Source organism: Petromyzon marinus, chromosome 13, assembly GCF_048934315.1.
Source record: "Petromyzon marinus isolate PM22_M1 ecotype Great Lakes invasive population chromosome 13, UKy_Petmar_22M1.pri1.0, whole genome shotgun sequence".
In the NCBI taxonomy this organism is placed as follows: Eukaryota; Metazoa; Chordata; class Hyperoartia; order Petromyzontiformes; family Petromyzontidae; genus Petromyzon; species Petromyzon marinus.
Genome location: NC_133679.1, coordinates 15,913,441 through 16,055,021, shown reverse-complemented (window position 1 = coordinate 16,055,021; position 141,581 = coordinate 15,913,441). Strand labels below are relative to the sequence as shown.

The window sequence follows — 141,581 nt, the reverse complement described above, 5'->3', positions numbered from 1 at the left end:
AACTCTCGCTATTGCTATTTATTGTCCTCTGGGTTCGGCTCTCAATCTATTTCCCACTAACACTTGCCGGGCTTCCACTCTTCGCATCTCTCTCTACCCACTGCTGTCTCCACTTCTCGCCAACTCCCCGCCGTCCAAATCACCTAGCGTTTTTATCCCCTTTCCAATCAGCCTTAATTGCCACGTGCCTAGCTGGCATTTTCCCGCCAGCTCCGCACCTGTCCAACGGCCCAGACTCCGTGACGCCGCCACTTAACGCTAACAGCCTCTCGACCAATCACAGCCCTCGTCCCTTGATTCCCTTAATTACTTTGGCTTGTTTACGCCACCCGTGACTTCATCACCTGATCGAACTTACATGACCCACACTGTTTGTATGTACTGTATATGGCCAATTTACCCATGTGTATTGTCTACTCCACTACATGTATAACGACTTATTGTTAGTAGCTCAGCTGATTGGAGAGTATATAGAGTTTATTGATAACATTGATGTAGTTTATATATTTTTTATTAGTTTACTATATGGTATTCATTATATAGTGTAGTGTATACCCACTTACTTTATGTTAATAGCTCAACTTATTGAAGAATATATTGAGTACATTTATTATATTTATGTAGTTTATACTTAGTTTTTTCACATCGGTTTATTGTATGATAGTTGGGTAGTTGCAGTCCTTTAGCGTCCACATACTAAATGCCTCTGTTGATATGACTTTAACATAGCTATTTCTGTGACCAGGCACATGCTAATCCCTCACATTAACATCATGCTAATCTCCCAGTTACATGCTAATTTCTGACTTTAACACCCTGCTGATCCAACACTTTAACACAGCTATTTCAATGCTAAATTCTCCTGTTTGATATGTAAACTCCTTTGTCAAGGCGCTTTACTTCTCCCACCTACCTTAAAAGATGCTGCGAATCTTAGCAGCGTTCATTGAAGCGCTGTCATCCCGACAGTTCTGTTCCTTCACCTGAAGAAGGCTACTTGTGTTGTGGCTGAAACGTCGTGAGGATTTTATTTTATTATGTTTTATTTTTATTTTATTTCCATTCTACGTGACTTTACCGAAAGAACCAAGAAGATGAATCCCTGCAGTCACGAAAGCTTTAAATCGAAAAATAGAATATAACAACAAAATTCAGGAACTACTCAACGATGGCAGCTATACAAAAATAAGAAGAGACCCCACCAACAGCCTCGTTACTAAAACCAACAAAATCATTTCTGATTCAACAGCATTAATTGATCAAACCAAACAGTTCTCGTTGAAACCTTCTGTGGCCAGGCCACCAAGATTATATGGCCTTCCAAAGATACATGAAGAAGAAACACCCATTCGTCCCATCGTCTCTATCAACTCCTCCACCTACAAACTGGCTCGTTTTCTGTCTGAAATCCTGCAGCCTTTTACTGGAAGAACCACCTCTGCGGTACTAAACTCTACTCACCTGGTTTCGACAATCAAGGGTATTTCCCTGTCCCCAGACGACCTGCTTGTCAGTTTTGATGTGGTTTCCCTATTCACCAAAGGTCCTGTACCTGACACCATCGCAATCATTGAAGACTTGGTTCATCAAGGACTGCATACTGATGTACCCCCCCTGGTGAGACACTGCTTAACCAACACATACTTCACCTGGAATGGAACATTCTACAAACAAACTGAGGGCACCCCAATGGGCTCCCCCCTATCGCCGGTTGTAGCCAACGTTTTCATGGAAAAATTTGAGACTGACGCCATCCAGACTGCCACTCTACGCCATAACCTTGTGGAAGAGGTACGTGGATGACACTTTTGTCATCTGGCCACATGGCCGGCCTGCCCTAGACCAATTCCTCGACCACATCAATTCCATACACCCAGCCATCAGATTTACCATGGAAGTCGAAAAAGATGGCAAGCTACCCTTTTTGGATGTCCGAATAAAAAGGAGACCTGATGGTTCAATGAGCCACTCTGTCTACAGAAAAGCTACCCATATGGATGCTTACTTAAAACTGGATTCCCACCACCATCCGTCCCAGAAGAATTCCCTCATCAAGACTATACCATAGAGCCCAATGCATTTCCGACCAGGAACACATTGCTAGTGAACTCAAGCACGTACACCAAGCTCTCAAGGCTAATGGTTACTCCGACTACACAATCCGCAAAGCCATCACTCCAACCATGAAGAAAGATCCTCTTGAGGAGCCATTAAAAACCATCACCTTACCCTACATTGCGGGGGTCACAAAAAAGATCTCCAAAATCCTGAATAAACACAAGATCGAGGTCCAATTCAACACAGTACATAAAATCCGTGATCTGGTTCCATCTGTAAAAGATGTGGTTCCAGACATACAGTACCCGGGCGTCTACACACTAAGTTGACTGTGGTAGCAGCTACATTGGAGAAACCAAACGACATATCTCGGACCGCATCCGTGAACATAAAGCAGACTTGAAACACGGTAGGACGAACACCTCAGCCGTGGCAGATCACTGTTATAATTCAGTGGGCTCACATGACATTGACTTCTCCAAGACGGAGGTTCTCTGCAAGCCATCCGGCTACCATGAGAGATTCGTTCATGAGGCTATCCACATATACAAACACAGAGACAATTTCAACCGAGAAGATGGATCCTGGCTTATTAACCATTGGAAAGACGTTTTAAACCATTTCGGTTCTTGATTGATTGTATTTTACGGTGACTTTCAGACCGCAGTCTATTCGCTGGCACTGCCTCTTAATACCTTTCACACGATGGTCAATAGTATAGTTTATAGCATTTTGTATAATAGTAAATGTATAACAGTGTAATGTTTAACATAATTCATAAGGCAATATATAGTACCGTAATTGTATAGTGAATATACAGCAGTGTGGTATACAGTAGGGTTAGTAGAATAATACATAGTGTAATACTACAAGTCTAATATTTTATAGTCTAAAGTATAGGGTAGTGTATAGTAACGCATTGTATAATTCAAGGGTGGGGTTTGTCTATGGATACGATATTATACAATGTAGTTTAGATTGGAAGGTATAATATTCTAATGTCTAGTTAACGCAACACAGGACAGAGCAGCGCACCTTGGCTGTTTCCTCCTCTTCCCCCCCCCTCCTCCGTTCCAAACATAGATGGACTCGTCCGTCTGAACAAAGCTCGTCGCTCTCGGTGGTGCTTATCCCTCACACCAACATCATGCTAATCCCCCAGTTGCATGCTAATTTACTGTTGATATGTCAACTCCTCTCCCCACTCCTCCGTTCGAAACATAGATGGACTCGTCCGTCTGAACATAGCTCGTCGCTCTCGGTGGTGCTTATCCCTCACACCAACATCATGCTAATCCCCCAGTTACATGCTTATTTATATGTAACCTCCTCTCCCCCCTCCTCCGTTCCGAACATAGATGGACTCGTCCGTCTGAACAAAGCTCGTCGCTCTCTGTGGTGCTTATCCCTCACACCAACATCATGGTAATCCCCCAGTCACATGCTAATTTATATGTAAACTCCTTTGTCAAGGCGCTCTGTTCCTCCCACACTGCTTAAAAGACGCTGCCAAGCTTGGCAGGGTTCACTCAAGCACTGTCTTCCGGACAGTCCTGTTTCTTCACCTGAGGAAGGCTACTTGTGTTGTGGCCGAACGTCGTGAGAATTTTATTTTATGTTTTATTTTTATTATTTTATTTCCATTCTACGTGACTTTACCGAAAGAACCAAGAAGATGGTGAACTTCCCTCTGTGAGATATGGGTCCTCGTCCTAGGCAATACCGTTATCTCGTTACACTGTCAACCAGCACCACCAGTATCAACCACCACCATCACCACCACCACACTGTCAACCAGCATCACACTGTCAACCGGCACCACACTGTCAACCATCACCACACCGTGTAAACCACCACCACATTGTGTCAACCACCATCACCACCACCACACTGTCAACCGGCACCACACCGTGTCAACCACCACCACATTGTGTCAACCGGCACCACACTGTCAACCATCACCACACCGTGTAAACCACCACCATCACCAGTGTCAACCACCATCACCAGTCTCAACCACCACCACACTGTCAACCACCACCACACTGTCAACCATCACCACACCGTGTCAACCACGACCACATTGTGTCAACCACCATCACAATGTCTCAACCACCACCACACTGTATCAACCACCACCACAACCACACTGTCAACAACCACCACCACAATCAACCACCACCACACCGTGTCAACCACCACCGCACAGTGAACCACCACAACTATCAACCACTACCTAACGTCGCCTAGTACTGTATAATGCAACCATATAAAGGCCACGTGCAAGCACGCGTTGTTGTTGTTGCCGAATGATCTGCTGCTGTTGTTGTTTGTGTACCACTGCCAACGCAGCAGCGGCAGCATCGCCAAATTATTTGATTCAGAATTTAATTTTGGGCTCGGCCACGTGATGATCCGACCAAATATGTTGTCGTAAAGACCCTCCACCACCCAATATAAGCCAAACAAATCCATAGCCACGCGTTATACAAGCGTTTAACGACGTGTCAGCCGTGGTTGGCGAGCTCACTCGCCCGTGAGACGAGCGATCCTCTGGGCCATGCTGAGTAATTCGCATCTGATCATTCAATTTGGTGAAGGGTCTTGACGACACGAATTCGGTCCGGTCATCACGTGGCCCACCCCGAAATTTCAGCGGTCGCCTCGCTACTGGGCCGGGAGAGGTGGCGCGCTCGGGGGGAGTCGCGCCTCGGACCCCCCGATGGCAGTGCAGCCTCGCGCCGCCACTCCCGGCCGAGGGCAACAGCGGGGCCACAGCGGGGCCCACAGCAGGGCCAGAGCGGGGCGAGAGCAGGGCCCCAGCGGGCCCCCAGTAGGGCCAGAGCGAGGCCACAGCGGGCCCACAGCAGGGCCCCAGCGGGGCCAGAGCGGGGCCACAGCGGGGCCAGAGCGGGGCCACAGCGGGGCCAGAGCGGGGCCACAGCGGGGCCAGAGCGGGGCCACAGCGGGGCCACAGCAGGGCCCCAGCGGGGCCCCAGTGGAGCCAGAGTGGGACCAGAAGGGGGGGGGGGTAGCGAGGAGGCTTTGGGGGGGGGGGGGGGGCTGTTGTAACTGTCTGCCGAACTCTGTTTTGGAAGGAAACGCTTGACGAGGAATTTCGCTTGAGTGGCCTTGGTGGAAGGAGGAAGACGACGGGAGACGAGAAAGCATTGAAAACTCCAGCCCCCGTCTCCTCACCAGTCCCCAGTGTATCCCTCGGTTCCTGCCCGCGTCTCCCCTCACCCCACCGGGTCCCGTCTCCCTCCCACCCAGTCGAGCAGCACCGATCAGGGGACGGTGTGGCCGCTACCACGCTCGGCACCCTTCGTATTGTGCTGTAGTTTACACACCGCACCAGGCAACAATGTAACGCTGAGTGGACCTACGGGAGATCCAGGACTGGTTCGGATATTCGTAACTGATTTTGGAACCCCCCCCCCCCCCCGTAAGCGGAAGTTGAATTCGGGTGGCAGAGGTCGCGGCGTAATGCGCTAACCACTGTGCCACTGCTCCGCAGAATCACACACAGACACGCACGCTGCCGAGCACACGCACGCTGCCGAGCACACACACGCTGCCGAGCACACACATGCAAAACGGTGGCGATGACGACACCAAGGCGCTTGTGCCAGGCTAGGTGCACCTTGAGGCTCGCTGGCAGGTCACGGGACAGACTCAGGTGCCCCGGGTTGACTGCGTTTTATCCGCCCAGAGCTCCACTCGTTGTTGTCAGCATCGCTCCTCCACCATCCATTGTTGAAGGGCGACTGCCTCCAACCGTCCAGTACCCTCAAAGTGCACCTAGCCTGGCACTGCCCAGCAGCGTCCTTCACGAGCCTCCTCCACAGAGCCAGACAAAGATTCCTCCAGGGACCCCGCCTCAGTGATACCCTCTCTAAGAACCCCTTCGGGACCCCACATAGGGGTCAGGAAAAATCATGATTCAATTCAGGGTCTTTATTGATCCTGATACAGATGAGAGCAGGTGAGTGTATACAGGTGAGTGAGTATAGGTGAATACAGGCGAGTACACGTGAGTGCGGGTCAGCGAGTAGTGATGAGTGCGGGTATAGGTGAATACAAGTGTGTGAGGACATACAGAGGAGTACATGTGTGTGAATAAATACAGGTGGGTTAGTACCTTATATACAGGTGAGATCACACGTGTAAATACATACAGGTGAGTACACGTGTGTGAGTACAAATATTTGAGTACATGTTAGTACAAGTGTGTGACTACATACAGGGGAGTTGAAGTGTGTGACTACAGTGAGGGAAAAAAGTATTTGATCCCCTGCTGATTTTGTACGTTTGCCCACTGACGAAGAAATGATCAGTCTATAATTTTAATGGTAGGTTTATTTGAACAGTGAGAGACAGAATAACAACAAAAAAATCCGGAAAAACGCATGTCAAAAATGTTATAAATTGATTTGCATTTTAATGAGGGAAATAAGTATTTGACCCCTCTGAAAAGCATGACTTAGTACTTGGTGGCAAAACCCTAGTTGGCAATCGCAGAGGTCAGACGTTTCTTGTAGTTGGCCACCAGGTTTGCACACATCTCAGGAGGGATTTTGTCCCACTCTTCTTTGTAGATCTTCTCCAAGTCATTAAGGTTTCGAGGCTGACGTTTAGCAACTCGAACCTTCAGCTCCCTCCACAGATTTTCTATGGGATTAAGGTCTGGAGACTGGCTAGGCCACTCCAGGACCTTAATGTGCTTCTTCTTGAGCCACTCCTTTGTTGATTTGGCCGTGTTTTGAGTCATTGTCATACTGGAATACCCATCCACAACCCATTTTCAATGCCCTGGCTGAGGGAAGGAGGTTCTCACCCAAGATTTGATGGTACATGGCTCCGTCCATCGTCCCTTTGGTGCGGTGACGTTGTCCTGTCCCCTTAGCAGAAAAACACCCCCAAAGCATGTTTCCACCTCCATGTTTGACGGTGGGGATGGTGTTCTTGGGGTCATAAGAAGCATTCCTCCTCCAAACACGGCGAGTTGAGTTGATGCCAGAGCTCCATTTTGGTCTCATCTGACCACAACACTTTCACCCAGTTGTCCTCTGAATCATTCAGATGTTCATTGGCAAACTTCAGACGGGCATGTATATGTGCTTTCTTGAGCAGGGGGACCTTGCGGGCGCTGCAGGATTTCAGTCCTTCAAGGCATAGTGTTACCAATTGTTTTCTTGGTGACTATGGTCCCAGCTGCCTTGAGATTATTGACAAGATCCTCCCGTGTAGTTCTGGGCTGATTCCTCACCGTTCTCATGATCATTGCAACTGCACGAGGTGAGATCTTGCATGGAGCCCCAGGCCGAGGGAGATTGACAGTTCTTTTGTGTTTCTTCCATTTGCAAATAATCACACCAACTGTTGTCACCTTCTTACCAAGCTGCTTGGCAATGGTCTTGTAGCCCCATTCCAGCCTTGTGTAGGTCTACAATCTTGTCCCTGACATCCTTGGAGAGCTCTTTGGTCTTGGCCATGGTGGAGAGTTTGGAATCTGATTGATTGCTTCTGTGGACAGGTGTCTTTTATACAGGTAACAAGCTGAGATTAGGAGCACTCCCTTTAAGAGTGTGCTCCTAATCTCAGCTCGTTACCTGTAAAAAAGACACCTGGGAGCCAGAAATCTTTCTGATTGAGAGGGGGTCAAATACTTATTTCCCTCATTAAAATGCAAATCAAGTTATAACATTTTTGACATGCGTTTTTCCGGATTTTTGTTGTTGTTATTCTGTCTCTCACTGTTCAAATAAACCTACCATTAAAATGATAGACTGATCATTTCTTAGTCAGTGGGCAAATGTACAAAATCAGCAGGGGATCAAATACTTTTTTCCCTCACTGTACATACATGTTAGTCCAAGTGTGTGAGTACATGCAGGTGAGTGCAGGTGAGTGCAGGTGAGCGAATACATTTTTCACTCAATATTTTCTGGCTCTCGGTGAAATCAGCGGGAGGTTGCCCACGACTCGCAGCAGCCACAGCCGTAGCCAGACAGTATACTGGACGTGGTGTGCCGGGCACATACACACATATATTTATATATTCCGGCTCACCAAAATTAAACCACCTGCCTTCACGCAAGCAAGCAGTACAAGTGAGGTGGGAATACAGGTGGACATAGCGATGGCGACGATGATTGCGATGATGGCAATGATGATTGTGAATATTTTCGTTGGAGGCCGTCGCCCTCCCTCGGCTAGGGTCACCACCTCCCCCACAGCACGGGAGAGGTCAGCACAGCTGCAAGAACTCACCTCCACGCAACCACACTCACAGCTACGCAACCGCACTCACAGCCAGGCAACCGCACTCACAGGCACGCAACCCTTCAACCACTCACCCAGGTTCACGCCAGGTCAGGTGGCCACCCTAGCACCAAATCGGCCCCCATTGCCACCATCAGACCTGAGCGTCTAGTGCGACGATGACACTGCTCCTGATAATTATGATGACGATGATTATTACTGGGGGTACTCCACCCCTCCTCCTCTACCTCCTCCTTTTTCTTCCTCCTCCACCCCCCTCCTCCTCCTACCTCCCCCACCTCCTCCTCCGCGCTCCCCCGTCACCCGAAGTCCTTGGTGATGGCCTGCATGAAGCTGGGCGCAGACACGAGGATTGCGGCCGTGGAGGAGATGGTGACAATGGAGAATGCGATGAGGCACAGGCGGTCGATCACCGCCGCCGCGAAGCGCCACTCCCCCCCGAGCCGGGCGCCCGCGTCCGCCGCCCGCATTCGCTCCGCCAGGTAGTGCACCTCCGCCAGTAGCCCAGCCAGCTCGCAGCTCTGCAAGGGGGACTCCTGCCGGGCTGCTCCTCCTCCTTCTCCTCCTGCTGCCCCTGCTATGTTGGGGCAGCCAGGGCAGCAGCTGTCCTCCTGGAAGAGGTGCTGCTGCTGCTGTGCGACGGGATTGCATGCCTGGGCCCCCTGGTGCAGCTGGGACCCCTGGTGGAGGTAGGCCCCCTGGTGGAGATAGGCCCCCTGCTGAAGGTGGAAGTATTCATGCATCGGCTCCTCCACGCTCCGGCCATGGAACTGCGCGGAGACTCCCTGTGGTGGGGCACATGCACGCGTGGTGTTGAGCAGCTGTGCGTGGTTGTGCGATTGGGTGGTTGTCAGTGTGGTTGGGTGGTTGTGAGTGTGGTTGAGTGTTTGTGATTGTGGTTGAGTGGTTGTGAGTGTGGTTGAATGGTTGTGAGTAGTTGAGTGGCTGTGATTGTGCATAACTGTAGTTATGGGTGTTATCATGAGTGTACTTGCTTAAGTGTTGTCAGGATTGTGATTACCGGTGTAGCCACGAGTGTTGTTATGGCTGTGGTTGTGCGGTTGAGTGGCGGTGGTTACCTGGCCCCTGTCGGCCCCGGTCCCCGGGTGCTCGCTCAGGCACGGTGGTTTCCACGGCGCCGGGCTGCCATGGGGACCGCCTGACCTCGCATCTCTCACCGGCTGTTTCATCCGCAACAACCAGGCACACCAGTGCACCAGCAATACCCGCACCTGGAAACAACAACAACATTATCACCACCACCACCATCATCATCACCATCATCACGATCACCCATTATCAAATCTGCTAATGGCCCAAACACCTGGAACTTGAATTTTGATTTAAAGCTTTCGTGACTGCAGTAATTCATATTCTTAGCTCTTTCGGTAAAGTCACGTTGAAGGGAAACAATAAAATAATAATATATATATAAAACAATACAATTCTCACGACATTTTGACCATAAGACAAACGGTCGTCATCAGGTGTGTCGGTTTGCATTAATTTATTTATTTTTAAACGGTGTATTTATTTATTTAAAAAAACGTCAGCGCCACGTGCAGCGATTTGGCAGTTTATTTAGGACTAGTCCATCTATGTTCTGAAAAGAGGAGGGGGGAGACGAAAAATTAATGTATGCTGTCTGAAAGCCACTGTAAGCGTGAACAATCAATTAAGACCTGAAATGGTTAATCAAATCTTTCCAATGATTGCTAAGCCAGAATCCAGGAGCCGTACACGGACGTGACATACATCTTCTCGGTTGAAATTGTCTCTGTGCTTGTATATGTGGATAGCCTCATGAACGTTAGATGGATTCTGGCTTAGAAATCATTGGAAAGATTTGATTAACCATTTCAGGTCATAATTGATTGTTCACGCTTACAGTGGCTTTCAGACAGCATACATTAATTTTTCGTCTCCCCCCTCCTCTTTTCAGAACATATATGGACTAGTCCTTCTAAATAAACCGCCAAATCGCTGCGCGTGGCGCTGACGTTTTTTTTTATAAATAAATACACTGTTTAAAAATAAATAAATTAATGTAAACCGACACACCTGATGACGACCGTTTATGTTATGGTCGAAACGTCGTGAGAATTGTATTGTTTTATATATATTATTATTTTATTGTTTCCCTTCAACGTGACTTTACCGAAAGAGCTAAGAATATGAATTACCTGGAACTTGAGTTCTTTAAAATGTCCCTGGCTAATATTCTCCTAACCCAACCACAGCGTTGGGCCCAGCCCTCCATCCTGTGAGATAATCTCCCAGGCACTTGAATTTGACTCACCCACTCACCCACTCACTCACCGACACAAAGATCCCCCATGTAGCCTTTAACAGACTGTTGGGGCAAGGGCTGTTGGCGAGTAGCACCTATTGGATTACCGGCACGGGACTTGAGGGGGTGGGTGACCAGCACCACCACATTTGTCTCCCTCGTGACGATGTTTAGACACCGCAACAGGTACTCATTTGTGGCTGAGTTGAACTAGGGGTGGCCCAGGACCGATTCAGATAAATAGCACTGGTGTTGGCTGTGAGCAAGAATCGGACTCAGGTCGTTGGGTTCATAGGGCAGTGCGCTAACCTCTATACTACCGCTCCACCCACACACCCACTCACTCAACTACCCACCACTCACTCACCACTCACCTACTCAAACACTTGCTTACCTACTGGGCTCACAAGTTCACACACAGAAGCACGCGCAAACCCAAAGACCCCCTGAACAAGTAGTGGTGCTGGTAGTGATGGTGGCATTAGTGGTGGCGGAGGTGGTGTTGGCGCCGCCCTCACCCAGGTGGGCATATTGGTGCCATCAGGGTCGTGGTGGTGGCACTGCAGCACCAGCACGGTCACCACCACCGAGAAGCCCACGATCATCAGCGTGCTGGCAAAGTATTGTCCTGCACAGGGGGGGGGGGGGGGCGGGCGGGGGGTGGGGGCGGGGACACGGAGCGGTTGCACCACGGTTGGCATGATTTGGTATCATGTGTGCGGCGCAGCAACGTGCAGCAGTAGGCTGGGGTGTGCTCTCGTGTGGTATGTGATGTGCTCGTTGTGTGGCTTGATGTGGGGCGGCGGTGTGAGGGGTGACATATTGATGCGGTGTGGTGCGATCACGTGATGTCTGGGGAGATGTGCTGCAGGTTGGTGTGCTGCGGTGTTGTGTCGGGGTTGTGCGGAGCGTGTGAGCACCGATGAGTGGCACAGAGTCCGATGTGGCCGGCATGATCTCGGCCACGAGCAGCATAAACACGGTGAGGGACAGCAGCACCGTGATGCCTGCACGCGCACACAAACACGCAAAGACCACCCAGGTAGCCCACAAGGGCTGTTTGGGCAAGTGCTGCCAGCGAGTGGAACCTATGAAGGCCGCTTGTGTTGTGGCCGAAACGTCGTGAGAATATTATTGTGTTATTTTATTTTATAAATGTATTATTTTATTCTCATTCTACGTGACTTTACCGAAAGAACCAAAGAAGATGAATCATTGCAGTCACGAAAGCTTTAAATCGAAATTTAACTATGAAGGCCTGTACGGAGCACGCGGGCGTGGGTAGGCAATGCCACACCCCGGCCGCCTTTTTCTCCCCGGTGTCGAGTTCTGCGAACTCAGCTGAAGCGTCACTGAAAAAGTGCCCGGAGGTGCGAGGGACTGCATGGCGCCGCGTTTCAGCAAAAACCAAGTGCACACATCGCAGCTCAACTGATTAATTATTCACACAGATGCCGGGCAGAGTTAGCGAGAAGGACAGGAGCTCATTCTCTAGATGCCACTCACCCGACGGGACACTCACCCGGACAGCCACACACCTGGCCGACCACTCGCCCGGCCGGCCACTCACTTAGCTATCCACTTATCTAGCCATCAATCAATCGAAGTTTAATTACGATATTTCCCTTCGCAATAACATCATCAATATAACCACGAGCTCATCCGCCCACCCTGTGACTCAGTTGTGCGTGAGTTCACCAAGGGAGATCTTCTCTCCAGACTCTGCGGGCAGCAGGAAGACAAGCAGTGCAAGTGCGGAGATCAGCATGCAGGGCAGCAGCAGGTTGAGCGCGTAGTAGAGGGTGCGGCGCCGCAGCAGCAGCGTGTACGTCACGTCCGTGTACGGCTCCTGGCAGCACTCGTAGAAGAGCTCGTTCCGCTTGCCCACCACGCCTGTGCAACGCACACCACACCGCGTGCAGGGCATTGCACCCCGAACCACGTACAGCATGGCGCCAAGCGAGAAACAAAACACCGCGCCACGCACGATGCCGCACGGCACATGGCCTTGTACCGCACGGAGCCCCAGCGCTCACCGATGAGGTCCCACTCCCCGTTGGGCAGGTACCCTGAGGTGTCGGCATGCAGCAGGTGCAGGTCGATGAGCCAGCCATCGTGCGTCCACGAGCCGAACTTGAGGTCGCAGCTCTGCACGTCGAAGGGGAACCAGCGCACGTCGATCTTGCAGGAGCTCTTCAGGATGCCTGCGCGCGAGCGCCACCCACACACGGCCAACGTCAGTGGCGAGCGAATCCGGCCAGGCCCTGGAGGTACGTGTGTGTGTGTACCTGGGGGTGTGTGTGTACCTGGGGGTGTGTGTGTACCTGGTCCGGCAAAACAACCCCCTACCTCCTCGCGGTGCCGGACCGGCAGCTCTGTCGTGGACAGTGCTGTGGGGGGAGGGCCAATTCCGATTGGCCTCTCCCCTCATGCCGTCTGTGACCACCACAGTGGCTAAACAGGGGCTCTGGATGGGAGCGAGGGGCTGGTAACCCCTCCTCCACCTTCAATTAATTACCACTAAACCACGACTTAAATATGTAACTAATACGCTTGTGCCGGAGGACCTGGGGGGACAGGCGTCTATGACGTCTCCTGGCCAAACCCCAATTAGCGGAGCCAACAGATTGAATCTTTACCCTCGGGGCTCCTCCAGAAACAACGAAAAGCCACTTCGTGTGGCCACATGGAATGTTCGAATGCTCACTGCGGAGGAGAGGCTGCCACTCCTCTGTCGGGAGCTGGACCGGTACCGCCTGGATCTCTGTGGCATTCAGGAGGTCCGGTGGACCGGTTCTGGCTCCTGCCACCATGAGAGGTGGACAGTCCTCTACTCGGGGCAGGAGACTGCCAAACAACAGGGTGTGGCTCTTCTTTTGAACACAAGAATGAAGGGGGCGTGTGAGCGTGGCAGTGAGGTGTGGGAAGCTGTTAACCCCAGGCTACTTTGGGCTCGCCTTCCCATAAACTGGAGGCGAGGAGTGGTGGTCGTGGTTACTTATCCCCCCACCGAAGACGAACATCCGTAGAGGGATGCAGGAAAAGCCGATGAGTTAGATGCCTTCTATGACCTCTTGTCACAGGTGCTGGCTAAAGTGGCCCCTCGGGATAGAGTCAACTTGTTGGGTGACTTCAATGCCCGAGTTGGTCATGATGCTGGCACCTGGTCTGGAGTGATTTTTGTACAGCCCATGGGCGTGTAATTACCAACACACCGTTCCGGCATCGGCGCATCCACACAACATCATGGATGCATACCGGGTCCAAGCAAGAACATCTGCTGGACTAAATAGTGACGGACCAGCGGATGCGGGCCCATGTCCTTGACACCAGGACCTACTGTGGAGCTGATCTGCCCTCTGACCATCGACTAGTCATCTGTAAGATGCGCCTGCCATTCTTCTACTCCGGTGGTGGGTGTACACCCAGGACCCCATTCCAAACTAAAGTGGTCTGGTCTCAGTTAGCTGATGAAAGTTGCAAGCTAGAATTTCATCATCGCTTGCGGCTGGGGTTGGCATCGTCCCCCACTCCTCCTGATGTCGAGGGTAAATGGGCGAGGTTTAGGACTCTGACTCATGCAGCTGCAATGGCTGCTTTGGGTACGCGGTCCAGACCTCCCCAGAGACCCTGGCTGACAGAGGAGGTGTTCAGGATGGTTGAGAAAAAGCGACAGGCCCACTCTAATCGGCTACAGAATCCCACGTCAGAGAATGAGGAGGCTTACCACAGCCTTCGCTCGGAGGTTTGGAGAGCCGTGAGGCGCTGCAAGGATGGGTGGTGGTCGCGGGTTGCTGAGGAGATGGAGTCTGCCTCAGCAGCCCGCGATTCCAAATCCCTATTTAACTCCATCAAAAAAGTAACCTGCAGCGCCACACCTATTACCATCATTAGGGGAAAAAACGGTGATCCAATCTCTGACCCCCAGGAACAGGTTGGCAGATTTGCTGAGCAGTTTCGTGAGGTCCTGGGGGAGGGGAAATCCCTCAGCCAGAAAAACATCGTGGCACAAAGTGGGGATGACTCTGCTGAGGCTGCGGTGCCTCAAATATTGGAAGAAGCACCTCCTGTGAGTGGCTGGCTGAGGTGCCATCTGTTGAGGAAGTACTGAAGGCGATCCGGAGTCTGAGACCAGGAAAGGCACCGGGCAGAGATGATCTCCCAAGCGAAATGCTGAGGGAGGGTGGCGTTTGTGCACAGACTGCCCTATATGACAACATCAGTCTGGACCACTGGACGGGTTCCGGAGGATTGGAAGGATGCCCTGGTGGTCTGACCCTTTAAGAAGAGGGACCGCACAGACTGTAACAACTACAGGGGCATCTCACTCCTCAGTATGCCGGGAAAGGTCCTGGCAAGGATTATTCAACATCGCCTTGCCAGGCACCCTGAGAAGAGGCATGCGGAGCCCCAATGCGATTTCAGGAAAGGCTGGTCCTGCACAGATGCCATATTTTCTGTCTGTCTGCTACAGCAGAGATGTAGGGAATTCCAACAAGACCTACATCTCTGCTTTAGTGATCTGGTCAAGGCCTGTGATACCATCAGTAGGCCTGGGCTCTGGGTTGTTCTTCGTGCTTTCGGAGTCCCTGACCCTCTGCTCACGATCATTAAGGACCTTCATGATGGTGAGCAGGCCCGGGTAAATCTATGTGGATGGGAGTCAGAGCCATTCCCTGTACACCTTGGGGTGCGACAGGGATGTCCTCTGGCTCCCACATTATTTAACATCTATTTTGACCACGTAGTTCGTGAAGCCTTCAATAGCTGTACCGGGGGAATTTCCATTTGGTACAGATATAATGGGAGGCTGATTGATGCCCGGGTGCGGTTAAGGGATGGCCCCCTATTGCTCAAACACGTTATTTATGCCGATGATTTGGTAATAGCTGCTTATTCAGAGGAGGAGTTGGAGATGCTGCTTCTGAGACTGGAGCATGCCACTAAGAGGTGGGGCCTTACCATCAGCCCCACCAAAACTAAGCACCTGCCTGGGTATTTTGTACCATCGGACACTCCACCCTAACAACTCCCAATCGGTGATGGGGCATTTGTGGAGAGAGTGTAGAGTTTCCCATACCTGGGCAGTGTGCTTATGACCGGCTCCAGTTTAACAGCAGAGGTCTCACTCCAAATCAGTCGAGCGGAAATATCTTTTCATCGATTGCGTAACGCTGTGTGGAAGCTACCTGGTCTGTCGCTCCGCACTAAGCTTCAGGTCTTCTCGGCCACAGTCATTCCCTCCCTTCTTTACGCTTGGGAAACGTGGACCCCCCTAATGGAACATCTTCGCCGGTTAGAAACATTTAGGCTAGCCTGCCTACGATCCATTCTGGGTTTAACCAGGCTAGATTGTGTGAGGAGCTCAAAAATCCTTGAAAGATCTGGACAAGGTCCCATCGGTGAGCTCCTCCGGCAGTCAAGGCTGCGTTGGCTGGGTCATGTAGCCCGCATGCCGATCCACCGCATGCCTAAATAGCTTTTGTTCGGCTGGATCGAGGGGGCTAAACAGGCGTGGCACGGGCTAGAGAAGAGATGGATTGATGTGGTACAGGAGGACATGGAGCTGAGTGGACTTGCCGATGACTGGTACCAGCGGTGTCAAGATCGGCCTCTGTGGAGGAGGCTCATGAAGGACGCTACTGGGCAGTTGGAGGCAGTCGCCCTCCAACAACAACGGAGGGCGGAGGAGCGACGCTCACAACAACGAGCGGAGCACCGGGTGGCTGAAGCACAGCAGATTGGCACAGTAGGGGGCACAGGTGGTGCATCAGCCAGTCATCTCAGTCATCTCAGTCAGTTGACCCGTGGCACTTGGGTCTGCTCCGTGACCTCCTGCCAGCGGGCGTTCGACACTTCACGTGGCCTCAAGGTGCACATGGCCTGGCACAAGCGTAGTGGTGATGTCACCGCCACTTAGTGGTGAATGGCGGTTGTTGTTGTGTGTACCTCGGAGTGTGTGTGTACCTGGGGGTGTGTGTGTACCTCGGGGTGTGTGTGTACCTGGGGGTGTGTGTGTACCTGGGGGTGTGTGTGTACCTGGGGGTGTGTGTGTACCTGGGGGTGTGTGTGTACCTGGGGGTGTGTGTGTACTTCGGGGTGTGTGTGTACCTCGGGGTGTGTGTGTACCTGGGGGTATGTATTGGCATCCGCCCGTGTGGTTGACCAGGACACTCGTGTGAAATGTGGCATCGAACCTCTCATCTGCACTACAACCACACAAAACCACACAATTACACACATGACAACGCAGTTGATATTGCTTTGATTGCTATTTGCTTAATTGCTGTTACTTTCTTCTGGGTTCTTTCGGTAAAGTCACGTAGAATGGAGATAAAATAATAAAAATAATAACAGAATAAAATTATTACGACGTTTCGGCCACAACACAAGTAGCCTTCCTCAGGTGAAGAAACAGGACTGTTCGGAAGACAGCGCTTGAGTGAACCCTGCCAAGCATGGCAGCGTCTTTTATGCTGTGTGGGAGAAACATAATGCCTTGACAAAGGAGTTTACATATAAATTAGCATGTAACTGGGGAATTAGCATGATGTTGGTGTCGGAATAGAGGAGGGGGGAGAGGAGTTTACATATAAATTATCATGTAACTGGGGGATTAGCATGATGTTGGTGTGAGGGATTAGCACCACGGAGAGCGACAAGCTTTGTTCAGATGGACGAGTCCATCTATGTTCGGAACGGAGAAGGGGGGAGAGGAGTTTACATATTAACAATAATTTAGCATGTAACTGGGGGATTAGCATGATGTTAGTATGAGGGATTAACACCACAGAGAGCGACGAGCTTTGTTCAGATGGACAAGTCCATCTATAGATTTGATGCTTTCGTGACTGCAGGAATTAATCTTTGTTTTTTTCGGTAAAGTCACGTAGAAATAAGAAAAATTAAAAATAAAATTACATAATATACGACGTTTCTATTGCAACACAAGCAATCATCATCAGGTAGAGGAAACACATAATCACAGATATATATACAGACCTTAAGTAGAGGGAATTAACACAGATATATACCAGGGGATACAGAGAGACGGAACATCACACTAAATCAAACAGGGTTTAGCAAAATTTGGAACTATGTAAAGCAGCGTATTCAACCAAACCATGCGTTGTGTTTTAATCGACCGTCTGTGTTGCTTTACATAGTTCCAAATTTTGCTAAACCCTGTTTGATTTAGTGTGATGTTCCGTCTCTCAAAGATTGAGTCCATCTATGTTTGGAACGGAGGAGGGGGGGAAGAGGAGGAAACAGCCACGGTGTGCTGCTCTGTCCTGTGTTGTAACTATGCTATAAACTGGACTACTATACATTACAATATTATACCTTCCAATCTAAACTACATTGTATAATATCGTATCCATAGACAAACCCCACCTTTGAATTATACAATGCGTTACTATACACTACCCTATACTTTAGACTATTAAATATTAGACTTGTAGTATTACACTATGTATTATTCTACTAACCCTACTGTATACCACACTGCTGTATATTCACTATACAATTACGGTACTATATATTGCCTTATGAATTATGTTAAACATTACACTGTTATACTATTTATTATTATAGAACATGCTATAAACTATACTATTGACCGTCATCTGAAAGGTACTAAGAGGCAGTGCCAGCGAATGGACTGCGGTCTGAAAGTCACCGTAAAATACAATCAATCAAGAACCGAAATGGTTTATAACGTCTTTCCAATGGTAACTAAGCCGGAATCCATCTTCTCGGTTGAAATTGTCTCTGTGTTTGTATATGTGGATAGCCTCATGAACGAATCTCTCATGGTAGCCGGATGGCTTGCAGAGAACCTCCGTCTTGGAGAAGTCAATGTCATGTGAGCCCACTGAATTATAACAGTGATCTGCCACGGCTGAGGTGTCCTACCGTGTTTCAAGTCTCCTTTATGTTCACGGATGCGGTCCAAGATATGTCGTTTGGTTTCTCCAATGTAGCTGCTACCACAGAGGCAACTTAGTTTGTAGACGCCCGGGTACTGTATGTCACCACATCTTTTACAGACGGAACCAGATAACGGATTTTATGTACTGTGTTGAATCGGACCTGGATCCACATGGCCGGCCTGCTCTAGACCAATTCCTCGACCACATCAATTCCATACACCCAGCCATCAGATTTACCATGGAAGTCGAAAAAGATGGCAAGCTACCCTTTTTGGGTGTCCTCATTAAAAGGAGACCTGATGGTTCAATAAGCCACTCTGTCTACAGGAAAGCTACTCATACGGATGCTTACTTAAAACCGGATTCTCACCACCATCTATCCCAGAAGAATTCCCTCATCAAGACTCTATACCATAGAGCTCAATGTATTTCCGACCAGGAACACATTGCTAGTGAACTCAAGCACGTACACCAAGCTGTCAAGGCTAATGGTTACTCCGACTACACAATCCGCAAAGCCATCACTCCAACCATGAAGAGGGATCCTCTTGAGGAGCCATTCAAAACCATCACCTTACCCTACATTGCGGGGGGTCACAAAAAAGATCTCCAAAATCCTTAACACAAAATCCAGGTCCGATTCAACACAGCACATAAAATCCATGATTTGGTTCCGTCTGTAAAAGATGTGGTTCCAGACATACAGTACCCGGGTGTCTACAAACTAAGTTGCCTCCGTGGTAGCAGCTACATTAGAGAAACCAAACGACATATCTCGGACCGCATCCGTGAACATGAAGCAGACTTGAAACACAGTAGGATGAACACCTCAGCCGTGGCAGATCACTGTTATAATTCAGTGGGCTCACATGACATTGACTTCTCCAATACGGACGTTCTTTGCAAGCCATCCGGCTACCATGAGAGATTCGTTCATGAGGCTATCCACATATACAAACTCTGAGACAATTTCAACCGAAAAGATGGATTCTGGCTTAGTAACCATTGGAAAGACGTTATAAACCATTTCGGTACTTGATGGATTGTATTTTACGGTGACCTTCAGACCGCAGTCCATTCGCTGGCACTGTCTCTTAGTACCTTTCACACGATGGTCAATAGTATAGTTTATAGCATTTTGTATAATAATAAATAGTATAACAGTGTAATGTTTAACATAATTCATAAGGCAATATATAGTACCGTAATTGTATAGTGAATATACAGCAGTGTGGCATACAGTAGGGTTAGTAGAATAATACATAGTGTAATACTACAAGTCTAATATTTTATAGTCTAAAGCAGGGGTCGGGAACCTTTTTGGCTGAGAGAGCCATGAAAGCCACATATTTTAAAATAAATTTCCGTGAGAGCCATATAATATTTTTTAACACTGAATACAACTAAATGCGTGCATTTTTAAAAGACCACCAATTTTAGAATATGTCTCTGAATTTATCCTTTTTAATAACGTTGTTATACCAACAACCACTAATAAATAAAATACTTCTTACCATTAATGCGACTTCTGGTGCTGCATGGTTTTGCTGATGGCTTTGTAGTCTGGTTGATACGTGGTGAGGTTAAGCTTCATGCAGGCGTTGAGGCTTTCATCCGTTAAACGGGATCGTAGGTTGGTCTTGATGTTTTTTCGATGTGAGAACGACTGCTCACGTGAATACGTAGAACCAAACATGGTCAATACAGCAATACTCACACGCTGCAGTGTGTGGTATGTGACAGGAAGCGCGTTCCATGTTTTGGCAATCAGCTGGTCTGCGGGTTTAATTTTTTTCATTTCTGTCCACTCGTGTTTGCTCGCCAGCTCTGCTTGCTGTCGTTCAAGTCTTTCCAAATCTTCATTCAGTGACTTGAACTTATTCACCCACATGTCTGAAGCCTTCAGGCCAGCAACTTCCAGCTCAAAATCTCTGATGGAGACACCAGGGATGTAACTCAGGTCGGCTTTGTCCACTGCACACTCGTGTGGATGAGTGATGAACTTGAAAAGACGAGTGTGCTCACGAAATTCTCCAAAGCGTGCTTTGAATGACTGCTGGAGATCAGATGTGAAGCCAGCTAGCTGCTGGAGATCAAAATGTTGAACGGGGTCACTTGCTGTGCATGCATCTTTAAATTCTCTCAGTTTTTCAAAGTACAGTAAACGACCTGTTTCAATATCCACGATGAAGAGTTCCAGTTTGTTTTCAAATGCAAACACTGCTTGTTGAAGGGATAAAACTGCATTTCCAATGCCTTGCATTTTCACAATGAGTTGGTTCAGATGTCTAGTCATGTCCACAAGATAGTACAACTTCAGGAGCCACTCAGTGTTAGCTAGCTCAGGATGCTCGACATCTTTCATTAAAAAAAAGTCCGGATTTCGCTCAGGCAAGCTGCAAAACGGCTGAGCACCTTCGCTCTTGACAACCAACGCACTTTGCTGTGCAAAAGCAGACCGGGATAATGATTCCCAACTTCATCCAGCAGTATCTTAAACTGGCGATCATTTAAAGCTAGGGGCAACAATAAAGTTGACCACCCGAATGACCAGTGACATCACCTCACCAAGCTGCTTACCACACATTTGAGCACAAAGCGCCTCCTGATGTAGAATGCAGTGAAGACTTAGGATTGGTCTTTTTCATGTTGACGAAGAAGCGCTACAAATTCTCTGTTTTTCCCCACCATACACGGAGCACCATCAGTACACACCGAAATAAGCTTATCCATCGGTAGATTTTTTTCTTTAGCGAACTCAATGAAAGACTTGAATAAATCCTTCCCTCTTGTTGACCCTTTCATTGGCAAAACAGCAAGACTTTCCTCACGCAGTGTGTCACCGGCAGCATACCTTGCAATCACACTGAACTGGGATAAATGACCTACGTCTGTTGACTCATCCAAAGCAAGGGAAAAGTATGGCGCTGCATTTATGTCCTTCACTTGTTTCCTCCACTTGATTTGCCATCATTATGGTACGATCGTGATCAGTTTTTGCTGACAGAGGCATGTCTTTTATTCGTTTGATTATCTTGTATTTATCCGAAAAGTCGTCAAAAAGTTCGTTGGCCACATCAAGCATGAATGTTTTGGCATACTCGCCATCTGTGAATGGCTTTCCGTTCCTCACAATTGCTAAAGAACCAGCAAAGCTAGCCGAATTCCCATCACCTTGTCTGGTCCATACACGGAGTTGCTGCTGACTAGCTTGCACTCTGGACAGTAGCTCTTGGCATGCCTTCTTTCTGCTGTCCCCCGCTGGATATTTCGATGCAAATGTAGCATGGCGTGTGTCAAAGTGCCGCTTTATATTTAACCGTTTCATTGATGCAATTTTATCATTGCATATTAGACACACCGCAGAACCTGCTCTCTCCACAAAGGTGAATTCTTCTGTCCATTTGTGCTGAAATGTGCGGTACTCCTCATCTTTTTCGCCATCTTCTTCATCAAAAGGGTTTGCTCTGCATAAATTAGCTAGCTGACTATTTGATTAAAAGGACGGAAGTTTACTTCTTGACCTCACAACGACCCGTAGGCTACCGCATTATCCAATAAAAATAGAGTTTTGGTGTCGGACAGCTGGGATTGGCTCCAGCCACCTGCAACCCTGAGCAGGAGCGGTAGAAAAATGGATGGATGGATTAAAATGCATGAGAATGAAACGTTATTTTTAACACTGTGATTTCTGTAATGTTTTACTTTAATGTCAGCAGAATTATTCATTACTTATCATGTTAAGAAATGTCAGCTAAGATTTATTTGCGAGCCAGATGCAGTCATCAAAAGAGCCACATCTGGCTCGCGAGCCATAGGTTGCCGACCCCTGGTGTAAAGTATAGGGTAGTGTATAGTAACGCATTGTATAATTCAAAGGTGGGGTTTGTCTATGGACATGATATTATACAATGTAGTTTAGATTGGAAGGTATAATATTGTAATGTATAGTAGTCTAGTTTATAGCATAGTTATAACGCAACACAGGACAGAGCAGCGCACCTTGGCTGTTTCCTCCTCTTCCCCCCCCTCCTCCGTTCCGAACATAGATGGACTCGTCCGTCTGAACAAAGCTTGTCGCTCTCCATGGTGCTAATCCCTCTTACTAACATCATGCTAATCCCCCAGTTGCATGCTAATTTACTGTTGATATGTAAACTCCTCTCCCCCCTCCTCCGTTCCGAACATAGATGGACTCGTCCGTCTGAACAAAAGCTCGTCGCTCTCCGTGGTGCTAATCCCTCACACCAACATCATGCTAATCCCCCAGTTACATGCTAATTTATATGTAAACTCCTCTCCCCCCTCCTCTGTTCCGACACCAACATCATGCTAATCCTTCTTTGGTTCTTTCGGTAAAGTCACGTAGAATGAGAATACAATTATAAATTGATAAAATATTATTTTATTCTCATTCTACGTGACTTTACCGAAAGAACCAAAGAAGATGAATTCTTGCAGTCACAAAAGCTTTAAATCGAAATCATGCTAATCCCCCAGTTACATGACAATTTATATGTAAACTCCTCTCCCCCCTCCTCTATTCCGACACCAACATCATGCTAATTCCCCAGTTACATGCTAATTTATATGTAAACTCCTTTGTTAAGGCACTCTGTTCCTCCTACACAGCTTAAAAGACGCTGCCATGCTTGGCAGGGTTCACTCAAGCGCTGTCTTCCGGACAGTCCTGTTTCTTCACCTGAGGAAGGCTACTTGTGTTGTGGCCGAAATGTCTTGAGAATTTTATTCTGTTATTATTATTTTTATTATTTTATCTCCATTCTATGTGACTTTACCGAAAGAACCCAGAAGATTAATCCCTGCAGTCACGAAAGCTTCAAATCGAAATTTGCTGTTACTTTATTGTATTCGCTTTGCTTTGGAGAATCACTCGTGCGATGACACTCCAGTCCTGGTCTCTTGAGGTCTCACCTGGCCACACAACATCAACCTGAACCCCTCTCACCCCCCCCCCCCCCCCCCCACCTGTTGTAGAGCAGGATGTCCGGGGTCCACACCTGCTCGGGTTTGAAGCGGAGTTTGGTGACGCCCGGAGTGCGCGAGGCGTTCCACTGCAGATAGTAATCCACCCAGTTCTACAACCACCACCACCACAACCACCACCACCACAATCTACAATAACCACACTCCACCCAGTTCTACAACCACCACCACAACCACCACAATCTACAATAACCACACTCCACACAATTCTACAACCACCACAACCACCACCACAATCTACAATACCCACACTCCACCCAGTTCTACAACCACCACCACCACAACCACCACAATCTACAATAACCACACTCCACCCAGTTCTACAACCACCACCACAACCACCACCACCACCACAACCACCACCACCACCACAATCTACAATAACCACACTCCACCCAATTCTACAACCACCACAACAATCTACAATAACCACACTCCACCCAGTTCTACAACCACCACCACCACCACAACCTACAATAACCACACTCCACCCAGTTCTACAACCACCACCACCACCACAACCACTACAATCTACACTAACCACACTCCACCCAGTTCTACAACCACCACCACAATCTACAATAACCACACTCCACCCAGTTCTACAACCACCACAACCACCACCACAATCCACATTCTACAGCAATCAGCAAAATAAACAATAATCAACAACCACGGGTACGAAAAACAACAACCAGGACAAAGAAAATGCACCAAGTTCAAATCAACAACAACAATCAACATCAACAACTCACCAATAACACTACAACCACCACAACAACACCACTAACACCACAACCACACGACTAACACGGCAACCACCACGACCACAACACTAAAACCACCACGACAAAACCACTAACACCACAACCACACGACTAACACTACAACCACCACGACCACACCACTAACACAACCACACGACTAACACTGCAACCACCACGACCACAACACTACAACCACCACGACAACACAACACTACAACCACCACGACAACACCACTAACACCACAACCACACGACTAACACTGCAACCACCATGATCACACTACTACGACCACCATGATCACACTACTACGACCACCATGATCACAATACTCGCACTACAACCACCATGATCACACTACTACGACCACCATGATCACACTACTACGACCACCATGATCACAATACTCGCACTACAACCACCATGATCACACTACTACGACCACCATGATCACACTACTCGCACTACTACGACCACCATGATCACACTACTACAACCACCATGATCACACTACTACGACCACCATGATTACACTACTCGCACTACTACGACCACCATGATTACACTAGTCGCACTACAACCACCATGATCACACTACTACGACCACCATGATTACACTACTCGCACTACTACGACCACCATGATTACACTACTTGCACTACTACAACCACCATGATCACACTATGACCACCATGATCACACTACTACGACCACCATGATCACACTACTACGACCACCATGATCACACTACTACGACCACCATGATCACACTACTCGCACTACAACCACCATGATCACACTACTACGACCAACATGATCACACTACTACGACCACCATGATCACACTACTCGCACTACAACCACCACGACAACCCCCCCAACCCCCCCACCCCATACTTCACCATCTGCAGCCACACGTTGGTGGTGAGCACTTGGTTCTTCTCATCCTGGGGGACGGGGAGATGGAGGAAGTGCGGGGAGGGGCAGGGCAGACGAGGAGTGCGGAGAGGAAGCAGAGGAGGAGACGGGAGGGATGTTAGAGGGGTGATGAGGGATTATGGGGGCGGTGTGATGGTGGTAATGGATGGAGAAGGGGGAGTGATGCGGGCTGTCCCATGGGCATGATCACTGTGATGGTGGATCGCAATGGTGGGAATGATAGAGCTGTGAATGATCGGGGTCGTGACCGTGAGGCATGTGTGATGGACGATGATGATGTGCGATGCCGGTGCTGGCGATGGCTAAAACTTCGCGGGGAAGTCAACGGTGTTGGTTATTTTATGGCGAGACTCGTCGTTCACTCGTCACGCGTAGTCAGCGAAGGAGCGTTGCGCCAAACGTCTGACTTCTTGCGACAGCATTCGCATAAATTGCTCCTGCTGCCATTCCGGCGTCTCGAGTGATTTGCTTGACGCACGTCTCAAGGGGGACAGACGCGATTCCTTTGAGCGTCGCAGTCCTCGCTTCGAACGTCCACCGACAACTGAAGCGCGCAATTTTCTGCGTGACTTTGCGCACCGAGACGTGTCGACGCGTCCACGAAGTGACAACCGTCTCCCTCGAACTAAGCTCTCAAAGAATCGTCGCCGTCATCGAAATACACAATGTTCACCAAGGAATGAGTGGTGGATCGAGGTGGTGAGGCCCCAACGCTCACCACGTCCATCACTTGCATGAGGCTGAGCATGAAGTCCACCCGTAGTGCCTGGGAGTCGTTCTGCACGGGGCGCTCCAGGGGCGAGGCGCGACTCAGGAGCTCGCGGTAGAGGCGGCGCTGGTGCTCCCCCTGGAACGATCCTGGGGGGCAGAGAGGGGGGCGGTCAGTGGAACGTGGGTCTGGGTGGTGAGGGGATGGGTCTGGGTGGTGAGGGGAGGGGTCTGGGTGGTGAGGGGAGGGGTCTGGGTGGTGAGGGGAGGGGTCTGGGTGGTGAGGGGAGGGGTCTGGGTGGTGAGGGGTCTGGGTGGTGAGGGGTCTGGGTGGTTAGGGGAGGGGTCTGAGTGGTGAGGGGAGGGGTCTGGGTGGTGAGGGGAGGGGTCTGGGTGGTGAGGGGTCTGGGTGGTGAGGGGTCTGGGTGGTGAGGGGAGGGGTCTGGGCGGTGAGGGGTCTGGGTGGTGAGGGGAGGGGTCTGGGTGGTGAGGGGAGGGGTCTGGGTGGTGAGGGGTCTGGGTGGTTAGGGGAGGGGTCTGAGTGGTGAGGGGAGGGGTCTGGGTGGTGAGGGGAGGGGTCTGGGTGGTGAGGGGAGGGGTCTGGGTGGTGAGGGGTCTGGGTGGTGAGGGGAGGGGTCTGGGCGGTGAGGGGTCTGGGTGGTGAGGGGAGGGGTCTGGGTGGTGAGGGGAGGGGTCTGGGTGGTGAGGGGAGGGGTCTGGGTGGTGAGGGGTCTGGGTAGTTAGGGGAGGGGTCTGGGTGGTGAGGGGAGGGGTATGGGTGGTGAGGGGAGGGGTTTGGGTGGTGAGGGGAGGGGTTTGGGTGGTGAGGGGAGGGGTCTGGGTGGTGAGGGGAGGGGTCTGGGTGGTGAGGGGTCTGGGTGGTGAGGGGAGGGGTCTGGGTGGTGAGGGGAGGGGTCTGGGTGGTGTGGTGAGGGGTCTGGGTGGTGAGGGGTCTGGGTGGTGAGGGGTCTGGGTGGTGAGGGGAGGGGTATGGGTGGTGAGGGGAGGGGTCTGGGTGGTGAGGGGTCTGGGTGGTTAGGGGAGGGGTCTGGGTGGTGAGGGGAGGGGTCTGGGTGGTGAGGGGAGGGGTCTGGGTGGTGAGGGGAGGGGTCTGGGTGGTGAGGGGAGGGGTCTGGGTGGTGAGGGGTCTGGGTGGTGAGGGGAGGGGTCTGGGTGGTGAGGGGAGGGGTCTGGGTGGTGAGGGGAGGGGACTGGCTGGTGAGGGGTCTGGGTGGTGAGGGGAGGGGTCTGGGTGGTGAGGGGAGGGGTCTGGGTGGTGAGGGGAGGGGACTGGCTGGTGAGGGGTCTGGGTGGTGAGGGGAGGGGTCTGGGTGGTTAGGGGAGGGGTCTGGGTGGTGAGGGGTCTGGGTGGTGAGGGGAGGGGTCTGGGTGGTGAGGAGAGGGGTCTGGGTGGTGAGGGGAGGGGTCTGGGTGGTGAGGGGAGGGGTCTGGGTGGTGAGGGGAGGGGTCTGAGTGGTGAGGGGAGGGGTCTGGGTGGTGAGGAGAGGGGTCTGGGTGGTAAGGGGAGGGGTCTGGGTGGTGAGGGGAGGGGTCTGGGTGGTGAGGGGAGGGGTCTGAGTGGTGAGGGGAGGGGTCTGGGCGGTGAGGGAAGGGGTCTGGGTGGTGAGGGGAGGGGTCTGGGTGGTGAGGGGTCTGGGTGGTGAGGGGAGGGGTCTGGGTGGTGAGGGGAGGGGTCTGGGTGGTGAGGAGAGGGGTCTGGGTGGTGAGGGGAGGGGTCTGGGTGGTGAGGGGTGTGGTCTGGGTGGTGAGGAGAGGGGTCTGGGTGGTGAGGGGAGGGGTCTGGATGGTGAGGGAAGGGGTCTGGGTGGTGAGGGGAGGGGTCTGGGTGGTGAGGGGAGGGGTCTGGGTGGTGAGGGGAGGGGTCTGGGTGGTGAGGGGAGGGGTCTGGGTGGTGAGGGGTCTGGCTGGTGTGCGGCTGCCTGTGGGTGGCTGAAGGAGTGGTTCTTACCTGGTAGGAGGCACGTGATCAGAACTGCGCGCAGGAGCGCCGAGGTGTCCGGGCCCCGCATGGCCACGGGGCGGAGCTGCGTAGGGGGCGGGGCTACACACTTGGGTGGGCGGGGCAAGGCCGTTACCTGTGAGTCACCTGGGGGTCGTGATACTGCATTGCCAGTGGTGTACAGACAACGCCACACATTTGTGGCCTTACCAGGAAATGTAAACGGTATATCATAGGCGACGTTTCGGGCAATGGCACTTCTTCATAGCTATGTAGGTAATCAGCTGACTGCTATACATAATTCGCCATGAGGTTACTGAGTCTGTGGGAGTAAACCCAGTACACAGCACCCTACACCCAGCACCATACATCCAGAACCCCGCAACATGTACACAGCACCCTACACCCAGCACCATGTACACAGCACCCTACACCCAGCACCCTACACCGAGAACCCGGCACCACGCACCCTACACCATGTACACAGCACCCGATAATCAGAATTCTGAACACTACACCCGGTACACAGCACCAGCACCAGAAACACCCTGCACCCTACTCGGAACCCTGCACATTACTACACCCCGCACTCAGCTGCTGCTGTCCGCACTCAGCACCCGCCGGCAGGACGCGGCGTTACATAATCATCGTTATCACAATTCTAGCTGTGTCGCATCAGCCTGGCAAGCGGGGAGACGGGGGGCGGGGCAGCCCCCCTCTTCAGCGGCCGGGTCCCCCAAGGGCCGAGCCCGCGGCCTCGGCAGCAGCTACTCAACCTGCGCACAGCCCCCCCCCCCCCTCCCACCGCGCGCCTTTACCGGCTCCCCGTGATCCCCTCTGATCCCCCGACTGGCTGCACAGTGTGGTTCACGCCGTAGAGGGGGGCGGCCCTGACCCCGTCTCTACCGATCCCGAACCGCAGTCGAAGGTCCCCGGATATCGCGGGGAAGGGGGGGGGTCACGGGGGATCAGAGGAGGGCCAAGGATGGAGAGAGCATCACTCACCTCTCTTCTCTCTCCGCGTCTCTTGCTTCTCTCCTCTCTACGTCTCTCCTCTCTACGTCTCTCCTCTCGCTCCTTTTTCCCCGTCTCTCTCCGCCCCCCGCCCCCGTCTGTCTATTCTCTCCGACTCGCTCCCAGTCTCTCTCAGGGGTCGATGTTTTTTTTTCCGATGCGTTGAAAACATGAGAGAGAGAAACTTGTGAATTGGGGGACGGGGAGCAGCGGGGGTGACAGCTCGGCGCACACAGCCGCACAGGCAGACAGAACGCACAGGCAGTCAACATTAGACAGCACACCCAGGCAGACAGCACACACAGGCAAACAGCCACACAGGCAGTGACAGCGGACAGCACGCTCAGACAGACAGCCGCACAGGCAGTCAGCAGACAGCACGCACAGGCAGTCACAGTGGACAGCACGCGCAGGCAGACAGCCAAACAAGCAGTCAAGGCAGACAGTCGTACTGGCAGTCACAGCGGACAGCACGCGCAGGCAGACAGCCAAACAGGCAGTCACAGCGGACAGCACGCACAGGCAGACAGTCGCACAGGTAGCCACAGTGGACAGCACGCACGGGCAGACAGCCGCACAAGCAGTCAAGGCAGACAGCACGCACAGGCAGTCACAGTGGACAGCACGCACAGGCAGACAGCCGCACAAGCAGTCAAGGGAGACAGCCGTACGAGGCAATCACAGCGGACAGCACGCACAGGCAGACAGCCAAGTAGGCAGTCAAGGCAGACAGTCGTACAGGCAATCACAGCGGACAGCACGCGCAGGCAGACAGCCAAACAGGCAGTCACAGCGGACAGCACGCACAGGCAGTCACAGTGGACAGCACGCACAGGCAGACAGCCGCACAAGCAGTCAAGGCAGACAGCCGTACAGGCAATCACAGCGGACAGCACGCACAGGCAGACAGCCAAGTAGGCAGTCAAGGCAGACAGTCGTACAGGCAATCACAGCGGACAGCACGCGCAGGCAGACAGCCAAACAGGCAGTCACAGCGGACAGCACGCACAGGCAGTCACAGTGGACAGCACGCACAGGCAGACAGCCGCACAAGCAGTCACAGCGGGCAGCACGCACAGGCAGACAACCAAACAGGCAGGCAGTCAAGGCAGATAGCCGCACATGCAGTTAAGGCAGACAGCACGCACAGGCAGACAGCCACACAGGCAGTCACAGCGGGCAGCACGCACAGGCAGACAGCCGCACAGGCAGTCACAGCGGACAGCACGGACAGGCAGACAGCCACACAGGCAGTCACAGCGGGCAGCACGGACAGGCAGACAACCGCACAAGCAGTAAAGGCAGACAGCACGCACAACTGAAGTGCCTAGCAATGGACGCGCGGCGCCTACACCCCCAGAGTCGACCCCCTCACTGACCCCCGTTTCCTCCATTCCTGAACTTCACGGAGCATGGCAGCCTCACGGTCCCCCTCACCCCGATCCTCTCTTCTCTGAATCACATCGCCACCACCACCACACATCAGCGACTGGGGGGCTCCTGGCGTATCGAGGATGAGGATGATGTAACGAGGATGAAGAGCGTTTAATGTGTATTTTAAATCACAGTTGCGGAGCACAAGGTGCCCCATGGCCAACAACGTAAAGCGGCCAGCAGGAATAAGCAGAGCGAGAGAGAAGTGCGGTGACCTGCAGTGTGGTGAGTGAGAGATTCATCTAGCGAGTGGGTGAACGATTGGGTGAGTGAGATGCTATTGTGGACCTAGTGTGTTGGTGAGACGAGTCAGTGTCTAACGCCCGAGCCCTCAACATGGGTGTAGGAATCAATAAGTTAACGGGAACAGTAACCATGGTATAGCGAAACAAGAAGTGGGTGCATAAATGAATGAGTAAACGAGTGGGTGAGTGGACTAGTGGGGAGCGGTTGTAAAAGTGAGTGACCGGATGAGTGGGTGAGCGGTGTTGTTGTGGCTTGAAGTATGGTGGTCAAAGAGTGTGGGATGAGACGAAACGGTGAAAATGACTACTTTGGTAATCATCACCATCATCTGCACTGCAACACGATTGGTGAGGTGGGTTTAAGGTTTTATGCTGTACCGACAGTGCACCATGAATGTTACGTGATTGACGTTCATTTATTAAATACCTTTAAATTCATCCAAAAAAATCCCACACAAAAGTATCCCGTCTAGCCCACACAGGCTGTTGAGGCAAGTGCTGTTAGCGAGCACATATGAAGGCCGGAACGGCACACGAGGGGGTGGTGTGGCCTGAACGACGTCCGACCGCCTTTGTCTCCCCTGTGCTGATGTTTACACATCCCAACCAGGTACAGGACTCATTTAAGGCCGAGTCAATCCTAGGCAAGGCCCAGAACCGGTTCAGATATTCGTCGCAGTTGGCCGAGAGCAGGAGTCGAACTCGGGCCTCTGGGTTTGTAGCGCTGTGCAGCGCTAACCGCTGCGCCACTGCTCTCCACATACGCGCCCAAAAAACACCCAGTGCACGCCGGCCCCTGTGATGAGGGGACAGGTTCCACACTCCAGGCCTTACCACCCACCCTGCGTCTTCTAATCCCCATCCAAATGACGTTACACGCTGCACGCACCTGATTATTGCTAAACTCGTCCCCTGGTGACGGAGAGCGGGACCTTTAATTGAGCTTACCCCACGTCACGTGGTACATGTGCATAAAGACAAAGGTCCACGGTGTAGCCTACAAACTGGAAGCAAGTGGCGTGGAGTGAACAGCTCGAGTGCTTACGTTTACACGCCACGTCGGGTACTTCTTTAAGTCCGGGTCGAACTAGGGGAGGCCCAGGACCAGTTCAGAAACCACTCACCACTGATGTTGGCTGTGAGCAGGAATTGAACTCGCTAATCTGGCCAGTTTTAGTAGCGCAGTTCGCTAACCGCTGCGCCACCACTCCCCACTGTGTGCGTGTACACTGACAGATGTGCACGCAACGGGATATTATCTTAATACAACCCAAGCAGTTACACACTGCGCGCGCCTAATGATTGCTAAACACATCCTGATGCCAGTCCGCACTCTAACGCCACGTAGAACAAGCTTACCAACTATCCGGCGCGTGCAGCATGTGTGCGCATACCAATGCAGCCTGCATTCGAATGAAAAACTCAACGCGTTGTGTGTCAATAACACGGTGGCTTTAAAGGTCAAATATATACAATAGGCGACGTTTTGGGAAATGGCCCTTCATTGCTCAAAACGTTACCTGCTGAATGCGTTCCATGAAAGCCACACATGCACCCGCGGTGTTGTTATTGACAGGTAACGTGTTGGGTTGACTAGGCTTGTGCACCACTGCTCGGGCAGCAGCAGCAGCAGCATTGTCTGAACGGAGATCGGCGACAACCGGTCATGAATTGCCCAAGACAAACCAATTGCACCCCCCTCCATTCCCCCCCCCACGAAATCACAACCCACAGGGTAAAACCCCAAGATCAGAATTAATCACACAGCGCAGGACGGAATCCCTCGTCAGCTCCACGTAGTCTGACGATGAGGTGTGGGGGCCAAGGCTACCCTCCCCACCTCCTCACCAACCTCCTCCTTCGGGCTTCTCACTGCAGTCCTTGTGCCTAAAGCAAATCGACCTACACCCACCCGTATCCATCTCTCAATACAAAATTACACTGGAGCACTCGGCTCGAGGCAAACGGTCACCCCCCCCTGCCCCCCCGGAAGATGGAGGGGTCACGCGAGGTCAAAGTTAATCAAGTGAAGTTGGGAACACGAGAACTTCCCCGCAGCCGAGAGCCGGAGACAAGATTCAATTTCCTGAGCAGAGTTGCACCTGAAATGCCTTAGCGTAGCGCACTGCACTCAACAGGAGCACCGCACTCATCAGGGGTACTGCACTCGCTAGAGAGCACCGCACTCGCTCGAGAGCACCACTCAGGGGCTCCGCACTCGCTCGAAACACCGCACTCAGCAGATGCACCGCACTTGCTAGATGGTGCGGTGTCACAGTATTGAAGGTGAGGACCCCTCTCTTAGGGCACACTCACAGTGCACATCGAGTCCAGTCCAATCCACACTCCTCCACTCCACAACCTAGTCTCATCCACACTCCTCACTCCTCCATTTCAGTCCGATTCACACTCGGGAATCCAGTCCACAATTTTCCCATCTGCTAGAGGGAGTCTCAGTCCCCTGATATTAGGGCGCTGGAGTCCGCAGAGTGAAGGAGGCTCCAGTCCCTGAGACTGCGCTCAGCTGAAAGCTTCGTCCACCTGGAGCCATGAGTCCATGGCAGCTATGTAGTGGAGAGGAACTGAGCGTGCACACGGATGTGTGTGTGGTGTGTCTAGTCACTCCAGTGTTATTGTGTATATAGTGTGTGGTGTATTTGTATGTGTGATGTGTGTGTGTGTATATAGTGTCTGGTGTATGTGTGTCATGTATGTGCATGAGTGTGGGGTGCATATATGGACTGTGTTAATTGGAGTGGTATGCGAGGCATGCGAGTGTGCGGTGTATAAATGCACTGCCTTCTGTGAGTGCTGGCGGGTAAACACAAACTATCGCTGCACACACGCACACACATGCGTGCACACATGTGCGGAGTCCAAGCCTGTTCCCATTAGGTCACAGGAGTGAGGACAATTCCACGGCCATCGAGCACCAGGATGAGCGTGGGTCACAGTGAGGTGAGCCCAGGTGAGCCTAGGTGAGTTCTGGTGAGCTGCGAGAGTCCACGAAGAAGCATGCGCTCCAACAGGTCACTCCGGTGCAATTTGTTTCCATATGATTTTGTCGAGCGTGTAATCCGATCCGATGCGGTCCGGTAGTCGTGTGTGATCCGATCCGATGCGGTCCGGTAGTCGTGTGTGATCCGATGCGGGTGTTGACACCTCCCGCTCAGACGATCCAGTTAGAAAAATGTAAAACGCGCGTGTTTGCGCTGCCCCTCGGTCCCTTTGTCCTCCCGGCCTCACACCGCACCACAGCGACCCGCAGGCATCACGCCGGCGCTCACAGCGTGCCGGGATCCACCGGCCGCACTGCCCCGGCCCGCGGGCCCCGTGCCGCGGGGTGAGCCCTGGCGAGCGCCACCCTCGCCGTCGCCAGCTCCATGGGCCGCAGCGCCAGCTCGTGTACGGGCTCGACGCCGCGCTCCTCTGCCGCTGCCGGGTCCTCGACGCCGACGCCCGGCACCGGCGCGGGGTAGAGCAGCGTGAGGGAGGCGGGCACCGCTTTGATGAAGGTCAGGTCACGGAAGACTGAGGAGAGGTTGAGCTGAGGCGGAGACGGGGGAGAGGAAGGGAATGAGCTGGAGGGTCATGCAGGTGGATGCGAGTGCGCGCGTGCGTGCGCGAGCGAACACGCCAAGCGAACGCAAGCACGCTCAGATACACACCTACACACTTGCATAGTCAGACTCGGGCTTGATTATTTCAGCTGGCGAGGCCCCACTCAGCGAAGCAGCTCTGTTACCAGGACGACCGCAGCCCAAGACCGTCAGAAGTAGTGGCAGTCACAAAACATCGCACGGTGTAGGGAACGAGCAAACTCGGCAGAGCAAAACAAACTAATTATTTACATGAAACCCATGCCAGAACTCACTGCAAACAGGATAAACGACAAACAGAGCTGAGGTACAAATCAACAATGGCTTCAAAAGCTCCTGCCACAGATGGCGCATATTGATAAACCGTGTATACAGCCTTAGGTATAACTGAGCTCAGCTGTAGCATCCATAGCAATAGTGGCAGAGGCCATCCTGCATCATGGCCCAAACTCACACGTGGCTAGAGAATGTGGATGTGGAATATTAAGATAGGCCATGAGGACATTTTGAGTGTGGATGCTGCACAAGAGATGGCCCTGGAACCAGTCTGAGTTCGCAATTCAGGAACGGTCATCGGGCAATCAGAGGTTCACTGAACGCATCTTGAGATTTATAACTGATGGAGGATGTTGTTGAAACACCGAGCTGATCTGACTGTCAGAATTTTGCACAAGAAGACCGCCCAGAGTAGATCTTTGTGTAACTTCAGCGAAGCTGGATTGGCTTCGGGGTAAAGCTCACAGTGATAAGTCTACAACGGGCATCTAGAGCAAATCTTAAGAGCATACACACAGCATAGACAGCTCACACAAATACAGACACGACCCAGATCACGCAAACGCTTGAACACACATGGATACAAGCGTACGCACCACATAGACAACATGCAGACACGTGACATACAACCATATACATTCACATGTACCACACGCAGCATGCATTCAGACATACCCATGCATCCACACATAATACACGCACACACTACGCGGCATACAGACACACACCTTTCCCCCTGTCCTGTTGCAGTTGAGCAGGTAGTGGGTTGGCTCCAGCCAGCAGTCGTAACCCCGGCGATGCAGAATCAGGGCTATGTCTTCAGAGGGTCCCCCTCCCTCCTGGACACACGAAGCAAAGACAAAGATCCCCTGTATAGCCTTAGCAGACTTTTGAGGCAAGTGCTGTTAGTGAGCACCTATGCAGGCCGGGATAGTACACGTGGGGGTGGGTGGCCAGCAGCATGCCCGGTCGCCTTTGTGATGTCGCCACCACTCGGTGGTGAGTGGCGGCTGCTGGTTCCGCTGTGTGTTCACGCACCGTGGCCTGCAGGGTGCGCAGGTTGAGGAGGTAGAGGTCGCAGGGCAGGGGGGTGGTGAGCGGCGTCAGCTGGGCGAGCGGAGCGGCTGAACCCTGCGGCGTCGGCTCTCCCAGCAGCAGTAGTGCAGGGTGGTTGAGGACGTCCGATGTCACGTGACCCAGCAGGGATAGGGAACCGCCCTGCAGGCGCCGAGCAGTCAGCACGCAGAGATGCACGCATGCACCGAATGGGTACACGGGTGGCGATGTTTACACACCGCACCAGGTACTCATTTGAGGCTGAGTCGACATAGGGGAGTCCAGATAATTGTCACTGGTGTTGACCGTGAGTGGGAATCGAACCCGGGTTTCCAGGTTCATAGCGCAGCGTGCTAACCCCTACACTACCGCTCCCCACAACATACAGGCACACACAGAGACGCACACACGGAGACGACCACATAGAGATGAATACACACCTGCACAGAAACACATGGGTGTCTACAAAGTCTAAATCTTCCGTATGTCCTTAAAAGACTGTTTGGGCAAGTGAGGTGAGTTGAGTGCCTATGAAGGCCGGCATGGATAATTGAGGGTCTGGTGTGGCCAATGGCATGCCCCGGTCGCCTTTGTCTCCTCAATGTCACTGTTTACATACCGCACCAGGTATTGATTTTAGGCTGAGTCGACCTAAGGGAGGCCCAGTGCTGGTTCAGATATTCGAAACCGATATTGGCTGTAAGCACGAATCAAACTCGGGTCACGGGCTCGTAGCGTAATGCACTAAACACTGCACCACTGCTCCCCACATCATGACACACGCACGCATGCACGCATGCACGCATGCACGCACGCACGCATGCACATGTCCCAGGCACCGCCCCCGGTACCGAGTCATGCCGCGAGCGCCGCTCGGGCAGCAGGCGGAAGCGTGAGAGTGTCGGCTTGTTGTCCTTGATGCCCTGGCCCAGGCCCCGGTTGTCGTCTTGCATAAGGCGGCGATCCAGGAACACCTGCAGCTCCCCTACGTGGGGGGCAGACACACGGCGCCCCAGCAGAAGTGCGTTTGCTGCTCGCTGTTGTGGAGGTCCGTAGCCTGCAGCCGGCAGGCCACCCTGGTGAATCCTGTGGTGGTTATTGACCGTAACAATTCGCGGTGGCCATGAACGATCGCCAAGACCTTTGTGGGAAAAACTGTGGCGCTTTACCATTTCTACTTCAGTGCTTTTCCCTGCAGTTTACATGAATGACGTTAGATATATCGCTATATATCTATCTCTCTCTACATATATTATTATTATTTTGATCATGAAATTCCCAGCGCTCCTCTTGTCATTGCAGCATCAGCACGTACCTGGTCGCATGCCGGCCACGCCAAGGGCCTGTGCTGACAGGAGCGAGAGGCGCCGCTCGGGGTCCTGCAGCACGGCGGCACTCGTCATCTGATACACGTTCGCCTGCAGCGGCAGCTTTTGCCAGAAGCGGCGCCGCTGCATCTGGGGTGTCACCGAGAGGGGGGTGCTGGTGAGTGACGGTGCGCGTGTGTGGCTGAGGATAGCAGTCGTCTCCCAACAACAGCGGCGGGCAGAGCGGCGACGATGACAACAACCAGTGGAGCGCCGGGCGGCTAAAACGCAGCAAGGTCGCGCAGTGGGGTGTACAGGTAGTGCATCTGCCGGTCATCTCAGTCAGTCACTGCATGGCACTTGGGACTATCCTATGACCTCCACACTTCGTATGGCCTCAAAGTGCACTCAGCCTGGCACAAGCACTGTGGTAACGTCGGTGGCACTTTGTAGCGAATAGCGAACATTGTTGTGTGAGTGTGTATGTGCATGTATATGTGTGTGTGAGCGTGTGTGCATGCCTATGTGCGTGAGTGCGCGTGTGTGTGTGCGTGTGTGTGTGCGCGTGTGTGTGCGTGTGCGTGCATGTGTGTGTGTGCGCGTGTGTGTGTGTGTGTGACACCTGAAACCCGTTGAGGTCCGTGTAGAAGATGTCCTGGTTCTGCAGGTCGGTTGTGAGCACCATGACCAGCTCGTGGTTGATCTCGGAGTGAATGTCCACCACGTTGGTGACCTCCAGCGAGAGCCCCTCCACCCCTACCACACCACACGACCACTGTTACGACTACGGTAATACTTCCGTCCGTGTTGCAAACCACCGTTAAACCGGAGTTGGTTTTGTTATTTTAATCGTCTTAGTTTCTGACAGCACCGAGCGCTCACCCCCCAACCCCACCCCTTCCCCCCCGCCCCCTCCCAAGCCCCACCCCCCTAGACTCCGAGCCGCACAGCGCTCACCGGGGAGGTTGTAGAGCCGCACGGTGTGCGTGACGTGCGGGAGGTACGACGTCACCTCGGAGAAGAGCGGCCCCTCGGCGAGCCGCACCACGGGCTCCACCTCGGTCTCATACGGCTGGGGGAGCGGAAGTGGAGATATGGTGGTGTTTGATGGTAGTCTTGATGGTGGTGGTGTTTAGTGGTAGTGGTGTTAATGGTGGTCTTTGTGGTGGTGGTTCTAATAGTGGTGGCAGTGGTTGAAAGCTATGGTAAAAGTAGTGGTGGTGGTGGTGGTGGTGGTAGCAGTGGCATTAGCGTTTGTGACGATGGTAGTGGTGGCAGTTGCCGTGTGTTTTTGGGGAGGCACCTTGGCGTCCCCGTCGGGCAGGAAGAGGTACGCGCCGCTCTTGTCGCGCGCTCCGCGCGTGCCGTACCAGGCTAGGTCCACCTGCACTGCCTGCTCTTGCGTGGCCCCACACAGCCGCACACCCTGCGCAAACCAAAACGACCGCCACCGGCATTCACGACCGAGAGGTGCCAGACACACACAGACGCACATGTTGTGACTGGCGTTATGGCCCACGCTGTGGCCAGGGTGATGGCCCCCGTTGAGGTCAACGGAGGCGCTCACCTGCAGGAAGCCCTTGGGGCCGCCGAAGCGAAGCGTGGCGTGCGTGTTGTGGATGCTGAGGCCGCTGGGCGGTGGGGCCGCCCTCACGTCCACGCCGAGCAGGCCACCCCTCTGTGGGCCATGCCCGGGGGTCACCCCGAACAGCGTGGTGTTGGCCAGCACCGTCACGCGTGGGTCCGACGCCTCCCACAGTTCAAAAGTCACCAGGGCCAGGGGCGGCAGCCGGGCGAGGAACGAGAGCTGGGGTTGTGAGAGGGCGAAGGGGGGCATGGTTGGTGGTCGGGCGCGTGCGCACGAGAGGCTGTGCGTGAGAAGTTGTCGTTGAGTATGCGCTGTGGAGTGGGTGGTGTCTGCATATGCGAGTGTCTGTGAGAATTAAGTTTACGATTTCGATTTAAAGCTTTCGTGACTGCAAGGATTCATCTTCTTTGGTTCTTTCGGTAAAGTCACGTAGAATGAGAATAAAATAATAAATTGATAAAATAAAATAACACAATAAAATTCTCACGACATTTCGGCCACAACACAAACGTATTCATGGAAAAATTTGAAACTGACGCCATCCAGACTGCCACTCTATGCCCGACCTTATGGAAGAGGTACTTGGATGACACCTTTGTCATCTGGCCACATGGCCAGCCTGCTCTAGACCAATTCCGCGACCACATCAATTCCATACACCCAGCCATCAGATTTACCATGGAGGTCGAAAAAAGATGGCAAACTACCCTTTTTGAATGTCTTAATTAAAAGGAGACATGATGGTTCAATGAGCCACTGTCTACAGGAAAGCTACCCATACAGATGCTTACTTGAAACCGGATTCCCACCACCATCCATCCCAGAAGAACTCCCTCATCAAGACTCTATACCATAGAGCCCAATGCATTTCCGACCAGGAACACGTTACCAGTGAACTCAAGCACGTACACCAGGCTCTCAGGGCTAATGGTTACTCCGACTACACAATCCGCAAAGCCATCACTCCAGCCATGAAGAAGGATCCTCTTGTGGAGCCACTCAAAACCATCACCTTACCCTACATTGCAGGGGTCACTAAAAATATCTCCAAAATCCTGAATAAACACAAGATCCAGGTCCGATTCAACACAGTACATACAATCCGTGATCTGGTTCCATCTGTAAAAGATGCTGTTCCAGACATACAGTACCCGGGCATTTACAAACTAAGGTGCCTCTGTGGTAGTAGCTACATTGGAGAAACCAAATGACATATCTCGGACCGCATCCGGGAACATAAAGCAGACTTGAAACACGGTAGAACGAACTCCTCTGCCGTGGCCGATCACTGTTATAATTCAATGGGCTCACATGACATTGACTTCTCCAAGACGGAGGTTCTTTGCAAACCAACCGGCTACCATGAGAGATTCGTTCATGAGGCCATTCACATATACAAGCACAGAGTCAATTTCCACCGAGAAGATGGATTCTGGCTTAGTAACCATTGGAAAGATGTTTTAAACCATTTCTGTTCTTGATTAATTGTATTTTACGATGACCTTCAGACCGCAGCTCTTTCGCTGGCATTGACTCTTAATACCTCTCACACCACGGTTAATGGTATGGTTTACAACATGGAGTATAACAGTGCCTCGCAGCTGTCTCTCTACCCCTCCTCCGTTCCGACCATGGATGAACTCGTCCGTCTGAACGGGGCCCGTAGCTATCCGTGGTGCTGAAGTTTAGGGTAAGAATCCACCCATTTTTTCGCCATATAGCATTGTGATATATAACGACTTATTGTTGGTAGCTTAGCTGATTGGAGAATATAGAGTTTATTGATAACATTGAGGTAATTTTTTATATTTGTTTTTTTATATTGGTTCACTATATAGTATTCATTATATAGTGTAGTGTATACCCAGTTACTGTGAATAGCTCAGATGTGTAGGCTTTGACTTCAACATAGCCATTTCTGTGACCAGTCACAAGCTAATCACTCAGTTATTTCAAAGCTAAATTCTCCTAGTTATTTCAATGCTAAATTCTCCTGTTTGATTTGTACTAGGTGCCTCTGTGAATGTGTATGCTCTGACTTTAACATAGCTATTTCTGTGGCCAGTCACAAGCTAATCACTCAGCTATTTCAATGCTAAATTCTATGCTAATTCCTTTGTCAAGGCGCTTTGTTTCTTCTCACACAGCTTAAAGGTCGCGATCTGAGCGTGGCTTTGTTAGCTCCAGCGCTGTCCTCCAGACAGTCTCGTCCCTTCACCTGATGAAGGCCGCTAGTGTTGTGGCCGAAACATCGTGAGAATTTTAGTGTTATTTTATTTTATCAATTTATTATTTTATTCTCATTCTACGTGACTTTACCGAAAGAACCAAAGAAGAAGTTTACGATTGTTGTGCCCATCTGTGTGTGCAAGCGGTGTGTTTGTACCAGTGTCAGCGTGTGCGTGTGTGCGTGCGTGGTGTAAACATGGCCACGAGGGAGAAAACCATGGTGACTTATCTACCACTTAGTGGTGAATGGCGGCGGCGGCGGTTGTTGTTGTTGTGCGGGTCACCTGGTACGTGTCGGGCACCATGTCAGCGGCCGCCGTCCACACCGGGCCGATCTGCGCGAGCACGGCGCGGCCGTCCAGGTGACGCACGCGTGCGCGCTGGGTGCTCACGTGGACGCACACCACACACACACGCTCCTGTGCCAGCGTGTTGTACACCACCACCGGCCTGCCGCACACACACACACATCCCTCCGTGAAGCCGCAAAGAGACTCAGCTGGTGATCCCCATTGAGCTAAGCAGCTTTGTTACAAGGACAACCACAGCCCTATGACAAACTGCTGGGGCAAGTGCCGTTAGTGAGCACCAATGAAGGTAGTCATGGCACATGAGGGAGTGGTGCGGCCAACACTACGCCCGGCCGTCTCCGTCTCGCCGATGTTGATGTTTACAGACCGCACAAGATACGCATTTAAGGCTAAGTCGACCTTGGGGAAGACTGGGACTGGTTGAGATATTCATAATCGAAGTTGCCGGGTTTGTAGCGCAGTGCGCGAACCACTGCACTACCCTCCCCACACAGATGAGCACACACATACATTCAGGCATGCATGCATGGACACATAAACACATCTGCTTACGCGTACACTCGTGCACGCATGCACACCACCCGCTTGGTTGACTGACAATGACCCCAGTGTCCCACGACCCCCACCTCACACCACATCAAACATGACATCGTCCAACACAAACATTCTCTATCCGCTTGCACTGCATGTGGGAGACTTTGTAGATTATTGTTCCTTGGTCTATTTACCCAGGAAAGCCATTTTTGCTGAAGTACGGATTGTCGTGTGGACTTTTATACAGTTGCTGAGAACAGGGGCCCCAAGGCCCAAACGTTGAGAGGCCAGCAGCAAACAGTACTACTATTGAAGTTGTAACAGATAAGACTGCAACACGGTTTTTTTTATCGAGCGAGGTTATGACGATGAGAGCTTGGTAGAGAGAGAGAGACGATGATGGGAGGAGGGAATTCCACAGTGGAGCAGTGCGAGGGAAGAAACAGACAGAGAAGTGACGTAACCTGCATTGTGGTGAGTGGGTCGGTGAGATGAAATAGTCTGCGTAAAGGTGGACAATAACTCTGTCTGGTGAAGTGCTGTTATAGCCATGGCCAACCAGGTGCTGGTCCTCAAAGCAGAATGGTCACAAATTGTGTTTTTGATCGAGCTGCCCGCCTGTACACCGGGGCATCTCATCATCTCAAGACTTCTCAAATGGTATCCCAAGTGGCAGCTGTATCTGTGGGCACAAGGTGACTCAACACCTGGCCTGCAAACAGGCAATAGTCTGCCAGTAGGGGGTGATGATTGCTGCTGCTGCTGTTGTGTGGTCCCAATTGAGTAAACTGCGGTGTCAATTTTAGAATTTTCCAACTTTGGATCCCGACGCCGGCACACAATGGGCTACGCTTGTGAATGACGTCAGTGCATCTTTTCTGTCCACTTTGAAGTGGATGGCGCGTAGGATTACGATGAACATTACACCCGCAGTAATAAACAGGGCAGCTGCCGTAATCGAACCGTGACCCTCCGTGATAAGCGACGAACGCGCTGCTGCCAAGCCGCGTCGCCATCCTCAGCATGGCACAGACAAGACGGCGTCTTATCGGCAGAATTAACGAGTCAATTATCAGCCTCCCAAATAAATACCAGCACCACCAATCAATACCACGTTGAGGTCTACCAGACTGACTGTTTCGTCTCATTCATAATGTGTTCAACCACCACACAGCAGCACACTCACCCAGCCACTCATTCATTCACTCACTGACTCATTTACTCACCCCTTTACTCACTCACTCGCTCACGCTCGGACAGACGCATGCACGCACGGAGAGGTGGGAACCATCACCTGGGTGTGGAGGAGAGGGCTATGAGCACCTTGCCCGGCAGGGAATCCTGATTAGGCCTGAATTCATCCTGCGAACGCACACACACACACAAAGATCTCCTGAAAACCCTTTAACAGACAGGGCAAGTGGCGTTTGCAAGCACCTATGAACGCCAACATGGCACATGAGGGGGTAATGTGACCAGCACCACGCCCGGCCGCATTTGTCTCCCCAGTGATGAGTTATTTACACACTATACCAGGTCGACCAAGGGGAGGCCCAGAAATGATGTTGGCCATAAGTGGGAATCTAACTCATGTAGCCGGGTTCACAGTGCAGTGCGCTAACCACTGCGCTAACGCTCTCCATATCAGGACACTCACACATGCACCCCCTCTCTCCCCCCAGGCAGGAGCCAGGCACAGATGCTCGCGGGGGCCGAGGGAGGGGGTGAACAGATGTTCGCGTGTGCGAACGGGAATCTGTGCTCATAGGCGAGTGAGTTGAGTGAGCGAGTAAGTGCACGAGTGGGCGAGTGAGAAAGCGGATGAGAGAGCAGGTGTGTGACTGAGCAAGTTTAGTGAGTGAGTGAGAGTGTGGGCAAGTGGGTTAGTGCGAGAGTTGGTGAGAAGGTGAGTGTAGGTGAGTGTCCTGTTGAGATCTGCAGAGTGTGGATAAGATGAAACAGTCAGTGTCTTCAACACGGGTGGAGGAATCAATGAGTGAAGTTCACGGGAACAAAAATTACAACGATGTTAGTAGCGATAGAAGAGTGATAAGGAGGCCACTGACCGCCGGTAAGCGAATGAAAGGAGTGAATTGGTGAGTGCTGGACGATCAATCGCATGTGCGTTCGTGCGCGTGTGTGTGTCTGCCATTCATCTCTGTCAACCAGTAAAATCTAGGTCGCAGTGGCGAGATGTTAATTACCTCGCCTTGTATGGAGGAGGTTGTGGGTTCGATTCTGACCCTGACACCTGTATATTTGGAGTTTGCATGTCTCGGTCTCTCCCTGTGGTCGCGTGGATTTTTCTCCAGGTCCTCTGGTTTTTCCCTCCACATTTCGAATCGAAATGCGTTTAGCATATTTGGCTGATATTAATTTCTCCATGATAATCCACTTTGTTGAGCTATCATTTGTAACCAGGTGCAATCTGAAAATAGCTATATAGCTCGGTGGCCTTACCAGGTAAAATAAAACGTTTAGTTTAGTTTCGTGTCTATCGCATAACCTCCTGCCAGCAGCGAGAGCCTTACACACTTCACGGGATGGCCTCATCATGCACCTAGCCTCACACTTCACGCCATGGTGAAGTCACCGCCACTTATGAGTGAATGACGGTAGTCGTTGTTGTTGTTGTGTGCGTCTTAGTCTTTGTGTGCCTGCATCACCAGAACAAGAGGAACGGAGGCTCCGCTGGCCCCTTCGGCCCCCTCTGTGAGCAGGAACACGGCGGCATCCGAGATGACACCGTTGAGGTCGTTCAGGGCCTGGTGCAGCCTGTGGGAGGAGGAACGGCTCCGTTGGTGAGAAGCGCAGTGCGAGGTCAGCCTCAAAACCCTCACCCGCGCTCACCCGCCCGTCTGGCCTCACCAACCCTCCCGGTCTCAACCCACTGCACCCGGCCATCTCCACCACACCCCATCCTGCCCGTCGTGCCGTACCCACACTGGCTTCCGGCCACACTTGTCTGATCTCAACCACCCAACCACCCATCCACCCATCCTGCCCATCTGCCCACCTATTCAGCCACATCTGCCCACCCGCCCGGCCCCACCGATTTCCATAGTCGAGGACGACGGGGTCCTTGGAGGTGCCGGTGATCGCGTCGTGGTGCTGAAAGAGGCCCAGGTTCCGTCGAGCCCCGACCAGACGCCGCATTCCGTCGTGGGCCCATGGGGGGGGCGCCACCGCGGGGCCCCCCTCGGGGCCCCCGCGCGCGTACGACAGCGCCAGCGAGTAGGCGATCTCCGCCGCCCTGCACGCACAAAGACAAAGGTCCCCGGTGGAGCCTCAACAAAACCGTCGGGGCAAGTGCTGTTAGCGAGCACGAGGAGGCCGCGTGGCACCACGACCGACCTTTTTGCCTCTTAGGTGCTGATGTTGATGCACCACAGGAGGTACTAGTTTAAGGCAGCGTCGACCGAGGGGAGTCACAGGTATAGCTCAGATATTCATCGCTGATGTTGGCCGTGACTGGGAACTGAACTCAAGTTGCAGGGTTCGTAGCGCAGCACGCTCGTGACACAATTCACCTGTCGTATTGTCCGTGCCTTCTGTGTCGGAGTATCGCTATGGGCAGTGATCGCTGAAATGATGAACAGATGGCATTACACCATATTCACCAGACTCCGGAGACAGGAGGGATCGAATAAGTCAAATCTGTCTTTACCTCTGAACAATAACCACTACTGCTACACAAACGACACAAAATTTTGCGCAAGTTGGAATCTTGCCATTGCTGCTGTCACATCTGGGCTGAAGCACCCAGTTCCTACCTCACTGCTGCAGTGGATAGAAGTCAAAGTCAGGGTGACTGATGATTCAGCATTCACCTATTCACTCCAGTCACCTGCTCTCCGGCAGTCACCACCTTATTACTCTTATATTGGAGGTATTTTTAACTTCTTTGGCACCGCACGTAGCCAACCGTGATAATCAGAGGTTCTACGACCATAGTTACTGTTCAGGTAAACTTCACTTGGTAATTCCTCCACCAATGTTGAGGACTTGGGCTTCTAGATTGAAAGTCAAAACAACAACTCACTCACCAGACGACGTGTCTCATCCATACTGTGCAGGTTACAACAACACACTCACTCCTCCACCCGCTCACCGACTCACCGACTCAACCACTGCCCCACTCATACTTGCTTACCCACTCACCCACTCACCCACCCATTCACTCCCTCACTCACTCACCAACAAACTCACTCACTTGCACACCACACTGCCGGTAACCTTACCTCTCTGCTTCTTCCCTCGCACTGCTCCACTGTGGAATTCCCTCCCATAGTCTCTCTTAACCCCAGCTCTTGCATTAGCCTTGCTTAAATTAAGTTATGTATTTACTCTTAACTCTGACAGTGCTGTTTGTTGCTGGCCACTTGACCTTTTGGGTCTTTGAGGCTGTGTTCTGCAAGCATGGCTAAACAAAAACAACCAACGAGGGGGTCCTCGTTCGTTCCCCATTTGTGAACGTAAATGGCTGCGCCCGCTCAGAACCGTGGCTCGAGGGGCTTAAGCTGTGGCGGGGGAAGCGGGGGGGTGGGGAGCTACCGGAGCCGGGCCTCCACGAGCCGGTCCAGGTGCTTGTAGAACGGCCGCGTAGTGTAGAAGCCGGTCCAGTAGTGGTCGTCGCGGTCGGCGTACGAGAAGAAGTCGCCACTCAGCACTGGCAGCGCCGGGGCGGCCGGAGGGCCCAGCAGCGCAGCCCGCATTGCATCAAAATACTCGGAGAGCGTCCCAAACTGAGCCTGCGGTGGCATACAGATATATAGGGGGGAAGGGGATAGGTGAATGAGTGGATGAGAAGCGACTGAGAGGATAAGCGAATAAGGTAGTGAGCGAGTGAATTGATGGATGAGCGAATGAGCGAGGGGATGGATGACTAACAAGAGAGTGGATGAGTGAATGAGGGAGTGAATCAAATGATGAGCGAGTCAGCAGAATAATGCGCGAATGAGCAACCTCAACTGGGTGAGTGTGTGTGTGTGTGCACGGGCGACGGCGTGGTGAGTGCGCGAGCGGATGGGCAGGTGACGCACTCGCGCGTGTAGCTCGGGGTGAGCGTTGATGTAGTCGAAGAGGCGCTGGTAGTTGTGGAACTGCTGGTCCCACTCCTGTGCCGTGTCGTAGCGGAAGTCATCGCCCAGGGGAACGAGCAGCACGGGCGAGCGGAAAAGGCGCGACTTCTTGCGGTACTGATCGAGCAGCAACCGGGCCCTGCAGCACAGGGACAGAGGGACACATGGAGACAGAGACGAGGGGACACATGGGGACACACGGAGACAGAGATGCGAGGCTTGGGGACACACGGGGGGACATGCGGAGGGGGGACACGCGGAGGGGGGACACAAGGAGGGGACACAAGGGGACAATAGAATACGCGCACGGGAGAAATAGGAAACGCCGCATGGAGACACACGGATGATGAAGGCACAGCCACGACCTTGCAGAGGTTCACAGTTCAAACCAAGTGACCGCTCTGATTAATACTGCGTTGTGTATTAACTGTTAAATACAACACGCCATCTGCTGCACTCACAGCGGACGTTAAAGATTCTGAGACGGTCTACCCTTGCGAATGACATCTGCGTGCCAGCATCATGGCTCAACTTGATCCGATTTAAAAAATAACACTGCACATGAATCAATTGGCATTACACATGCACTAGCAATCGTCGCCCCTCCTGCAAAAACTTGGGTAAGGTGGAGTGCGTGGGGAGGGACACGCGGTGGGTAGGGTCGAGCGCATGGGGTGGGACACGCGGTGGGTAGGGTGGAGCGTGTGGGGTGGGACACGCGGTGGGTAGGGTGGAGTGTGTGGGGTGAGACACGCGGTGGGTAGGGTGGAATGCGTGCCAACCTCTCCTCCACGTTGTCATCAGTGATGGCGCGGGGTGGGACGCGCCAGGGGCAGTTGACGCGGCCGCCCGGGAGGCGCTTGAAGTCAAACTGGCAGCAGACGCGGGGGTCAGGCCCGCATGTGTGCGGGACGTCGTAGCTGTAGAATGGCATCATGTGACACAGAATGTCTGTGTCGGCCCCCGAGTCTGTGGCACAGCGCACAAGCGGATATGCAGACAGACGCCCGCTCAGGTTCCGCCGATGATGGGCAGCGTGACCGCTCACCCCTGGTGTTCCCTTGCCCAGCCCTCTCCCCCACCTAAGGTATCCGATCTTCACGATTAAAGCCAAGAATTTAACGTGCAATTGTAACAGGGCAGACGGATTCAAAGTCTGGGGTAATACGTTATCTTGCGCAGTTGTGAAGATCGGTAACAAAATAACTCGGTAGACATTACACGTTCACCTTCAGACATCTGTCCATCTACATAAAAGTATTTTGTACACATGCCATCAGCCACACGGCCTTCCTTCTGGGAGTATATCACTTGTGCAGCTTTGGTTCAACGTAAACAAAACTCTTACAGAGGGACTGTACCAATGAACACCTGGCAGCATTGATTCAAGCAAACCTGACTACTGATGAGACACCAAATGTTGAAACAGATCCACAGTTTATCAACAGTTTGCTCTTTTCAATACGAATGAAACTGTAGTGTCGAGTTGTGTTGCTATGGCGGACTGAACCTGGACAGAAGCGATCGCAGCGTTGCTGCCCGAAACTTGGCGATATAAAACCAGCGCTAAAAGGACTGGGGTTGGCGACATCGCCGCCAGTACGGCATGAGCGCGGCTCTCCGAGACGTCATTCTTGTGCGATGCCGCCTCGGCTCGTTACCACTGCGAACCAAATGCTTTGAGGGACAAGCGTGCGGCAGGAGGTGTCTTGTGCTCCCTGTGTGCATGTGGTTTGTCTCCCGTCTTTCATTTGTCTGATTCGCTCCCTCCGCCTCCCTTCCACACGCCGCCTCGTCTATAATGGTTGTACCACCCTGCGCCACCCTTCCCATTTGTTTACCCATTTTGCCTACGGATAGTTTTGCATAAAGTTTGAATGAAAAGGAAATCACCTTTCAGCTGTTGTAACCGAGACTTTACGTGTGCACATAACGATTCAGAGTTCATTTTAATATACAGGGGAATTCATGCCTGGTCACTCTAGCCCACTGATGCCCCAGCCCAGACGCTCTAAATTACACAACATTTGTAATACGCACAGTTTTCGTTCACTCTAAAAGATCGAACGATTCAGAGGCATGGAAAACAACAGAAATTGGGAAGGCAGCCAAAATTGGTGTTACCAGTAATTGCCCAGGCTCTGTGGCCCTACATTGGGATATTTGGTCAACTCCATTTATAGTCTTCATACACGTGGTATGAAGCCGGGGTCCCCAGGGAAAACCTACCCGTGTGAGGGGGTAACACTAATTTCCCGTACAGATATAATTATCCCACTTGTTGTACTGGCATCGTATCCTGGCCATAGCAAGGAGTTGGCGACCTTGACTCTCATGGGCAGGAGGGAGTTTCACACGTCTGTGTGTGATCCACCAACCCTTGCTTCCTCAACGGAACTGCAATAAAGGCCACGTGTGAGGTGATGTGGACCAGCGGTAGCGGGTTTGCTCCTTGTTGTAGACTTCACAGTTCGAAGTCAGCAGCCACCCTGGTTAATACTGTGGTGCGTAATTAGCAAAATAATACTGTGACTATTAAAGAACTCGTGACACCATTCGCAAGAGTAGGCCGTTGCGTGACAGCGCCATGGTCCAAATTTTCACATTGTTAATAATGACGCCGCAAAAAATTACTCAATTGGGAGCACACGGTAGCAGCGGCAATCATCACTCCTGACTGTAAAAACTCGACAAGACGCTTCTGAAAAATATTCCCAGGACTCTGCAAGGCTTCTCCTGGGTAAACAAGTGTAGGAGTGGTGAAGATTAACACCAGCGTCTGGCTGCCACTCACCCCAGCTCTGGCGCCAGTGGAACTCGAGGCTACGCTCGTGAGCCAGGTGCTTCTTGACGGAGTAGTGAGTCCTCTGGATGAGCATGTTCTGGATGCCGGCAGCGCGGAGAAGGTACGCGTTGGTAGGGCTGTGCCCGAACGGGTCGATGGCCCAGCCCGAGCGTGGGCGCACGCCCAAGTGCCTCTCCAGCCACTGGTGGCCCTCCAGCATCTGGTCCAGCATGGCCCACACGTGGACGTTGGCCTCATCGGGCATGACCCAGCCACCGGTCACGATCTCCAGCTGCCCGCCGTCGATCAGCCTGGGCTCACGCAAATAGGGGGCCACGGGGGGCACGGGGAGGAAATGAGGAGGATGAGGGAGCGGTGATGCGGCCCAGCGGCAGCGCGTTCGCTGCTTGATGCGGAGGTTAGCAGTTCAAATCCGGCAGGATGCTCTGGTTATTACTGCGTTGTCATCAATATCACCAACAGTATCATCGCAGGAGCCGTCCTTGTTATTATTGCGGAATGTATTAGCCCACAAGTGTGGTGACTGCGGTGTTCCCCGTGTGTGCTATGTTCCGTGCGAGTACGGAGAGGTAAGTGCAGTGCTCCCCGTCAGTGTAGTGACCCGGTAAACGCGGTGAATGCAGTGAGTGCGGCGGCCTCACCGCTTGGCGGTAGCGCGTTGTGCGGCATCTGCGCCCTCCCACCACTTGGCGAGATAGGAGACCTCAGCCCAGATGAAGCGGCGGCGCGAGTCCTCCGCCAACTTCACCATTGCATTGTCCAGGATCCGCTTCGTCTGCTCCACAAAATACCCCTCAAACGTCTTGATCCAGCCTGCAAAGACAAAGAGCCCCCCGTGTGGCCTCAACAGACTGTCAAGGAAAGTGCTGTTAACAAGCACCTATGAAGGTCAGCACGGCACACGAGGGGGGTGGATGACCAGCACCCCACTTGGCCACTTTTTTCTCCCCAGTACTGATGTTTACACACCACACCAGGTACTCATTTGAGACTAAGCCGACCTAGGAGAGCACCAGGTCCAGTTAAAATATTGTTTGTCACTGTTATTGGCCCAGTGGGTTTCGAACTTGGGTCACTGGGTTTATAGCGCAGCATGCTAACGACTGCGCCAATGCTCCCTACATGGTCATACATGCGCACGGGAATGGCAGCTGGTGTTGTTCTGGGGACACCTGTGTGTATGGTTACATGCAGTAGTGTAGCGATTAGCGTGCTGCACTATGAACCCGGCGACCTGAGTTCAAATTCCGCTCGCAGCCAACACCGGTGACGATTATCTCAACCGGTCCTGGGCCTCCCCTAGGTCGACTCAGCCTCAAATTAGTACCTGGTGTGAAGTGTAAATATCACCACTGGGGAAACCAAGGCAGCCAGGCGTGGTGCTGGCCACACACCCCCTTGTGTGCCGTACCGACCTTCATAGGTGCTCGCTAAAAGCACTTGCTCCAACAGTCTTTTAATGGCTATGGGGGATCTTTGTAATTTATTTGGTAACTATTACTGTGCGTGTGTGTGTGGTTACACCTGCGCATGTGCGGTTACACCTGCGTGTGTGCGCACACCTGGGTCGTTGTGCGAGTGCGGCACCACGTAGATCTGCAGCGGAGTGGACTCCCACGCCGCATCTTCATAAGTGATGTCAAACCCCTGCTTCCAGGCACCGCCGTCAGGGTTGTCAAATGGCAGCAACTCGTACACGTCCATCATCTGAGCGCAATGCACACACACGTATAGGACCACAGAGTTTGGGCAATTATTGGCAGTGCAGGTTCTGGCTGCAGTCCTGCTTGTTGGTCGTGAGCAGTAATTAAACTCAGGTCGCAGAGTTCATGGTGCAGTGCCCTGACGACCCTCACAGTCTCCGACTCATCCACACACTCACCCTGTGCTGCAACGCGTCCTGCCCACACGTCCCCTCGCCGCCTTCTCACCTTCACGTCGGCCTTTGCCGGTGAGTCCCCCCTCGGCTCCCGGCACTCCTCTGCCGGACCCGCCGGCCCTGCAGGACCCTGCGCCGCCCAGGCCACCATTTGGGGCAGCACCCACGTGCCGTTGGTGAGCCGCCACGGGTAGAGGCCACCACTGTCGGTTCCCTGGTTCGAGCCACCGCCGCCGCCTCCTCCCAGATCGACGTCGCCGCTAAGCCGCCCGGGCCCCGAGCCGCCCAGCGCCTGCACCGAGTCACGCAGGTGGCCGATCATCTGGTGGTTGTCTTCTAGCAGCTGCTCCAGCTGCTTCAGACGCTGATGGAGCTCCAGCAAGGGGCCCTGTCGGCCGGGGTAACGGACCGTTAGGACGACGCAGGAGCCGATGCCAGCGCAGCCCACATATACCGCCCACAGACCCCCCCACACACACCCAGCGAATCCATCCAATTACGATTATTATAATTATTATTGTAATTCCGCTTTATTACCCAGGAATGCCTCACTGTGGAGTGCCGTATTGGGTCGGGTGCCCACAGGGCCACTTGGTTTCGGGTTGGAGCAGAGTTGTTTTTATGGCTTGTGGGTCGGGGGCGGGTCGGGTCATGTTCACCATAGGTCGCCCGCCATGAACTACCACCATCATTATTTTTTATTGAGTGCCACGACTCCTCTATTTCCGTGTTTGTCCCGAGACACGGGAAGGCACTACGATTCACACAATGTGAAATATTTCCACTCTTTCCTCTCATTACACAAACTGTGTGTGGACTCGTGGCTCCATAACAATGGCCACGGTGCACGATCAGTAGGGCGCATAACGTGAACCACGTGTGGGTTACGTGTTTTACAGAATTCCTATTTAGGAGCCGAGACCATTTATAGTTACTGGAGGTGTGTCAGATTGGGTCGTTGGTCTAATGAAGGCAGGTCGTGTCTGGTGGGTCGCAGTTCTAATGAAAGCAAGGTGGGTCAAGTCATCGCGGGTCAGGTTGGGTTGGGTCTCAGGTCAAAAAGTTTGACCTGTGCAGATCCAAGAAAGCCTTAAGACTTTTTTTTCAGGAGGGTCCTGCCAAATTATCGCAGTAGTAGGGGGATGATGTTGCTGCCATGTGTGATTCCAATGTAATCAATTTTAGATAATGTTTTAGCATTGGATATTTGACCAATACCGGTTAAATTATTTGTCATTTTTTTTGGCATGGGAGGAACCCGGAGAACATACAAACTCCATACAGAAAGGCGCCCAATTCAGGAATCGAACCCAGGTCCTTCTTGCGGTGAGTGCTATCACAGTGCCGCCACCCTGCCATCCAAATTTTAAAACTAGGGGTATACATGTCGGTGATGTTTCGGGAAATGGCTCTTCTTCATAGCGCATAGATTAAAAGGCCAGAGAGAGGGAGTGATTGCAAGCAGCCCACTTGACCACTGAGCCACGTGTTATTGATGATAGACGATTACACCAGCGATATTAACTGGGACTACCCACCAGATTCGAACCATGGACCTCTGCAAAAAGTGGCAAAAGAGATGCTATTAGGTCGTGTCACCACCCCAGGATGTAACTCTTAAAGGCCGTCTGGTTCAGTGATTGGCAAACCCAGAGAGATGGAGGAATAGGCACGGATAGTTTACTGGTGACTTAAGTGCACGGGTCAGAGCCGAGTAAATCCGGAGAGATGGAGAAGTGAAGACACAGATGACTACCCCAGTGACTTCAAACCAGGGATTAGAAACTGGTAAACACACAGCAGTACCGAGGGCATGGGCACAGGGGGCAAGAGGCCCTGCACGAGGGGTGTTGATCGTTTACACAAGGGTGAACGGGTGAACGAATGTCAACGGAGTCGAACACGGTTTTTGATTCGCCTCAACGGTGAAATCTCTGCCAGATTCTTGCAGCCTCCGGCGCCACCCAGAGCATGCCGCTCGCAGAGCACCGGAGCCCCGTGTGGCACTACCTCCCTATATCCACGTCTCTCTCGCTCTCTGTGTGTGTCTCTTGTTCTCTCTTTCCGTGTGTCTCTCTTGTTCTCTCTGTTTGTATCTCTTGTGTTCTTTCTCTCCGTGTTAATCTCCATCATTCTGTCTGTTTCCCTTGTGTTCCCTCTCCGTGTTGGTCTCTCTCACACTATACTCTTTGGTTCTTTCGGTAAAGTCACGTAGGTAGAAAAATAATAATAGATCACGACGTTTCGATCGCTACACAAGCAACTGTCTTCTCTCCGTGTTTGCCTCACAAGCACACATGTTCACACAATAAAAAAAGAAACACACACAGCCAGGTATGTGAAACGCGCACCTGTGAGGCGTTAACTCTGACCTCAGGTGAGGCGACGTTCACTGAACCTTAAGCTACCCATCCCGAGTGGGTATTCACCAAAGACCGGAAATCCGTAACCAGTTTCAGAATCAGTTACCGGTTTCCAAGATCTGGAACCAGTGACTGATTGCCGTCACTGGTTCCAGTAACAAATGCATAAAATGACTCACGCAAACGTACAAGCCGCACACCGGCCTAAATCACTGCCGTTGTTCACTCGCCCTCGTTTCTAAGTTACAAGCTGAATGCCTAGCCAATTTTAACTGTTTTTTCGTAGGGTTAAAAGTAGCTCGATAAAGTAAACCAGTTTTAACCACTCCAATTACCTCAACTCCATGGGAGAGGGAAGGGGCCCTCCTCAACTCACCCCAACCTCACGGCCAAGACCTAGGGGCGCATCCCACAGTGGGGGTCCCAGCCCATAGTGGGAGGCCATGGGGATGGGAAAGAAGTGCTGGGGCGAGGGGGTGGGAAGTAATCCTGGACTCCAGCCACTAGACCTCGGGTGATGATAATTCCACTTGCAGAGGCACGTGACATAACTCGCTCGTAATAATAATCTACATCTGTAAGGCGCATTTCATCCATAGATCCCAATGCGCCCCGTGTATGGTAAGCAGGAGATTAACATGACCTGCAGGGTACACAGCCAGAACTAGGGGGTGAAGGCCGACTACTCTGAGTGCATTATTTCCAAAGGCAAAGTGCCCATAATCTTGGAGCTGCAATGACAAAAGTTTAAATTTCGATTTAAAGCTTTCGTGACTGCAGGGATTCATATTATTGGTTCTTTCGGTAAAGTCACGTAGAAGGGAAATAATAAATAATAAAACAATAAAATTCTCGTGACGTTTCGATTGCAAAACAAGCAATCATCACCTGATTTTATTTTTATAATTTTATAATTTCCCTTCTACGTGTCTTTACCAAAAGAATCAAGAATATGACAAAAGTTTGTTCACCCCAGTAAATGAGCCTTGACCTCGGAGTACTTAGAAGAAGGCCATCTGAAGGTCTCAGGGACCTCGTTGGAGTGTAAACACGAATCAGTTCACAAATATTGTGGGGCTAACCCACTGAGAGCCTTGCAGATCAGCAGCAGAGTCGTCTTATAGACCACTCGATACTTGACTGGTAACCAGTGCAAAGACAAGAGAGCAGGTGTGATGTGCTCGCGAAACGGTGTGTTTGTAAGCACTCCAGCAGCTGCATTCTGAACAAGCTGGAATCTACTGAGCACCTTCCTCAGAATCCCGAACAGTAATCAAGTCAGGAGAACAAAAAAGCATGAACCAGTCTCTCGAAGTCAATAGGCGACAAGAATCGAGGCAGGATATCATCACAATTATTGGCTGCTAATTTAATCACCAAACACCACACTCTGCTTGGCGTTTACATTTTCCACGACCATGTTGCGTTGTATAGCGTATTGAGCTGTGTCCAAATAGGACCCATATCTCGCAGAGAGGCCTTGCCTGTAACATCTGGCAGTTCACCAGCATTGGTTCCAACAAGCCTGACTGCTGATGAGACACTGATTGTCGAAATTGTTCCAGAGTTTTGTTTGCATTGAACCAATTCTACTGGGATTCTGTACTCCCAGATGGAAGACCATGTGGCTGATGGGATGTATAAAAAAAGTTGCATAATTTAGGCAGCCGTGGTGGCGACATGTTAACTACCTCACCTGGTATGCGCAGGAGGTCGTGCTTTCGATACCGACCCTGACACCTGCATATTTGAAGTTTGTATGTTCTCCCCGTGGATTTTACTCCGGGTCCTCCGGTTTTTCCCCCCACATTTAGAAACATGCATTTTAAGTATTTGGCTGCTATACACTTCCACGTGAAAAGCCACTTTGTTGAGCTATTATTTGACCAGGTCACTTCTGAAAAAGAGCTACATAGTTTAGTGGGCCCTACCCTGGTAAAACAGGAATAGTAACAAACATGTTTAGCGACAGGTATGTGAAGGAAGCAGCGGCTTGTCTACTTGAGTCTGTAAACGCTTTGCGTGGGATCTTGGTCTCTGTAAACTGAGGAACAATTTCCTGCTAAAATGATCATCGAGGCATCGCTGCTCATTTACAGCCCTGTAGACCCAGTGGTGGCCATGCCACGTTCCTTTGGTGGGTGTGTCCGTTGGAGAACTACTGGACAACTACTTCCCAACAAAGTGGTGAGTGATATTTTATGAACCCCGGAGGGAGGGAGGATGGGCCAAGTCATGAGATTCAGCCACCGCGTGGGGAGAAGCGACCGCTCCTCCCTCCCACTGGCCAAGCGGGTACCTGCTGAACCTGAAGGAGCAGGTGAGCGGCCTGGCGCCACGTGAAGAGAGACCTTGGGCAGCCGCGCCAATTAAACAGTCACCCTGAACCACAGCAAGCGAGGCGTGGGAACTCGCGCAGTGACACACTGACCTTTACCACACCCACCATCACACCTCCCCTCATCACACCTCATCTCCCTCCCCTCATCACACCTCCCCCTCATCATAGCCCCCCCCCATCAACCTCATCATCAACATCCCCCTCATCACGCCTTTCCCTCATCACACCCCCCCCCCCATCACACCTCCCCTCATCACACCTCCTCATCACAGCCCCCTTCATCAACCTCCCCCTCATCACAACTCCTCTCATCAACCTTCCCCTCGTCACACCTCATCACACCTTCCCTCATCTCCCTTCCCCTCATAACACCACCAACCTCATCACACCTCCCCCTCATCACACGTGCCACCTGCTCGGTTAAACCAGGGTCCCGCAGAACACGGAGGACGCGGGAAATGAATCCCAGAATGGACCCCCTCGAGCACGACCCCTCACTCACCATTCCTCACCCCTCTCCTTGCGACCCTTCTCGTCACCCGACTCGCCGTGACTCCTCACGAGGACCCCATCGCCACGAACTTCTGACCTCACCCCCAGTCACAAAGACGACTCCTGTGTCTCCTTACCCCTCGCCTCACCGCCCTCACCTTGGCGGGGTCCCCGCTCTTGGTGCGGTCGAAGTGTACCCGGTCGAGCATGAGGTAGAGCGAGAAGACGGCCACGCAGAACGTGGCGCCGAAGCACACGACCACCAACTTGCGCAGCCTCATCGCTCCTACACCTCCTTCTCCACCTTCCTCAAGGGTCCTCGCGGGTCACCTCTTCCACCTCCTCTTCAGCAGAGAGTCACCTCTTCCGCCTTCACCACCGCCACCTCTTATCCCTCGTCCTTCACAGGAGTTCACAGTGCAGTCACGGCCCCCGGGGGGGGGGGTCCCCTGGGTCCCCTCGGAGTGGTCAACCCCCCCGGACCTGTGCCCCGGGGACCCCGAGAGGGGAAGGTGGGCAGGGGGTGACGGTGGGAGACGAGGAGTTAAGACGAGGAGATGAAATGGGTGGTGGCCGCGTGGAAGGGGATCTGAGATGAGGGAGTCGAGGAGAAACGGCAGATCACGTGGGAGATGGGAGAAGAGGTCGGCAGTCACGGGGTGGGAGGCGAGGGGGAGTTTAGGGTAGGGGAACAGTGGGCGCCAGGTGGGGAGGGGGGGTGTAATGGAGGGGAGATACAAGGTGGGAGACGAGGGACGAGACGCGAGGTGGGAAGAGCCGGGGGACGAGGTGAGAGGTGAGAGGCGAGGAGGTGAGCCGGGCCCAGACTCCGCGCAATCGACTCTCGGCACGCCGCCCTGGGCCGTGACGTCACCGCCTGGGCGGGCGACTCCGTCGGCGCGCGACTCCCGCGCCTCGCCCGCCACGTGCCCAGCTGTAGCACTTCCACCAACATCATCATCAGCAGTAGCACTACCACCAACAACATCATCATCAGCAGTAGCACTACCACCAACAACATCATCATCAGCAGTAGCACTACCACCAACATCATCATCAGCAGTAGCACTACCACCAACAACATCATCAGCAGCAGTAGCACTACCACCAACAACATCATCATCAGCAGTAGCACTACCACCAACATCATCATCAGCAGTAGCACTACCACCAACAACATCATCATCAGCAGTAGCACTACCACCAACAACATCATCATCAGCAGTAGCACTACCACCAACAGCAGTAGCACTACCACCAACAACATCATCAGCAGCAGTAGCACTACCACCAACAACATCATCATCAGCAGTAGCACTACCACCAACATCATCAGCAGCAGTAGTACTACCACCAACATCATCAGTAGCACTACCACCAACAACATCATCATCAACAGTAGCACTACCACCAACATCATCATCAGCAGTAGCACTACCACCAACATCATCATCATCAGCAGTAGCACTACCACCAACATCATCATCATCAACAGTAGCACTACCACCAACATCATCATCAGCTGTAGCACTACCATCATCATCAACAGTAGCACTACCACCAACATCATCATCATCAACAGTAGCACTACCACCAACATCATCATCAACAGTAGCACTACCACCACCAACATCATCATCAACAGTAGCACTACCACCAACATCATCATCAGCAGTAGCACTACCACCAACATCATCATCAGCAGTAGTACTACCACCAACATCATCATCAGCAGTAGCACTACCACGAACATCATTATCAGCAGTAGCACTACCACCATCATCATCATCATCAACAGTAGCACTACCACCAACATCATCATCATCAGCAGTAGCACTACCACCAACATCATCATCAGTAGCACTACCACCAACATCATGAGCAGTAGCACTACCACCAACATCATCATCATCAGCAGTAGCACTACCACCAACAGTAGCACTACCACCATCATCATCAACAGTAGCACTACCACCAACATCATCATCAACAGTAGCACTACCACCAACATCATCATCAACAGTAGCACTACCACCAACATCATCATCATCAACAGTAGCACTACCACCAACATCATCAACAGTAGCAGTATCATCACCAATATCATCATCAACAACATCATCATCAACAGTAGCACTACCACCATCATCAACATCATCATCAACAGTAGCACTACCACCAACATCATCAACAGTAGCACTACCACCAACATCATCATCAACAGTAGCACTACCATCATCATCAACAGTAGCACTAGCACCAACATCATCATCATCAACATCATCAACAGTAGCACTACCACCATCATCAACAGTAGCACTACCACCAACATCATCATCAACAGTAGCACTACCACCAACATCATCATCAACAGTAGCACTACCACCAACATCATCATCAACAACAGTAGCACTACCACCATCATCAACATCATCATCAACAGTAGCATTACCACCAACATCATCATCAACAGTAGCACTACCACCAACATCATCATCAACAGTAGCACTACCACCAACATCATCATCAACAGTAGCACTACCACCAACATCATCATCAACGGTAGCACTCCCACCAACATCATCATCAACAACATCATCATCAACAGTAGCACTACCACCATCATCAACATCATCATCAACAGTAGCATTACCACCAACATCATCAACATCATCATCAACAGTAGCACTACCACCAACATCATCATCAACAACATCATCAGTAGCACTACCACCAACATAATCGTCATCAACAGTAGCACTACCACCAACATCATCAACAACATCAACAGTAGCACTACCACCAACATCATCATCAACATCATCATCAACAGTAGCACTACCACAAACATCATCATCAACAACATCATCAACAGTAGCACTACCACCAACATCATCATCAACATCATCATCAACAGTAGCACTACCACCAACATCATCAACAGTAGCACTACCACCAACATCATCAACATCATCATCAACAGTAGCACTACCACCAACATAATCATCAACAGTAGCAGTATCATCACCAACATCATCATCAACAACATCATCATCAACAGTAGCACTACCACCATCATCAACATCATCATCAACAGTAGCACTACCACCAACATCATCATCAACAGTAGCACTACCACCAACATCATCATCATCAACAGTAGCACTACCACCAACATCATCATCAACAACATCATCATCAGTAGCACTACCACCAACATCATCGTCATCAACAGTAGCACTACCACCAACATCATCAACAACATCAACAGTAGCACTACCACCAACATCATCATCAACAACATCAACAGTAGCACTACCACCAACATCATCATCAACATCATCATCAACAGTAGCACTACCACCAACATCATCAACAGTAGAACTACCACCAACATCATCATCAACATCATCATCAACAGTAGCACTACCACCATCATCAACATCATCAACAGTAGCAGTATCATCACCAACATCATCATCAACAACATCATCATCAACAGTAGCACTACCACCATAATCAACATCATCATTAACAGTAGCACTACCACCAACATCATCATCAACAGTAGCACTACCACCAACATCATCAACAGTAGCACTACCACCAACATCATCATCAACATCATCATCAACAGTAGGACTACCACCAACATCAACATCATCATCAACAGTAGCACTACCACCAACATCATCATCAACAACATCATCATCAGTAGCACTACCACCAACATCATCATCATCATCAACAGTAGCACTACCACCAATATCATCATCAACACCATCATCATCATCAGTAGCACTACCACCAACATCATCATCATCAACAGTAGCACTACCACCAACATCATCATCAATAACATCATCAACAGTAGCACTACCACCAACATCATCATCAACAACATCATAAACAGTAGCACTACCACCAACATCATCATCAACAGTAGCACTACCACCAACATCATCATCAACAACATCATCAACAGTAGCATTACCACCAACATCATCATCAACATCATCATCAACAGTAGCACTACCACCAACATCATCATCATCAACAGTAGCACTACCACCAACATAATCATCAACAGTAGCAGTATCATCACCAACATCATCATCAACAGTAGCACTATCATCACCAACATCATCAACAGTAGCAGTATCATCACCAACATCATCAGCCCCATCAGTAGCAGAATCATATCGCCGTGCATTGTAGTATCGCGATATATCGTGGATCGTATCGCCGTGCATTGTAGTATCGCGATATATCGTGGGTCGTATCGCCGAGCATTGTGGTATCGCGATATATCGTGGGTCGTACCGCCGAGCATTGTGGTATCGCGATATATCGCGTTGACTCCTTGACGTCACGTCCGCTTCCAGGGTCGGCCCGGAACATGTTTGGGAGAGCGGCACGTGACCCAAACCGGTCCTGACCTGTATTGGAGAGGTGAGAGAGACGAGGTGGGAGAGGTGCGAGAGACGAGGTGGGAGAGGTGAGAGAGACGAGGTGGGAGAGGTGAGAGAGACGAGGTGAGAGAGACGAGGTGGGAGAGGTGAGAGAGACGAGGTGGGAGAGACGAGGTGGGAGAGGGGAGAGAGACGAGGTGGGAGAGGTGTGGGACGAGGTGTGGGACGAGGTGGGAAGATGAGCTTAGAGAGCGGAGTGGAAAGAGGTTAGCTAAAATAAGAAGAGTAAGGTGAGTCAGAGGAAGGAGGTGAATAATAACGTGAAAAGTAAAGGCTCAGAGAGCAGGGAGGAGGATGAGGTGGCGGAAGGGGGGGGGCTGCCCCGCATTTTACCGGTACGAGTTCGCATCGTGTCACTGCGCCTTCAAGCAACTCACAATGATGTACAATATCCACTGCTGGATGAGGGCCTCTCCACGCCACTGGGTTATTTGACCTTAGCCCACCACTGTGGTCAGTGTCGGTGGGCAGTAAAGATGTGGGAGCAAACAGTACAGCACTCGCGTGTCTGTGCAGGGCACTCGCGTGTCTGTGCAGGGCACACGTGGCCAGGACTCGCGTTACAGAGACACGTGTGTCGGTGTAATGCGCACGTGTATACGCGCACGTGAAGAAAACAAAAGTGAGAGTACACCGGTACAGTACATCAGGCGACGTTTCGGAATATGCCCTACTCGGGTGTAGGCAGGAGACGTCTACCGCTGAGATAGAGCGATGAAATCAGCTCAGCAACAGATAACGCTGGCTTGAGGAGGCCTTCATCCAACAGCGGATAAATCATGGCTGATGACGACGAGGGAACGAAAGCGAGCTCACCTCTTCACTCATCAACTCTCATCAGTCCCGCCCCCACCCTCTCGAGAAGCTCATGTACAGTACAAATATTCGTTGAAGTAATTTATTTCAGGAGTATGGGGGAATAGCTTTGATCAACCTCGTGGACAAGATGAGTTATTTGCATTTCTCTGCTGATACCCCCCCCCCCCCCTGCATGGACGCCAGCCAGAGTGAGTGTCGCTGACTGTGCACCTCGTCAGTCGTGGCCGCGTGATGAGAGGCTTACTCATGTGAGGCCATCCATCGGCACTGCTCCGGACCTGGCACAGCCTGGCCGTTTCCTGGTGGCGAGGGCTCAAATCCCCCCTCGCCTCCCTCATCGCAGGCTCAGAGCCACGCAACTCGACAGCGCCTGGCACGGGTCCCAGAGTTGTGGGAACGCTGCTGCTGCTGTTTGCTACAGTCCCTCCATGGGAGTTTCCTCTCTTCTAGAGCTCTCACGCTTCGTTCTTTCTGTGTTTCTCTGTCGCGCTCCTATAAACGTACCTTCTTCCCGCTGTTTACTTCTTCACTGCTTAAATTGCCAGCCGGCGGTGGCCACTTGGCCATTGAGCACACGGTTTGTCATTTCTGATGGCCACGGACTGACGACGAGTTCATGGCTTTGGATGAAATTGTGAATCGCCTCTCCCTCTGTCTGTGTGTATGTTTAACTTATTTTGCTTAAATTTCGATTTAAAGCTTTCGTGACTGCAAGGATTCATCTTCTTTGGTTCTTTCGGTAAAGTCACGTAGAATGGGAATAAAATAATACAATAAAATAACACAATAAAATTCTCACGACGTTTCGGCCACAACACAAGTGGCCTTCATCAGATGAAGCGACTGGACTGTCCAGAGGACAGCGTTGGAGTGGAGACAGCCAAGCCCTTTAAGCTGTGTGGGAGGAAACAAAAAAACGCCTTGACAAAGGAATTAGCATAAAATGATGTACCGGACCGGCACGGTGGGGGGGAAGGAGTTTACATAATGTTGGTGTGAAGGTAAATAAGTGGCTGTGAAAGTTTGGGATACCACTACTTGAAAAAATATACTGTACCATTGAAAATTAGTTTAATGTTTGGTTTGATTTAGAACATCTTTCCAATGAATGCTTAATTAGAAACCATCCTCTCGGTTGAAATTGTGTCTGTGTTTGTAAATCTGAATTGCCTCGTGGACAAATCTCTGATAATAAAAAACCCGTGGGTTTGCAGAGAACCTTGGTATCGGAGAAAACTATATCGTGATCACCCACAGCGTTGTAACAGCTATGTAACAGCTATTAACAGTAACTGGGTGTACACTACACTATATGAATACCATATAGTAAACCAATAAAAAACAAAAATATAAACTACCTCAATGTTATCAATACACTCTATATATTCTCCAATCAGCTAAGCTACCAACAATAAGTCGTTATATATCACAATGCTATATGGCGAAACAATGAGTGTATTCTTACCCTCAACTTTAGCACCACGGATAGCTACGAGTCCCGTTCAGACGGACGAGTTCATCCATCCATGGTCGGAACGGAGGAGGGAGAGAGACAGCTGGGAGGCGCTGTTATACTCCATGTTGTAAGCCATACCATTAACCGTGGTGTGAGAGGTATTAAGAGTCAATGCCAGCGAAAGAGCTGTGGTCTGAAGGTGATCGTAAAATACAATTAATTAAGAACCGAAATGGTTTAAAACATCTTTCCAATGGTTACTAAGCCAGAATCCATCTTCTCGGTTGAAATTGTCTCTGTGCTTGTATATGTGAATATACAAGCACAGTCTACGTGACTTTACCGAAAGAACCAAATAAGATTTTGCTTAACCAACCATTTAACACGCAGGCTTTCGCGACCAATATTATTCATAATAAAGGTTTATGGGTTAGATCCCGTAAGTATAAATCTGTCGTAACGCTCCACCACCAGACACAGCCAATTAGTAAGGGATTTGTCACGTAAACAAAACGCCAATTAGTTACTACTTCAGCCCACTGGTGTGTTGGATAGTAAATCCACAACATTTACAATTTTAGTACGACATTTCGCTGGTAATTACATCCAGCATCATCGGGCGATTTGTCAGAATAGCCAACCGTGCTAATCGGAGGTGCGGGGGAAGGACAAGCTAAATACAAAAAGCAGTTCTAAAGAAATTAGTTTTAAATCTCGATTTAAAAGTGCTCTAGTGAATTGCTAATATTGGAAGGAGCGTTCTAGATGGCCGCAGAAGCGCATCTGAAAGCACGCAACCGAAATAACTTGCAACTCCGTGCAACAACTCGATGTTTATACAACAGCGTGTTGGGTTTTGTGGCACGATTACCAAGCTCGATGTGTAAATAGAGCTCTGTTGATTAATGTTGATTAATGCTGTTTAAGGAGTTTACTGCGTGTCCCAGTTTGTGATGTTTGACTTTACGCACGGTCTGGAAACAGGTCCCAAGACCTGGGTTCAGGAGGTGGTGAACGTCTGCACGCCTCGGTGGGTTTGATTTGATGGCTTGAATCACCGTGAACAATATAATGGCCTTAATGTCAGCTTGTAACGTGAAACCACCGCATGGTATTTGCTCACTCTCGGAGAGAGGACCACTCAGAAGCTCGAGGCAGAACCACAGACGAGCGGGAGGCAGTAAACTAAACTTTTATTTTACCAGGTAAGGCCCACTGAGCTATATTGCTCTCTTTCAGAAGCGACCTTGCCACAAATGATAGCTCTACGAAGTGGCTTATGTGGAAATTTATAGCACACAAAAGCTTTGCGACGCATCTTACTAAATGTGGAGGGAAAAACTGGAGAACCTGGAGAAAATCCACGTAACCACGGGGAAAACATGCAAACTCCAAATATACAGGCATCGGGGTTGGGATCGGACCCACGCTCTACATACCAGGTGAGGTACTGAACATCTCGCCATGCTGTGGTGAGGAGCCAGTGCCAAATTCGACCCCCGATCTCTGCAGTCCTCTGATGGGCCATTGCCAGAAATGTAGCCTCATATTTTTCCCGTTTATGTATGTGTTGAACTTCTTTCGTACCGTATGTAGCTAACTGCTAATCAGGGTGCGGGGGATGGACAAACTAAACTTAAAAATACGTTATAAAGAAATTAGTTTTCAGTCTGTTATTGACGAATGTTGCATTTATTGTTATTTGCACCACTGCCCATGTTTGTGATGTGACAGTCAACCATTGTGCTCTGATACGAATGAACATTTTGTGTTCAGGTTTTTCTGATGTGGAGCAGTATGGAAACCCCTTGGATCAGATCTCACCAAATAGCACCGTGAATGCGCCAGATTTCTTCACCTGTAGGAAGCTAAACAGATTTGAGCCTGCTCAGGACTGCAATGGGTGGCCACCTGGAGTTTCCAGGTGTAGGACTGGGGCTGCGAAGTGACCAGGAGATTGAAGATCAGCAATGAATTCTTGAATTTCTGTGTTTTTGTCACTTTGGTGACCCAGGTTACTTGCAAATGACTTGATCTCAAAATAAACTTGAAACTTGTACTCGGTCATCTCAATTGTTTACCCACTTATTCACTCTTAAAAATGAGATAAATCCCAGTCCCTTGAGTTCTCACCAGGTTTCAAAAGGTAAAATTGATGTCTGAGAGACAGCAATTGGCAATGGAGGGGGGTGAATGTGGCAGACACTCAGAGCCACACGAAGACTCCCTTACAATACACTCTGTAAATGACCAGAGTCCGTCTCGCTGTGTAAAGATAGACTAGCCCCATTGGGCCCGTGAACCAATGTCTTCTAGCGGATTTTGTTTAGGCAGCAAATTCTGGATCGGTTTCAACTTTCGGTCTCCTCAGCAGGGTTATGCCTGTTAAACAGATGCCACCCAGTTGACAGCTGTTGTAGGCAAGAGCACTCCACCGCCCCTACCACACAGCTCCGTCCGTACACGACAACCAGGACTTACATAGCGGTGTCTAAATGCGATGGCATCTCAGGACTCTGCACAGAACGAGTGGGGACGTTTATTTTAGACAAGCAGCCGTAGGTTTCTATGGGTCTCTGTGAGTCTACAGGTCTCTGTGTGAGTCTGTGGGAGGGCTAGAGGTATTCACGGGCAGGGGAGAAGAGGAAGGTCTTGAGCTGGAGCAGAGGCCTGCGCAGGAGGCCTGCGCCTGGCTCAGCAGCCTGAGCAGTGGTCGCGCGTCATACGGGAAGAGATGGCGCCGGCACAGGCGCTGTACGCAGAGCTGCAGCCTCGAGAGGCAGCGGAGCACGGACAGCAGCGTGGGCACCGGCGCCACCATGCTACCGCTTACATCGTCATCTACCTCGTCTAGATCGGCCACGGCGTCGTCGTCTTGCACACCTTCGGCAGCATCGCTTTCATTGTCATCGTTATCACTGTCGTCGCCGTCATCGACATCGCTATCACTGAGGTGGTCATCATCACTCTCATCGTCACTCTCATCGTTATCCTCGTTTACACGAGCACCATTTTCGTCACGAAGGCAGAGATGCCGGCTCTCGGGACCACTCGCCCAGTGCGTCCCTCGTTCACGCTCATCCCGACGATCGCCGCCGCCATCGGCGTCGTCCTCCGAGGACTCGTAGTCGACAAGCCGGTGCTGCTTTTTCTTCCCGAGTTCCTCTGCCACCGCCCCTTGCTTGCAGACACTGTTCTGATGCCGTCTCTGGCTCCTCCGCTCGGGGCTCCGCTCCTCTCCCCGTGGCGGCGGTGGTTTGCGTTGGTCACCCTGGCCACGGTGAATCCCGGCGGGCGGGGAGGCGGTGCCGGCAGGGCCTGTGTGGCCGTGAAGGTCGGCGGTGAGGCAGGCCTGTGCCAGGGCATGCGGCGTGGCGCGCACATGGCGCAACACCAGTACAAGCAGCTGCAGGAAGCGCGTCTCGCTGGAGATGAGCAGGTCGAGCAGTACCACGGGGCTGAAGCAAGCGTGGCGCACGATGCTCACGAAGGCGCAGGTTGCGCCGACGCCGACGCGCTCACTCCACGGGATGGCAGCACCGCCGCCATCGTCCTCGTCATCGTCGCTGGAGAGCAAGATGAGACATCACCATCGTCATCAGAAGCTTGGATGCATTTCCTACTAAATATTATTCGGGTCTCCGGTCAGGGGCGGGGTTTTGTGACTAGCAGTAGTGACAGTCATATCAGGCAACCATACTCGATGTGGTGTGCCAGGAGTGGAAATATATTGTCCGGATTGCCAATCCAGATAAGCCGGACTGGGAAAAAACCATCTCAAATTGTGAGGTCAAACGGCGAGGGGGCTAAAGTGTGACAACGCATTTCAGAGTGAAACGTACACACACATACACACGTATACACACGTGGCGGTGGTGGCAGTGCTGGCAGTGGTGGTGCCGGTGGTGCCGGTGGTGCCGGTGGTGGTGCTGGTGCCGGTGGTGGTCTTGGTGCCGGTGGTGGTGCTGGTGCCGGTGGTGGTGTTAGTGGTGAGAGGAGCTCACGGGTCAAGGTGGGGTCGCAGCAGCAGGAGGCTCATGGCCGCCTCCACCAGGTCGTCATCCTGGTCTCCAAACAGGGTCACGAGCCACAGGCACCGGTGGGAGGTCAGCTGTGAGTCGGTGCGGGGGCCCACGGGACCATCGAGGAACCCAAGCGCAAAACGGGCGGCGGCCTCCACGCATGTGCGCACGCCCACTGAGCACACACAGACAAAGACCGCCCGTGTAGCCTACACAATGTTGTGGCAAGTGCTGTTAGCAAGCACCTATAAAAGCTGCCACGATACACGAGGGGGTGTGTGGCCAACACTGCGCCACCTTCGTCTCCCCAGTGGCAAAGAAAAAGATCCCTCTTATAGCCTTAACAGATTGTTGGGGCAAGTGCTGTTAGCGAGCACCTATGAAGTCTGGCACGGCACACAAAGGGTGGGTGGGCAACACCGAGCCCTGCCGCATTTGTCTCCCTCGTTACGGTTTACACACCACATCAGGTACTCATTTCAGGCTGAGTCCACCTAGCGGAGGCCCAGGACCGGTTAAGATAATCGTCACTGGTGTTGGCAGTGAGCAGGAATCAAACTCGAGTCACCAGGTTACACTACCACTCCCTAGAAAAGACACATGCACATATACTCAGAGGCGCAAGGCATGAGAAAATGAGGAAGGCATCAATTACATGGTAAGCTGGTGCCAAATTCCTCCCTTCCAAGCTCTGCGGTCCACTATATATTAAGGTGTTAATGGCCAATTGAGTGTTTACATGTGGGAAGAAACAAGGACACCCAGAAAAAAACCACTTGTGCAAGAGACTATCCCATGTAGATGGAATAAGTGGAGTCCACATTTTGCTGTACCGCCTTCTGACAAACTAAGGAATAGCTCCTCGACGCCCATGGGGAGTTCCACAACATCTGTGTGTGATCCACCAACCCTCATGGTCTCGGTGATGCGAGCTAAGTCTGCGACAAGGCCATTATGAACCCTGCGGCTGAGTGTGGTGGTAAAGGGTTGAGGGTCAAAGGTCAATGGTCAAGCTTACCAGAGTCCAGGTTGGCCGCACACACCACGGCCGCCACTAATACGGACAGCACCACCCCCCGCAGAGTCACAAGGTCAATGGCCGGCCAATCAAAGTACGAGGACGGGACTCCTGACGACCTGTCAGAGCTGATGTGGCAGCTTCCCATACACAGCTGCTCCTCCCGGTGTAACTGTGAGGTAGCACTCTCCTCCCAGGGTGGAGAGGAGCTGGCCTGGCCCCCGAGGTGGTATGCCGCACGATGGATGTGGATGCTCTGCAGCCAGCCCGTGTGCACTGCGTGCACCAGGGTCCATGCTAGGCACACCACACCCTCTGCATCTGCACACTGGTGTGCGCCGGTGGGGTGCGCGCCGGTGGGGTGTGCGTTGCAGGAGGTGTCAGCGCGCCGCCGTGCGCTCCGCACCAGCCAGCGCTTGAGATGGCCAGCGAGCCGGCGCACGGCTGGGTAGGGGGCGGCCGGCCGTGCCAGAAAGCTCAGCAAGCAGCGGGCGCCGTCGCAGCTGAAGGGAAAGCGACCGGCGGCGCCTGGACTCCCCGAGCGCACAAGGGCGTCCTGCAGCTCCAGTAGCGCGAGCAGCAGCAGCGGCGGCTGTGGTGGCGATGGTATTTGGGGGGCGTGGGTGAAGACTTCGTCCATGAGAGTCGGCCACACGGGATCCAGAAAGCGCAGGACATGCGCCAGGCCCTCTGGACACAATGACATGGAGATTTTTAATTTGCCTTCAGGCAATGGGAGCTCACAGCGTCATCCGAAAATAGAGGTGAGTTCTTGCGACATTGTCGCCTTGGCCGAGAAGGCTGATCGTGTTTAGTGCTGGGCCATACAAAATCGCTCATGCTGGACAACCCCACGTGTGGTCTGCATCCGAAAATCACGGACCTGAGGTCCGGCCGCTGGAGGCCTCCTCCCGGGCGAGGGCGCTCACAAGGTCGCTCAGGGCCCACGCCGCCTCGGCCTGCCCCAGGGCGGCCAGCTGGGTCCTGCTCAGGGCCCCCGTCAGCCGAGACATGCACGCGCTCACCCACTCGCTCACCCACGCGCCCGTCTCAAAACTCGGCACCTGCAAACAGAAATGACAGGAGGGCAATCAAGGTCAAGAGGTCCCACCCCTCACAACCTACTCTATTCCTGACCTCCAAGTAGTTTACCCTATCCATGAACCCTGAAACGCAAGTGCCATCTCTCCGAATTGGCCGAGCCACTGAGCGGCCTCGCGCCCGCGTTGATGCCCACAGTGCAGACAAAACTCGACAAACGAGATGCAGAGAGGCACGGACGACATGAGGGCAATACGAACCGTGACTCTGGATGGCGACGGCTCCTTCGATTGCCGGAAGGACCGCTAACTCTCTAACGAGTCCAGGCGTCCATCGGGGCACAGCCTTCTCCCCCGAGTTGGCACGCACACGCGTCTGTGACCCCCACGAACCCGTGACCCCGGTAGTTCCGTGCGACCTCACCTCCGCCCTCTCCAGGAGCAGGCACAGCGCAGTGGCGACCTGCACTGCGCCGTGGGACAGGAGACCCTCAGGGGAGCACAGGAGGGCATCCTAGGTACGGGGGGCACAATGTATTTAGTGAGATATGGATCCCTGCGGTAACCAGGGTAACATTGGAACAGGGTTAGTGGCACAGCACGGGCTCCAGGAGCTGTACCCACCAGCAGGGAGCCCAGGGTTCCCGTGGTGCCCAGGAGCTCCCTCAGCACGGATCGGTAGCCCTCCTGGAGCGCCGGGCCAGGGGAGTCCTCCACACGCGCAGGTGATCCTGAACACATAAACTATGCAAGTATTTCACAAATCCCATCAGCCACACCGCCCTCTTTCTGGGAGTGCATAATCCAAGCACCATTGGTTCAACACAAGCAAACTTTCGACCAGTTTCGACCTTCAGTGTCTCATCAGCCGAGTCGGGCTTTGCTTGCTGGTCAACTGCCAGATGTTACAGGCACGGTCTCTCTCTTTGAGATATGGGTTCTATTTCGATGCAAAGCTCTAATTCACAACACAAAATAACCAAGAGTCCTTCACAAAACGCAACGAAACATGGCGCGTTAAGCCAGTATATTTTACCGGGTAAGGCCCACTGAGTTATATAGCTATTTTTAGAAGCGACCTGGCCACAAATGATAGCTCAGCGAAGTGGCTTATCACGTGGCAAATGCATAGCAGCCAAATACTCTAAACGCGTGATGTTGATTCTAAATGTGGAGGGGGAAACCGAAAGACCCGGAGCAAAATCCACGCGACCACGGGGAGAGAGAAAGAGACACGCAGACTCACAACAGGCGTCAGGGTCTGGATAGAACCCACGACCTCCTGCACATCAGGCGAGGGAGTTAACATCTCGCCTGGTGTACAGGAGATAGATTCACGAGACTGAGTTTCCTGGGTAACCAGGCGGAATGGTGACGATAACAATCCCAGCAGCGCGACCAACACAGCATATATGATATCCGATATCTGACAGTGGGACGATGCTGCCCCCCACTTAGGTCGATTCAACCTTAAACGAGTACTGCATAGGTCTTGGTGTGGTGTGTATTGAACAACAGCATTTGGGAGACAAAGGCGGCCGGGCATGGTGATGGCCACATCAGCCCTTCATAGATGCTACTCCCTAACAGGACTTCGGCAAGAGCCCGCTAAAGGCTCCGTGTGAGTCGCCCGCTCACCTGGGTCAGTGCAGCGCACCCCGTGTCGCTGTGGCCGAACATCCCAGTTCGAGTCAGGGTCCCCGGGTCCCCTCGGGCTGCCGTGGAGTCCCGCACACAGACCCCGCACCGCGCTCATGGCCAGCAGTGCCAGCTCGACCCGGGCGATCACAAAGGGGCCGGGGGATCCAGGAGTCCCCGTCTCGGGGGCCCACAGCTCCCCGGTGCCCGATTCTAGGGGACCCAGGTTATCAGGGGTCCCCAGTTCCAACCCCAGCAGCAGCACCCGGGCGGCCCCACCTGGGCCCCCGCACTCGGGACCCCCTGGCAGGGGGAGGCCCCCCAGGGCCGCCTCACACAGGGGTCCAAGGCTCCGTAAAGACGCGGGAAACCCGGCCATGGTGAGGCCCTGGGTGCGGGGCTTGTGGGGGGCCAGGGCGACCCCTGCTGCCCGAACCCCTCAACTGCAGCAACGTCAAAAACAGGCGATTCGCCTCCTGCTTCCTCGACCTGCCCCTTCTACGTGATCAATACAGTACAGCACAAGTGTTTACTACGCACCCATCATCCACGCGGACTTCCTTCAGGGAGTGCATCATCACTCTGCACCGGTTTCGACATTGAGAGTCTCATCAGCAGTCAGGATTGCATGAACCATTGATTGGTTCAACACAAACTCTGGACAGGTTTCGACATTCTGAGGCAGGCTCGCTTGGGCCAATGCGGGTGAACTGTCAGACGTTCAAAGGCAAGGGCCCTCCCTCTCTGTGATGAGATGTGCGTCCTGGTTTGGCGCATATCTCTGTCACGCCCAAGGGCCGCGACGGTGACGCGGAACTCAGGGGACCCAGGAAGCTTCAGTTGTTGTCCAATTAACATGCGCCACTTTTCATCACAACCCGAGGGGCATTTCCACTGCAGCCGCTGTCCACCGCTGCTGCTGCTCCTGTCAGACGGCCACATTCTCTCAGATTTATTTTGACAGTGACCCATGGCAAAATAACCAGGATACAGTTAATCAGGAACTGCCGATGGTTTTGCCATAACGCATCGGCTGTGTACACGTGTGTGGGGGGCATCTTCAGGCTGTTTAAAGTAACTGGGACCTAATAATAGGGTTTTCCCCCTTTTTTCTGGCAACAAAACTGAAACATTTTTACAAGGCTTCATGTCTGCATTAACCACAATACCTGACGCCTTTTGGCGTCATCTGGTCGAGCACCAATTGGGTCGAGGCTCAAAAGAAAGACGTCCCTTGGTGTGGACAAATCAGTTTCAAGGACAATGCATATATTATATTAGTGTTTTTTGTTTGCATTTTGACTGCAGGTATTGTGGTTAATGCAGACATGAATCCTCGTCAAAAGGTTTCAGTTTTGTCAGAAAAAAAGGGAAAAACCCTATTATTATATTTTGGTACTGGCAAAGGAGGTCTAATGAAGTAACTGGGCCCTCTGTGCGCCTCCAGTGACTGCACGAGTTCCGTCGAGCTCATTGCACACGAACGTAGAATCCCGTGCGGCACGCGGTGACGTGAGAGTTGGTTTCATCGATCAGAACGCCATAGCGATAGAAACTCGCTTATTGGTTTTCTCTACTTGGGGATATGTTCAGGAGGGTCCCGTCACATTTTACAGCAGAGGGCACGATGTTAAACTAAACTCATTTTTATTTTATTTTACCAAGTAAGGCCCACTGAGCTATATGGCTTTTTTTCAGAAGTGACCTGGCTATCACTAATGACAGTTCAACCAAGTGGCTTATGTGAACATTTATATCAGCCAAATACTCGAAACGCAAAAGGATTCTAAATGTGGAGGTTAAAACCGGAGGACCCAAAGAAAAATCGACGCTACATCATGGAGAACATGTACACTCCAATAATGGCCTCAGGGTCGTGATTTAACTCACGACCTCCTGGATACCAGACAGTTAACATCCCACCACCGCGGCTGCTGTGGTCTCAATTGAATGATTTGCAAGTGATATTTAGTGAATATTGATGCCCTGTCGCACCACCCAATGCGAGCGGCTCAAAGAAGCCACAGCCTCCATGAGAGGCGATTGTGAAACCTGAGACCCTAAAATCCCAGGGGATCCCCAACGCCCCGAGAGGCCACAGGGACACTGCAAGTTGTTCTGCGAGGCTCTCGGCACCTCCCACAACCTGAGGTGGCCACGGCAAGCACTCCGCACAGCAGCACCAAGGGATACAGGAGCCAGGAGACAGCCGCGTTTATTTAAAGCAAGGCAGGACGAACGACGGCCGGCAAACGCACGGCGCCAACCTCCAACCTCCGCCAGCAGCCGAAGATAAAAGCTCCAATGATGAACAGAATCGACAGAAACGGTCCGCGTCACCACCATATATACACCTCAATACCTCACCATTGTTGATCCAACACGAGCGCAGAGATGCAAGGATACAGAATATTCTCTTCGACATGAACCACGTTTCTCTTAGTGTCGACACCCGCATAATAAACTGTGCGAACATTCAACCCGGGTGCCGGCATCGAATCATAGGGAAAACATTTTCTTGACGAGAAGCTTCTTTTTGGAATGAACGAATTTTATGACTACGCTTGTTTACGCAGGAAAGCCTCAGTTTCAAGACTCTTTATTCAGGAGGGTCCTGCCAAGTTTGTGCAGGAGGCTGTGATGTTGCTGCTGTGTGTGAGATCTCAATTGAGTAATGTGTGGTTTATTTTTATCTATAGGAAACCAAACATTTCAGAGGAAACCCATGCAGAACAAGGAGAGTACAAACTCCACACAGAAAGGCCCCCAATTCAGGAATTGAACCCAGGCTCTCCTTCCTGTAAGGTGCAAATGTCACCACTGTGCCACCACCGGCCGAAATGGGTTACGTGGGGGCCAAAACTTAATATAGGAAAAGACCGCGAGCTCCAGCCGTCTCTGAAGATCACCTCGGACGTGACTCCAATCCCTCACCTGCTTCTCCTCCACACAAGCAACACCCACGGGGAGCGGCAGGACCTCGACTCCACCAGCGTCACGGTGCAGGGCCTGCCGCAGCGTCGCCGCGCGGAGCTGAAAGTGCACGCTTCCTCTTCATCAAAAGCCATAACGCAGCTCACCCAACACACGGCATCAGCGAACAATCGTCCGCTGTGCGAGGCCATGGTCTTGTGACCGTAGAATACCGTGTCCCCACGTGGACTGCTCCACGGCATCATTTGTCACTGAACATTTTCCGAGTCCTCTGGCAGACTGGAGAGGGTGGCATGAGATCAGCAGTAGTAGCCACAGCCATAGCGATAAGCCATACTGGATGTGGTGTGCTGGGTGCATAATTATTTTACAGGTCACTGACCTGGTACAAGATCCAGATGAAATTAGGCCCTGGGTTCAACCCTGCATGGCTGTGGCCCCCAACTAGCCAGCTGCTCAGGTAATTTGTTGGCCCACAGGCATATCCACTGGCTGACCAGCCGGTTAACCGTTCAGCCTGCTACTAAATACCTGACGGACTTGCGAGTTACACATTCCACCTTATTTCTGTCTAGCTTACTAGGTGCCTACTTAACCGTATTATTGATTACTGCTTGGCTAAGAGAGTGGCTACTCAAATAGCTAAAAACATCGACTGGCTGCGAGTAAGAATAGGTGGATGATTAAAAAGACCAGCTGGTGAATTGACAAGGTGAGCACCTAGCCGGCCGATAAGAGCAACTAGTCGTGTGGCTAGCCGTGTGGCTAGCCATGTGGCTAGAATATGTCCATGCGGGGGGGTTGTTGTGGGAGGGCTGAGTAGAAAAGGATGTATCCTGCGGAGGTCGACACGTTCTTGGGGTAGATGAACTCCACCTCGTGGTCATCGAACTTGAACCAGCTGTCGCGGACCGTGTTGTGCGTGTACGCCGTGTAGTGGCCGCCATCCAGAGAGCCGTAGTGATTCTGGGGAGAACCGACAATTGGATAGGGGAAGGGAACAGAGGCATCCCAATTGTGTGAAAATAGCGACAAGTTACTCAATTGAGATTGCACACAGCAGTAGCATTGCCCCCTACTGCTGCCAATCACTCGGCAGGACCCTCCTGAAAATTATCTTGAGGATTTCCTGGGTAAACAAAGGTAATTTTTAAATACCGCATCATTCCAGATGTTCACCCAGGGAAGTCTCGCTCAATTTCGAGAAAATTTCTAAGCGTTATATAAATTAATCAATAATTAACTTTGCAAGTGATTTTCTAAATTTGGATCACGACATAGGCACACAATAGCCTACTCTTCATTGAATATCACGTGATTGTTAATGTGTGAAGCAGACAGTGTGGAGTGCAGTAGGGTTAACACACCACGCAGCATTAACCAGGGAAGTCACTGTGGGTGACGACGCAATAGGTGACGGCGCAATGGTTAATGATGCTGTGGGTGATGATGCTGCGGGTAATAATGCTACGGATGATGAGGATGATGACACCCGCAGTATTAACAAGGTCGACCCTCCGGATTCGAACTGAGAACCCCTTGAACGAGCGGTGAATGAGCTACTGCTCGGCATGTCACCGCCCCTTACGTGGAGAGGGAGGCAGCGAGCAGTTGAGCTGGCGGGGGAGGTAGGCAGTGACTGGTTGTGTGGGCAAGGTTGAGTGAACGAGTTGCGTGAAAGAGTGAACAAGCGGGTGACTGGGTGGGCGACTCTCACCGATACGGCGTACAGGTTGTACTCGGAGTATCGATTATCTTTGTTGATGATGTACGGCTTCATGTCCAGCGACGTGAGCGGGAAGCCCACGTTCGTCTGCAACTTTTGCTTCCAGCGGCCCGAGTAGGAAAATCTGCACACGGGTGAGCATGGGCGAGCATCCACGAGTTCACACGTGTGTGCAATTGTGTACGAACACACGAGAGTAATTGAGGCCACTACTGCCCTCCCGTGTTCTGGACTCAGCGTGTGAACCGGTGGCTCCATGAGCACTGGTGGCTCCATGCGAACCGGGCGGAGATCATTCAACACAATCACTATCACGAGCGGACAAATTACAATAATACAACACAATGTGGCTTCATATTGTGGCATCTAGATGTGATTGCATGTGATGATGCTGTGGTTGTGACAACTTGATTTGATTGGCTCAGTCTAATGGTGGAGGGTATACCTTAAAATTGGCATTATCCCTTCACAATTTAACCCAAAAGTAACGAATTACGAATCAGTCAGAGGAGAAGATGGAGGTCTGGAGCCTGGACCTGAACAGGGGGAAGGGAATTCCAGACAATGGGAGCAGCAGAGGAGAACGAGCGACCTCCCACTGAGTGAAGGTTGAATGTGGGAGTTGATCTGTCCCAATGCAATTGATTATAAAAATAATATGTGTAGTGAATCACTTCTGTAAGACGGACGCTGGGAATTTCATGGTATCACAGAAGAAGCCATGCAGACGCCCGGAAGAGAACAGGAGAGGTGAGGGTTGTAGATGTGAAGTGGCAGGTTGGAGGCGGGCCAATTGCCAAGACCGGCATTGGAGTGGTCTTCACAAGTCCGGTGACAAAATGGAAGAGAAGTCTAAAATCCAGACAGTGGGAGACTGTCAGGGAAAGTCTATGGGTCTCTTTGAGAATCCGTAGGTCTCTGTGTGCGAGTCTAAGAGCAGATGGTGGAGGCTGTCAGGGCAGATCTCGGAAGTTGCCGTGCATCTCCGGTGCAGCAGCAGCTGCGGGATCTAGCGCAGGGTGGAAGGTGTCAGAGTAAGGAGTTGCAATGGCGGTGGCATGTAATCTCTACGGTGACCGCCGCATTCTGTCGCCAAGGGTAACTGTCGTTGCCTGGGTACCGGCGGGGGGCAGGGAGGTTCCGTACCGCTTTAGATGGATGATTAGCACGGGTGGCAGCTTCCAGATCTCCATCGTCTTGACAGACTCGCGCCGCTGCTTGCAGTGGCTGCACAGGTAGCGGTTGGCATCTGTCATCTTCTCGGGTTTGGAGAACATCTGCAGGCAGTCCTGTGGGCGGAGGCACGAGACAATGGTCCCCCGTGTAGGCAACACACACAATCGGGGTAAGTGTGGTTAGCGAGCACCTATTAAGGGCACCGCGGCTCACCTACCGGAGGCTGGTGCGACCAGTGCCACACGCCTGGTCACCTCTGCCTCCCTCGTGCAAATTTTTAGACACCGTACCAGGCACTGAATGAGACCACGCCCCTGTAAGAGAGGCCTGGTACAGGGTTCAGATATCATTCACCACCGGGGTTTAGCCCTGGCATGGAATCAATCTCCCTGGTTCTTGGCCCAGTGTGTAAACCCCTGCGCCACCGCATGTCATGACATCGCCCAGAATGGCGCCCGATCGTGTCAGATCATAAATTGAAGCTGCACAGGGCTGAGCCATCCTCCTCACACAGAAACCCGACTTGGGGTTGCTCACGCTATCGCCATTCTTTGGCGCGGTGACGTGACCCAGCAGCAGCGCATTCGCCGCTCTTTGCAGAGGTTTCGCGGTTTGAATTACTGCAGGGTGTATTGGCCATATGATACTACGTGCCGAATGGTTCACGGTGGACGTTAAACATCACATTAAATATCTAATGAATACAGTTACCCTGCAAACTACCCACTGGAATTACACACAGCAACAGCATCACCCCCGACTGTGAAACAAATGCAGACTGCCTGTGAAGCACAGTAGCGCCTTCCTGCTACAAGAACAACAGCGCGAACACTAACTCAATCGTCGTCAATGTCACCATCGTAATCATCATCGTCGGCGTCATCACCTGCAGCGTGCACTTGGAGGTGGTGTCAGAAGGCAGGTGCAGTGTCAGGTTCATGAAGACCTCGAAGGTGCGCGACACCTTCTGGCAGGTGAGACACTTGATGGTGGAGCGGAACTGCCCGTGGAAGAGGGTGACAAGGATGGACTCGTTGATATGCTTGTACGCGTCCCACGCGAGCTGTGCCGCCATTGAGTCGGACAGGTGCTCCGTCTTCTCCTCCTTCACGCGCACACGCTTTGCCTGCGCACAACAACAACCATCACCACCATCATCATCTTTGTCGTAATCAGCATCACCTCAGATTAGCACAGTTAGCTATGTACAGTGCGATAGAAGTTCAACATTTCATCCGGCTATTTGTATGCTGCACGTTTAAAAGCCTCGGCAACTCACAGCGCCTTATGCCTCATCTTAACTTAAAGAATTCGAAGGGCACACCCAGTGGCAAAGGTCCCTGTGCGGTACAAGGTGACACAGAGAGTGGCCTGCGAGCGGGCACTTTCTGTGTTCGAGTTTACATGTGAGCGCGAGTAAGTGTGTGCGCGAGAGGGGATTTTGTATGTTTTCGCCCGGTTCTGCATGATTTTCCTCCAGGTTCTCTGGTCTCCTTGCATAGCTAAACACATACACACACAATGTAATTGGTATCGGCAAACATCTCAATGCCCAAAAATTCCTTGAAAATTACTCAATTTGGATCACACAACAGCAATATCACCCCCTACTATTATCATGTTTTTGCATTGTTAGATTTTGTATTGTTTGTTTTTGTAACGTTCTTACACACCCCTACTGGACATCTCTGAAAACAAGCTTAAAAGCTCATCGGATTCCTCCAGGATAAATAAATATTCTGATTCTGAAAGAGTGTTGCGACTCGGTGCTGTGAGGGCGGGCTGCGAGGGCTCGCCTGATTGAGGTCCTCGTGCAGGCCGTCGAGCAGAAAGATGAGCAGCTCCTGCGAGTCGTGTTGCTCCGTGCCACAGAATTGATCGTTGAGGCGGCCAATCATGAACTTGAAGTCGCGGGGGGTGATGGAGCGGTACTGGCCCGACCAGAGTGCGCGCACAATAACTGCAAACTCCTCCACCACCTGGCCCTTGCGGCCAAGGGGGTTGTTCCTGAACAACATTTGCAATTGTTAATGTGTGCCGCGAAGTGATGCTGACAGCACCACGGAGCTTGTTACAGGTTAGGTGCACTTTGAGGCGACGTGACGTGTCGAAGGCTCGCCGGCAGGTCACGGGAGAGACCCAGGTGCTAGTGGTTGACTGACTGAGACAACTGGCAGATGCACCACCTGCACTCCACTGTGCCAACTCGCTGCGTTTTGGCCGCCAGGCACTCTGCCAGTAGTTGAGAGCGTCGCTCCTCTGCCCTCCGCTGTTGCTTTAGGGCAATTGCTTCCAACTGCTCAGGACAGTCCTTCACGAGCCTCCTCCACAGAGGTCGATCTTGGCACCGCTGGTACCAGTTATCAAGAAGTGCGTGGGGCAGGCAGTGTCAGAAGAGTGTGTGTGAGAACATGAAGGCTTTGAGAGTGCGGACACGCCCACCCTTCCTGCGTCGCAACCGCTTACACACCCCATGCGCACCGCACGCACACTGCACACACAGATACGCCACCCGCAAGTTACAGCCAAAAACTGCTCACACGCACTCAACACCTGCAAATCACAAGCACAATGCCTACAGTCTTCACACGCACGCCGCGCACAACACCCGTACGAGGTACACCCCGCCGGGCACCCCACGCTCGCACCTGTTGATATTGTTGACATACTGCGAAGTGAGGAAGTACTCTGCGAGCGACGTGGTGTTGCTCAGGCACTGCACCACCGAGTTCATGTAGCATGTGTTGCCCAGGTTGCGTAGACCCGTAAGCGCGCGGCCCATTCCACCGTATGTCGGGTTGAGGTGGCGCATCGGCAGAATCGCCGAGGACTGCGCCCGCACCGCCGCCACAGGCACTGGCCTGACGCACGCACAACACACAAAGATAAAGATCCCCCATGTGGCCTACGCAGGCTGCTGGAGCAATCGAGCAGCACCCGTGAAACGCCCAGCCACCTTTGTCTCCCCCCGGTGGTGATGCTTAAACAACGGACCTAGAGCAAGTCCAGGACCAGTTTGAGGTATCAATCACCATTGCTGCGAGGTACACGTTAGTGCTGTTGCAGCAACTCATCGGAAGCTTGAAGCCAAGTGTTAGCCAACGTGAAAATTGTTCTGGAACTCACCGTTGAGTGAGCTGAAACAAAAACTATTGGCGTGTCATGAAAAGCTCGCACAAAACGTGATGGTTTAATTTGTTTGGCTGCGTCGGATGGTGAAGGGCCTCGTCACTTAATTTTGGCCAGACCATTATGTGGCCCGTCCCAAAAATCATTTGCGAATCCTAACATCGGCTGTGAAAGCCTAATCATTAAAGAAAACACACCGGCAAGCTGTGCTATTAATCCACGCTCGGGAGCTGATGGCGACGGTGCATGACGCTTGTGCCCGTGTGCCCCCCCCCCCCCCCATGCAGGCACCTCGCTGCGGGCCCACGTACTTGCTGGCGCGGTCGAACTGTGGCTTGGGGCGAAGCCCCCCATCCACCAATGTCCGCTCGTCCTCCTCGTCAATGCCCATCCCCAGCTGGGCAACATTGGGCGAAGAGAACGAGCGCTGCAGGCGCGGCCGGTCCCGCTCGCCCCCCTGGGTCGCGGCGGTGCGGGCCGTAGGGCCCGGCTGGGTCGGGTGGACGTCAGCATGACTGTCCGGGGTGTGCCGCGACGGTCCCATGCGGCCGTCCTGGCGGTGGGAGGGAAATGGGCGGGGGCGGTGAATGCATGCTGCACGTAAATATTGAACGTGAACGGCGCTCACGCGTGAAGACCCAGAGACGCGTGTGTGCACGTGTGGACACGTGTGGACACGCGTGCACACATTGGTCTGTGTGTACGCTTACCCTGCAGAAGCTTCAATAGGGGAGGAGCAGTGTAGTTAGTTGGTGTGTTTGGTGTTTATTTGTTGCATTTCGTGTGTGGTTGGTGGATTAGTCTGCAATTTGTATTTGTGATGCAGTTGCGGTGTGGCTCATACGATTGGTGTGGGATTGGTGCAATTGGTGTGGGTGGTATGCGGGCTGTCAACCAGCGCACACGAGGTCACACCATGTTTGCCTCTGTATGCCTTTAACCGAATTGCCGCCCTGACTTCAAATAAGTGCTGCTCTCCTCAAACAAAAAGTGCCGCCCCTCCGAACAAGACGTACCGCTCCTCACAAATAGGAAGTGCTGCCCTCATCGCCCACTACCTGCATCCTGCCACGCTGATCCTGCTCCGCCTTCTCGCGAATCCTGGAGACCCGCTCGGCTTCCTCGCGCTGTCGATTCTCCGCTTCCTCCTGCTGTTGGCGCAGCCGTTCTGCTCGCACGTCCTGTTGACGCCATCATCACAAACAGACAGGGGCGGCTCCCGCACGTTCACGCGTTTCGCATCATGAACTTTCGCTAGCGCCGGGTGATTCGCACAATCGACGGCAGCCCCGAATCGTGAATTACAGGAATCAAATGGGATTCCTCACTGGATAGTGGGAGGTTCTTTTTAAGCAAAGTTGCTGAGAACAGGATTAAAATGGCAAAACATCAAGCAGCCAACAACAAACAGGACTATCGCAGTTGTAATAGAGAAGAGTTAATAAAACATGTCTCTTGAATGTAGCAAGGCTATAAAAAATGTGGCAAAAAAGAGATGGGAAGGAATTCCACAGTGGAGTGGTGCGAGGGAAAAAGCAGAAAGAGAAGTGAGGTGACTTGCAGTGTGGTGAGTGGGGGAGAGAGTCGGTGAGGATGTGCCGCTGATTGTACTTGTTGATGACTGCTACCAGCAGTCATCAACAAGTACAATCAAGATTGGCCTCCATGGAGGAGGCTCGTGAAGGACGCTATTGGGCAATTGGAGGCAGTCACTCTCCAACAGCGGCAGGCAGAGGAGCGATGCTCACAATAATGAGCGGAGTGTCAGGCTGCTAAAACACAGCAAATTGACATAATGGGGAGCACAGGTGGTGCATCTCCCAGCCATCTCAGTCTATTCGTAACACTTGGGTCTGTCCCGTGACCAACCGCCAGCGAACCATCCTCACTTCACGTGGACTCAAAATACACCTAGCATGGCATAAAAGCTGTGATGTCATCACCACTTAGTGGCTAATGGCGACTGTTTTTGTTGTTGTTGAGTGGGTGACTGAGTGTGTTGAATAGTGTGGATGAGACACGTGTCTGGCAAACCGACTCCTCAACACGGGTGGAGGAATCAACGGTTACCACAGTGGTAGCGAAAGAAGCCTGACATTTTGGACCTTTGGGCATGCGCTCAACAACTGTACGCATAAAGACGTGGGGTTCAGCAGTGACATAAACGGGGATTGACAGCCAAGGAACCATTCCGAGAATGATTTGTCTGCGGCTGAATAGAGACGTTAACATGGAAATTGCTCACGGAGGAATTGGGATTTCTTCCGTGATAAAACCATGGGATTTATATGTGCGGTTTAGATTTTTGTCAACAGGAATTGCCCAGCGCTACCCACTCACACCCTCCACTCGCCAAACATGAGGAGCACGTACCGGCGCGTGAGGTGGAGGGCTCTCTCTGGCAGACCCGATGGCAGGGGAGGGCACAGCTCCACCCTTGTCTCTCTCTTTTTCCTCCTTCTCTAAACGTGCTCTCCGTGTTCTCTCCACGTGGTCTTTCCTCGCCCTTTCCTCGTCCTCCAACTTCTGCCTCTCCTCCGCCTTCCTCTTTTCCTCCTCTGCCCACTTCCTCTTCTCTTCCTCTTCCGCTGCCCTCCTTTTCTTCACCTCCTCGGCCTTCATCCTCTTCTCCTTCTCCACGCGCGCCTTCTCCTTGATTCCTGCGGCGTCGCGCGCAATCTTCTCGCGCTCGCGCGCAGACAGCCACTCCGGGCCGGGCACTGCCGCGGCTGCGGACACCGGGCTGGGCCCCGCGGCCGCCACCGACGGCTTCTTGGAGCGGTCCACCTGCGCTCAGTCAGAATAGACCACACCGCAGACACCTCAGCGTCTCAGGTCCACACCGCCAAGAGAGCTGGGCTCTCCTCGATTTGGAAACACGCAGTAATTGCCGCCCTGATTAAAAACTTGGCAGGACCTTCGAGCACCCATATTTCACAGAGCGGGCCCTTGCCTATAACAGCTGGCAGTTCACCAGCATTGCTTCAAGTGAGCTGGACCATGCTGATGAGACAATGAATATCAAAACCGGACCAGAGCTTGGTTTGTGTACAACCAATACTGCTGAAATGATGCACTCCCAGAAGGAAGGCCGTATGGCTGATGGGATGTGTACAAATACTTGCATTTTTTACGTGTAAAGATAGACATGTGAAGGAGGGGTATCCTCGTTTGCGTGTTAATTTTGTTACTCATATCGTCCATGATGTAAGCCAGGGGTGGGGAACCTTTGTCCTGCCAAGGGCCATTTGGATATTTATAACATCATTCGCGGGCCATACAAAATTTAATTTATGTTGTTATGAAAAAAGCGCCTAGATTTATTTAATTTCGAGTCGTGCGGTTGCCTTGGCAGGGCCTGACCAAATTATTTCGCGGGCCGTTCCCCACCCCTCATGTAAGCCAATGTAATAAGAGAGCGCCATCTCCTGGATTATTTTAGAGGTTACATTTACATTGATACAGTCCATGTATCCTAATATATAGACACCCAGGTCTGTGATTCTGTCATTCTGTGACTAACGCGGCACGGATAGGTTGAAGTGCGTCACATGATCGGGACCAAGCAGCGCATCCATCACGCACATATGGCCGGTGACGTCAGCTCTCTTTCACAACACCTCAGCCGCGTTCGTGTGTAATGACGTCACGCCTCCAACCACGACAAGCGCACAGCCTGCGGTGGCCCTTCATCCAGCAGTGCATTTGAACACTAAAAAAAGTATAGCACTCATGTACAGTGCAGACTTTTTCCACTATGAAAGTAAAATAATATAACACAGCAATACAATTTTTTTGCTGCAGTGGGAGAGAGAGCTGCCATGGTAAGAGGTTATAAAGGTTAGAAAGGGGGGAGGGGCAAGGGGGGAGAGAGAGTAATTATACACATGCTAGGTTGTTGGGGGGCACCGCCTATACTTTATCTATCTGTGATGAACGCTGCACTTTCCGTCATTTTCATGCAGGGAGCGCTGTAAACATACGCGCCCCCTGCATGAACGATGGAGGCGCAGGGATAGACGTTCAATTACGTTGGCATCAATCTGCAGACGGCGGTCTTCTCGCACAGCCAGCTCTATGTCGCCTTATCTCGATCCCGCAATCCCAAACAGGTGAAAATCCGCCTCGAACCGAACCCCCAGCAAGGCCATCTACTTAACCACGAAAGAAAATTCACACGAGATGTCGTTTTCAATGAAGTCTTCCAGATGTAAAATGATATAAGCTTTAAAAAGAAGAAATAAAATGATCTAATTCAAACATTGTACACTTCAAAGATGTTGCATTTTAAAACTTCAAAACGGAGCATCGGGTGCTTGTGTGAATGCATCGTTCGTGTGCAATTTTTTTGTGATTTCCCTGGCCGAAGCACGTAAATGGTCGTGAGGGGCGCCACAGGCGCCCCCGAACAACCCCTAGTTATCTATAGTAGGGATTCCATCTGGAGGAAAGGTGAATGGGCGGATCTAGCAGGGAAGCCTCCGGAACGTTCTTGAAGGTTCCAGGAGGGGCGTGGCCAGAGGCGGGGCTTAGCCTCTGAGAAGGGAATATAAGCAGGGGGTACAGCAACGTGCGGGGTCGGTGGTTGAATATCAAGAGGAGCTCCCCGTCGCTGCTGCCCCGCCATTCCACCTGCCACGTGGCGGCTCGACCTCCAGCCGCTCAGCCGCTCCATAGCGCGCCGCCAGCCAGGCTGTGCATTAGCGAGCGGGGTGAATGTCACGTGGCGCGCGGCAGCGCAACCACACGAGCGGGTCGACATCCGCGGGAAGAGAGGGTGGCTGTACCGAAGATTTAATAAAATACCTTGAAGTTACTTACCATGTCCGAGCCACTTATTACACCAACAAGAATTATTATCGGTTCGATTGCTCGTCCAACATTGCGATAGAGGGCTGCACGTTTCAACGGGCACACGGGTGTCGTGCTGCGATGGTGACGGTGCCCTGTGCTGCCATATGATGACTGCGGTGGGCCTTCTTCGGTACCTGAGGAATGCTCTTGGCTGCAGCGGTGGGACGGCCCGAGGGCACGGCATCCAGCGAGCCCCCTGGGGCACCTGCCGCGGCGGAGGCAGTGGCGCCACCACCACTCTGCTCGGGCTCCGGTCGGACACCCGCGACGAGAGTGTAGGACCCCACGTCCCGCACGGAGGGGGGAGGGGCAGGGGGAGGGGCCGGGGTCGGGGGAGGTGGGGGCTCCTCCAGCGAGGGGTAGTTGAGTTCCACTGTGAGTGACGGGAGAGAGAAATATGGAGTCACGCAACAAGCAAGAGGGCAATTGGAGGGTTAGTGAAATGAGGGAGGTGAGCAATGGTGAGTGGAGTGAGTTTCGAGAGTGTGCGGTGACGGTGGGTATAGGTGATGCTAGGCGCGCATAGTGATTATGCCTACAGGTTATGATGGGCAGGAGTGAACACAGTGTGCATGTATGCCGTGCAAATGACAGTATGTGTGCCAGTGTGGCATGCATTCAGGGGTAATTGGATGGGTGCATGCGTGGGTGCATGGGTAATTGGGTAGGTGCATGTATGCCTGGGTGATTGCGTGCGTGTGTGCGATTAGGTGGGTGCGTGCGTACGTACAGAGATCAGGCTGGGTGCTGGGTGGCCCCGGCCTGGCTGGCACATGCACATGTGGCTCACTGCACCACATGGGGTAGTGCAGCAGCCAGTTCTCGTAGCCGCCCTCCAGCACCAGCGGCTGGCTGCGCAGGATCGTCATGCTGTCCCACTGCACGCACGATCCACACGGGGAAACAGCTGCACATGTGACGTGCATACGAGCCGTGTCGTGTTGCGTTGCGCTAAGCTCCGCGGCGACGCCGTCGAGGAATTATCTTTGTGTCGGGCCTTGGTCATCCATCGTGTCACTTTCCTCCATCGTTTCGCATTTTTTCCTCAATTATTTGTATTGATTTTGTGTTTTGCTGTTTTGTTGTGCCCCCATGTGTGTTGTGCCAACTTCTACAGTCGTGTTCTCATTGTCACCTGTTGCGTTCCCCCATCACATCAATGCACATTCCTCTACTGTCAAGTATCGTCTCGTATCGTGTACGTATTGTTCCTCCCCACCATCGTGCCCCCCCCGCCCCCGTCGTGTCTCCCCGTCCCCCGCCGTTGTGTTACCTTGTAGATGGCGTCGCGTAGGCTGTGCAGCGTCGTTCCCAGCAAAACGTCCTCCGGGCGGCTCCTCCAGTCCAGGAGCAGCACGTAGTCTACCCTGCCCCGGTCGCCCCACAGCGACAGCGACTCCTGGGGCAGGCCCACCTCTATCTGCGCCACTGTGGTCCTACACCAAACCAACGGTGGTGGATAAATCGTCTGGTGCTGCTGCGGCTACTACATTGACAATTATACACAAGCGCAATTAACAAAATAACTCAACACTTTCAAAGATAACAGGTAAAAATAACACGAAACATATACAATAAGTGATGTTTTGGGCACACAGGTGTGCGTGTGTGAGCAGTTGGAACATTGGGGAGCTCAGGTGGTGCATCTGCCAGCAATCTTAGGTCAGTCATCCCATGGTACCTGGATCTGTCCCATCACCTCCTGCCAGCAGCAAGCGCCGTTCTCACTTCACGTGATGACTTCCAAGGACACCTAGCCTGGTACAAGGGCGTTGGTGATGACACCGTCACCGGGTGGCGAATGGTGGCTGGTAATGTCATGTGCTCACTCACCCCGGGTTGATGGCCTCCTCCGGTACGCTGATGCAGCGGACCGACATGATGTGGGAGGCCGCGTAGTCGATGGAGGGCCGTGCGTCCATCAGCACCAGCTGGACATCACCGTCGCTGAGCATAGAATAGAGCTGCTGCGGCGTGATGCTGGTGCGGCAGGGGCCTACGCGCATACACGCACGCGCACAGACCCGGTGTGTCAGCACGAGCACTGTTGCAGGTGTAATAGATAAGAGTGTAACATGTTTCTGGAATTGAGCAAGGTCATTATTGGAAGAACTTGCGGGGGGGGGGGGGGGAGCGAGACGATGGTGGGTGGGAAATCCAAAGTGGAGTGGTGCGAAGGAACAAGCAGAGAGAGAAGGATGAACGTTTTGAGCTATCTCAATTAAAAAAGAGGGATGATATCGTCATCCTCTCAGTCGACAAGGGCAATGCCACTTTCATCATGGACAAAACCACATACAATAACAAAATTGAGGACCTACTTAATGATGGTAGCTACACAAAAATTAAAAGAGATCCCACCAACAGCCTCGTTACAAAAACCAACAGCATCAGCACTGATTCGGCTTTATTAATAAAACAAACCAAAGGTTTTCCTTAAAACTCTCTACTGCTCGACCTCCCAGATTGTATGGCTTACCAAAAATCCATAAAGAAGGAACACCCCTTCGTCCCATCGTCCCCACCATTGACTCACCCACATACAAACTAGCCCGGTTTCTGTCTGAGACCTTGCAACCATTCACTGGTAAGACCACCTCATCTGTACTTAACTCAGCTCACTTGGTATCCTTAATTAAGGACATCTCACTATCTCCAGGTGATTTGCTTGTTAGTTTCTATGTAGTTTATTTGTTCAGCAAAGTTCCTGTGCCCGACACCATTGCAATTATTGAAGATTTAGTCCAACAAGGATTGAATGCTGATGTACCGGCCCTGGTTAGACACTGCCTCACCAATACATACTTCACCTGGAACGGAACATTTTACAAACAAGTTTAAGGTAGTAAACTTGATTTGGCGCTTTCATGACCGCAGGAATTACCCTTTGGTTCTTTCGGTAAAGTCACGTAGAAAGAGAAAGTAATAAATTAAATAACAGCATACGACGTTTCAATTGCAACATAAGCAATCATCATCAGGTACAAATGAAAGAGAAAACAAACCTAGTAAACTTAGAAATGTGTTGCAATCGAAACGTCGTATGATATTATTGAATTTATTATTTTCTCTTTCGAGAAAACCAAAAAGCGCCAAATCAAGTTTGAACCACCTCTACGGGGAGGTTTTAAGTTTGTTTTCTCTCTCTGTGTGTCTCTGTGTTGTGTCTCTCTGCCCATGTGTCTGTCTTTGTGTGTCTGTGTCTTGTCTCTCTCTCAAATTTCACACTTAACTTCTAATTTGGTAATCTTTGGAAAAACGTAACCAACCAGGCCATGCGTTAATTGTGTGTTGACCGACTCTCTGTGTTGCATTGCATTACATTTCCAAATGTTACTAAGTTTGTTTGATTTAGTGTGTTTTATCTCTCTCTGTCTCCCCTCGTTTTGCTGCTCTTGCTTCCTGCAGTTGCGCCAGGTCTCTCATTGACATGCTAATTTCTCTACCCCCCCGCCCCCCTCTCTGTCTATTTAAGGCCTCGACACAGAGGCGTTGTTTCTGTGTGTGCCTATGTGTGTGTCTCTCTCTCTGTGTGTCTCTGTGTTATCTCTCTTTGCTTATGTGTCTGTCTATGTGTCTCCGGTTCTGTGTTTTATCTCTCTCTTAAATTTAGAAATCTTTGGAAGAACGTAATCAACCAGGTAGGGTGTTGACTGTTATGTTAGCCGACTATCTGTGTTGTATTGCATTATATTTCTAAGTTTACTAGGTTTGTTTTCTCTTTCATTTGTACCTGATTATGATTGCTTGTGTTGCAATGGAAACGTTGTATGGTATTATTTAATTTATTATTTTCTCTTTTTACGTGACTTTACCGAAAGAACCAAAGAGTAAGTTGAAGGTACCCCAATGGGTTCTCCCTTATCTCCGGTTGTAGCCAATATTTTTACGGAAAAATTTGAGACAGATGCCAGGCATCCACTCTACGTCCGTCCTTGTGGAAGAGGTACGTAGATGACACGTTCGTCATCTGGCCACATGGCCGACCAGCTCTGAACCAATTCCTCAATCACATTAATTCAATACACCCAGCCATCAAATTCACCATGGAGGTGGAAAAGGATGCTCTAATCGAAAAGAGACCAGATGACTCAATGGGACAATCTGTCTACAGGAAAGCAACCCATACGGATGCCTACCTAGAACCTGACTCCCACCACCATCCATCCCAGAATAATTCCCTCATCAAAACTCTACACCATAGAGCTCGATGTATCTCTGACCATCATCACCTAGCCAGTGAACTGAAACACGTGCACCAAGCTGTCAAGCTGAATGGATATTCGGACCACACAATCTGTCAAGCAATCACCCCAACACAGTACGTAAAATTCGTGACCTGATCCCATCTGTGAAGGATAGGATCCCCGATATGCAATAGCCTGGCGTCGACAAACTAAGCTGTGTCTGCGGCAGTAGTTACATTGGGGAAACTAAACAACATGTCTCGGACCGTGTTCATGAGCATAAGGCAGATTTGAAACATGGTAGGATCATCACCTAGCCAGTGAACTGAAACACGTGCACCAAGCTGTCAAGCTGAATGGATATTCGGACCACACAATCTGTCAAGCAATCACCCCAACACAGTACGTAAAATTCGTGACCTGATCCCATCTGTGACGGATAGGATCCCCGATATGCAATAGCCTGGCGTCGACAAACTAAGCTGTGTCTGCGGCAGTAGTTACATTGGGGAAACTAAACAACATGTCTCGGACCGTGTTCATGAGCATAAGGCAGATTTGAAACATGGTAGGACCAACACGTCGGCCGTGGCTGATCGTTGTTTTAATGCGGTTGGCTCACGTGAAGTTGAGTTCTCTAAGACGAAGGTACTTTTGTAAGCCCACTGGCTATCAACAAAGATTCGTTCATGAAGCAATCCATATATAGACATAATTTGAACCGAAAAGATGGGTACAAACTTAGCAGTCATTTGGAAGGACGTTATCAACCAGTTTAAACCATAACTGGCTGTGATATTCCCATCCAGCCACCTTCCGATTTTAGTTGTTATTTTCCGATTTTACATTAACAGATTAAATTTCTCACACCAACACAACCACCTCCGCTCGCCGACCTCGACGTGGCGGCGGCTCTGCGATCTTACATTAACATGCTAATTTCTCACATTAACATCACTAGCCCCGTCCACTTTGTTTATGACCCTTGGGCTACACCCATTTAAAACCTTTAAAACAGTCTGCTTTTAGCAGCTTTCCCCCTCTGTTTTCCTCCTGATGACGATCGTTTGTGTTGTGATCGAAACGTCGTAGTTTTGTTGATTAAATTTTTATTAATTTGAACCTATCTACGTGACTTTACCGAAAGACCCAAAGAATAGAGAGAGAAGTGTTGTGAGCTGGAGTGTAATAAGTGGGTGACTGAATGGGTGTGTGGGTGAGCCACACCCGGCATCATTCGGCTGCCGATACTGGTGGGGTCGCGAAGCTCCGTCCTGTCACCTCCACAACAGTGGCACACGTGGAAAACGGTGACTTTTTTGCGTAAATTATTTTCATGTTAGCCGGGTAGCTGAGGTAATGAACCAATCACAGGCAGTTTTACTGATTGATTAAATAACCGTGCTCCTGGCAGAACTCTCCGAGCGTGGGAAACTCAGGGTGGGGGGAGATGGAGAGGTGAGAGAGGTGTCACTCACCGGTGTGGGAGTTCGATTCTGTCGGCGCAACCTCTGCGCCCGGCTGAGACCGAGAGCCAGGCGACCCCGACTGCCAACGACACACACTCGCATTTAAACGCTGCTCACAGCCACACACACATTTACACGCTGCTCACAGCCACACACACATTTACACACTGCTCACAGCCACACACACATTTACACGCTGCTCACAGCCACACACACATTTACACACTGCTCACAGCCACACACACATTTATACGCTGCTCACGGAGTCCCTCAAGGCAGCCTTTGGTTCGTTTGTGAATTCCCACTGCACAAAGAAAACACGCGCCCATGGAAATGCACGAAACAAGCACGCAGATCTACACCCTCACGTTCTAAAGTAAGCACACCAATTACGATGTACGTGCAGGCATGTACATGTGGGTGTGAGCGTGTATGCGTGGGTGTTTACGTGCAGGCATGTATGTGCGGACATGTACATGCGCGAGTATACATTTGGGTACGTGCACGCACCGTGCGTTTCCTGGTCTCCGGGAGCCGCGTGCCGCCCGTGGCAGCGCCATTGCCCAGGGGGCCGTGCCTCCGATTAAAGTCGTCGTCATCCTCGTCGTCATAGTCGTCGTCTCCGACGCCTTCATCCCGGAAAGCGGCGTCTTCCCCGGCCGCTCGCTCTCGCTCCTCCAACCGCTGCCGAACCTCGGCCTCCTCATATCTACTCACGCACGGAGCCTCATGAGCAACCACATACACACAAATATCTCCCATACAAATGTAATAATCGTAATGTTAATTTGTTAATGATAGGGCCACCCTCCTTTACGCCTGGATGACACATAGGTCTTTACAAGAGAGAGGCGACTTACATCTCATTATTCCACATTTTAAAGGGCACCCCCGGTGGCACCTGTCCCTGTGCGGCACAAGGTGGCTCAGCACCTGGCCTGCGGGCACAAGTCTGCCAAAAGGGGGCGATGATTGCTGCCATGTGTGTAATTCCAATTGAGCGATTTGGTCAGATCATCGTGCAGCCAAACCCAAAACTCATGAACCATGGTCGTGGCTGAGAACACCTAGATGTGAAGCTAAGTCTCAACCACGGTTAAACGTGTCGCACGAGCTATGAGCGAGCAGCCCGTGAATGCTCGCAGCTACGCCAACCCAGACCTTGCCTGTTTTTGAGGCTCTCGGAGAGTCGCTCTGCCTCTCTCACAGCCTTGCTAAAGTTGTCGCTCCCCAGCAGAGACAGGAAGAACCCCTGAAGATAAGGAGACAGCAGACACAGCACACATGTCAGTACCAGCTGATCCTACTTCAAGGATACAGTGGACAGTGTGCCATCAATCAGTCCACTTCCTTCTCTTATATAGCACGACAGTCCAGCACTCACCGGTTCACTCCAGTCACTCGTTAATTGATGGTGAGTCGCCTCTTTAGCACTCTTCTATCGCTGCTACTAGGGATATTTTTTCCGTGAACTTCACTCATAGATTCCTCCAGCTGAGTTGAGGACTCGGGTTACCAGACACTGTTTCGAAAAGTTTTTTGGTTTGGCCATGTTTTTTTGTTGTAGACGGAGTTAAACTGATGGCTTTAATCTAAGTTGTCTTGTGGTTGTTGTTATTTGACTTGCATCCCACTGGGATTTTTGCACACAGCGTTGGTGTACGGTGCTTTTTCTGGAGGATTTTACTGTTTTTTCCTGGATTTTTCTGTTTGCGCATAGTCACTTTAAAATGTTTTCTTGTTCAAGTTTTTGTTTGTTGCGGTTGCACCCGATTCAAGAGCCGAATGGCTCACAGGGTTATACCAAATAAGTGAAACTGAAAAACTGAAACTGTTCCATCTCATCCACACTGTGTTCAACCACCACATTCTGATTAGCAGTGTTGGCTAAGTACAGTGTGAAAGTTCAACATATATACATACACTGCAAGTCACAGCAACACACACACGACCAACAACAGGCGTAGCGTTCCGTCGTTCAGTGACTTCCTTGATACTCGTTGAACGTACGCCCTTCAAGGACTGATTTCATCACCCGTGGCAGAGACTCGTTCTGCCAGATTGTTTCCCCTCAGCCATGCTCCATATTCGCCCACCGACACCGCTTGACTGAGCATCTCCCTCCCTCCTGCCCCCATCACTGCACAGCTGAAACTTAGGACTCCCTCCCACCTCCTCTATCCACACGTGCAGCCATTTCGTCACTCCACGAAAGGCAGGGAACATAAGCCATTAGAGCATAGCACAGTAATAAAATATAGTCTGCCGCACTGTCCTCTGCTCCCGCCACATAGCACCTCTACAGTCTATAACACCTGCTTCATGCATGACGGTGGTTGCCCATCCAAGCACGATCCAGGCTCAACCCTGCATAGCTTTTAATATGGAATGCACCCGGGGTTATTTGTCATGGGCATTGCCTCTACAACCTTGCTTAATCCATGAACCGCGTTCGTTCTCCCCTGACGTACGATCACCAGCGCTCACTTTGTGTTGTAGGCCTCTGGGCGCGCATTCGGCAATTACGTTCCGTTGGATGGAGAAATCGAAGAATGAGGAAGTTCTAAAGCAGGTTTAGGAGCAAACTATAATCATAACAATCTCGAAAAAGTAGATGTGGTGGTGGTGGTGTGTGGCTGTTTGTAATCCAGAACAATGGAGGCGGGGAGGGTTGGTGGATCGCATACAAATGTTTGCAAAACCCCCTTCCCGTGGGTGTGGAGGAGAAGCCATACCCTGGTTTGCCCGAAGGCAGAACAGCAAAGTGCGGGCTAATGTCATCTGTCCCTTCTGTGTGATGGGCAAGTGTTGCCTCCTCGCTCACGTGGGTTTTCTCCAGGTGCTCTGGTTTGCTCGCACATGTATACACTCATTCGTTGGCTGAAAACATCTGATTATACAGAGGATCCAGACCTTGGGCAATTGTTAGTAGTGCTGACTAATCGCCACCTGGCTGCTGCCTTCGAGCTCAACTGTGGTTCCTCAGCGATTGTGAGAGGGTGGGTGCCAGTTGGGATTTCAGTGAAATGGTGACGCTCAGACATCGTCCAGGGAATATGAGCCGATGACTTTCCACGCAGGCAGAGGCTGTATGGAGCGAGCGTCTCCCTTACCTTGTCCCGTACGAACTCTGGCGTCTTGCGCAGGTGGTCTACGATATGCAGGAAGCGCATGTAGAGCATGTAGGCGTTCTCCTCGTCGCGCTCCAGCCCGTACACCTCCGCTTGCTTTAGCACTTTACTTGCCGACTGCGCGTAGCTGCAAGCCCAAGACCGTAGCGTGAGGGATGGGATGAGGGCAAGGGGTAAGGGACAGGGGTTAGGGTAAGGGTTGGGGATAGGGTTTGCGCTCGGCTACACCATTATTTTCAGCACTTCACGCGCGGGCATAGGGTTGCCATCTGGGTGGCAGGATGCTAATCCGTCAATCGCCACCTGTATTTGGGTGGAAGGAAATTATTCGTACCAAGGTCTGGTACCAGTCTTGTGTTGAACTCTATTACAGGATAGCGCACAGTACTGTACTGATAGATCCAGGCTGACTGAAACACATATATGTTGGTCTACAGTAAAAAAAAGCTGCCCACCCTTCTTAGGCACGTCTGCCTCTTGCACACATTCTCGTGAGCACAGTTGCATAACTGTCAACCCATAAGGTTTACCCGTATTCTTGTACATGGAAATTGAGTTTTCAGGTCCATACGGCGTACAGCCGTTTCAATACGAGCAACACATGTTTTTGTTTATTTGTTTGTGTCTCCCTTGTGATGGGACTTTGTAGGCTGAACCTTGAGATTTATAAGGCCACGGGGTGACCAATAAGGTCTGAATTAGTCTGTAATAAGATAGGCACTAAGGGGTTGACAGGTATGCAGTTGTGAGCACGAGTGTGAGCGGGAAGGTGTGAGTGTTGGCATGAGCGAGGAGGGTGTTAGCAGGACGGTGTGATTGTAGGTGTGGGTGTGAAGGTGTGAGCGGTGGTGTAGCGGTTAGCACGCTGCGCTACAAACCCGGCACCCCGAGTTTGATTCCCGCTAACAGCCAACATCGGTAACGATTATCTGAACCGGTCCTGGACCTCCCCTAGGTCGACTCAGCCTCAAATGAGGACCTGGCACGGTGTGTAAATATCGACACTAGAGAGACAAAGGCGGCCGGGCGTGGTGTTGGCCACCCACCCCCTCGTGTACCTTACTGGCCCTCACAGGTGCTCGCTAACAGCACTCGCCCCAACAGTCTGCTCAGGCTTTAGTAGAGGTGTGGGTAGGAAGGTGCGAGTGAATGCGTGAAGTGGCGTGCGCGAGCTGCGTGGTGTCAGGGCGCGAGTTGCGGTTGTCGGTGTGAACAGGGCGAGAACTCACCGTCGCGGGGACTTGGTCTTCTCCATCTTCACCTGGGCCAGGTTGTTGAGTTCGCCCAGAGAGGTGCACACGTGCAGCGGCTTCTTGTTAGAGAACTCGGTGAGGACCGGCATCGTGACCGATAGTTGCGCCGCCTGCTGCTGCCGACGCCCGCTCCTGGTGCTAGCACCGGTGGAGCTGGGGTGGCATGGGGAGAATCGGGGATAAAATTCGAGGTGACGAAGAGATATCAGGGTCAGAGGGCGGAGATCAGGGTCAAGGTGAAAGCCATAGCTCGGGTCAGATGGTGTCCATGGCTGTGGCTGTATCCGTGTATTCTTTGGGTCTTTCGGTAAAGTCGCGTTGATAGGTAATTTATTATATTTTATTAATTTGTACCTATCTACGTGACTTTACCGAAAGGCCCAAAGAATATGAATTCCTGCAGTCACGAAAGCTTTAAGTCAAGATTTGTATTCGTGTAGTTACCGAGTTGCTATTTTAGTGAATAGGTAACTGAATTAGTTTGGCTGCATCAGTGAAGCTAGTTACTGAGTTAGTGTCGCTATTTACATAGCTAATTAATGTAAGAGTTGATGAGTTAAGTGTGGGCTAGTTATTGAACACAGCGAGTTAACGGACGTGTTAGTTGCCGTAGTTAACGGCTGAGGCTTCGCCGTCGCCTCCTATTGGTCCGCACGCGTCACGAGTTCCCGGCTCGGCCAATCGCGGCGCGCAGAGCTCGCCTGGTCTGGGCCGCGGATTCTAAACGCAGCCGGGGGGGGGGGCAGGGGAGGGGGGGCTCCCCCCGGGGGCTTCGACTCACGGCGTCGGGACGCGCGGGCAGGGGCAGGGTACCCGGACGGGTGGCGCTGGACTCCGCGAAGGGGATACGCGCGGGATGCGCGTGCTCCGGTACCCGACTCGGCTGAGGGGATTTCCTCTCTTGCGGGCGGATGTCGCGAATTGCGGGGGGGGGGGGGGATACGTCAGCGTCACGTGGTTCCGAGTGGTGCCGGACGGGGCTGGTCACGTGATAAAAACATCCGGTCTCCGTCTCTGGTGTCAGATGCGAGGGGGTTTACCTCCAGGTGGCAGCCTCCGCCGCTGCCTCCTCTCTCAGGACCGCTCCGTGCCGCTGTCCCGCAGCTCAACGCCTTCCCGACGTGCCAATGGCAGCGCCGTGCGCGTTTTGGGGCTTTCTAGGGAAAACGCGTACAACAGGCGACGTTTTGAGCAATGGCCCTTGATGGTACACATTTCTAGCAGGGACAGAGGTCGCATTCATTACATCCAAAGCGCTCGCCACAAATGAACCACACAGCACCTTGGCGATCTCGTCAAGGAGGATAAATCATCAATCACGCGAACTCTGGTCATCCTCGCCACGGCTTTTGGCGGACCATCGAACAAAGATGGCCACTGCATCGCGTGCTTTGGGATGCGCTTTGCGGCTCTCTGGAACGCTCTTCCTGACAAAATTAGGAATCTACTGCAACTATGCACTTTTAGATATTGATTGAAAACGTATTTCTTAAAAACTGAGGATTGTGTTTAATTTGTTGCCCTTCCCCCGCACCTCTGATTAGCACGATTGGCTACGTACGGTGCAAACGAAATTCAACATACAAAGTGGATAAGAATCAGAATATAGTATTTATACTGAAGGTATCCGATGAGCTATACATCTCTTTTTTCACAGGTCAACAAACAATACAAACACGATAGGAGTGCAAAGAGCTGGAGACTGCACTTGTTGGCACCATGGGCAAGGAGCCTGATGACAATCATAGTTTACAAATATTTTCTGAAGAATTCGTTTTTGAATGGGCATGGGAACGGCCACCTTCCGAGACGCTTCCTGAGCTAGTGGCGGTGCGAGTGGTGGCTACGCTGCACATGGCAGCCTGCAACCAACGCAGCGCTATGGAGGCAAGCAACGAAGGTTGGTGGATCACCGCACTAAATGTGCGAAACTACCTTTACGTGGGCGCCGCGTTGGCTAGATGTTAACTACCTCGCGTGGTATACAGGAGGTCGTGGGATCGATCCCGACCCTGACGCCTGCTGTATATTTGGAGTTTGCGTGTCTCTCCCCGTGGTCGCGTGGGTTTTCCCTCCACATGTAAAAGCATGCGTTTAGTCTACTAGCTGTACTACCCGTCTTCGCCTGGGACTTGGATTCACCACGCCCGCCGCCTTTGTCCCCTCAGTGGCGATGTTCACACAGCAGAGCAGTTACTCGTTTGAGGCTGAGTCGACCTAGGGGAGGTCCAGGACTGGTTCAAATAATTGTCACCGGTGGTGGCTGTGAGCAGGAATCAAACTCGGGTCGCCGGGTTTGTAGCGCAGCATAGCGCTAGCCACTACACTACCGCTCCCCCTACACACACGCGCGCGCGTCCATAGGTACACATACACGCGCTTGCAGCAGACAACTTTTAGGGTGTGTACAGCAGTAAACGACTGAAATAATAAAGCAATGCGCTTAGAACGCCTTAGACCTGCAACACATTTGTATGGCACTGTACTCGCGGAGGGTGGGGGGGGGGCGTGACATCAGCAGGCACACTGCGTTACGCTTCCGCACACGGGTCACTTGACGTGAGGTCACATTACGTGACGTCACAGCTCACTTGTGCAAAATATACGCATTATTGCTTCCCCCCCTCCCCAAAAAAAATACAAAAGTATATTTTTTATAATTTTTGCATGGTGTACAGTCTGGAAAGTACCCACATGGCAAATTTCAAGTTTATTGCATGTCGGGAAGTACGCTAAACATTTTGAACAGACACTCATAATCACAACTTTGCCTTTTATACATATGGAGATAACTTGAAAAAAATTGCCAGGAGAGGGCGGTACAGCATAAATGTTTTCTCCCAGTTCGGTTTTCGCCGGATCAGGACAAAAGCAGCAACACCCGTTTAGAGCCTCGAGGCTCAGGGAAGCTTTCCCGGGTGAACAATCAGCGCCCGGTTAATGATCCGTGTGAACAAACCACGCATACAACTCCACTCTCATCTTCGTCTCATCGTGTTATTTATTAATGCAGTCTCCGTCTCTCGCAGCGTTACAAAATCAGAATGATAGCACGTTTATAAAACGGTTAAAATTAGTCTTCATAAAAAAATTAATCTGACAAGTGAAAACAGCAGCGGCAGTTGTTCCTTGCACATCGCCCACAACAATCACAGCGGATACAAACAATCCCAACGCTTTCTCTGTAAACCTGAGGCTCTGACATAGAATTCTGCAGGTCGGACACGAATAAGAGTAATGATGCAGGCAACACATGCAAGGCCCAGTGGCAGTGCGTTCGCCGGTCGGTGCAGAGGTTTTTCGGTCCGAACCTGGCAAGCCACCCCCGTTAATGCTGCCCAGTGGATTCACCCCAAACACACCACGTGCGGTCTGATCCCTGTGACGTCACCTGAAGCGAGCAGGCCATTGTGTGCCAGTGTCACGGTCTACGCGTATCCACATTTTAAACCTACACTGCAAATTAATTGCTCAATTGGGATGACACAAAGCAACCTCACTCCCTCCTGGAAGACGCTACCGGTCTGTAAGACACGGTCATGCTTCTGCAGACACAACGATGTGAATACCGAACGTACTCGGTAAAAATCATTGTTGAACATTTGCCATGTATCATGACTGGCATCCACATTTCTGCTACCTTTACAATTGTTTCACAGTGATTATTGTTCATGTGCATAATTAATGGTTGTGTGTGTAATTACTGCTCGTGTCTGTAACTACTACTCGTGGTGACGAGTCCTGTCGTATTGTCCGTCTCCATGACCCGCACTCCGGTGGAGGAGACAGGAGGCCCTGCCTCATCACCGTGGCGTGGCATCATGATGGCTATACTGCTGTTCCATGGCCAGAGAAACTCAAGTGGCTCTTAACCCTGGCTCATTATAAACTACCCCACCTCCTGTAAGCCTGGCTCTTGACACACCAGGCCAATGAACCACAAACTATAACGCTGGTCTATAATCCTCATCAATTATAGCCCTGCTTCATTAAAACAGGTGCAGCCCTGCAACTGCTCGCTCACGCCACTATTGACAGAAGGGGCCTCTCCTCCAACAGAGGGGACTCTCAAAGAGAACCCCTTGGGAGGATATTTGACCTACTCTTGCACGCTGACCACACACACGTCTTGAAAGAGATAAGAGTACCCACACTTCAACCCACTACACCAGGGGTGGGCACATTTTTTGACTCGCGGGCCACAATGGGTTCTAAAATTTGACAGAGAGGCCGGGCCAAGAACAGATGGATGGAGTGTTTGTGTGAACTAATATAAATGACATGTAAAAATCATTGCATGACAAGTTCGGCGGGCCGGATTAAAAAGCCCAACGGGCCGTATACGGCCCGGGGGCCGTACTTTGCCCATGTCTGCACTACACGCTACCTGCCGATCGACTTAGCTGTGATGAACTCATTTACGCTGCTGCTGGGTGGACAGGGGTAGTGGGGGGGGGAATTCAAGAATCTCGCTCCGTTATTACAACAGCCGCGCCAGGAGATGGAACCGTAGTACTGTGGCAGCAGTGTCCCCGTTTCACTGCTGTGATCCAGACGAATGAGAAACTGGACTCATTACGACGCTGGCTCGTAAACCACAGGGACTATAAACCTAGCGCCCTGGTCACTATGAACCAAAGTGGTCCCTAAAAACTCAACTAATTTGTGGCAATGAATTAAGCCAGCTCATTCTCACCCGAGCTAGTATACAAAACCGACTCATCACTAACCGCGTCCGATCGGAACCCCATTCGTCACGCCAACCTGGTTTGTACACAGCCCCTCAAAGCCAGTGCCATGCACATCCAGCTCACTGCAAAAGCGTTAAAATACGTTCAGGTCATCAACGTAGCTCACCAATGGAGGTCTCAACCCAGTGCGACGAACAACAGCCACGCTTGGTGGCACCTGCTGGGTGGAATCACCAACGCGGGCCTAAATGGGTGCTCGCAAGCAGCACTTGGTCCCAATTGCCTACGTGTACAAGGAGTGACCATCTGTGTGTGTGTGACTGCACTAGCATGTGCGAGTGAGTGCTAGTTCGATTGTGAGTGTGCACATGTATCCGTGTCAGCACGTACGTGTCTGTGTGTGCGTTTGCCTGTGTGTTTCCAGACCCGTGGTTATGTAGTGAAAATAGGAGTAGAACGTGGTGGTTAGTATTCTGCGCAACAATCCCGGTGACCTGAGTTCATTTCCAATAACAGTAGTGAATTTCGATTTAAAGCTTTCGTGACTGCAGGGATTCATCTTCTTGGTTCTTTCGGTAAAGTCAAGTAGAATGGAAATAAAATAATAAAAATAAAACATAATAAAATTAAATTCTCACGACGTTTCGGCCACAACACAAGTAGCCTTCCTCAGGTGAAGGAACAGGTCTATCCAGAAGACAGAGCTTGAGTGAACACTGTCAGGCAAGGACCGCGTCTTTTAAGCTGTGTGGGCGGAGTTAACATATGAATTAGCATGTTACCCAGCCCCACCTCCGGAGCGGAGGAGGGTGGCGGCTGGGCACAGAAAAAAGCAGAACAGCCAAGGTGCGCTGCTCTGTCCTGTGCTATAAACTGGACTACTATACAGTACATTATTATACCTTCCAATCTAAACTACATGGTATAACATCATATCCACAGACAAATTCCACCTTTGAATTATACAATGCGTTACTTTACACTACTCTATACTTTAGACTATAAAATATTAGACTTGTAATATTAAACCATGTCGTATTCTATGAACCAAACTATATACCACACTGCTGTATATTCACTATGCAATTATGATACTATTTATTTCCTTATGAATTATGTTAAACATTACAATGTTATACTATTTATTAGTATACCACATGCTATAAACCATACCATTGACCGTCGTATGAAAGGTATTAAGAGGTAGTGCCAGCGAATGAACTGCGGTCTGAAGGTCACCGTAAAATACAATCAGAGATATGTCGTTTGGTTTCTCCAATGTAGCTGCTACCACAGAGGCAACTTAGTTTGTAAACGCCCGGGTACTGTATGTCTGGAACCACATCTTTTACAGACGGAACCAGATCACGGATTTTATGTACTGTGTTGAATCGGACCTGGATCTTGTGTTTATTCAGGATTTTGGAGATCTTTTTTGTGACCCCCGCAATGTAGGGTAAGGTGATGGTTTTGAATGGCTCCTCAAGAGGATCGTTCTTCATAACTGGAGTGATGGCTTTGCGGATTGTGTAGTCGGAGCAACCATTAGCCTTGAGAGCTTGGTGTACGTGTTTGAGTTCACTGGCAATGTGTTCCTGGTCGGAAATGCATTGGGCTCTATGGTATAGTCTTGATGAGGGAGTTCTGGGATGGATGGTGGTGGGAATCCGGTTTTAAGTAAGCATCCGTATGGGTAGCTTTTCTGTAGACAGAGTAGCTCATTTTATTTTATTAAGTTTTATTTTTATTATTTTATTTCCATTCTACGTGACTTGACCAAAATAATCAAGAAGATTAACAGTAGTGAATATCCGAACTAGTCTTGGGCCCCCCCAAGGCCGGCTCAGCCTTCAATGAGTACAGTACCTGGTGGGGTGTATAAATGATAGGTGACCGGGCGTGTTCCTGGTTACCCGTGTGCCATAACCAGCTTTCATAGGTGCTCACTAACATCACTTGCCCCGGGAGACCTTTGTCTTTGTGTCTGCGTGTGTTTAGTCTGTCTGCTTGTGTGTGTGCCGGCGCGTGCGTCACAACTTGACGGCGCCTGTGACGAGTTTGTGGTACAGCGAGGAGGTGAGCGGCACGTACGCCCCCTCCGCATCGTCCAGCACGTAGAGGGGGTCGTGCACCGACCCGGGGTCGAACCCCTCCGACACCAGCCGTAGCTTGCGCTTCTTCATCGTGCTCGTCATCTCCAGCTCCTCCTGCCAGGAGGGGGGGGAGGGGGGGAAGGAGGGGGCAGGAGTGGGTCCATAAGAAGGTGGGGGTCAGAGGGCAGCTGAGACAAATCTGAAAACTTTAAGGGTGTGGTAAAGAGGGGTGGTCACAAAGTGTGAACCTCGTTAAATAGGGCCTCGATATGAATTAAGCAACACTGCCTGTTGCACGAACGTCACTCCTCGTTTCTCTTACACACAGAGTCTTTCACAATTTTGGCATTTGGCAAGGCACTATAACAACAGCAATAAATACCCACTCTTCGGGGTCTCAAGGTAGAGGGCAATCGCCCCTTTTCTTGGATCCACCACTGGAGAACACGAAGTATCAGAGGTGTGAGAGGTCAGGGGTCATGTGGTATCAGAGAAGAGATTGGACGAGGGGCCGTCAGGGGCAGAGGAATTCACCGGGCACTTGTTTTTCCTTGAAAGGGGGTGTTGTGTTATGGGGGGGGGGGGGGGGGGTGGGGCTCACCTGGATGCGCAGGAAGCGAGGGCGAGCGTAGGCGGGGAGGTGGAGCGCCACGTGGCGAGCGAGCACCACCCCGTCCAGAGAGGAGCGGCCGTCTCGCAAGACCAGTGCCGCCATCCCCACACGGCCCTCATGGCCTGGACGCAGCCATCACAACCACGGTACAACCACGGCACAACCACGGCACAACCACGGCACAACCACGGCACAACCACGGCACAACCACGGCACAACCACGGCACAAACAGCACGAGCGTCAACCATGGCACAACCACCGCGCGTGTCAACCAGAGCACAACAATGCACATCAACCACAGTAGAACTGCATGGCAATCAACCATATTCAAGCTCAACCACTCAACCACCGCTTTCACCACACAACACGCAGTGCCGTGCGCGCACCGTGACCTGGGGGGCATGCGCTCTGGGTTACCGTAGCCCCTTCGGCAATCAACGATCGACGACCAGGAGCAAGAGCAAATACCATTGCGCCCGTGTTCCTAGCACCGGCACCATCACGCAGGCAGCACCATCACGCAGGCAGCACCATCATCACGCAGCGGGCAACATCCAGCCAGCACGATCACGCAACGGGTACCATCGTGCAGCCAGCACCATCACACAGCCAGCACCATCAAGCAGCCAGCACCATCACGCAGCCGGCACCATGATTATCGAGCAGCCAGCACCATGACCCATCCGGCACCGTCACCACCGCACCTGGCACGGTGACCCCGTACACGCTGACCTCGGCGACTTGCTCTGTCAGGCCGAGCACGTCGGCAACCTCAAGCGTCGCCACATTCTCTCCCTTCCACCTACACACACAGACAAAGGTCGCCCGTGTTGCCTCTAACATACCATTGGGGCAAGTTCTGTGAGCGAATAGCACCAATAAAGGCTGGGACAACACACTAAGGGAAGGTGCGGTCAGCCGCATTGTCTCCCCAGTGCTGATGTTTTATACACACTGCACCAGGTACACATTTAAGGCTAAAGTCGACTTAGGAGAGGCCCAGGACCAGTTCAGACAATCGTCACTGGTATTGGTCGTTAGCGGGAATTGAACTCGGGTCACAGGGTTTGTAGTGCAGCGCACTAACCGGTGCGCCATCATATGCATGCAAATATACATATGTAGAGGAGTAGAATGGGGAAGTGGCATTACGTGTGTTGTCCAGTGCGATGACGTCACGGGAGGTGACGTCATGCACTCGGGACAGCAGAATGACGTCACGGCTCAAGTATAAAGGGGGGACCCTGTGACATCAGCGGGGTCGTAGCTGGAGAGTAGGGTCCAAGAAGGGTGGAACGGGGAGCCAGGGGCAAGAGGGTAGGAATAGGGGAGAGCACAGTGCCAGGCTAGACGTGGCTGTGTTCCTCGGTCGGCGGTGTTGGCTGATCCCACGGCCGGCGCAGAGGAGACCGCACAAGGCAGCCGGCTGTGTCGGGACCCAGCCCGGGACCCCCAACCCCTGGGAAGTTGTTCACCCCCGTGTACTGTTAAGATCTGTAATAAACCTAAGGCGAAAGCCCTTAACTTTCACCTCAGCTTCCGAGTGAGTCGTCGGGAACTTCTCAACACATATACGTGCACGCAGATATGCATGCAAACACGCATGTACACACACATCACCGCCCTATCATGTGTGTACTCATGTAATCACGTGTCCCCATACCCGCGTGTGCATGTACCCATGTACCCCCAGACACGTGTGTGTACCCACGTGTCCCACTACCCATGTGTGTGTGTACCTATGTAGTCACGTGTCCCCGTACTCGTGTGTGTGTGTGTACCCGTGCACATACCCACCTGAACGTATCTCCCGTGCGGTCGCTGAAGTAGACGTATCCGTCGCGCTCCACACGGATCAGGTCGCCCGTATTGAAGTAGACGTCACCGCGGCGGAACACTTCGTGCAGGAGCTTCTGCTCGGATTGCGAACGCTTCCCCACGTAGCCCGAGAACGGCGATCGCGGCGTCACGTAGCCCACCAGCAGGCCCACCTCGCCTGGGGACCACGGCAGCACCATCGCGGACCATCGTGAATATCACGCTTGTCATCAACGTCATCGCCGTCACCAGTGTGGTCATTGCCAGCGTCGAGGCCGGTTGTGGTTATTGTTGTTGTGGTGGTTGTGGTGATGGTTGTGGTTGCAGTGGTTACCAGGCCGCACCCACTCGCACCACCCGTCCGGGCCCCGCCATGGCTCCTCCTTCTCCATGTCGTAGCGCAACACCGCTAATGGGAACACGATCTACAACCATAGCACAACCACGACACTGAGCCATATCGCAACAACAACTACAAGCATAACAGCGCTGCACATTCCAGATCCTGCAGATGCAGGTGAATCCCTGTATCCCAGTGTCACCCCCCCTCCCCCCCCGTGTTTCCACACCCACAAGGGCTCCTGCGTATCCCTCTACGCATCATCCGATGGGGCCAATGGTGCAAGTCTTTCTCTGCGTTTCCACTCGTCTCCTTGTGTCTCCCAGAGTCTCCCCAAGTCTCCCACACCTCCCCGTGTCTCTCTGCATCTCCCTATCTCTCCCCACAACTCCCCACGTGCCTCGGTGAGTCCCCACACCTCCCCCCGCATGTCCCCACATCTCCCCAAGGCACTCAGTGTCTTCCCGCACGTGTCCACATCACTCTGCATCTCCCCGCCTGTCGCCACAAGTCCGCGTCTCCCGCAACCTCCCCCCGCCACCGCCCATGGCCCCCCACCACCACCCCATGCACGACTCCCCGCCTGCCGCGCACACCTTGGACAGAAAGCCGATGTAGCCAATGGCCCCCGGTTTGCCGCGGTGGTTAAGGAGGCCGATGTTGCCCTCGGTGGCCGCGTAGAACTCGCACACACGGATCGGACCAAAGCGATCCAAGAAGTCCTGCCACACGTCCTGCCGCAGCCCGTTCCCCACGGCCATGCGCACACCGTGCTCAGACTCGCCGGGGCGCTGGGGTGGGGGGGTCACGGCAGGGGAGGTGGAGACGGGCGGTTACGGCGAGAGAAGGGTCATGGTGTGGGCGATAGGGAAGTCACGAAGTTACAAGGGTCTCACGAGGCAGGTCACGAGGTCACATGAGTGAATGGGGTCAAGGGCATTACCACTCCCGGCCTTGATAGGTGCTCGCTAACAGCACTTGCCCCAAGTCTGTTAAGGAAATACGGGGTATATTTATCTTTGTGTGTGCATGCACAGTTTGATTAAATAAGTGTGTGTGTGTGTTTATGTAAGGTCTAGGCATGGCTGATCAACCCTGTTATGCTGATGATGTAGTAATTTCTGCACACTATGAGAAGGCGTTGGAGACTGCTGCTGAACCTGGAATGTGCCACTAATAGGTGGTGGGGCCTTAACCACAATCAGCCCCATGGAACAGCACCTGCCCTTTGCGATTTATCGCATCATCCTACCTACACCTCTAGCTCCCCACGAGTCAGAGTTGCATCTGCCACTCACCTCAGTCTATCACCATCGCTCCACTCGTTTGCTCAGTAAAGCCTCATCGAGTCTCAGGACTCTTTCAGGAGGGTTCTGCCGAGCTTTCGCAGTAGGGGGCGATGACGATACTGCCGTGTGCGATCCCAAATTGAGTCATGTGCAGTGTAATTTACCCATAATTTTGACCATGACGCTGGCACACAATGGCCAACTCTCACGAATGACGTCCACTGTGTTGCATTGTTACGGTCAATACGGCACCACCGGGGTAATAACCAGGACGGTGCAACAAGCGGTGAGCGTACCACCACTACACGGTGCCATTTAACCCACAGCTCTGGGGCCTGTCCCATGACTTCCTGCCAGGGAGCCTGTGACACCCTAGAAATTGTTGAAAAGTACCTAGCCTGGCACATGGGCCCTGGTGAGATAAACACCACCGGGTAGTGAGCAGCGGCTATTGTATTCATATGTATGCATGTTTGAAAAAGAGCTTGATAGCTCATGGATATCTTTGAGGATAAGAAAGATTCTGATTTTGCTCGTCGTGGTGTTTGGACTCGTGTTTGTTATAAACACTCTTCATTCATTGGCTGAAAACATCTTAAAATAAAAACCCAATGCAGCAGGGCCCTCCTGAAAAAGAGGCCTGCGACTCAGTGTGGCTCTGCCACGGAGACAAGTACAAAGTAGGTGTGTGTGTTGGTGCTCGCCAACAGCCATTGCTCCAACAGTCTGTTCAAGCTATACAGGGGATCTTTCTCTTTGTCTGTTTATGAGTGTGCCTGGAATTGTATAACCACGGGAGAGCGGTAGTGTAGCGGTTAGCGTGCTGCGCTACAAACCCGGCGACCACCAGTGACGATTGTCTGAAACAGTCCTGGGCCTGCCTTTTAGGTCGACTAAGCTTCAAATGTGTACCTGGGGTCGTGTGTAAACATTGCCACTTTGGAGACAAAGGCGGCCGGGCACGGTGTTGGCCACCCACCCTCTCGTGTGCTATGCCGGCCTTCATAGGTGCTACACGCAAACAGCACTTGCCCCTACATGTCTGTATGTTGAACGTCTTTCCCACCGTACATAGCCAACCATTCGAATTGGAGGTGATATTCAGATATTCACCATTGCTAAGGCTATACGGGGGATCTTTGTCTTTGTCTGGGCTCGTCTAACAGTCGACCTCTGTGCGGGCATTTGGGGGTGGGAAGGCGGGGAGAGCGGGGGGTTTGGCATCTTGCCGAGCATCAGCATTCATTGAAACAAGAGTTTATATCGAGCCACACCACCAGGCCACCTCCCCGCCTCCACGGCCACCCCACCTGGCCACACGGTTCGCCCACACCGCCCGGCCATACCATCTTGCTGCCCTGCCCAACTACAATGCACACCACACATCACCACCACAACAACAGCCGCCATTCATGACCAAGTGGCAGTGACATCACAACAGTGTTTGTGCCAGGCTAGGTGCAGTTTCAGGCCATGTGAAGTGTGGAAGGCTCTCTGGCAGGAAGTCACAGGACAGCTCCAGGTGCCATGGGTTGACTGACATGACTGGCAGATACACCACCTGTGGCACCCCTACTGTGCCAACTCGCTATATTTTATCCACCCAACGCTCTGCTCTTTGTTGTGAGCATCGCACAGTTACATACACGCACGCACAGGTACAAAGATCCCTGTATAGCCTTCACCAGACTGTTGGGGCAAGTACTGTTGGTGAGCACCTACATAAAGCGGCACGGCAAACGAGGGGGTGGGTGGCCAAAACCACGCCCGACCGCCTTTGTCTCCCCTGTGGCGATGTTTACACACCGAACCAGGTACTCATTTGAGGCTGAGTCGACCTTGAGAAGACCAAGAACCAGTTCAGATAATAGTGTTGGCCATGAGCGCGAATCACACTCTGAACCACTACACTACCGTTTCCTACAGGGACACATGCGCGCACACACACGCGCACATAGCTACGCACATAGGTACAAACATGCACAAGCACACACGCACAAGCACTGTGTCCGAGACTAAAGTCCGCATATCCCTGTCCAGCCACACCCCCCCCCCCCCCCGCGTTATCAGCTGCTCCCCACACCCCCCCACCACACACACACTGCCCCACAAGCCCCAGAAAAACACACCCCCCCACAAGCCCCACAAAAACACACCCCCCCACAAGCCCCACAAAAACACACCCCCCCACAAGCCCCACAAAAACACACCCCCCCACAAGCCCCACAAAAACACCCCCCCCCACAAGCCCCACAAAAACACCCCCCCACAAGCCCCACAAAAACACCCCCCCACAAGCCCCACACACACACCCAACACGTCCCACACACACACCCGACACGTCCCACACACACACCCGACACGTCGCACACACACACCCGACACGTCCCACACACACACCCGACACGTCCCACACACACCCGACACGTCCCACACACACACCCGATACGTCCCACACACACCCCCGACACGTCCCACACACACACCCGACACGTCCCACGCACACACACACCCGACACGTCCCACACACACACACCCCACACACACACCCCACACACACACCCCACACATACACACACCCCACACGCACACACCATACGGCTGCGTCTGTGTGTGCGTGTCAGCAATTTGCCAAGTGTACAGCGCATGTCTTGTGTACACGCATCAGGCAGAGATGAGCAAAGCACGGTCGCATTACTGGAGTGATGCAACGTAGGCACAAATTACCAATAACAAACGTGATTCAATTACATGTGTACTCTTAGTGTCAGAGACACTAAGAGTAGGAGGCACTCTATTAATAGTCCGCACAAAGTAACTACAGCTCCCAGTCAGGACAGCTGGCAGACTGCCCGACTGACGACGCCGAGCAGGTGAAGACGTAGATGGCGGCGAAGACTCCAGCAGCACGACGTTGGGATCCCACTCCAGGCAACAGCCCCAAGCTCCCGCTCGGGGTCCCCCTATTATCCTCCCAGCGTGGCCTCGCTCCGCCCCAGCCACGCCCCTCACGTGCCCCCTCTGTAACCTTTCCCCTACATCCCTCTCTCTGGTTGATCACGTGACCTGCTGACAGACAGGCCTGCTGCAACTGCAGATCCCCTTCTCTGCCAGCAACCAGCGCTCTGCTCCGTAGTGACCAATTCAATGTCACTACACAAGTTTAAATTACATGTAATTTAGATAGTGCCCATTTCTACACACGTTTACACAATTCTGCCTATGCATAAACACGTGTGCACCGTGCACCATAGGCTGGCTGCAGGGTGTCAACACACCGCACCAGGTACTTATTTGAGGCCGAGTCAACCTAGGGGAGACCCAAGATCGATTAAAATATTCACCAGTTATTACCCGGGTTCATAGCGGAGTGCAGCGTTAAACTGCTGTGTCACCGCTCCTAATGCCTGCACACACGTGCGCACACACACACGTGTGTGCGTGTGTGTGCACGAACACAAGCACCTTGGGCTGGTTGCAGAGGTAACGCAGCAGTTCCCCGATATACTGCACCACGGTGACATCGTGCTTGCGGCAGTCGCTCCAGAAGTGGCTTGCAGAGAACTTCTTCCGCAGCACCAGCGTGGCGCCTGCCACGTATACACATGTACAAGAACACACGTACACACACGTACACACACACACGTGTTACACAAGCACACACGCATGCGCGTACGTGTGACACGTGGCTCGTACAGATGACACACGTGGCTTTTAGCACCACCACCCACCCTAACCACCACCACCCATTCCTTACCACCACCACCACCACCACCCACTTTAATCACTGCCACTCATCCCTTACCACCACCCACCCTAGTCACCACATTTGCCACATGTGAACCCCCCCCCCTCCCGCACACACCCAGGTTGATGCAGCCTCCAATGCCGATGAGCGACGCGGCGCTGTGATAGAGCGGCAGAGGAGAGTACACAACGTCGTGCTCCGTCACACCGCATGCCTCCAGCAGCATCGCGCCGCGCCAGAACCGCAATTGGTTCACAATCGCCGCCTTTGGGAGACCTGAGAGGGTGGGGGGCGGAGAGAGTTGACGGTGCGGAACGTAGCGGTTATGGGTGAGGAATCTTGAGGAGTCAGGAGTAGGGGTTGGGGCTTAGAGTTTAGGGTTCGCGTTCGGGGTTAGACTTTAGAGGTCATCTCTCGGGGTTGTAGTTTGGACTAGGGGTTTTGGGGTTGTAGTTTGGGGTAAGAGATTAAGATCAAAGGGTTCAAGTTACCAGTGAGAAATCAGGAGACCAGGATGAGTCTCATTTGTCTGATTGACCTGAGGGTCACCAAAATGGGCAGAGTAAACGAAAAAGGTCTCTGGGTTAGAAGCAAAGGTGACGATTCGAGTCAAGAGTTCGGGGCGAGGACTCGGGCCAAGGGTTGGAAGCGAGGATGTCCGCACACCCGTGGTCCCAGACGTGTAGATGTACACGAAGCTGGAGTCCATCTTCACGTCCTCACAGCTGTCCTCCGGCAGTGGAGGCAGGGGGTCCCCACCGTCGGCGTCGCCATTGGGGTCCGGGCCCCCCGTCGCGTCGTCAGGTCCTTCCAGGGCCCCCACCCCGGGCAGCGGGGAGGAGGAGCCGAGGAACCAGGCGGTGACGCCGCCACTGCGCGCGTCCGGCAGGACCTGCTCCAGCAGCTCCGCCATGTCTGTGCCATTGCCACCACCGCCACGCTAGTACTACAACCACAACCATTGCCACACGCTAGTACCACTACCATGACACCACTGCCACCACATCAAAGCATTATCACTACAACCACGCTTCTACAACCACCAGACCGTACAGATTTACTCTCCGCCACACCACCACACTACATTTACTCAAATACCGCGTCACACAACAACGCAACATTACCACTGCCGCATCACCACATAGCTCACAACCACCACACCACCAACACAGCAACAGTACTATTGTAGTGACATCGTGGGATGTCACTGTGTGAAGCCGGGCCAGAAGTGGCACGGTGTGCGATGGATTGACATCGCTGGGGATACATTACCAGCCCTAGGCGGGGCTCGGTGAGCACTGTATGACAGTGTGAGATGGTACCACGCTCTGCGTGCAGTGCCAGCCCCTACAGGAAAAGGTTGGCGTGGCGAGGGGCGGAGCGACCCCCGCCACAGAGGTTATAAGCCGGAGCGCTGAGCGGCACCTGCTGCTGTTGTCATCCGAAGACGACACGTCAACGTTCCACGTTCTGCGTTCTACAGCACGGGGACTCGGACCCGAGCTGGGGTCGGGTCCGCTGGAGCTAGTTAAGTGTTATCGAGTAGATAGCCCGGTGGTCCACCACCTGGTGAAGGGGCAGTTACCCCTTCGTATTGTGTTAATGGAAATTAACATGTTGCCTCCAAGAGTACGTCCGAGTCTCCGTTTGAGCCCACTACACTATCATCACATCACTACCAGGGATGTGCAGTCAGGGGAGGCAGAGGAGGCAGTCTTACCTGTCATACTCCAATGAAAATAGCTGTTACGAAAAGTAAAAAAAAAGAATAATCAAATCAAATAAATATTAAGATTTTTCCACTGATCTGTATTATAGATGTCTGTACGATTCCAATTATTTTCATAATCAAAATCGCCAAATTTGCGGAGCTCCGCTACAAATACAGGAAGAGACCAGAGGTGAGGCAGCGACGAGCTCAGCCTCCCCTCTGATTGCGCAACCCCTCAGTAACTGGATGAAGCGCGGGCAATAAGCACGTGCCTGTTACTATCTCCGTATGTCACCAATGTAATGTTTGTAGACCCCCTTCATTTCATGTCCTCATCTTCCATACTCCAGGTAACTTACTTCACGTATGTGTATAAAATATTTAGGCTCGCTGGTCTCGTCATGAAACTGCAATGAAAAAGCACCAGGGGAGGCAGCTATCACATCTGCCTCACTGAGGGGGACGTGTCTAACACGCCCCCTTTGGACATGCCTCCCTGCGTGAGGCCACGCCCCCCTCCGTGAGGCCACGCCCCATCAGTGTGAATCAGGCTGACACTAGCCAGTGCCTCCCCAGCCATTGACCTCACCGCACGTCACTGATCACTACCACAGCATCACTACCGTCACTGCTCCACTACTACTGATCAGGTGACCTTGCAATGATGGACAGGTAGACACCTCTCTCTGCACCCTCATCTCACTCCACCTTCCCCTCTCCTTCACCCTACGCTCACCTCTCTCTCCAAGGTCCCTCCACCCCTAATTCCACTCTGTCTAATTGCCCAGGGATCCGGTGACGTCATCGGGGATGATCCCACCCAGATTAAAATCCAGAAACAGGGCAGCCCCTCCCCCCAGCCCCCACCCTCCAGCCCAGAGGCCCTCCCCCTGATCGAACTAGGTATTCTGTACCTGGCCCAGCTCTGCACTCACCCATTATACAACAGCCACCGTTTGCCATTAAGTGGAGGTGACATCACCACGGTGCTTGTGCCAAGTTAGGTGCACTCTGAGGCTGTCACTTGGAAGTTTGGAAGGCTTGCTGGCAGACGGTCATAGGAGAGACTCGGGTGCTATGAGTTGACTGACCGAGATGACTGGCAGAAGCACCACCTGTGCTCTCCGCTGTTGTTGGAGGGCGACTGCCTCCAACTGCCCAGTAGAATCCTTTACGAGCCTCCTCCACAGAGACCAATCTTGACACCGCTGGTACCAGTCATAGGAAAGTCTACTCAGCTCCACATCCTCCTGTAACATCAGCCCATCTGTTCTCTAGCCTGTGCTGTGCCCGTTTAGCCCCCTTTATCTGGCCAAACAGAAGCTGCTTGAGAGCATGTGGTGGCTGGGCATGCAGGTAACATGACCCAGCAAACACAGCTTTTTGCATGCTGGAGAAGCTCACTAATGATGGGATTGTTTCCAGATATTTCTAGGGTATGTGAGCTCCTCACCCTGTAATCCAGTCTGGTTAAACCCAGGATGGCTAGTCGTTAAACCAGCCCGAATATTTTTAACTGGCAAAGTTCATTCAAAGGGCACCACGTTTCGGAAGCATAGAGCAAGAAGAGAGGGCATAACTGTGGCTGAGAAGAACCGGTGCTTCGTATGGAAAGACAGACCACGTAGCTTATATACAGTGTTACACAACTGATGAAAATATATAGTAATACCCCGATTTAAGTCTCCCCTTTTATATAGTTTCACAAATACAGGAGACCCTTGAATATCGCGGGGTTATCGTTTGTGGTTTCGACCCATCGCAGGCAACCTCTTTGTATTCCGAATTTAGCTATCGTGGGGGTTAGTTTTGGCTTCTCATGGGTATACTGTACATGGAAGTACTATAAAGGGTCCCCAATATACGTCGCCACGATACACGTTTCACACTTACGTCGCTGAGTTTTTGAGAAACCCAACGTAAAACGTGCCTGCACATACATCGCTTTCGACTCAGTTCAGCTTAGTATAGAAAATGTACTGTAACTTGTATTTCACAAAACACGTACTGTAACTTGTATTTCACAAAACACGTACTGTAACTTGTATTTCACAAAACACGTACTGTAACTTGTATTTCACGCAACACGTACTGTAACTTGTATTTCACGCATGCACCACCATCTCAGCATCTATTTCCAGCATCCAATCTGCTGCTGCTTCTCAGTCCCATCGTGTTGTCTCGCGTTTTGTTAATTGTAATCGGCCTAATTCTCTCCCAACACATTCTTCAATCAAGCACAACTCATCGACTCCTCAAGGTAAGGTCATAAAAATGCTGCTTAAGATTGTGCTTTTTACGCTAAAAATGGTTTCCTGTTTGAGACATTGTTTAAAAAAAAAGTTTTATATAAAAAATAGGAAAACTTTTAAATTGTACAGGGCTGCTTGGAAATTATAAAAAAAAAACATCTAAATTAAGTATTTGGTAAGTATATATGCTGTTTAAAGTTCATTGAACTCAAAATGTATTCTAAATGTGTACATTGTAATAGGGTTTTTACCCTTTTTTCCGGCAACAAAACTGAAACCTTTTTTTACAAGGATTCATGTCTGCATTAACCACAATACTTGCAGTCAAAATGCAAACAAAAAACACTGATTATTATGCATTGTCCTTGAAACTGATTGGTCCACCAAACTTTCAGGTCCCCAACCTGTCTCAATGGCTGGTACCGTGGTGCGGGGCGAGCAGGGGGGACAGGGCGAGGCAGTCAGTGGCATCTCAACCTTTGCCGTGCGAGCATCTCGCGGACAAAGAGAAAGACCCCCCCCCCCCCCCCCGTAAAGCCTGTTAACAGATTGTTGGGGTCAGTGCTGTTAGCACCTATGAAGGCCCACACGGCACACGAGGGGGTGGGTGACCAGCACCACGGCCGGCCGCTTTTGTCTCCCTAGTGGCGATGTTTACCACACACAATACTCGGTACTCATTTGAGGCTGAGTCGACCTAGGGGAGGCCCAGGACCTATTCAGATAATCGTCACTGCTTTTGGGCGCGAGCGGAAATCGAATTTGGGTTGCCGGGTTCAGTTAGCGCACTGCACTATAGTGCAGTGCGCTAACCATAGCACTTACCATATTTTCCAACTCCTCAGTGTGAGCAGTAATTACCAGATCATCAGCATGCACAACATGGTTGACCAATAGAGAGCCATCCCTTTACTGCACCCGGACATCAATCAGCCTCCCTTTGTATCTGTACCAGATGGAAATTCCTTCGGTGCAGCCTTGGCAAGCGTCTCGAATTGTGTGGTCAGAGAGAGAAGATGTTCAATGGTTTAGAGACCAGAGGACATCGCCGTCGCATCCCAAGGAGAACAGGGAGAGAATGGCTCAGACTCCCGACCACGCAGCTTTGCCCACCATCATCAAGGCTCTTTATGATTATAAGGGCAGGGTCAGGGACCCTGAAAGCACCAAGAATAAAGGGGCTATCCATTTAGTACGCATAGAAGGGGTGTTAACCCAAATGCGTAGCTTGCGCATGGGGAGTCTACTGACAATGTGCGCATAGGAAACGGGGGGGGGGGGGGGGGGGTGTTGAAGCCTCAATCATTTGTCTACATTGGCCTTCAAATGAGTTAGATAGTCCGGCCGTGGTCTTATCTGTTTGCTTAAACATGTTAATATTATTCATCCTTGATCGTTTCTGCGTTAAATATCGGCCGTTTTATAGGATTCAGGGGGGGGGGGGGTGCGTCAGGCGTACGCAGCTGGGGGGGGTGTAAGAACTCCGCGTGCGTACAGCGATGGGGGGGGGGGGTGAAGTTGACAGATTGTTACTCAATGGATGCTGATTACACACCGCACCAAGTACTCATTCAATGCCAAGTCGACCTAAAGCAGGCTCAGAATCTGTTCAGATAATCGTCACCAGTGCTGGTCGTGAGCGTAAATCGAACTCGGGTCGCCGGGTTCGTAGCGCAGCGGCGTTAACCGCTACACTACCGCGCCCCACAAAGTACGAAACCTCTGGTCTGGTATCCAAGCCCGCCTCCATCCTCACCGTGCCCAGCGAGCAGCGTGGTGGCCCCGCTCAACGAGAGGCAGTGCAGCAGGGAGCGCGTGCGGAGGTTGTGGTTGAGGAAGGCGGTGGTGCAGCCGATCCGGGCCAGGGCCATCCACGCGAGCACGAACAGCGGCTCGTTCCCCACCAGCAGGGCCACGATGTCGCCCGGCACGAGCCCGACGCGCCGCTTCAGCAGCCACGCGAGCCGGCGGCTCTCCCGCTCGGTGGCCTCGTACGTGAGCGTGGCGTGGCCGTCGCAGACGATGAAGGGCCGCTGCGGCCGCTCCCGCGCCTGCTGCAGCAGCCGCTGTATGATGGTGAAGGTCGGCCGACGCCGCGCGTAGCCGACGAGGCGCGCGGCCATCCTGAGCATGCGGAAAAACTGGCGCGCCTCGTACACCGTGTCCGTGCAGGCGGACAACACGCGCCTCGGGGAGTACCCCGACAGCAGGAGCACCAGCAGGGCGCCCCCCACCACCACGGCCACCAGCAGAGGCAGCATGGTAGCCACGGGCGCGCGGTGAGTTGTCCCCCTCGCTGCCTCGAGACGTATTCACGGGGTAATTGGGATGGGGTGAGGGGTGTCCGCTCCTTCCTCGGGGGTCTCCGTCGTTCGGGGTGGCACTCGAGGTAAGAAGAGCAGCGACGAAGGGGTGCGTGGCTCCAGGGGACCCGCACAGGGGTCTAGGTTGAGAAAAAGGGACCCTCCCCCCACCACCGTGAATTCCTCCACCGCCAGCAGCAGCCCAACTTGTTGCTATTCGAGTTACCGCGTGCTCCGCTTGGAGGGCGGGGCTCTTACATCACCACCAGGCCCCCGCCACACAAGCCACGCCTCACCGCTTTAAACAGGCCACGCCCTCCCCTTCCACGACGAGCCCCAAACACGAAAACCACGCCTCTTTACCTAGAGGCCACGCCCCTTTCTGAAGCCACTCCCCCCTCTCGACGCTACGCCCCCCACGTGTGGAAGGGGTGGGAGCTGTTGACAGCAGAGGTGGTTGTACGGTACCGGATTGTGAACTTAGGCGCCCACAACACAGAGGCAATGGTTCCATGTCCCCCCCACCCATGCGGCATTTATACAGACTGCTGGCACAGCCCCACGGCTAGCCGCCTGTGTCTCCCCATTGCTGATGTTTACACACCGCACAAATATGCAGTACATGCTGTACTCACTTAAGGCTGAGTAGATCCAGGGGAGGTGGTCCCCCATTGCTGATGTTTACACACCGCACAAATATGCAGTACATGCTGTACTCACTTAAGGCTGAGTAGATCCAGGGGAGGTGGTCCAGGACCGGTTCGGATATGCGCCGCTTACGCACGAACACACAATCACACTCTCAGTCTCACCACGTCGTGTGTGATCGTAAACCTATCTGTCCCCTCGTGTTAACGCCGTCTCGCCCCCCTCACCTCGCCCCCCTCACCTCGCCCCCCTCACCTCGCCCCCCTCACCTCGCCCCCCTCACCTCGCCCCCCTCACCTCGCCCCCCTCACCTTCACTTTGCGGCGGAATGCCGGCGCCCGCAGTCATCTGTGGCAGCGGAACTAAAACTAAATGAAACATTTTTTCTTCACCATGTTAGGCTGACCGAGCTATATAGCCATTTTCAGAAGAGACCTGGCCACAGATGATAGCTCAGCGAAGTGGCTTATCACGTGGAAATGTATAGCAGCCAAATTCTTGAAACACGCGTTGAATCTCAATGTGGAGGGGAAAACCGGAGGACGGGGAGAAAAATCGATATGACCACGGGGAGAGAGACACGCAAACTCCAAATATACAGCAGGCGTCAGGGTCGGTATCGATCCCACGAACTCCTGTATACCAGGCGAGGTAGTTAACATCTCGCCACCGCGTACAAACCTTGCCGCAGGCCACGATGGGGTGTCTCGACCTCCACGCCCCTCGCTTTATTTATTTATCGAGGCGGGCCACGACAAGCCGCAGGCCTCGCTTTCAACAGGATCCTGCCGCATTGGTTTTATTGACATGGAGATGTATTCAAGCAGTGAATGACGAGTGTGTCGATTACAGTATCAAGATTCACACCGGGAGAAACTCACTGCGAATACAGTTGTGAGTAGGAAGCAACCGGGGTTCGATTCCCATTCACGGCCAATGTCGGTAGCGATTATCTGGACCTGTCCTGGACCTCCCCGAGGTCAATAAAGCCACTACTTGGTGTGGTGTTAACATCGGCGATGGGGAGACAAAGGCGGCCGGGCGTGCATGGTGCTAGTCACAGTACTCCCCTCAGGAGTGTGCCGTTCCGGCCTTCATAGGAGCTGCTCGTCTGCAGCTCTTGCCCCATCAGCCTGTGAAGGCTACGTGGGGGGATCGTTATCTTTGTGTGTACAGATCGCGGTCCAGTTAGGGCCGCTGACTCGGCACGAGGCGTGTAATCATTTACCCCCCTCGACTGTCGCAGCGCCGCGAGATGTTCGCCGGAGGATCGCCACAACCTTCACAACCACCTCCAGCCACACGAACATTTGGGTTTAATTACAGCTCGGACTGGATTTCAAATGACATGTATCCCACTTGCATCTGCGTGTGATGTTCATTCTGTTTCCAGCAGCTGTGTCCAGCCTGGGATCTTCCCATTGTTGTGTCGGGATCTTCTCGCCATGCACCGATCCGAATTACAGCTGGGCCGAAACAGTTGATGCAGGGTGTTGGCGGCGCAGTGGTGACACTCACGCCTCACAGTAAGAGGGTCCTGGGTTCAATTCCCAATTCGGGCGCTGCCTTTGTGTTGAGTTTGTGTGTCCTGTCCTGAAGGGGAGTACTGGTATTAGCCAAATCACATCGCCAATGCTGAATACTCATCTGCAAATCACTCAACTGGGATCACACAGCGGCAGTAACAACAACACCGTCCACTGCTGCGAAATCTGTGCATGACCATCCTGAAGAACAGTATTGAGACTCACAGTCAGGCCTTGCTGGGTCAACGAACATTATTATCATCATCCTAATAATGGACTAATCCTTCCACGTCTGGGGCCAGTATTGGATTATATAGCCCAGCTCCAAAGTGTAATCGTTAGGTGCCCAGGGGGCTGGAAATGGCTCAACGACGAGCCCTGACAATCACGACGTCATATTTAACGCTGGGCGCTCTCTGGCAGCTCGAATGTGGAATAGGCTCACTGACGAGCCCCAATGATTGCGAAGACCCATGCAGTCCTCCATTTCATCCGATGGTTCTCACACAACGCGCCACTGATACTGTCCCTGACCCGCAACTGAACTCGGCTGACCGGGTTCAAACTTCAGTGGGCAAACTCCAGCGCCTCCACAACAAGACACATGCAAAGATAAACATCCCGCATAGCCTTCCACAGACTGGGGCAAAGTTATGATAGCGACCAAAGGCTGACACGACACGTGACGGGGTGATTTGGCCAGCACATACACATATGCACTCTTACGCATGTACACACACACACACATTTATGTACACACACGCCACCACACACGCACACAATAATAGCCGCCATTCGCCACTAAGTGGCAGTGACGTCACCACAAAGCGTGCACTGAGGCTACACAAAAAACATCAACAATGCAGAGTACAGCGCCCTTAGGTGAATATTGCACAACGCGGTGTTTGACAGCTGCCTGCATCATGGCCCCCACTCTGGCAATAAAGCCACCCAACAAGATGACCTATCCCGAGGGGCCCACTTTCGCCATCATCTGGGACAGGAAATCACTGAAGTCACATGAATCAGTAGCCTTTCCGGCTGAATTTCTCTAACTGATGTTCATTTTCGGCGTGAGACGGAAACCTTCGCGTGGTCCTCCTGCTAAAGCAAGTTTTCCTAATAGGAAACCCTGCACACTGTTATTATCAAGAAAGCGACCGAATCCCTTGCCTTCGGGCTCTTAGGGACTCCTGCCCTTAGAGGTCCATTCCTGGTGGCTTCACAACTATTCACTCTGCCTCACTTGACGCCGTTGAATGGATTGGTAATCTCGACACCAAACGATAACTACTTCCCCAGCATTCCAACCTTCGCTGGGATAGGATGGTGAACCCACAAGTAGCATGGGAGTCAGCTTTCCACACCTCAAGCACCCACGCCCCTTTCATCCTTTTGGTCAGAAGAATGTGCAGAAAAAAACAGACACAAACACACACATATATATAGAAGACACAACCGCAGCCGCCAGTCGCCACGCAATGGCCGAGACGTCACCACAGCGCTCGTGCCGGGCGAGATGCACTTTGAAGTTATCATGTAAAGTGAGGGAGACTATCGCTGCATAACGTTGCGGGACAGACCCAGGTGCTATGTGTTACACAAAGACAAATATCCCCCGTATAGCCTGAACAGACTGTGGGGGCAAGTGCTGTTCGCGAGCACCTATAATAATAATACATTTTTTTTGTGAGCGCTTTTCTGAATACTCAGACACTTTACATAAAATCAATAAAGCAGCAAAAACAACACAAAATGGTAAAAACACATCAAACTTAGCTAAACATTAAAATCAATTTTAAAAAGGTGAGTTTTAGTCAATGATTTGAACGCTGGAAGGTCGATGCAGTCACGGATTTGTTTTGGGAGAGAGTTCCAAAGTGAGGGGGCAGCTATAGAGAAGGCTCTGTCACTTCTAGATTTAAAGCTTTCGTGACTGCAAGGATCCATACTCTTTGGTTCTATTCGGTAAAGTCACGTAGGTAAAAAATAAAACAACAAAAAATCACGACGTTTCGGCCACAACACAAGCGGCCTTCATCAGGTGAAGGGATCAGGCTGTCTCGAGGACAGCGCTGGAGTGGAACACAGCCACGCTCAGACCGCGACCTTTAAGCTGTGTGCGAGGAAACAAGGTGCCTTGACAGCATAAAAAGTTAGCATTTGATTGCCCGACAGCATAGAAGTGGTGTACATGCAAGTGCACATGCCGGTTGGCGCGGGGGGGGGGGGGGAGTTTCCCTATTGATGGTGTGAAAAGGGAATTTAAGAGCTGCGAAAGTTTGGGGTACCACTACTTGAAAAATATACTGTACCATTGAAAATTAGTTTAATGTTTGGTTCGATTTAGAACATCTTTCCAATGGTTGCTTACTTTGAAACCATCTTCTCGGTTGAAATTGTGTCTGTGCTTGTTTCCTCGCACACAGCTTAAAGGTCGCGGTCTGAGCGTGGCTGTGTTCCACTCCAGCGCTCTCCTCAAGACAGCCTGATCCCTTCACCTGATGAAGGCCGCTTGTGTTGTGGCCGAAACGTCGTGATTTTTTGTTGTTTTATTTTTTACCTACGTGACTTTACCGAATAGAACCAAAGAGTAAGGCTCTGTCGTCCCAGGTTCGATGCTTGGTCCTGAGAGGTGGAGTCAGGAGGTTGGCGTCAGATGAGCGAAGGCTACGGGGTGGGTTGTGGCGGTGGAGCAGGTCAGTGAGGTAGGAAGGGGCCCGGTTATGAAGGGCTTTATGTGTGAGGAGGAGGATTTTGAATTGAATTCGTTGTGGGACCGGGAGCCAATGGAGGTTCTGGAGGACAGGGGTAATGTGGTCACCGGTGCGGGTGTGAGTGAGCAGACGAGCAGCAGAGTTCTGGGTGTTCTGGAGTTTATTTAATGTTTTGGTTGAGGTGCCGTATAGGATGCTGTTGCAGTAATCGATTCTGGAGGTGATGAAGGCGTGGATGAGGGTTTCTGCACCGGAGAAAGAGAGTGATGGGCGAAGTCTGGAGATGTATTTGAGGTGAACAAAGGCAGTTCTGGTGATTTGTTTTATGTGGTGTTCAGAGGAGAGGTTATTGTCAGAAATGACTCCAAGGTTGCGACTTTGAAGGGATGTAGACAGGGTGTAGGTGTCGACAGTGACGGAGAAACTGCGAATGGATTTAGTGATAGATTTGGGACCGATGATGATCATATCTGCTTTGTCGCAGTTAAGTTAAGGAAATTGGTGTGCATCCACGATTTAATGTCAGCGAGGCAGTTAGAGAGAGTGGAGTGGGTGACGTAGGTGATGGATTTTGTGGAGATGTAGAGCAGGACATCATCGGCATAGCAGTGAAAGTTAAGACCATGGTGGCGAATGACGTTGCCAAGGGGAAGCAGGTATAGTATAAAGAGCAAAGGACCAAGCACCGAGCCCTGGGGGACACCTTGGGACAATGGAGCGGTGAGGTCCAGGAGGATGAGGATGCTGAGGTGACCAGAGTCTGCGGAGAGGAGGATGTCGTTGGTAACTCTGAGGAGGGCTGTTTCAGTGCTGTGTTGTGAACGGAAGCCGGATTTAAATGGTTCGAACAGGTCATTTGAGGAGAGGTGGGTTTTGAGTTGTTTGGCGACAGTGCGTTCCAGTATCTTAGACAGAAAGGGGAGATTGGAAATGGGCTGAAAGTTTGACATAATGTTGGGGTCAAGTCCAGGTTTTTTGAGAATGGGGGTGACAGCAGCCAGTTTGAGTGAACGTGGGATTGAGCCAGAGCTGAGAGAGGAGTTAATGATTTTTGTGATGAGTGTGGGGATAGCTGGTAAACAGTCTTTGATGAGGTGGGATGGGATGGGGTCCAGGACACATGTTGATGTTTTCATCCCTGTCAAGATTTTAGACAGCTCCACCGGCGACACTGGGGAGAACTGAGACAGTGGCTGAGAGGTGTGGTGGGGGGGAACAAATGATGGAATGACAGAGCAGACAGTGGTAGCAGAAGAAGAGTACAGGTTGGTGGAAATGGTGTCAATTTTGGTCTGAAAGAATGATAGAAAGGCGTTACATTTATCAGTTGTGAATGAGTTGACGATATTGTCACTGGGTTTGAGAAGTTTATTTACTGTGGAGAAAAGAGCCTTTGAGTTGGTAGAACCAGAATGTATGAGGTGTGAGTAGTAGGTGAACCGGGTAGTGTTAAGAGCTTCCTTATACTGCTGAAGGTAATCTGTGTAAGCTTGTAGATGAACAGTTAAACCAGTTTTATTATGGAGCCTTTCAAGCTGATGCTTACGGGATTTAATTTTGTGCAGAATAGGAGTGTACCAGGGAGCAGAGTGATTGAATGAGACAGATTTAGTTTTGATGGGAGCTAGATCATCGAGACTGGTGGAAAGTGTTTAATTGTAGTAGTTGGTGAGGTCGGAAGGGTTGTCAGTCACGGGTGGGGGAGAGGAGGATATTTTGCTGGCAAGAGAGGCTGAAAGGGCAGAACTAGAGATGGATTTAAGATTTCTGAAAGAAATTGTCCTTTTGTCCTTGGTTGTAGAAATGGGGAGATCAATGTTCATGGTGACTGCCAGGTGGTCCGAGACGTTGAGGTTGTGGGGCTCGAGAAGCGGTATGGTGAGACCAGTAGAGCAGACCAGATCCAAAATTAGACCACGGCTGTGGGTTGGAAAGTTGACATGTTGGGTGAAAATGAAGCAGTGTAGCAGTTCCAGGAATTCAGTAGCAAATTTACAGTCAGTGTCAATGTGGATGTTGAAATATCCCAGGAGCAGAACAGAAGGTGAGATGGCAGATAACTGAATTAAAAAGTCAGAAAAGTCAGAGAGAAAGGAAGGATTTGGTTTGGGGGGGTCGGTAGATTATGGCAGTGACCAGAGGAGTGGGACCAGAGAGTTTGAAAGTGATGTGTTCAAAGGACTGAACAGCAGGGATGGAGATGGTGGATGTTTTAATGTCCTTTCTGTACACTGCAGCGACACCATCTCCCCGCCCCTCAGATCGGGGTTTGTCCATGTATGTATATCCTGTAGGTGTAGTCTGGTTGAGTGCGAAATAGTCCATAGGTTTATGCCAAGTTTCAGTGATACAGAGAAAATCCAGGTTATTGTCAGTAATGAATTCATTTAAAATGAGGCTTTTATTGTTTAGTGAGCGGGTGTTGAGCAAAGCCAGTTTCAGGTGACTTTGCTTCGTAGTGAATTGAGAGGACCGAGGGATGGGGCGTAGATTGGTTAGGTGCACATGTCGTATGTTGTGATGATGTATTAAGGAAGTTGTGGGGCGCAAACAGGACCAGATTGATGGAATGGAGTTTGGGGTTGAGTAGTTGTAATTGAACATACGACCAGAGCCTCTGTGAAGCAGACGGCGAATTAGTCCAGTTTCTTTGTGAATGTCAATGCAGTCCAAATGAAGGTGGTTGTTGATTGAGTGGAAGTCGGTGGTGGAGTGGAGTGGTGGCATTATCCAGGTGTGGAGCTAGCACTAGCTTGTACCCAGATGCCCGGTGTCTTGTAAATCGGAGGGCGTCCACAGGTCCCAGGCGCCGCTCCGGCTTCTCGACGGTGGCGCTGCGACCGCTGCGTGACGGGAACCGTGGGAGCAGCTCAGGTAGACCCGAGGAGCAGCAGCTCAGGGAGCAGCAGCTCAGGTAGACCCGGGGAGCAGCAGCTCAGGTAGACCCGGGGAGCAGCAGCTCAGGTAGACCCGGGGAGCAGCAGCTCAGGCAGATCCGGGGAGCAGCAGCTCAGGCAGGCCCAGGGAGCAGCAGCTCAGACAGACCCAGGGAGCAGTAGCTCAGGCAGACCCAGGGAGCAGTAGCTCAGACAGACACAGGGAGCAGCAGCTCAGGTAGACACAGGGAGCAGTAGCTCAGACAGACACAGGGAGCAGCAGCTCAAGCAGGCCCAGGGAGCAGCAGCTCAGACAGACCCAGGGAGCAGTAGCTCAGGCAGACCCAGGGAGCAGCAGCTCAGGCAGACCCAGGGAGCAGCAGCTTAGGCAGACCCGGGGAGCAGCAGCTCAGGTGGACTTGGGGAGCAGCAGCTCAGGTAGACCCGGGGAGCAGCAGCTCAGGTAGACCTGGGGAGAAGTAGCTCAGGCAAACCCAGGGAGCAGCAGCTCAGGCAGACCCGGGGAGTAGTAGCTCAGGTAGACCCAGGGAGCAGTAGCTCAGGTAGACCCGGGGAGCAGTAGCTCAGGTAGACCCAGGGAGCAGTAGCTCAGGTAGACCCGGGGAGCAGTAGCTCAGGTAGATACAGGGAGCAGCAGCTCAGGCAGACCCGGGGAGCAGTAGCTCAGGCTGACGCAGGGAGCAGCAGCTCAGACAAACCCGGGGAGCAGTAGCTCAGGCAGACGCAGGGAGCAGCAGGCTGGCACGGCATACGAGGGGGTGAGTGGCCAGCACCACGTCCGACCGCCTTTGTCTCCCGAGTGGCGATGTTTACGTATCATACCAGGTACTCATTTGAGGTTGAGTCGCCCTAGGAGAGGACCAGGACTGGTTCAGATAATCGTCACTCGTGTTGGCCTTGGGCAGAAATCCAACTTGGACCATCGGGTTGGAACTGGGGTTGAGGGGTTCGTAGTGCAGGTGTGTGTATATATATGTTGGCCTTCATAAGTGCTCACTAACAGCACATACCTCAACAGTCTGTTAAGGCTATGGGGGGGGGGTCTTTTTACGTATGCGTTACACGCATACATACATGCACTCATGTACACTCGCACTCACGTACACTCGCACACGCTCGTGCACACACGTGTATATACAACGCAGGAATAAATACAGCATAGTCTAAAACAAAACTTGCAAACATTCGCGTCAGTCAAGTGAACTCCAGGGCAACTTACCGACAGAGTCCGGGTTGATCTTTTAAACATTTTTTTATTTTTTTTTTGCCAAATTCCACTGTGGATCACGATCGGGGTTCAAGGGTCTGTGCTGGGCAGGGGCGCGTGGACCGCCTCATCTCGAAGTCATCCTGACCTAGTGGCGGGATGGCAGGGACACAGATTCATGTGCAATGAAGGGTCATTGTCTGAAACGTCGTCGTTATGTGTTATTGTCCTTTAAGGCCTCACGGGCACGCACGCGCGCACGTGGTGAGACTACCCTCCGTGTTGAGTGTCGGCTGTGGGAAGGCGCTGATTGTCCAGAGGGGCGGTAGCGGTCAGGCGGCGAGGCATGCGGGCGGCCTCCACCACGGAACAGCGGAGCGGCGGGTTTGGGTGTGCGGCAACAGGCGGGACTTGTGCCGGATACAAATAACACTTGCGATTAATCAGCGATGACATTAACTAACGTGTAACACTCATGCAATCACGGTGCCCATCACCGCCACAATCACAACCATCGCTATCACGACGTCCATCACCGCCTTCTGCCGCTGTGCAAAGGGCGATTGGCGCAATTGACAAGGGCACAGGGGCAGCAATTCAACAATGATTCTATGGGTGGAAGGGGGGGTGGAGGGGGTTCATGGCAGGGAGGAGGGATCAGATACAACCATCTGAAATTGTGCCTCAGGGTCACGTGCTCGCACAGCCGGACACATTTCACTCGAGCAAATACGTGACCGAAGCGCAGAGACTACACCCGGCTCTTGTCCAGTAGCTACACCCGGCTCTTGTCCAGTAGCTACCCCCGCCTCTTGTCTAGTAGCTACACCCGCCTCTTGTCCAGTAGCTACACCCGCCTCTTGTCTTGTAGCTTCACCCACCTCTAGTCTTGTAGCTTCACCTGCCTCTTGTCTAGTAGCTTCACCCGGTTCTTCTTTAGTAACTTCACCCTGCTCTTGTCTAGTAGCTTCACCCGGCTATTGTCCAGTAGCTTCACCCGGCTGTTGTCTAGTAGCTTCACCTGGCTCTTGTCTAGTAGGTTCACACAGCTCTTGTCTAGTAGCTACACCCGGATCTTGTCTAGTAGCTTCACCCAGCTCTTGTCTAGTAGCTACACCCGGCTCTTGTCTAGTAGCTTCACCCGGCTCTTGTATAGTAGCTACACCCGGCTCTTATCTAGTAGCTACACCCGGCTCTTGTCTAGTAGCTTCACCCGGCTCTTGTCTAGTAGCTACACCCGCCTCTTGTCTAATAGCTTCACCAGGCTCTTGCCTAGTAGCTTCTCCCAGCTCTCGTCCAGAAGCTACACCCGGCTCTTGTCTAGAAGATACACCCGGTTATTGTTTAGAAGCTACAACCGGCTCTTGTCTAGTAGCTGCACCGAGCTCTCGTCCAGAAGCTACACCCGGCTCTTGTCCAGAAGATACACCCGGTTATTGTTTAGAAGCTACACCTGGCTCTTGTCCAGTAGCTACACCTGGTTGTTGTCTAGTAGCTTCACCCAGCTCTTGTCTAGTAGCTTCACCCGGCTCTTGTCTAGTAGCTTCACCCAGCTCTTGTCTAGTAGCTACACCCGGCTCTTGTCTAGTAGCTACACCCGGCTCTTGTCCAGTAGCTACACCCACCTCTTGTCCAGTAGCTACACCCGGCTCTTGTCTAGCAGCTACACCCGGCTCTTGTCTAGTAGCTTCACCCGGCTCTTGTCGAGTAGCTTCACCTGGCTCTTGTCTAGTAGCTTCACCCGGCTCTTTTCTAGTAGCTACACCCGCCTCTTGTCTTGTAGCTTCACCCGCCTCTTGTCTAGTATCTACACCCGGCTGTTGTCTATTAGCTTCACCCGGCTCTTGTCTAGTAGATTCACCCGGCTGTTGTCTAGTAGCTACACCCTGCTCTTCTTTAGTAACTTCACCCGGCTCTTGTCTAGTAGCTTCACCCGGCTCTTGTCTAGTAACTTCACCCGGCTCTTGTCCAGTAGCTACACCCGGCTGTTGTCTAGTAGCTTCACCCGGCTCTTGTCTAGTAGCTACACCCGGCTCTTGTCTAGTAGTTTCACCCGCCTCTTGTCTAGTAGCTACACCCGGCTCTTCTTTAGTAACTTCACCCGGCTCTTGTCTAGTAGCTTCACCCGGGTCTTGTCTAGTAGCTTCACCCAGCTCTTGTCTAGAAGCTTCACCCGGCTCTTGTCCAGTACCTACACCCGGCTGTTGTCCAGTAGCTTCACCCGCCTCTTGTCTAGTAGCTACACCCGGCTCTTGTCTAGTAGCTACACCCGGCTCTTGTCTAGTAGCTTCACCCGGCTCTTGTCTAGTAGCTACACCCGGCTCTTTTCTAGTAGCTACACCCGGCTCTTGTTCAGTAGCTACACCCGGCTCTTGTCCAGTAGGTACACCCAGCTCTTGGCCAGAAGCTATACTCGGCTCTTGTCTAGTAGCTACACCCGGCCCTTGTCTAGTAGCTTCACCAGGCTCTTGCCTAGTAGCTTCTCCCAGCTCTCGTCCAGAAGCTACACCCGGCTCTTGTCTAGAAGCTACACCCGGCTCTTGTCTAGTAGCTGCACCCAGCTCTCGTCCAGAAGCTACACCTGGCTCTTGTCTAGAAGATACACCCGGTTATTGTTTAGAAGCTACACCTGGCTCTTGTCCAGTAGCTACACCTGGTTGTTGTCTAGTAGCTTCACCCAGCTCTTGTCTAGTAGCTACACCCGGCTCTTGTCTAGTAGCTTCACCCGGCTCTTGTCTAGTAGCTTCACCCGGCTCTTGTCTAGTTGCTACACCCGGCTCTTATCTAGTAGCTACACCCAGCTCGTCTAGTAGCTACACCCAGCTCTTGTCCAGTAGCTACACCCGGCTCTTGTCTAGTAGCTTCACCCAGCTCTTGTCCAGTAGCTACCCCCGCCTCTTGTCCAGTAGCTACACCCGCCTCTTGTCTTGTAGCTTCACCCACCTCTTGTCTTGTAGCTTCACCTGCCTCTTGTCTAGTAGCTACACCCGGCTCTTCTTTAGTAACTTCACCCTGCTCTTGTCTAGTAGCTTCACCCGGCTATTGTCCAGTAGCTTCACCCGGCTGTTGTCTAGTAGCTTCATCTGGCTCTTGTCTAGTAGGTTCACACAGCTCTTGTCTAGTAGCTACACCCGGCTCTTGTCTAGTAGCTTCACCCAGCTCTTGTCTAGTAGCTACACCCGGCTCTTGTCTAGTAGCTTCACCCGGCTCTTGTATAGTAGCTACACCCGGCTCTTATCTAGTAGCTACACCCGGCTCTTGTCTAGTAGCTACACCCGGCTCTTGTCTAGTAGCTGCACCCAGCTCTCGTCCAGAAGCTACACCCGGCTCTTGTCTAGAAGATACACCCGGTTATTGTTTAGAAGCTACACCTGGCTCTTGTCCAGTAGCTACACCTGGTTGTTGTCTAGTAGCTTCACCCAGCTCTTGTCTAGAAGCTACACCCGGCTCTTGTCTAGTAGCTTCACCCGGCTCTTGTCTAGTAGCTTCACCCGGCTCTTGTCTAGTAGCTTCACCCAGCTCTTGTCTAGTAGCTACACCCGGCTCTTGTCTAGTAGCTTCACCCGGCTCTTGTCTAGTAGTTACACCCGGCTCTTGTCTAGTAGCTTCACCCGGCTCTTGTCTAGTAGCTTCACCCAGCTCTTGTCTAGTAGCTACACCCGTCTCTTGTCTAGTAGCTACACCCGGCTCTTGTCCAGTAGCTACACCCGGCTCTTGTTTAGTAGCTACACCCGGCTCTTGTCCAGTAGCTACACCCGGCTCTTGTCCAGTAGCTACACCCACCTCTTGTCCAGTAGCTACACCCAGCTCTTGTCTAGAAGCTACACACGGCTCTTGTCTAGTAGCTGCACCCAGCTCTCGTCCAGAAGCTACACCCGGCTCTTGTCTAGAAGATACACCCGGTTATTGTTTAGAAGCTACACCTGGCTCTTGTCCAGTAGCTACAGCTGGTTGTTGTCTAGTAGCTTCACCCAGCTCTTGTCTAGTAGCTACACCCGGCTCTTGTCTAGTAGCTTCACCCGGCTCTTGTCTAGTAGCTTCACCCGGCTCTTGTCTAGTTGTTACACCCGGCTCTTATCTAGTAGCTACACCCAGCTCGTCTAGTAGCTACACCCAGCTCTTGTCCAGTAGCTACACCCGGCTCTTGTCTAGTAGCTTCACCCAGCTCTTGTCCAGTAGCTACACCCGGCTCTTGTCTAGTTGCTTCACCCAGCTCTTGTCCAGTAGCTACACCCGGCTCTTGTCTAGTAGCTACACCCAGCTCTTGTCCAGTAGCTACACCCGGCTTTTGTCCAGTAGCTTCACCCAGCTCTTGTCCAGTAGCTACACGCAGCCCTTGGCCAGTAGCTACACCCGGCTCTTGTCCAGTAGCTACACCCGGCTCTTGTCCAGTAGCTACACCCGGCTCTTGTTCAGTAGCTACACCCGGCTCTTGTCTTGTAGCTACACCCAGCTCTTGTCTAGTAGCTACATCCGGCTCTTGTCCAGTAGCTACACCCGGCTCTTGCCCAGTAGCTACACCCGGCTCTTGTCCAGTAGCTACACCCGGCTCTTGTCTAGTAGCTACACCCGGCTCTAGTCTAGTAGCTACACCCGGCTCTTGTCCAGTAGCTACACCCTGCTCTAGTCTAGTTGCTACACCCGGCTCTTATCTAGTAGCTACACCCGGCTCTTGTCTAGTAGCTACACCCGGCTCTTGTCCAGTAGCTACACCCGGCTCTTGTTCAGTAGCTACACCCGGCTCTTGTCTTGTAGCTACACCCAGCTCTTGTCTAGTAGCTACATCCGGCTCTTGTCCAGTAGCTACACCCGGCTCTTGCCCAGTAGCTACACCCGGCTCTTGTCTAGTAGCTACACCCGGCTCTTGTCCAGTAGCTACACTCGGCTCTTGTCCAGTAGCTACACCCGGCTCTTGTCCAGTAGCTACACCCGGCTCTTGTCTAGTTGCTACACCCAGCTCTTGTCTAGTAGCTTCACCCAGCTCTTGTCCAGTAGCTACACCTGGCTCTTGTCTAGTAGCTACACCCGGCTCTTGTACAGTAGCTACACCCGGCTCTTGTTTAGCAGCTACACCCGGCTCTTGTCTAGTAGCTTCACCCAGCTCTTGTCCAGTAGCTACACCCGGCTCTTGTCCAGTAGCTTCACCCGGCTCTAGTCTAGTTGCTACACCTGGCTCTTATCTAGTAGCTACACCCAGCTCGTCTAATAGCTACACCCAGCTCTTGTCTAGTAGCTACACCCGGCTCTTGTCTAGTAGCTACACCCGGCTCTTGTCCAGTAGCTACACCCGGCTCTTGTCCAGTAGCTACACCCAGCTCTTGTCCAGTAGCTACACCCGGCTCATGTCTAGTAGCTTCACCCAGCTCTTGTCCAGTAGCTACACCCGGCTCTTGTTTAGTAGCTACACCCGGCTCAAAGCCAGTAGCTACACCCGGCTCTTGTCTAGTAGCTACACCCGGCTCTTGTCCAGTAACTTCACCCCGCTCTTGTCTAGAAGATACACCCGGCTATTGTTTAGAAGCTACACCCGGCTCTTTTCTTGAAGTTACACCCGGCTCTTGTCTAGTAGCTACACCCAACTCTTGTCCAGTAGCTAAACCCAGCTCTTGTCCAGTAGCTGCACCCGGCTCTTGTCCAGTAGCTACACCCAGCTGTTGTCCAGTAGCTACACCCGGCTCTTGTCCAGAAGCTACACCCGGCTCTTGTCTAGTAGCTACACCCGGCTCTTGTCCAGTAGCTACACCCAGCTCTTGTCCAGTAGCTGCACCCGGCTCTTGTCCAGTAGCTACACCCGGCTGTTGTCCAGTAGCTACACCCGGCTCTTGTCCAGAAGCTACACCCGGCTCTTGTCCAGTAGCTTCACCCGGCTCTAGTCTAGTTGCTACACCCAGCTCTTGTCCAGTAGCTACACCCAGCTCTTGTCTAGTAGCTACACCCGGCTCTTGTCCAGTAGCTACACCTGGCTCTTGTCTAGTAGCTTCACCCAGCTCTTGTCTAGTAGCTACACCCAGCTCTTATCTAGTAGCTACACCCAGCTCTTGTCTAGTAGCTACACCCGGCTTTCATCCAGTACCTACACTCGGCTCTTGTCCAGTAGCTACACCCGGCTCTTGTCTAATAGCTACACCCTGCTCTTGTCCAGTAGCTACACCCGGCTCTTGTCCAGTAGCTACACCCGGCTCTTGTCCAGTAGCTTCACCCAGCTCTTGTCCAGTAACTACACCCGGCTCTTGTCCAGTAGCTACAGCCGGCTCTTGTCCAGTAGCTTTACCCGGCTCTTGTTCAGTAGCTACACCCGGCTCTTGTCTTGTAGCTACACCCGGCTCTTGTCCAGTAGCTACACCCAGCTCTTGTCTTGTAGCTACACCCGGCTCTTGTCCAGTAGCTTCACCTGGCTCTTGTCTAGTAGCTTCACCGAGCTCTTGTCTAGTAGCTACACCCGGCTCTCGTCCAGTAGCTACACCCGGCTCTTGTCCAGTAGCTACACCCGGCTCTTGTCTAGTAGCTACACCCGGCTCTTGTCCAGTAGCTACACCCAGCTCTTGTCTTGTAGCTACACCCGGCTCTTGTCCAGTAGCTTCACCTGGCTCTTGTCTAGTAGCTTCACCGAACTCTTGTCTAGTAGCTACACCCGGCTCTCGTCCAGTAGCTACACCCGGCTCTTGTCCAGTAGCTACACCCGGCTCTTGTCTAGTAGCTACACCCGGCTCTTGTCCAGTAGCTACACTCGGCTCTTGTCCAGTAGCTACACCCAGCTCTTGTCTAGTAGCTACACCCGGCTCTTGTCCAGTAGCTACACCCGGCTCTTGTCTAGTAGCTTCACCCAGCTCTTGTCCAGTAGCTACACCCGGCCCTTGTCCAGTAGCTACACCCGGCTCTTGTTCAGTAGCTACACCCGGCTCTTGTCTTGTAGCTACACCCAGCTCTTGTCTAGTAGCTACATCCGGCTCTTGTCCAGTAGCTACACCCGGCTCTTGCCCAGTAGCTACACCCGGCTCTTGTCCAGTAGCTACACCCGGCTCTTGTCTAGTAGCTACACCCGGCTCTAGTCTAGTAGCTACACCCGGCTCTTGTCCAGTAGCTACACCCTGCTCTAGTCTAGTTGCTACACCCGGCTCTTATCTAGTAGCTACACCCGGCTCTTGTCTAGTAGCTACACCCGGCTCTTGTCCAGTAGCTACACCCGGCTCTTGTTCAGTAGCTACACCCGGCTCTTGTCTTGTAGCTACACCCAGCTCTTGTCTAGTAGCTACATCCGGCTCTTGTCCAGTAGCTACACCCGGCTCTTGCCCAGTAGCTACACCCGGCTCTTGTCTAGTAGCTACACCCGGCTCTTGTCCAGTAGCTACACTCGGCTCTTGTCCAGTAGCTACACCCGGCTCTTGTCCAGTAGCTACACCCGGCTCTTGTCTAGTTGCTACACCCAGCTCTTGTCTAGTAGCTTCACCCAGCTCTTGTCCAGTAGCTACACCTGGCTCTTGTCTAGTAGCTACACCCGGCTCTTGTACAGTAGCTACACCCGGCTCTTGTTTAGCAGCTACACCCGGCTCTTGTCTAGTAGCTTCACCCAGCTCTTGTCCAGTAGCTACACCCGGCTCTTGTCCAGTAGCTTCACCCGGCTCTAGTCTAGTTGCTACACCTGGCTCTTATCTAGTAGGTACACCCAGCTCGTCTAATAGCTACACCCAGCTCTTGTCTAGTAGCTACACCCGGCTCTTGTCTAGTAGCTACACCCGGCTCTTGTCCAGTAGCTACACCCGGCTCTTGTCCAGTAGCTACACCCAGCTCTTGTCCAGTAGCTACACCCGGCTCATGTCTAGTAGCTTCACCCAGCTCTTGTCCAGTAGCTACACCCGGCTCTTGTTTAGTAGCTACACCCGGCTCAAAGCCAGTAGCTACACCCGGCTCTTGTCTAGTAGCTACACCCGGCTCTTGTCCAGTAACTTCACCCCGCTCTTGTCTAGAAGATACACCCGGCTATTGTTTAGAAGCTACACCCGGCTCTTTTCTTGAAGTTACACCCGGCTCTTCTCTAGTAGCTACACCCAACTCTTGTCCAGTAGCTAAACCCAGCTCTTGTCCAGTAGCTGCACCCGGCTCTTGTCCAGTAGCTACACCCAGCTGTTGTCCAGTAGCTACACCCGGCTCTTGTCCAGAAGCTACACCCGGCTCTTGTCTAGTAGCTACACCCGGCTCTTGTCCAGTAGCTACACCCAGCTCTTGTCCAGTAGCTGCACCCGGCTCTTGTCCAGTAGCTACACCCGGCTGTTGTCCAGTAGCTACACCCGGCTCTTGTCCAGAAGCTACACCCGGCTCTTGTCCAGTAGCTTCACCCGGCTCTAGTCTAGTTGCTACACCCAGCTCTTGTCCAGTAGCTACACCCAGCTCTTGTCTAGTAGCTACACCCGGCTCTTGTCCAGTAGCTACACCTGGCTCTTGTCTAGTAGCTTCACCCAGCTCTTGTCTAGTAGCTACACCCAGCTCTTATCTAGTAGCTACACCCAGCTCTTGTCTAGTAGCTACACCCGGCTTTCATCCAGTACCTACACTCGGCTCTTGTCCAGTAGCTACACCCGGCTCTTGTCTAATAGCTACACCCTGCTCTTGTCCAGTAGCTACACCCGGCTCTTGTCCAGTAGCTACACCCGGCTCTTGTCCAGTAGCTTCACCCAGCTCTTGTCCAGTAACTACACCCGGCTCTTGTCCAGTAGCTACAGCCGGCTCTTGTCCAGTAGCTTTACCCGGCTCTTGTTCAGTAGCTACACCCGGCTCTTGTCTTGTAGCTACACCCGGCTCTTGTCCAGTAGCTACACCCAGCTCTTGTCTTGTAGCTACACCCGGCTCTTGTCCAGTAGCTTCACCTGGCTCTTGTCTAGTAGCTTCACCGAGCTCTTGTCTAGTAGCTACACCCGGCTCTCGTCCAGTAGCTACACCCGGCTCTTGTCCAGTAGCTACACCCGGCTCTTGTCTAGTAGCTACACCCGGCTCTTGTCCAGTAGCTACACCCAGCTCTTGTCTTGTAGCTACACCCGGCTCTTGTCCAGTAGCTTCACCTGGCTCTTGTCTAGTAGCTTCACCGAACTCTTGTCTAGTAGCTACACCCGGCTCTCGTCCAGTAGCTACACCCGGCTCTTGTACAGTAGCTACACCCGGCTCTTGTCTAGTAGCTACACCCGGCTCTTGTCCAGTAGCTACACTCGGCTCTTGTCCAGTAGCTACACCCAGCTCTTGTCTAGTAGCTACACCCGGCTCTTGTCCAGTAGCTACACCCGGCTCTTGTCTAGTAGCTTCACCCAGCTCTTGTCCAGTAGCTACACCTGGCTCTTGTCTAGTAGATACACCCGGCTCTTGTACAGTAGCTACACCCGGCTCTTGTCTAGTAGCTACACCCGGCTCTTGTCTAGTAGCTTCACCCAGCTCTTGTCCAGTAGCTACACCCGGCTCTTGTCCAGTAGCTTCACCCGGCTCTAGTCTAGTTGCTACACCTGGCTCTTATCTAGTAGCTACACCCAGCTCGTCTAGTAGCTACACCCAGCTCTTGTCTAGTAGCTACACCCGGCTCTTGTCTAGTAGCTACACCCGGCTCTTGTCCAGTAGCTACACCCGGCTCTTGTCCAGTAGCTACACCCGGCTCTTGTCCAGTAGCTTCACCCGGCTCTAGTCTAGTTGCTACACCCAGCTCTTGTCTAGTAGCTACACCCGGCTCTTGTCCAGTAGCTTCACCCGGCTCTTGTCTAGAAGATACACCCGGCTATTGTTTAGAAGCTACACCCGGCTCTTTTCTTGAAGTTACACCCGGCTCTTGTCTAGTAGCTACACCCAACTCTTGTCCAGTAGCTACACCCAGCTCTTGTCTAGTAGCTACACCCGGCTCTTGTCCAGTAGCTACACCCAGCTCTTGTCCAGTAGCTACACCCGGCTCTTGTCTAGTAGCTTCACCCAGCTCTTGTCCAGTAGCTACACTCGGCTCTTGTTTAGTAGATACACCCGGCTCAAAGCCAGTAGCTACACCCGGCTCTTGTCTAGTAGCTACACCCGGCTCTTGTCTAGTAGCTACACCCGGCTCTTGTCCAGTAGCTACACCCGGCTCTTGTCCAGTAGCTACACCCAGCTCTTGTCCAGTAGCTACACCCGGCTCATGTCTAGTAGCTTCACCCAGCTCTTGTCCAGTAGCTACACCCGGCTCTTGTTTAGTAGCTACACCCGGCTCAAAGCCAGTAGCTACACCCGGCTCTTGTCTAGTAGCTACACCCGGCTCTTGTCCAGTAACTTCACCCCGCTCTTGTCTAGAAGATACACCCGGCTATTGTTTAGAAGCTACACCCGGCTCTTTTCTTGAAGTTACACCCGGCTCTTGTCTAGTAGCTACACCCAACTCTTGTCCAGTAGCTACACCCAGCTCTTGTCCAGTAGCTGCACCCGGCTCTTGTCCAGTAGCTACACCCAGCTGTTGTCCAGTAGCTACACCCGGCTCTTGTCCAGAAGCTACACCCGGCTCTTGTCTAGTAGCTACACCCGGCTCTTGTCCAGTAGCTACACCCAGCTCTTGTCCAGTAGCTGCACCCGGCTCTTGTCCAGTAGCTACACCCGGCTGTTGTCCAGTAGCTACACCCGGCTCTTGTCCAGAAGCTACACCCGGCTCTTGTCCAGTAGCTTCACCCGGCTCTAGTCTAGTTGCTACACCCAGCTCTTGTCCAGTAGCTACACCCAGCTCTTGTCTAGTAGCTACACCCGGCTCTTGTCCAGTAGCTACACCTGGCTCTTGTCTAGTAGCTTCACCCAGCTCTTGTCTAGTAGCTACACCCAGCTCTTATCTAGTAGCTACACCCAGCTCTTGTCTAGTAGCTACACCCGGCTTTCGTCCAGTACCTACACTCGGCTCTTGTCCAGTAGCTACACCCGGCTCTTGTCTAATAGCTACACCCTGCTCTTGTCCAGTAGCTACACCCGGCTCTTGTCCAGTAGCTACACCCGGCTCTTGTCCAGTAGCTTCACCCAGCTCTTGTCCAGTAACTACACCCGGCTCTTGTCCAGTAGCTACAGCCGGCTCTTGTCCAGTAGCTTTACCCGGCTCTTGTTCAGTAGCTACACCCGGCTCTTGTCTTGTAGCTACACCCGGCTCTTGTCCAGTAGCTACACCCAGCTCTTGTCTTGTAGCTACACCCGGCTCTTGTCCAGTAGCTTCACCTGGCTCTTGTCTAGTAGCTTCACCGAGCTCTTGTCTAGTAGCTACACCCGGCTCTCGTCCAGTAGCTACACCCGGCTCTTGTCCAGTAGCTACACCCGGCTCTTGTCTAGTAGCTACACCCGGCTCTTGTCCAGTAGCTACACCCAGCTCTTGTCTTGTAGCTACACCCGGCTCTTGTCCAGTAGCTTCACCTGGCTCTTGTCTAGTAGCTTCACCGAGCTCTTGTCTAGTAGCTACACCCGGCTCTCGTCCAGTAGCTACACCCGGCTCTTGTCCAGTAGCTACACCCGGCTCTTGTCTAGTAGCTACACCCGGCTCTTGTCCAGTAGCTACACTCGGCTCTTGTCCAGTAGCTACACCCAGCTCTTGTCTAGTAGCTACACCCGGCTCTTGTCCAGTAGCTACACCCGGCTCTTGTCTAGTAGCTTCACCCAGCTCTTGTCCAGTAGCTACACCTGGCTCTTGTCTAGTAGATACACCCGGCTCTTGTACAGTAGCTACACCCGGCTCTTGTCTAGTAGCTACACCCGGCTCTTGTCTAGTAGCTTCACCCAGCTCTTGTCCAGTAGCTACACCCGGCTCTTGTCCAGTAGCTTCACCCGGCTCTAGTCTAGTTGCTACACCTGGCTCTTATCTAGTAGCTACACCCAGCTCGTCTAGTAGCTACAAACAGCTCTTGTCTAGTAGCTACACCCGGCTCTTGTCTAGTAGCTACACCCGGCTCTTGTCCAGTAGCTACACCCGGCTCTTGTCCAGTAGCTACACCCGGCTCTTGTCCAGTAGCTTCACCCGGCTCTAGTCTAGTTGCTACACCCAGCTCTTGTCTAGTAGCTACACCCGGCTCTTGTCCAGTAGCTTCACCCGGCTCTTGTCTAGAAGATACACCCGGCTATTGTTTAGAAGCTACACCCGGCTCTTTTCTTGAAGTTACACCCGGCTCTTGTCTAGTAGCTACACCCAACTCTTGTCCAGTAGCTACACCCAGCTCTTGTCTAGTAGCTACACCCGGCTCTTGTCCAGTAGCTACACCCAGCTCTTGTCCAGTAGCTACACCCGGCTCTTGTCTAGTAGCTTCACCCAGCTCTTGTCCAGTAGCTACACCCGGCTCTTGTTTAGTAGCTACACCCGGCTCAAAGCCAGTAGCTACACCCGGCTCTTGTCTAGTAGCTACACCCGGCTCTTGTCCAGTAGCTTCACCCGGCTCTTGTTTAGAAGATACACCCGGCTATTGTTTAGAAACTACACCCGGCTCTTTTCTTGAAGTTACACCCGGCTCTTGTCTAGTAGCTACACCCAACTCTTGTCCAGTAGCTACACCCAGCTCTTGTCCAGTAGCTACACCCGGCTCTTGTCCAGTAGCTACACCCGGCTCTTGTCCAGTAGCTACACCCGGCTCTTGTCCAGAAGCTACACCCGGCTCTTGTCCAGTAGCTACACCCGGCTCTTGTCCAGTAGCTACACCCGGCTCTTGTCTAGTAGCTACACCCGGCTCTTGTCCAGTAGCTACACCCGGCTCTTGTCCAGTAGCTACACCCGGCTCTTGTCCAGTAGCTTCACCCAGCTCTTGTCCAGTAAATACACCCGGCTCTTGTCCAGTAGCTACAGCCGGCTCTTGTCTAGTAGCTTCACCCAGCTCTTGTCTAGTAGCTACACCCGGCTCTCGTCCAGTAGCTACACCCGGCTCTCGTCCAGTAGCTACACCCGGCTCTTGTCTAGTAGCTACACCCGGCTCTTGTCCAGTAGCTACACCCGGCTCTTGTCCAGTAGCTACACCCGGCTCTTGTCTAGTAGCTACACCCGGCTCTTGTCCAGTAGCTACACCCGGCTCTTGCCCAGTAGCTACACCCAGTTCTTGTCCAGTAGCTACACCCGGCTCTTGTCTAGTAGCTACACCCGGCTCTAATCTAGTAGCTACACCCGGCTCTTGTCCAGTAGCTACACCCAGCTCTAGTCTAGTTGCTACACCCGGCTCTTATCTAGTAGCTACACCCGGCTCTTGTCTAGTAGCTACACCCGGCTCTTGTCTAGTAGCTTCACCCAGCTCTTGTCCAGTAGCTACACCCGGCTCTTGTTTAGCAGCTACACCTGGCTCTTGTCTAGTAGCTTCACCCAGCTCTTGTCCAGTAGCTACACCCGGCTCTTGTCCAGTAGCTTCACCCGGCTCTGGTCTAGTTGCTACACCTGGCTCTTATCTAGTAACTACACCCAGCTCGTCTAGTAGCTACACCCAGCTCTTGTCTAGTAGCTACACCCGGCTCTTGTCTAGTAGCTACACCCGGCTCTTGTCCAGTAGCTACACCCGGCTCTTGTCCAGTAGCTACACCCAGCTCTTGTCCAGTAGCTACACCCGGCTCTTGTCTAGTAGCTTCACCCAGCTCTTGTCCAGTAGCTACACCCGGCTCTTGTTTAGTAGCTACACCCGGCTCAAAGCCAGTAGCTACACCCGGCTCTTGTCTAGTAGCTACACCCGGCTCTTGTCCAGTAGCTTCACCCGGCTCTTGTCTAGAAGATACACCCGGCTATTGTTTAGAAGCTACACCCGGCTCTTTTCTTGAAGTTACACCCGGCTCTTGTCTAGTAGCTACACCCAACTCTTGTCCAGTAGCTACACCCAGCTCTTGTCTAGTAGCTACACCCAGCTCTTGTCCAGTAGCTACACCCAGCTCTTGTCCAGTAGCTGCACCCGGCTCTTGTCCAGTAGCTACACCCGGCTGTTGTCCAGTAGCTACACCCGGCTCTTGTCCAGAAGCTACACCCGGCTCTTGTCCAGTAGCTTCACCCGGCTCTAGTCTAGTTGCTACACCCAGCTCTTGTCCAGTAGCTACACCCAGCTCTTGTCTAGTAGCTACACCCGGCTCTTGTCCAGTAGCTACACCCGGCTCTTGTCTAGTAGCTTCACCCAGCTCTTGTCTAGTAGCTACACCCAGCTCTTGTCTAGTAGCTACACCCGGCTTTCGTCCAGTACCTACACTCGGCTCTTGTCCAGTAGCTACACCCGGCTCTTGTCTAGTAGCTACACCCTGCTCTTGTCCAGTAGCTACACCCGGCTCTTGTCCAGTAGCTACACCCGGCTCTTGTCCAGTAGCTTCACCCAGCTCTTGTCCAGTAACTACACCCGGCTCTTGTCCAGTAGCTACAGCCGGCTCTTGTCCAGTAGTTTTACCCGGCTCTTGTTCAGTAGCTACACCCGGCTCTTGTCTTGTAGCTACACCCAGCTCTTGTCTAGTAGCTTCACCCAGCTCTTATCTAGTAGCTACACCCGGCTCTTGTCTAGTAGCTACACCCGGCTCTTGTCTAGTAGCTTCACCCAGCTCTTGTCCAGTAGCTACACCCGGCTCTTGTTTAGCAGCTACACCTGGCTCTTGTCTAGTAGCTTCACCCAGCTCTTGTCCAGTAGCTACACCCGGCTCTTGTCCAGTAGCTTCACCCGGCTCTGGTCTAGTTGCTACACCTGGCTCTTATCTAGTAACTACACCCAGCTCGTCTAGTAGCTACACCCAGCTCTTGTCTAGTAGCTACACCCGGCTCTTGTCTAGTAGCTACACCCGGCTCTTGTCCAGTAGCTACACCCGGCTCTTGTCCAGTAGCTACACCCAGCTCTTGTCCAGTAGCTACACCCGGCTCTTGTCTAGTAGCTTCACCCAGCTCTTGTCCAGTAGCTACACCCGGCTCTTGTTTAGTAGCTACACCCGGCTCAAAGCCAGTAGCTACACCCGGCTCTTGTCTAGTAGCTACACCCGGCTCTTGTCCAGTAGCTTCACCCGGCTCTTGTCTAGAAGATACACCCGGCTATTGTTTAGAAGCTACACCCGGCTCTTTTCTTGAAGTTACACCCGGCTCTTGTCTAGTAGCTACACCCAACTCTTGTCCAGTAGCTACACCCAGCTCTTGTCTAGTAGCTACACCCAGCTCTTGTCCAGTAGCTACACCCAGCTCTTGTCCAGTAGCTGCACCCGGCTCTTGTCCAGTAGCTACACCCGGCTGTTGTCCAGTAGCTACACCCGGCTCTTGTCCAGAAGCTACACCCGGCTCTTGTCCAGTAGCTTCACCCGGCTCTAGTCTAGTTGCTACACCCAGCTCTTGTCCAGTAGCTACACCCAGCTCTTGTCTAGTAGCTACACCCGGCTCTTGTCCAGTAGCTACACCCGGCTCTTGTCTAGTAGCTTCACCCAGCTCTTGTCTAGTAGCTACACCCAGCTCTTGTCTAGTAGCTACACCCGGCTTTCGTCCAGTACCTACACTCGGCTCTTGTCCAGTAGCTACACCCGGCTCTTGTCTAGTAGCTACACCCTGCTCTTGTCCAGTAGCTACACCCGGCTCTTGTCCAGTAGCTACACCCGGCTCTTGTCCAGTAGCTTCACCCAGCTCTTGTCCAGTAACTACACCCGGCTCTTGTCCAGTAGCTACAGCCGGCTCTTGTCCAGTAGTTTTACCCGGCTCTTGTTCAGTAGCTACACCCGGCTCTTGTCTTGTAGCTACACCCAGCTCTTGTCTTGTAGCTACACCTGGCTCTTGTCCAGTAGCTACACCCAGCTCTTGTCCTGTAGCTACACCCGGCTCTTGTCTAGTAGCTTCACCTGGCTCTTGTCTAGTAGCTTCACCGAGCTCTTGTCTAGTAGCTACACCCGGCTCTCGTCCAGTAACTACACCCGGCTCTTGTCCAGTAGCTACACTCGGCTCTTGTCCAGTAGCTACACCCAGCTCTTGTCTAGTAGATACACCCGGCTCTTGTCCAGTAGCTACACCCGGCTCTTGTCTAGTAGCTTCACCGAGCTCTTGTCTAGTAGCTACACCCGGCTCTCGTCCAGTAACTACACCCGGCTCTTGTCCAGTAGCTACACTCGGCTCTTGTCCAGTAGCTACACCCAGCTCTTGTCTAGTAGATACACCCGGCTCTTGTCCAGTAGCTACACCCGGCTCTTGTCTAGTAGCTTCACCCAGCTCTTGTCCAGTAGCTACACCTGGCTCTTGTCTAGTAGCTACACCCGGCTCTTGTACAGTAGCTACACCCGGCTCTTGTCTAGTAGCTACACCCGGCTCTTGTCTAGTAGCTTCACCCAGCTCTTGTCCAGTAGCTACACCCGGCTCTTGTCCAGTAGCTTCACCCGGCTCTAGTCTAGTTGCTACACCTGGCTCTTATCTAGTAGCTACACCCAGCTCGTCTAGTAGCTACACCCAGCTCTTGTCTAGTAGCTACACCCGGCTCTTGTCTAGTAGCTACACCCGGCTCTTGTCCAGTAGCTACGCCCGGCTATTGTCCAGTAGCTACACCCAGCTCTTGTCCAGTAGCTTCACCCGGCTCTAGTCTAGTTGCTACACCCAGCTCTTGTCTAGTAGCTACACCCGGCTCTTGTCCAGTAGCTTCACCCGGCTCTTGTCTAGAAGATACACCCGGCTATTGTTTAGAAGCTACACCCGGTTCTTTTCTTGAAGTTACACCCGGCTCTTGTCTAGTAGCTACACCCAACTCTTGTCCAGTAGCTACACCCAGCTCTTGTCTAGTAGCTACACCCGGCTCTTGTCCAGTAGCTACACCCAGGTCTTGTCCAGTAGCTACACCCGGCTCTTGTCTAGTAGCTTCACCCAGCTCTTGTCCAGTAGCTACACCCGGCTCTTGTTTAGTAGCTACACCCGGCTCAAAGCCAGTAGCTACACCCGGCTCTTGTCTAGTAGCTACACCCGGCTCTTGTCCAGTAGCTTCACCCGGCTCTTGT

General features: G+C 52.2%; 6 protein-coding genes and 1 long non-coding RNA gene across 17 annotated transcripts; 2 read left to right on the top strand and 5 right to left on the bottom strand.

The window, feature by feature from the left end:
- Positions 1 to 6,000: 6,000 nt before the first annotated feature.
- Positions 6,001 to 29,333, bottom strand: LOC116942120 (neuronal acetylcholine receptor subunit alpha-7-like). Of its 5 annotated transcripts, none has more exons than XM_032953712.2 (12): positions 28,952 to 29,333; positions 27,956 to 28,108; positions 25,997 to 26,136; positions 25,242 to 25,286; positions 23,557 to 23,666; positions 16,763 to 16,842; positions 12,670 to 12,837; positions 12,332 to 12,526; positions 11,554 to 11,640; positions 11,152 to 11,261; positions 9,423 to 9,575; positions 6,001 to 9,128 (listed from the first exon to the last, which is right to left on the bottom strand). In XM_032953712.2, exons 2-12 carry the CDS (start codon positions 28,014 to 28,016, stop codon positions 8,643 to 8,645), a joined length of 1,635 nt encoding a protein of 544 aa, XP_032809603.1. In that variant the 5' UTR covers positions 28,017 to 28,108; positions 28,952 to 29,333; the 3' UTR covers positions 6,001 to 8,642. The 5 variants fall into 5 exon arrangements, with proteins under 5 accessions (XP_032809603.1, XP_032809605.1, XP_032809607.1 ...); XM_032953714.2 differs by having other exon boundaries at positions 27,956 to 28,093; XM_032953716.2 differs by having other exon boundaries at positions 27,956 to 28,055.
- Positions 29,334 to 31,036: 1,703 nt separating this feature from the next.
- Positions 31,037 to 57,340, bottom strand: LOC116942119 (alpha-mannosidase 2x-like). Of its 2 annotated transcripts, none has more exons than XM_032953710.2 (21): positions 56,660 to 57,340; positions 51,358 to 51,693; positions 50,989 to 51,133; positions 50,068 to 50,239; positions 49,415 to 49,716; positions 47,403 to 47,589; positions 46,582 to 46,759; positions 46,094 to 46,290; positions 44,592 to 44,792; positions 44,206 to 44,314; positions 42,834 to 42,901; positions 40,979 to 41,144; positions 38,445 to 38,684; positions 38,181 to 38,303; positions 37,835 to 37,949; positions 37,500 to 37,633; positions 36,886 to 37,027; positions 36,422 to 36,555; positions 35,553 to 35,732; positions 35,243 to 35,353; positions 31,037 to 34,186 (listed from the first exon to the last, which is right to left on the bottom strand). In XM_032953710.2, the coding sequence occupies exons 1-21, from the start codon at positions 56,780 to 56,782 to the stop codon at positions 33,923 to 33,925; spliced, it is 3,627 nt and encodes a 1,208-aa protein (XP_032809601.2). In that variant the 5' UTR covers positions 56,783 to 57,340; the 3' UTR covers positions 31,037 to 33,922. The 2 variants fall into 2 exon arrangements, with proteins under 2 accessions (XP_032809601.2, XP_032809602.2); XM_032953711.2 differs by having other exon boundaries at positions 51,358 to 51,597.
- LOC116942118 (uncharacterized) lies at positions 57,320 to 65,315 on the top strand. Its single transcript, XM_076066916.1, has 3 exons — positions 57,320 to 61,013; positions 61,976 to 64,278; positions 65,025 to 65,315. Exon 1 carries the CDS (start codon positions 58,379 to 58,381, stop codon positions 60,866 to 60,868), a length of 2,490 nt encoding a protein of 829 aa, XP_075923031.1. The 5' UTR covers positions 57,320 to 58,378; the 3' UTR covers positions 60,869 to 61,013; positions 61,976 to 64,278; positions 65,025 to 65,315.
- LINS1 (lines homolog 1) lies at positions 64,425 to 73,069 on the bottom strand. 4 transcript variants are annotated; one of them, XM_076066919.1, is made up of 7 exons: positions 71,507 to 73,069; positions 69,953 to 70,059; positions 69,753 to 69,842; positions 69,172 to 69,352; positions 68,289 to 68,978; positions 67,253 to 67,445; positions 64,425 to 66,814 (listed from the first exon to the last, which is right to left on the bottom strand). In XM_076066919.1, the coding sequence occupies exons 1-7, from the start codon at positions 71,511 to 71,513 to the stop codon at positions 65,833 to 65,835; spliced, it is 2,250 nt and encodes a 749-aa protein (XP_075923034.1). In that variant the 5' UTR covers positions 71,514 to 73,069; the 3' UTR covers positions 64,425 to 65,832. The 4 variants fall into 4 exon arrangements, with proteins under 4 accessions (XP_075923034.1, XP_032809598.2, XP_032809599.2 ...); XM_032953707.2 differs by lacking the exon at positions 71,507 to 73,069 and adding an exon at positions 70,967 to 71,485; XM_032953708.2 differs by lacking the exon at positions 71,507 to 73,069 and adding an exon at positions 70,967 to 71,142 and having other exon boundaries at positions 69,953 to 70,072.
- Positions 73,070 to 73,164: 95 nt separating this feature from the next.
- On the bottom strand, positions 73,165 to 95,951 carry USP8 (ubiquitin specific peptidase 8). 3 transcript variants are annotated; one of them, XM_076066914.1, is made up of 19 exons: positions 95,866 to 95,951; positions 94,802 to 94,978; positions 93,555 to 93,699; positions 91,608 to 91,693; positions 90,952 to 91,150; positions 90,451 to 90,520; positions 86,619 to 86,781; positions 86,059 to 86,221; positions 85,516 to 85,663; positions 84,920 to 85,158; positions 82,305 to 82,718; positions 80,990 to 81,112; positions 80,243 to 80,484; positions 79,451 to 79,663; positions 78,599 to 78,809; positions 77,689 to 77,928; positions 76,773 to 76,915; positions 75,618 to 75,750; positions 73,165 to 74,866 (listed from the first exon to the last, which is right to left on the bottom strand). In XM_076066914.1, exons 2-19 carry the CDS (start codon positions 94,912 to 94,914, stop codon positions 74,678 to 74,680), a joined length of 3,234 nt encoding a protein of 1,077 aa, XP_075923029.1. In that variant the 5' UTR covers positions 94,915 to 94,978; positions 95,866 to 95,951; the 3' UTR covers positions 73,165 to 74,677. The 3 variants fall into 3 exon arrangements, with proteins under 3 accessions (XP_075923029.1, XP_032809597.1, XP_075923030.1); XM_032953706.2 differs by lacking the exon at positions 95,866 to 95,951 and adding an exon at positions 95,607 to 95,763; XM_076066915.1 differs by lacking the exons at positions 73,165 to 74,866; positions 75,618 to 75,750; positions 76,773 to 76,915; positions 95,866 to 95,951 and adding an exon at positions 95,607 to 95,764 and having other exon boundaries at positions 77,873 to 78,304.
- Positions 95,952 to 96,084: 133 nt separating this feature from the next.
- Positions 96,085 to 111,144, top strand: LOC142924441 (uncharacterized). The gene is made up of 2 exons (XR_012941665.1): positions 96,085 to 96,725; positions 109,540 to 111,144. It is a non-coding gene; the product is annotated as an uncharacterized LOC142924441 (long non-coding RNA).
- Positions 97,809 to 115,964, bottom strand: LOC142924440 (long-chain fatty acid transport protein 2-like). Its single transcript, XM_076066920.1, has 10 exons — positions 115,138 to 115,964; positions 110,085 to 110,333; positions 109,536 to 109,694; positions 109,136 to 109,260; positions 104,978 to 105,172; positions 104,376 to 104,466; positions 104,021 to 104,219; positions 102,928 to 103,025; positions 102,211 to 102,344; positions 97,809 to 101,723 (listed from the first exon to the last, which is right to left on the bottom strand). Exons 1-10 carry the CDS (start codon positions 115,640 to 115,642, stop codon positions 101,547 to 101,549), a joined length of 1,932 nt encoding a protein of 643 aa, XP_075923035.1. The 5' UTR covers positions 115,643 to 115,964; the 3' UTR covers positions 97,809 to 101,546.
- Positions 115,965 to 141,581: the final 25,617 nt, after the last annotated feature.

Coding starts and splice junctions, on each gene's coding strand:
- LINS1 (XM_032953707.2), bottom strand. CDS start 71,345: ATGGCCGGGTTTCCCGCGTCTTTACGGAGCCTTGGACCCCTGTGTGAG. Junction 67,446..68,288: donor TGCGGCCAACCTGGACTCTG/GTAAGCTTGACC, acceptor GTGTGTGCTCAG/TGGGCGTGCGCACATGCGTG. Junction 66,815..67,252: donor CTGCGACCCCACCTTGACCC/GTGAGCTCCTCT, acceptor CTTGCTCTCCAG/CGACGATGACGAGGACGATG.
- USP8 (XM_076066914.1), bottom strand. CDS start 94,914: ATGCCGGTCCTCACCGAGTTCTCTAACAAGAAGCCGCTGCACGTGTGC. Junction 85,159..85,515: donor CAGCACCCAGCCTGATCTCT/GTACGTACGCAC, acceptor CGTCACTCACAG/TGGAACTCAACTACCCCTCG. Junction 75,751..76,772: donor CTAATCATCCATCTAAAGCG/GTACGGAACCTC, acceptor ACCCGTGTGCAG/ATTTTCCTACTCGGGCCGCT.
- LOC142924440 (XM_076066920.1), bottom strand. CDS start 115,642: ATGCTGCCTCTGCTGGTGGCCGTGGTGGTGGGGGGCGCCCTGCTGGTG. Junction 109,695..110,084: donor CTACACGTCTGGGACCACGG/GTGTGCGGACAT, acceptor CCACCCTCTCAG/GTCTCCCAAAGGCGGCGATT. Junction 109,261..109,535: donor TGGAGGCTGCATCAACCTGG/GTGTGTGCGGGA, acceptor TATACGTGGCAG/GCGCCACGCTGGTGCTGCGG.
- LOC116942118 (XM_076066916.1), top strand. CDS start 58,379: ATGAGCAGTAGCACTACCACCAACATCATCATCATCAGCAGTAGCACT.
- LOC116942119 (XM_032953710.2), bottom strand. CDS start 56,782: ATGAGGCTGCGCAAGTTGGTGGTCGTGTGCTTCGGCGCCACGTTCTGC. Junction 50,240..50,988: donor GCACTCGCACAACGACCCAG/GTGTGCGCACAC, acceptor TTGTCTTTGCAG/GCTGGATCAAGACGTTTGAG. Junction 38,685..40,978: donor TGGTGCCCGACACGTACCAG/GTGACCCGCACA, acceptor TCACAACCCCAG/CTCTCGTTCCTCGCCCGGCT.
- LOC116942120 (XM_032953712.2), bottom strand. CDS start 28,016: ATGCGGGGCCCGGACACCTCGGCGCTCCTGCGCGCAGTTCTGATCACG. Junction 11,641..12,331: donor TGGAGAGAAGATCTCCCTTG/GTGAACTCACGC, acceptor GTGCGCGTGCAG/GCATCACGGTGCTGCTGTCC. Junction 9,576..11,151: donor GCACCAATATGCCCACCTGG/GTGAGGGCGGCG, acceptor TGTTGTTTCCAG/GTGCGGGTATTGCTGGTGCA.